The sequence below is a fragment of the Hemibagrus wyckioides genome, linkage group LG17 (genome assembly GCF_019097595.1).
Source record: "Hemibagrus wyckioides isolate EC202008001 linkage group LG17, SWU_Hwy_1.0, whole genome shotgun sequence".
NCBI lineage: Eukaryota > Metazoa > Chordata > Actinopteri > Siluriformes > Bagridae > Hemibagrus > Hemibagrus wyckioides.
The window spans coordinates 21,877,794-22,006,059 of record NC_080726.1 but is presented as its reverse complement, the minus strand read 5'-3'; the positions used below and the strand labels follow the sequence as shown (position 1 = coordinate 22,006,059).

The window sequence follows — 128,266 nt, the reverse complement described above, 5'->3', positions numbered from 1 at the left end:
GTATATTGCACATAAACATAAAGCCATTACAGGCTGCGCTTCGTATAAAGTGACCAAAGTGAACTGCAGCGTGTAGAAAATGTACCCTGTAGTGTGTGTTTCTTACAGCATGGAAAGTGTAAGGTTTGTTTACGTAATCTTTAGTCCTTAACAGATACAGAAAACGTTGAAACCTGAGGCAGCAGATTACGCTTCAGAACAGGAAACCGAGACTAGAGCAGGAACAGATTCACAGAAACTAGACAGCTGAAGATGCCTTGACTGATTTGAGTTCAGCGTGTACACACTAAAACCACCGAATTTTCACTTCAAAGTAGCTTCATTTTAGACGGAGCACGTATACAAACCGTCGCCACCTGCGAAAACACAAAGCCGTCTATGTAATCGGAATCAATTGCTTGAAATGTTGCAGTTAAACAAACCATTTTCAAGTACACTGCCGTTCTTGGTTTAAAGCTTCCCTCTTGGGCTGGCAAACTTGCCCTTGACCTCATGTGGTCACTAGCTAGTTGACCTCTGGCTCTGCAGTGATCAGAGAGGGTCAGGAAGCACTTCATGTGGCTGAGTAATGTGGGCTGACCCTGCTGTTCTGCTGTCTGATTACACAACCACACACCCATATCCATGCCACACTTTCCACAGTGCGTATGTTTGTGTGGGTGGGTGAGGATTGGCTGTGACATTGGAGCTAAATGAATGGAATGAGATTTCTCATGTGCACTCTATCATTGAGATGAGACATTCTGCCTGATGTCCTATACATGTTCGGTTCAAACAGCGTCTGCAAAGACAGACAGCTAAGTTATTTTTACCTCCAAGTGAAAACCAAGTGTAATGGTCATAAACACTGTCGCAGTAGAAAGCCGCAAAATGTGACAGAAGAACCGGCACCCTTTCTACTATATCAATACCAGGGCTGGGAAATGCTTGATGCTATAAATTAAGTATAAATTTATGCTTTACTCGAGTATTACTCAAATACATTTCCAAGAAAAAGAAAGCTCATATTTCATTCCTTCCATTTTTATTTAGATGTTACTCATTACAAATCATCAGTCTCTTCATATCACTCAGCTGGCTTCAGTTTAGCATCAAATTATTTGCATTTAGTAAAGTTAAACAATATCAAGAATCATGATGTGATCTGTGATGACCTTCTCATGCTATATAATGTAGCTACACCAATCAGTTATATAACATTCTGAGCAATGAGAGGTGAAGTGAATAACACTGTTTACCTCCTCATCATGGCACCTGTTAGTGTGTGATATATATTTGGCAGCAAGTGAACATTTTTCCTCAAAGTTGATGTGTTAGAAGCAGGAAAAATGTGCATGCGTAAGGATTTGAGCGAGTTTGTGTCTCCAAAACTGCAGCTCTTGTGGGGTGTTCCCGGTCTGCAGTGGTCAGTATCTATCAAAAGTGGTCCAAGGAAGGAACAGTGGTGAACCGGAGACAGGGTCATGGACGGCCAAGGCTCATTGATGCACGTGGGGAGCGAAGGCTGGCCCGTGTGATCCGATCCAACAGACGAGCTACTGTTGCTTAGATTGCTGAAGACGTTAATGCTGGTTCTGATAGAAAGGTGTCAGAATACACAGTGCATGACGGGTCAGGGCTGTTTTGGCGGCAAAAGGGGGACCAACACTATATTAGGCAGGTGGTCATAATGTTATGCCTGATCTGAGTATATAACTTTAGCTGTCCACGTGTGTTTGAAGATGAATAAGCTACAAGACTGCACTGTCCTAGTTTAGGATGCACAGTCCTGACCCTCACTAGCAGGCATAAACTCCATATGAGTTAAGTTTAAACAGTTTTACTAACACTGACTGGTTATTCAACTTGTAAAATTTGCCTGTTTCCTTTGCTAATGCCAAGTTAGACCAGCATCAAATAATCCAGCAGCTAGGCAGCAAGGCAACTTCTTGCTAATGGTAAATATTGGTTATTTACATGATGTTTTACCTCTGATTACTCTATTAGCAAAAGATTTAGCATTAGTCAAGTGTATGCTAAGCAAAGATTTAGAGATATTTTCAGGCAAATCATCATAGTTGCTGGAAAATCATTGAATAGATTTAGTTTTCACATGAAAATAGGACCTTGGAATTAAGGATCCGATCTAACTTTGTCTGGCAAACATTGCAAATACCTGATCTCTAAAAAAAACATCCACAATTCATAATATCTCCTAAATGAAAAATGATTTTTATGATCGTTGAATTCACCTTGCACACAGACGTGTTGCTGTAGCTAGGCTTTTACGTGAGCCAAAAACGTAGCTTTTATCTTAACAGCTCAGTAAAGGCATGCAGAGGTTTTTAGCCAGGATCTGCTTGGTTTTAAGTAAAGAGCCACAGGGCATATTAGCCTAGGTAGATTATTAACCAGATTTAGACACTGAGAACATGAGGTTGCTGATCAGACCCATAACTGTACTAATCACATGTCCAAAAACCTTTCGGAAATCTGTTCATTTGATCACACTGTGAATCTCTTAAATATAACAATAAATATAATAGGTGCATGAAATAGATAATATGTATGAATGTATGCAAATGATTTCTTTTCACTTTTTTTTTTTTCGTTATTTCACACTGTGTTTATCATGATTTATTTCTCTTTTGTGTACATTAAAAGCTCTGTGTGAAATGGGCTTAGACTTAGATCTATATCTGGGATGGTTTATGGAGAGATGCTCCCTCTACTGGTATATCTGTAACACTTACTTTAACGCTAGTGCACATTCACATGTAAGTCTAGAACTGCTCACCTGTGACAAATAGAAATAACCAGGTGCACTTTTGTATTTTTTTCTGTAGCATGCCCTTCAAGCTAAGTGAAAAAGGCTCCTGATGTGCTCCTTTAACTGCTTTCTCTCTAACTCCAGTGTCCTGTTTAAATTTCTGATATGAACAATAGGAAGTCAGAGAAAGACAGAACAGTTGCATCATTACCTCAATATAAAGTTTAAATCTTTGTCTTTGTTGGAAGCTAGGACACTTTGCGTGATTATGTATTAGCTCTAATTACAGCGTGTCCAAGTGAAGCTTTGGAGCTATAAAATCTAAATGACCTTACCTGCACTGACTGCACTGACTGTGCAGCTATTTATAACACTGGATATGTGTGATATAGTACACTACATGTTTAAAAGCCTAAACAATGACTGGTCAAATCCTTAAGGCTCAATATTTGAAAGAATTTTCAGAGGTCAAAAACTTGGGAACCATAACAGACAACCTTGTAAGAGTGTAGAATGATTGATGCTTGGTGATTGTGGCAGGGGGTTTCCTAGGAATCCAGTCAGCTGTTGGTTGTTTCTTTCGACATGTCCATTTTTTATGGATGATATCCTGATTTTAAAGTCACCAACATTTCCATTTTTTCCATTAAAACCCCCAAGGTGAATTGTGTTCCACATGTGTGCATCTACAGATTATGAAATTCCATAATAATGTAATACCCTCATGATGGTTATAATTCATTGGAGCACTGTTTCTCAGCTCAAGTTTAACATTTAAATTTTATGGGATTTAGCAGATGCACTTATCCAGAGTGACTTACAAAAGTGCTTTGAAGTCTCTGTCAAAAATACATCCTCATGCTAGTTCGCCGGGACAGGAAGTAAGAGCACCATCAGTCTAAAAAACCCTGTTGAAGAAGTTATTAAAGTATGAAAATCACAAGAGAAGGATTTTTTTTTTAAATAATAAAGTTCTAATTTAAGTACATGGTGAAAAGGTAGGTCTTTAGTCACTGTTTGAAGACAGCCAGCGATTCAGCTGTTCAAACAGCCAGGAGAGTTTTGTTCCACAGCATGGAAAGGGGATGTACATCAGTTCAGGTTTGCTGATATTAAGTTTCAGCTGATGAGATCCATGGGAAATCCGTGATGAGATATCTGTCAGACATGCTGAGATACATGCAGAAACATGAGTGTCTGAGGGAGGATGAATTGAGTGTCATCGGCATAGCAGAAGTATGAAAACCCATGCGAGGATCTGTCATTAACAAGCGATTGGATATAGACGGAGAACTGAAGAGGACCCAGAACTAAGCCTTGTGGGACACCAGTGCAGGGTCTACGCGGAGCAGATGTGGATCTCTTCCATGTCACTTGATATGACTGTACCCCCGGTTAGGAAACAAACTATTGCCATGCTGTCAGAAATTCCAAGACTCAAGGCTTCCAAGCCTGAGCAAGCTTGAACTGTTTAAGTTATAGAAACAAAAACACCACAAAGTGTAGGGGAAGTGGTAGTCCAGGATTAAGAAACACTGCATTAGAGAGTGGAACATCTGGCTATAGCTATTGTGCCCAGTGCCTGACAAAAATCCTTGTTAAAGTTCTATATCATGGAGGCTAGAATGCAAGATTCAGAGAGTATGTGGTCAGTCTTTTGTTTATAAGGTCCTCTTTGCACCACAGAGTATCCGCCTTCATGGTATTTGACCCTGGTCTATAAGAGATGGTAAAATTAATTCAAAAGAACAATGCCCACCTGCCTAGTTGTGAGTTAAGCCACTCTAATGTGCATGCAGTGGTTGTTCAGGACCACAAAAGAGCGTGCAACCAGTCAAGTTCAGTTAAGTGGTAGTGTCGCAACCAGGGCAGTCCAGGAGCTACTGATGACGGACTATTGATGACGATGAATAGGGGCTTTTTGTGATGTATGGCCCAGACCACCACATAAAGGGGATCTGTGAAGCGAGTGATGGACCCCTCTCTAATGGGTCAGCCACCTAGAGCATGAAATCAGATGGGTGAGTGTCTGCATCCATGAGAATGACTGAAAAGGATAGTGAATGATCATGAAATGGCAGTGGATTGTTATGGGTATGAGAAGTTGTTGTTTAGAAATGGAAAATAAAGGACGGCATGACACAGTCTGTTAGGCTTCCGGGACAGCAGATATCAAAGCCACTTGGATATCTGGAGATTGTTTGCTTCCTTCTCTGTTCCTCTTCCAACAATTGTTGAAGCATCACTTTGCTTGGGAAACCTCTTGAAGTCATATGAGTGAGGATGCTTTTATACACTTCTCCCCAACATATTGATCAGTTTGACAGTGGTTTTGATGAGCTCATCCTGCGAGAAGGGGTACACACTTGTACATCCTCTCAGCCCTCTCATAAAAGGGTATACAGAGCCACCTCATTCCATCAACAGAACACTGCCATGACATGCAAGCATAAGGCATAATCAGTGGCTAAATTGGTACCTTGTGTTAGGCATAGGAGTCTCTCGCTTCCCTGCTTTCTGTCTGGATGATGCTTAAGGAATAGCATTAAACAAGAAGATGAAGAAATTAATATCGGTTCTCTAAACCAAGGCATTTCAAGACAGCAATTGCCTATTCAAGGGCTCTCAGTGATGAGCAATATCACAACAGTCATTTTTGCGATGTCAGAAAGCGATTGTTTGGTGGTTGAAGTACAGAGAGCATTTTAGTAAAAATCCTTAACACTTGGGAGGATCTCTGTCGTACCTGTCGAAGAGGCAGAGGGCAGATGATGCAGATCCCATGACAGAACAGCGGTGAAACAAAACGGTGGCTGCTTCAAGGAGTTCAGATTCTTTTCTGTGTTCAGATCTGAGAAAGAATTTTTTTTTTTTTACACAATTTAAAATTTCAGACAGACAGTGATCGATAGGCAAGCAATGCCAACGAGCCAAAACAGTCGTAAACAAAGGAAGGTCAAAACCCTAGAAAAATTACAGATAACAATGCTCAGTGGGCAAAACTGGAGTGTGTTTATGAGTGGTCTGGAATATAAACACTGGAGTCCTAGTGAGTGGAAATGAGTAACAGGTGTGTGAATGAGTAAGGTAACGCTAGAGTGCTAATTGATTCTGGAGTGGCGGTGGATGGGACAAATTCCAACATCTCAATTTTTTTATTCTTAGAAAAAGAAATTTTTACTCAGTATCATAACCGAGTCAGTTCTGATTATACACTGATCAGCCATAACGGGCACAAGACCTCTGAAGGTGTGCTATGGTATCTGGCACCAAGATGTTAGCAGCAGATCCTTTAAATCATGTACATTTCACGGTGGAGTCTCCATGGATTGAACTTGTTTGTCCAGCACATCCCACCAATGCTCAATCAGATAGAAATATGGGGAACTTGAAAGCCAAATCAACACCTTGAACTTCTCCTCAAACCATTTCTAAACAACTTTTGCAGTGCCACAGGGAGCATTAGCCTGTCTCTGTCCATAGGGAATCCCACTGCAATGAAGTGGTGTACTTGGTCACAACAGTGTTTAAGTAAGTGGTACATGTCAGGACCCAAGGTTTCACAGCAGAATATTGTCCAGAGCATCACACTGCTTCCACTGGCTTGACATCCCATAGTGTATCCTGGTGCCAACTCTTTCCTAGGTAAGTGACGCACACAGACCACATGATGTACAAGAAAACATGATTCATTACACTAGGCCACCTTCTTCCGTTGCTCCAGGGTTCAGTTCTAATACTCATGTGCCCAGAGTAGGGGGTGGACAGGGGTCAGAATGGCACTCCAGTTTTGGGCTATGCAGCCCCAAACATAGCAGGCAGTAATGCACTGTGTCCTGACACCTTTCTATCATCACCAACGTTAACTTTTTCAGCAATCTATCCAACAGTAGCACTTCTGTGGGATCAGGCCAGATGGGCTGGCCTTCACTCCCCACTTACAGCACTGAGCCTTGATAGATACTAACCATTTTAGAAATGCTCTGATCCAGTCGTCTAACCATCACAATTTGGCCCTTGTCACATCAACTTGCCCACCCATGACCCTGTCACCAGTTCACCACTGTTCCTTCCTTGGACCACTTTTGATAGATATTGACCACTGCAGACCGGGAACACACCAGAAGAGCTGCAGTTTTGGAGATGCTCTGATCCAGTGGTCTAGCCATCACAATTTGGCCCTTGTCAAACTCGCTCTAATCCTTATGCTTGTCTATTTTTCCTGCTTCTAACACATCAACTTTGAGGACAAAATGTTCACCTGCTGTTTAATATATCCCACCCACTAACAGGTGCCATGATGAGATGATCATCAGTGTTATCCACTTCACCTTTCACTGCTCACAATGATATACCTGATCGGTGTGAGGCTATGAATCAGGTAGAGCTATGGCTTGGATTGACAACTCCCAGTGGTGGTAGCTCAAGTGGTTATGGCTCTGGGTTGTTGATTGGAAGATCAGGGTTCAAGCCCAATAACCACCAAGCACCACCGCCCCCCTTGCAGGAGTGCTGCATCATGGCTGACCTTGTGCTCTGACCCCAACCCTCCAAGGATGGGATATCTGAAGTAAGAATTTCACTGTGTAGTAATGTATGTGACAAATAAAGGCCACTTAACCACTTTAACAACACTAAAAGCCACGCCAACTTGAAGCTATAAGAATTTGCAGTTATGATTACAGCAAAATGTTGTTTTATATCAATTCAATTTGTGTGTACATATTTTCACACAAATGACAATTACAGAAGTGAAAGATAACTACAAATTGAATTCTAGTAAAAGCTATTCTATTCCTATGAGCAATGGGATTATCTCTTATAAAGTCCTTTCTAATGACAGTTTTTGCTGTGTGCTGCTTCTGAACTGCTTTTCCCACCTACAGCGAAGCTGCAGCCAGGAAAGGTGAAGATGTAAAGCACAGCCAGACTCATCAGAGACCTCTGCTGGTTCCTTTAGCTTTGGAGTGTTTCACCAGACGCGGCCCATTTCCATTCTGAAGGGGACATGCATAATTAGGGTTTTTGACTAAACAAACAGAACTCTCACTGTGAAAGCCTCCAGCCACAAAAAAAAGATATTTATTTGTCAACTGTTTTATGTCTCCTGTTGAAGGAAGTTGGAATGCTTGTAGAAAGGTTTATTAGATGGATGCCACAGAGGCTAGCTTTCAGCAGGGAAACAGTAGATTTTTGTACATCCCTCTTATAAAGGGTATACACAACAGAATCTACAGATCTGCTCTGTTGATTGACATGCCTCCATCAGTTCATTCATGGCCAAATGACAACCATCAAGCATCCTACTCACTACAATCTTACTAACATACTGCCACCATGTCTGGGCTGCGGGTGGGAGTGTGACATGTGAGAATAAATAAAGGCAGGCGAGTTTAAACAAACAGAGCTGGGAACAGGCTGCAGTGGAGGAGGAGACGGGCCCTCTGTAAACACGTCCGACTACAGCCCAAAAGCAGCACCACCTCATGAATAAACACAAGGAACATGAGCTGAAACAAATAACAGCTGCATTTCCCTTTTACTTATTCTTATTCTAGCGCTACTTGGAGGATATTTTTAATTCGCCAATTACCACAAACGACCCAAGACATCTTTCTCCCCCCACCTCTCAAGAGAGTCCTAAAGGGTAAAGCCTTCAGGCTATATCTCAAACCGCACACTACTGTATATAACTTAAATAATATGTCAGAATAGTACACCATTGTAAAAGTATTCTGACATGCCGCTGGGTAGAGCAGTATAAAGAGTAACGCTGAGATGAAGCAGCTGTGAATAGTTGACCGTCTGAAACATACACATAAGGTTTGAGGAAACTTGGGGGGGGGGCAAAAAAATCATTTAAAGATGAGAAGCAAAGAGGAGCCGGTTTCAACAGTTTCAACATGTTTATTTGAGCATAAGTGGTACTTAAAACACCTCTGACGGTACCTCTTAACAAGATTCATGTCCGCAAAACCCTCCACAGGCAAGCAGAATCAAATCGAAAAGGGCTGTTTCGGATGTCGTTACTCTGCATAAATTAACACATTTAAAAAAAAAAAAACCCAGTATCAACATCAGCAAATTTCTTTCACAACAGAGCCACAAAGAGTTACTGAGTGATGATGACAAAGATTTTGAGAGTTTGGGTGTTGGGAGGGCTTCAATGAAAAACACAATACAGAGAAGGTCCTGCAGTCATCTTTGTATAATCAGAGCTTTGTTTTTGATCAACTAGACATGATCACACAACTCAAATTGTTTCCAATGTGACAGTCGAAAGAAAAAAAAAAAATCTAACTAGATCATCAATTCTGCAAGTGTGTCTGTGAGGTCATGTCTACAGGCGAAAGAGGAAACAGAACCTAGTTGGGGTTAGGCGTATTGGAGGAGTCAGAACACATGGTTTAAGAGGACAAATCACAGCTGAGTTATTGTAACTACAGGAGGCAGACATGACGCGAATGGACAAAATCAGCCCACTTGAGTACCAACTGTACTGGACGCCAACGTGAAAAAGACCAAATTAAACGGGAAAAAAAAAAAAAAAAGAGGTGGGCTGTGTAATCAGTGTGATTGTTTTCCACAAAACACATAGAAACAAAAATACATTCATGAACAAGGCTTGCGAGCAGTACCCGATGAGATAAGAGTCAACGTTTCTGATTCCTCTTCTAAAGCACATCCAGGCCAACTGCAGATCCGATTCTCTCTGCTTCTACTTCTACATTTGGCACCAGATATGACGACCGAGTCTCGACTGATGTGTAAAGACAAAGCTGCTGCGCTGCATGACTGCCTCAGAGAGAGAGGAAAAAAACAAAAAACAAACACACAACCTAACCACTTACACAGGCTAATAACACTGGTACCATGCCCTAACACACACACACACACACACACACACTTCCCTGAGAACATCAAAAGACTGTTAAAATGACAGCTAATGGGAACATTCTAATAGCTTCCACAATTAATTATGAAAATTCAAAGCAAAAAAACAATACAAATAAAATAAAACAACAAAGAGAAATCAGTGCCATTCTGAAAACTAATTTCGGAAAAAACTTTCTTAGCCTTGGGGAATATTTCGGAATCCTAAACGCTCCCAATACTTTAGGAGCAACTGAAAAGACATGGTCTATTAAAATGGCTCTTTAATACCGTACAGTGATTCAGTAATTTAGCCAGAAAGGTATGGGAGGAGAGGGAAAAAAATTAAAAACAAAAAATACAAAACACAAGGCGAGTTCACATTTTCCACAAGCAGAAAAATACATCTATACAGCCTCCTCGGAAGCGATATGTAGACACGTTTAAAAAAGAGAAGCAGATCTGAACATCAAAATGTTAACTGTGGGCAAATATACACGTCTACTGACAAAGTGACACGATAAAAGAATATAGAACAATCCATTTCTGTGCAATTCACTGTCCACGTTCCACCCCCCCCCCTTTTATTTATTTTTAAATCGCCATTTATAGGTCCATTTTTTTCCCATTTGTACATTAATATGTTTTTTTTTTTTTGCGGATTTTTATCTTCTTGTGGATAGTTGATAGGTGCTTATTTAGGCTTTTTTAAGCGAATGCAACGCTCCAGTGTGTTTGTGATTCGGTGGGACTGTAGAGGGGACTGTCCATTGAGTCCAGCTGACAAACCTCTTCACAGCTTTGCTTCCGTTCCTTTTCATCCCTCCCCTCCCCACAAAGTCCATCACCCACAAACGATATATTATATATAAAAAAATAAGCTATTGCGCATCCGAAAAAAGTGCATCATAGATTTTTTCTTTCTTTTTTTTTAAAAAATATCTCTTTTGCTTTTGTTTTCTCGTTTCTTTCTTTGAATCCTGAAATCCCAGATGAAAGGGGTTGAGGTAAGGGGCAGAGGGGTGGAGTCAGCCGATTGGGGGTGGAGGTATACTGCGGGGATACGACGTGAAAAAGGAGGACGAACAGAAGACGAAGGGAGAGCGAGTCAGGCGGAAAAGGGCGTAGCGGCTCGAATAGGAGACTATGCTATCACCATGGGAACGTCGTCTGCGAAGCCGCCGATCATGGGGTCATCCTCGTCATCGTCTCCTTTTGGAGGAAGGACAAACAAGACATCAGGGATATGACAGTGTCAAAGAATGAATTTCAAAATTCTAGTGGGTCAGTGTAATGAATGAACTGAAAGCCTGTCTTGTATGAAGGAGATCGAGTGTGTGGCGCTCTTACCGAGCTCATCTCCCGATGAGAAGATGGCTGAGCCGAGGCGCGAGTTGTAGTGGCTGTTGGCGAAGGCAGTGAAGCTGTGCTGCAGGCGGCGGTGGCGCATGTACAGAGCCACGAGACCTCCACATACACACAACAGCAACACGAACAGCACTGGCACCACAACTGCTGCTGTGTCACCTGAATGGCCTGAACGAGCAGCTGAGTCACCGGGACCTGCACCACACACACACAAAACACACACACACACACACACAGCTTAACTACTTATCATTGCCTCTAAACTGTTCAATAGCGCTAGTGTCAACAGTATATGTGTACACACAGCATCCACATACACACACATTACCTTAATACTTACAAACACAGGTAAACACATGAAACAATCAGAAAACAAACAGAGAAATCTCTAAGCTAAATTTAATAAAGAGCTAACTAAATCTCACTCATTAGATCTCTCCCCGTTTCCCAGGCTGTGACACAGACGGCCCTGTCTTGAGATGATCTGTAGGAATTCTGAAAAATATTCCTCCAAGTTTAGGTTTCTAGAGGTTCTAACACGTGCTTGTGAAATCCCTAGGCTCAAATGCTACTGCCTTTACCCTCATCAAAAAAAAATCAGAAGTGTTTACAGACTGACATTAACCTTTCTATATCTAGATATACACTATATTGCCAAAAGTTTTGGGACACCCCTCCAAATCATTGAATTCAGGTGTTATTTTTCAGAGGTTGGTCTCGGCCCCTTAGGTCCAGTGAAAGGAACTCTTAATGCTTCAGCTTCATACCGAGACATTTTGGACAATTTCATGCTCTTTGTGGGAACAGTTTGGGGATGACCCCTTCCTGTTCCAACATGACTGCACACCAGTGCACAAAGCAAGGTCCATAAAGACATGGATGAATGAGTTTAGTGTGGAGGAAGTCCATGCCTTGACTTCTCATGGCTATTGAGACCACACTGGGTTCTGATGCCATTGAGAGCTATGCTGAGTCCTAACTGGCTGACTGAGGGCTGTGTTGGGTTTTGAGGGTTGTTGTGTGTTGGGTACCTGTGTTAAGAGTATAGCTGGCCTCCTTGGTCATGTTGCGGAGGAATGATATGTGTAACCCCTAACATAGCCTTTTAGTGATTTTACTGTAACAGCATTTACTTTTTGTGTCAAAAGGTTTGCTGAATTCCCAGAGCCCCCTGAAATACTATTTTATGACTTCCACATTTTGTGAGATGTTAGTGCAAACATTTAGGGGTAGCTTTCAGACCTGACATGCAATAAAACTGACAAGCGAGTAGAGTCATCTAATTACCCGAACTGGTTGCATGTTTATGCTCCACGTTATTTGTTTTTGCTCCTGTTTACAGAGCCGGGAAAAGAGATCTGAGCTGATATTTTATTCAAGCTGTCGAAATGCGAGAACATCAATCGATACATATGAAACTAACTTCACTGGTTTCATATGCATGGCACCTTTTCAAAGTAAGCTTCATCAAGCTGTTCAAACACAATATGAACAAATTTCAAACAAGAGTGAAACACCAAAATGTCGTGTCTCCTGTCTGTCTGTCTCTCATTAATCTCAAGTTCACATCACGGCACACGATAACAAACGATCAGGAGTGATGGATGCTGTGTTTGTGTGTGTGTGAGTGTGTGTGTGTACCTGCTCCGGCACCTCCCAACTCGTCGTACAGCAACACCGCCGCTTCGCCACAGAGCTGGCCGTTTACCAAGCAGCTAGCGCGCACTGAGAACGTGTAGTTGTGGCCCATCAGCAGATTATTGATCCTGAAAAAGGTCTCTGTGGTGTTGCCCAGCGATGTGGTGGAGTTACTGACACTGTCATACATGGACACCTCGTAGCCCTGTGGATCACAGACACAGAGGATATCAGAGTGTAGCAGGATTGAAGATTCTATATGGAGTTAGTGAGGAGGAATCGGTTGGGTGTGTGAGTGGTGGTGTGTGTGTTGGGTGTTCTCGTACACGACTCTCATTAAAACTCCGCTCCTTGACGGCCAAACTCTTCCAGAACAGGAACACGTGGTCTTGCTCGGTAAGGATCTTGAGAGCATCTGGTGCAGGTAGAGACACTGTAGGAGTAACAGAGAGCAGATGAAACATCAATTATAATGGTGGTTTACATCAAATGAGTTTCCAGTTGGTTCAAATGATATGAATAAGGTACCATGCATTCCGAAACACACTTTAGGGAGCTCCCTGTACATTTCCAGTAACTGGGAAATGCTTTGGTCAGAACCTCTTTAAGGTTGTTTTCTGAATGACACTGGAGCAAAGAAACAACACAGCTCACGTCATCAGCGTCTTTTTCTTACATTTGAGCTTTGCTGTAAAGACGAATCCCACCCAACAATATTGCATTTGTTTGGCTTCCCATTTTGTGCAAGTTAAATTCATTTTTTGACTTCACTGGACAGACCTAAGTGTGCAATAAAGCTGACTGAATTGTATCACTAAGGTGTGATCCATGTATAAATAGCAATAAAACTGCAAGTTAAAATATCTTGAATCTAGTCACAAACTGTGGTGCTTCCTGTGTAAACAGACCCATTTCATCTACACTAATGGTGGGTGTGAAGGTCATGGCGTGAGTGACAGCTGGTGTCGAAGTTCTAACAGGTTTTAAAACCAGTGTTGGACTGTGTTAATAATTAGACTCTACAGTACATTGGGACTGGAATGGCTTAGAGGGCTGTGTTGGGTATGTGAATCATGTTGTCCTATAATGGTTCTGCTGGGTTCTAATGTGCATTTAAGTGCCACATTGGAATATAATAGGCATTCAGAACCGTCTTGGGCTATTAAAAGGTATCCTGTGTTCTAACAGGAAGTGAAAGATGTTCTGAGGGCCACACTGGGCTCTATCAGTGACTGAGTGGTGTGTTTGGTTCTGTCTGGGAACAATTGGGTGTTCCTAGGCCTTGTATTGAGAGGCATGTTGGGCTCTAATGGGCATTAAGAGGCATTCTGGGTTTCTCTCAATACCCGTTAGAGGCCTGATGGGTTCTAATGGGTCATAAGAGGCATGTCAACCAACATTAAGAGCCACATTGGGCTCTAATGGACTCAGAGACATTTGAGTTGTAAGAGTTATCAAGAGACATGATGGGCTTGTATGGGCATTGAGAGGTATGTTCGGCTCTTAAGGGTATTGAAAGGTATGTTTAGCTCTTAAGGGCATTGAAAAGGCATACTGGAGTCTTACAGGCATTAAGTAGCATGTGGAGCCACAACAGGCACTGAGACTTCTTATGGCTATTGAGACCACACTGGGTTCTGATGCCATTGAGAGCTATGCTGAGTCCTAACTGGCTGACTGAGGGCTGTGTTGGGTTTTGAGGGCCGTTGTGTGTTGGGTACCTGTGTTAAGAGTATAGCTGGCCTCCTTGGTCATGTTGCGGAGGCGGACAGTGATGCTATAGCGACCGCCAGGCTCCAGTCCTTTAAGGTTGTACTCCACTGTGTTGTTCTGAGTGGTGACTTTATAATCGCGCTCTGTCTTCCTCACCGTGTCTCTCAAATGCACTACATACATCTGCACACAGTCACAACACACCCAGATATGATGCTACATCCTATTGACCAACAACAGTTGATTTAATTCCCGTCAGCAGACCAAAGGATAAAGGTGTATTCATTCATATACATACTAGAGGAGAGCTGGGGGAGTCATACGGTGGCTGCCATTTCAGTATGGCCTGCGTTTTATCCACTTGGACTTTATGCAGATTGCGTGGAGGAAGCCTTTCATTAGGGATCATCCTCACTACAACCGATTCTGACGGAGGGCCCAGATACGGCAAGATGGCCCGCACCTGAAAAACAAAGACAAACACTGCTCAACACCTCTGTACAACTGGCACGCAATTTCAAGCTTGTTTAAAATCCAAAATGAGGATAAGGGAACTCTCTTACAAGGAAGAGATACTGCTCATCGCTCTCCACAGTGATGGTTATGCTGGTGCTGGTGCTGTTCACACTACGAGGCCGGCGGTAAAGATCCAGGAAGGATGTGGCGTAAAACACACCATACATCTACACAAACGTATACACAATCATTACTACATATAACTGATTTGAACACAGGGAAAACCTCTCACATGATGATTTCAGTTCCTAAACTGTCATATATTTAATGTAAAGTCGAAGACTGTGTTGGACGAAACCTGACTTATCTAGACTCGTCAATTCTTGCCAGAATCTTTGGCAAATTTTCCCACACCACCACACACAGTCACATCACGCATCATTCTACAGCTCTGGGTTTTCTTTTGTTGTCGTAGTAACTAGCTCAAAATATCTTCTCAAACCAATAAAAAGCAATGGCCACAACAAAAAAAGATGTACTTGCTTTTGTAGGCGAGATCTTAAGAAAATAATCTCCCATCCTTTCAAAAGGCCAAACCTAGGGCTTGTATAGAGATATATCTTTATACATATTGTGGTGTGTATCCTAATAAACAGAGTTACAGGATAAAGAAGAAATATAAACATTTTTTTCTGGTAGATTTCTAATCCTGACTTGCTTTTACTTTATTTTTAATCAGATATACACTATATTGCCAAAAGTTTTGGGACACCCCTCCAAATCATTGAATTCAGGTGTTGTTTTTCAGGGGTTGGGCTCGGCCCCTTAGTTCCAGTGAAAGGAACTCTTAATGCTTCAGCTTCATACCAAGACATTTTGGACAATTTCATGCTCCCAACTTTGTGGGAACAGTTTGGGGATGACCCCTTCCTGTTCCACCATGACTGTATACCAGTGCACAAAGCAAGGTCCATAAAAACATGGATGAGTGAGTTTGGTGTGGAGGAACTTGACTGACCTCAACCCAATAGAACACCTTTGGTATGAATTAGAGTGGAGATTGTGAGCCATGGCTTCTCTTCCAACATCAGTGCCTGACCTCACAAATGCACTTCTAGAGGAATGGTCAAAAATGCCCATAAACCCACTCCTAAACCTTGTGGAAAGCCTTCCCAGAAGAGTTGAAGCTGTTATAGCTGCAAAGGGCGGGGCAACTCCATTACATTCATGTGCAGGTAAAAGGCAGACATCTCAGTTTTGGCCTGGCTCACAGTCTCTGCTTTAATTCATCCCAAAGGTGTTCTAAATGGTGTGCAGTCATGTTGGAACAGGAAGAGGTCATCCCCAAACTGTTCCCACAATGTTGGGAGCATGAAATTGTCCAAATTGTCTTGGTATGAAGCATTAAGAGTTCCTTTCACTGGAACTAAGGGGTCGAGCCCAACCCATGAAAAACAACACCTGAATTCAATGATTCGGAGGTGTGTCCCGAATCTTTTGGCAATATAGTGTACTTTGGACCATAATGTAACCTAAAAGAAAAGCCAAAGCCAGTGCTGGGCAGCAACTAACAACAGTCCTCAGCTATGACTACATTTAAAGAGCTTAATTTAAAAACATACAACAACCATAACATTTAAACCACTTGCCTAACATTGTGCAGGTCCCCCATGTGCCATCAAAACAATTCTGACCTGTCAAGGCATGGACTCTGACAAGACCTGCTGTGGTATCTGACAGCACATCCTTAAAGTCCAGTAAGTTCTAATGTGGGTGCTAAATGCAGTGTGTTCAGACATTTACATTTCTGCCATTTGGTAGACGCCCTTATCCAGAGCTACATACATTATGTCTCATTTTATACAATGGGCCTTGCTCAGGGGCCCAGCAGTGGCAGCTTGGTGGACCTGGGATTCGAACTCACAACCTTCTGATCAGTAATCCAACACCTTAATCACTTATCCCCAGAAAGGTGTTCTGACATCTATCATAGACAGTATCTTTTTCAGCAATTTGTGCTACAGTAGCTCTTCTGTGGGTTCGACCAAGATGAGCTAGCCTTTGCTCCCCACGTGCATCTCTAAGGCTTGGGTGCCCATGGCCCTATCACTGATTAAACAATTGGTCTTCCTTGGACAAATTTTTGATAAATACTGACCACTGCAGACCGGGAACACCCCACAAGAGCTGCAGTTTTGGAGATGCTCTGATCCAGTGGTCTAGCCATCACAATTTGGCCCTTCGTCAAACTCGCTCAAATCCTTACACTTGTCCATTTTTCCTGCTTCTAACACATGAACTGACTCTTCACTTGCTGCCTAATATATCCCACCCCTTGACGGATACCAGCGATTCTGTCAGTGGTTCTAAATGTCACGGCTGATTGGTGTACATTAAATCAGGGATATGGTGTTTCCATCTTTAAAAATATCACATGTAATGAAATGTAAAATCTACATATAAGCAAATAAAAAACCCAGTTTATTTATCTTAACCTGCCAAAATCTTTCTATAGCTTCACTGCTCTTCCTTTCTGTTTTATGAGGCATGCAGAAATCTGCCTGCCAAGATATGCTTGTAGAGAGACGAAGGAAAAGAAAAAAAAACCAAAAAAAAAAAAACCCCTGAACTCTGGACAACCCTGCAGCTTCTCGGTTTTGTGCTGCTCGCGCTGCTGAGCTTAGTGCGATGAAAAACAGCATCTCATAAAAGATAATGTTTTGAAACTGAGGATTACACGAAAGCTGCTCCATGTGAATTACCTCATACCATGGAATTTTCTTTTTGCCGATATATGGAAAGCTCAAAAACAACCTCTGTAAGCTCCATGTGACGGAGAGAATTTGTGTCGCTGATATTCTTTTTTGACATTTCTATAAAATGTCTGGCTCTAAGCAACACCAACAAGCGTGTGTGTGTGTGTGAGCATGTTTTTAGATTTTGGCCAAATGTCCCCATAAGGATCGGAATATCTGATTGTTTTGCTTAAAAGAGCCCAAGGCTGTTGGTTACTGATGTCAAGGTTAGATTTAGGTGCAGCCTAGCGTAAGAAGGTCCACACAAGAATAGTGTGTGTGTGTGTGTACCTGTGCCTGGGGTCCAGTCCAGCTACAATCCACAATGGTTTGATTTAGTGCCCGGGCTTTGAGCAGTGGTTGTGCTGGCTGTGTTCCTTTTGTCTCCAGACGTGTCAACTCGGTGGGACTGTCTCCGTCAGCGGTATGTGCCCACACTGCCACCTCATACACCGTCCCCGCTGTCAGATTAGTGGCTGTTCGACATGAAGGAACGAATTAATGCACAGTATATAGCCTACACCAAGATCAAAGTTTTAAAGAATTACTGTAAGTGCGTAATTTATTCAAAATAAAGACATGTCTTGGATATCTCTAGCTGTCTGGACTGTTTATCTCAGCGGTATACAGCATGGTGCTAATGAGTCGCATGTTCAAACCCAATGGTTAAGACTGATCAGAAGGTCAGAGGTTCAAGACCCAGCACTGCCAAGCTTAGCTCTGCTCTCTGCTCTGAGTATGCTGCATCATGGCTGACCCTGAGCTCTGACCACAATTTCCTAGCAAGCTGGACTATGTGAAGAAAAGAATGTCACTGTGCTGTAATACACATGTGACAAAGAAAATCTTCTTTAATGCAGGTTGACAAGTATTCAAGGTTGCACACCATTTTTTTTTATTTTTATTTTCTGAGGATCCTGTCCTGGAGATCTCCAGGGAATGCTAAGCATGAGGAAGGAACACATGAAGTTTTACACACACACACTCATACACTACTTCACAGCTAGGGTAGTCAAATATTTTTTAGTCCGATCAACCAACCAACCAACCAAAATGGACATAGAGACGAAAGGAGAATGTGAATCTCTTCACAGACAGTAATCCGAGCTCAGGCTAGAACCAGAGACCCTGGAGGCAGCAATGATAACCGGTGCACCAGCGTGAAATCCCTTCCGTTTCCTCCCTTTATTTCAATGTGATGCCATATATCTTGAATTGTAACACATGCAGGCTAACAAATCGGTGCTTATTTTTGTCACCTCTTAATGACTAAGACCTGATATAGACATGCTTAGTAGGTGCCTTTATGCCATGGCGGCCCCCTGCAATGCACCGTTTCTCCCACGCTAAACACACTTGAATGTGCCCATGTAAGGCTTAATTAGTTGCAGGACAGTTGAAGCGGAAGATGAGTCACTGCTCTGACAAAATATATGCAACGCATTACAGCTCTTAGAGCAATGAATTCTTATATTACTGAAGACTTACACTGATCAGGCATAACATTATGACCACCTGCCTAATATTGTGTTGGTCCCCCTTTTGCTGCCAAAACAGCCCTGACCTGTCAAGGCATGGACTCCACTAGATCCCTGAAGGTGTGATGTGGTATCTGGCACCAAGATGTTAGCAGCAGATCCTTTATGCCCTCCAAGTTGTGAGGTGGGGCCTCCATAGATCAAACGTGTTCATCCAGCACATCCCACAGACGCACAGAAGTAACATCCACATGGATGGAAGACCCAAGGTTTCAGCAGCATTAAATTCTTCAGCAATTTGAGCAACAGTAGCTCGTCTGTTGGATCGGATCACACGGTCCAGCCTTCGCTCCCCACGTGCATCAATGAGCCTTGACCGCCCATGACCCTGTCGCCAGTTCACCACTGTTCTGTCCTTGGACCACTTTTGATAGATACTGACCACTGCATACCAGGAACAACCCACAAGAGCTGCAGTTTTGGAGATGCTCTGATCCAGTGGTCTAGCCATCACAATTTGGCCCTTCGTCAAACTCACTTAAATCCTTACGCTTGCCCATTTTTCCTGCTTCTAACACATAAACTTTGCTACCAGGTGCTTATGCTGGATGAGGAAAGAAATTGGCTGAGGACACTCCAGTGGAATGCCTTTTAAATTAGCACGTGTGATTTATTTTCCAACAATTTTAAATTATACGTGTGTGCATCATTTGCCATCGACTGGGAAACGGCTTGTACTTCCAGCTAGTATGAAATGATTAGTGTTCCATTTGAGACGAAAGATGCGCAGTGTAAGTGTGTAGTAGGTCGTTAGTGATGCGGCTATTGATCGTACCTGCAAGAGTGTCTGAGACTGTGTAGTTCCTGTTCTCTTTCACATGCTTGTCAAAAACCCAAGACAGCACCACCACATAGTGTTTAACCTGCAGAACAACAGAGATGGGGGTCACAGAGGTGAAACAGGATATATATACACTGTAGGTGTGAGGAAGGCGGAAGTGTGCTTAATAACATGCTGCTCACCTTGTACTCAGAGATGATGGATAGTTTCACCGTGTCTTCCGTGATGCTGATAATTTTCGTAACCGGAGGGGCTAAAGCTAAAATGAAAAGGAACGAAAGTAGAAACTGTTCACATTCACACTACAAACAGCAGCACACATTTCAGCTAGTTTAAACGAGATGTTAACCAAATTATTATTATTATTATTATTATTATTATTTTTTAATTATTATTATTATTATTATTATTATTATTATTATTATTATTATGACAGATAACCTTTCTGAGGGATAATGGATTTGATCTCTGTCCAGTTGCCCACCCCTCTGCTGGTGACTGCAGCAACCTGAGAGAGAGAGAGAGAGAGAGAGAGAGAGAAACATTCATGCACACTGGAACTGCAGCACAGGGGACAATAACGAGTAAGGAAAGGCAACAACTGTTGATCCTGAATCAGTGATTATTATGATCAATATCACAGCTTTATCATCTCAGCACTTGCTTAAATCTATCAATTCATTTAAAAGTAGAGAAGGGTCAGTGATCTGACATCACTCCGCAAACAGGGAAGGAGTCTGTAGTTGACCAGACTACCCCGAGCTGATGGGGGTTAGTTGTTGTAGCAGTTCAAACACAGCATCATTTTTTTACCCACGAGCACCGAGTTGAGTCTCACCCTGAACCTGTAGAGAGAGCTGGGCTGCAGGCTCTTAACCTCCGTACTGGTGCTAGAACTTCTCTGGGAAAACCACTCTGAACTGCCCTTCTCACTGTACTCCACCTGGTCATCACACACACACACACACACGGCAGTTAAGAGCTTTGAGCACAAATTAGTATTCTGTTCAACTGGTTTAAAGGAGTTAAAGGTATAGTGTATTCACAAACACATTTTTGTCGAGCTCTTAAGTAAATAAATTCTTCAGAGTTTGTAAATGGAGCTCTAAAGCTGTAGAATTTTAAGAGAACAGTACAGTTGTTTTTACGATGCCCTATGGGTGATGGGGAATAACTGATATAATGAATCAGAGAGAGAGAGAGAGGAAGAGAGAGGGAGAGAGGGAGAAAGAGAGAGAGAGGGAGAGAGAGCGAGAGAGAGAGAGGAAGAGGGAGAGAGAGAAGGAGAAGGAGAGAGGCAGAGCGAGAGGGAGAGAGAGAGAGAAAGGGGGGAGAAAGGGAGAGAGAGGGAGAAAGGAGGGGAGAAAGGGAGAGAGAGGGAGGAAGAGAGAGGAAGAGCGAGAAGGAGAGAGAGAGGGAGAAAGGGGGGAGAAAGGGAGAGAGAGAGGAAGAGAAAGAGAGGAAAAGCGAGAGTGAGGGAGAGGGAGAGAGAGAAGGCGAAGGAGGGAGAGGGAGAGAGAGAAGGAGAAGGAGAGAGAGAGAGGGAGGGAGAGAGAGAAGGAGAAGGAGGGAGAGGGAGAGGGAGAGAGAGAAGGAGAAGGAGAGAGAGAGAGGGAGGGAGAGAGAGAGAGGGAGAGAGAGAGAGAGAGGGGTTCAAAACATAAAATGGGGGGGGGGGTATTTATTTACTTATAGCTCAGAGTTTATAGTTGTGTACATAAAGAGTTTAATTTCAGGAAATATTAAAATATTTGTGTTAATGTTGTACATTCTTGTAGAGACATGGCGTGAAACTGGCAAATAATGCGTGCAGTCTATCACACACTGGGAATAAAAACATTAAATATATTCAATACTTTAAATTACTGACATAATAAGGCTTGACTTATTACTTGATTTATTGCTCAAGGAGTAAAAGCAACAGTATTAAGGCTGTATTCAGGACGTGGACGAAGAAGGAAACTCACAATGTATTCTCTGATAAAGCCATGAGCATTAGCTGGAGGAGTCCAGGAGCACAGGACCGTGCCGTCTTCTGCATTATCACAGCTTAACTGCAAAGCCTGAGGAGGATCCGGCACTGAAACACACGCGCACACACACACACACACAGTCAGAAGTCATATTTTCACGAAGAAGGTGTTTGTGATGTTTAGCGAGTGTCACTCACAGCCCTCGGGTGTCCGTAGTGTGAGCACTTCGTTGGTCTTGTGCTGCTTGCTGAGGCACTGCGTCACCACTTTCACCTGGTAGGTGGTGTCCGGCCTCAGTACGCTCAGCGTATAGCTGCTCTTATTACTATGTGTCTCCATCATGGTCCACTGCTGAGTCCCTACAAACCTGGGGGCAGAAAAAATAAACAGTGAGTAAGACAGGCCTCGACAGAACAAATGATGGCCATAAAAAAACTCGAGTCAGGAAGTAAAGTATCCTGCGCATGTGTTTTAGCTGATGACTTCATCATTAGCTTCCTTATGGGATACCGAAGAGGTGGAGCCTTATACAGCGCATAATAGCACCAAAACAATATATAAGGTGAGTCAATATGGTTGTGTTCTCCATGTGATGATGATGTAAGATGAACTCAAATGCACCAGGGTTCGACAGGATCGAGGAACCAGGGAACAAACAGACAAACTGACTTGTATCAATTACGCTGTAAAATGAGGTTAAAAACAATTTTAACAAAATGGAATCTTTCACACAAATCCATGGAGTATATTATAGGTGATGAATGCATCTATTTGTCAGATGATGCATTGTAAGCACACTTCATGATGTAACGGATATACCAGGTGTGGCCAGCAGATGTCGCCAAAATCTACGTCGGTGATTAATGGGGTTTCTCTCTCAGTGTCATCCAGGAACCTAATGGTGCTCAGTCACTGGAATGTTCTGGTACAAATAGCTCTTCAGCGCTAATAATTATCCAAATGATGAGTGTACACATTTAAAGAATGACTCAATATTTGTACAGTCCAATGGGGATTCTGTGAATTGAATAAATTATTTATGAATTAAACTGAAATTCTTTCAGCAGATCCTGTTTCTCTGAAACGACTTACAAACGAGGAAACATTAATTTTAAATTGAGTGATAGAAAAGTAAGTGCAGATTTTATTTATTTATTGGAGTAGGGACAGATTTGGTAGATGATTTGGCAGATTTGGAACCATAAGGTTCTAGAAAGGGAACCTCATGCTTCAAAAAAGAGTAGCGAGGTAGGGGGATGCTATTAAATGTGTACAAATATAATCTGGATATTTATTTAAGCTTTTTATTCCTGAACGTTAGAGTGACAGAGCACATGGGGGGGGATGGAGAGAGAGAGAAAGAGAGGGAGACAAAGAGGGAGGGAGGGAGGGAGGGAGAGAGAGAGAGAGAGAGAGAGAGAGAGATGGGGGGGTGTGAGGAAGAGGGAGGGAGAGAGAGAAAGAGACAGGGGTGAGAGAGAGAGGGAAAGAGGGTGAGGGAGGGAGAGAGAGAAAGAGACAGGGGTGAGAGAGAGAGGGAAAGAGGGTGAGGGAGGGAGAGAGAGAAAGAGAGAGAGGGAGATGGTAAAAGAGGGAGAGAGAAATTTATTTGAGCTTCATATTCCTGAATGTTACAGTGACAGAGCACATTAGGTCCCTGGACTAATTGACCACTAGACTAATTCCTACGTCCTTCTTCAGGGGAAAACACGGTACACTGTAGATGATACATGTGAAGTGTGAGATGAAGGAATCATACCTGTAGTAGATAAGGAAGAAGCAGGAGGAGAGCGGCATGTTTTTAGGGCGGGACCAGGTGAGTGTGACCGTGCCAGAGAAGTCTGCGTGCCACTGCAGGTTCTGGACTTTATACACCAGCTGGTCAGCTGAAGAACAGAAACATGATATAGGATTTAAAACCATTTAAACAGTACACTGGCGTTCGATTACACCAGTGGAAGTATATTTTCAGTCAGCAGAAACAAATGAATTTTGTCTGGTCTGATATAAAATTATTGAGGACAATGCTGGCTTTCAGCATAACATTACGACCAGCTGCTTAAAATTTTGTGTTCGTCCCCCTTTTGCTTCCAATACAACCCTGACCCGTCATGGGCTAGATCCCTGAAGGTGTGCTGTGGTATTTGGCACCAAGATGTTAGCAGCAAGTCCTGTAAGTTGCAAGGTGGGGCCTCCATGGAGGACTTACAAGACTTTAAGGATACCTTTGATAGACACTGACCACTGCAGACCGGGAACACACCACAAGAGCTGCAGTTTTGGAGATGCTCTGATCCAGTGGTCTAGCCATCACAATTTGGCTCTTCATCAAAGTCTCTCAAATCCTTACGCTTGTCCATTTTTCCTGCTTCTAACACATCAACTTTGAGGACAAAATGTTGACTTGCTGCCTAATATATCCCACCCACTAACAGGTGCCATGATGAGGAGATCATCAGTCTTATTCACTTCACCTCTCAGTGGTCAGAATGTTATACCTGGTCGGTGTAAATAATGCCTAGTTGGTTATGTGAAACAGAATTACTAGAAGTAGTTCTAAAAATCCTTAAATGTCTACTTTTAAAGCAGCGTTGTTGTGATGCTGAGTGTCTCTCACCGGTGCAGTTGTCCTCGTCACTATGGTCTGAGCAGTCCAAGAAACCATCGCACCTTTCACTCTCCAGTACACATGCCTCCCGGTCAGCACACAGTGTCCCGTTCACACACACCAGAGGCTCCCGAGTGGCTACACAAAGAGCAGAGAGATCCACATAAAGGAAGAATTTATATACAGAGGAAAAGTTTTCAGGCTCGAATCTCACAGGTATCTGCGGCCAGGAGTCCAAGAAGCAAAACTGTCCAAGCTCTCAGAGAGGGAGGGAGGGGAGGGGTGTAATACTGTCCCCTGTCAATCACAGCATCTCCAGCCAATTAGGGTCATGCATGGAGAAGGGCCAAAGAGTTGTGTTACCCCACCTGTCTGGTTAAGAGGGGTCATGTGATAGGGGAGAAATGAATGATGGATGGGAATTGCCTGTGACCCCACAAAATTAAATTATATGATAAAAACATTACATTACAAAATAAACCTTGATTTCAAATATTTCAAAAAAATATTTTTTTAAGATCCAAGAGTGAGCATGAATGTGCAAATGAGTGTGTGCATGAGCATGTCGGAATGACTGCCCTGTAATGGACTGGTGAACCCATCTAGATCAGGCGTGTCCAATCTTATCCACAAAGGGCCGGTGTGTGGGTGCAGGTTTTCATTCCAGTCAAGCAGGAACCACACCAGATCTTGGCTTTCAGTAGACTCAGGTGTGGCTTCTGCTCCGTTGGAATGAAAACCTGCACCGACACCGGACCTTTATAAGATGTATAAGACTGTGTGTGTATATAAGACTGGACACTCCTGATCTAGGGTTTATTCCTGCTCCGTGCTCCCAGGAAATTAAAGCAAGCGATGATTTTTTAAAAAAATGTTGTTACAGGTGAAGCTATGTAGATATTTTAGTTTTTGGCTCTGAATCTCTGCAGCTACCGGACTTGTAAGAGTTAAAATCTTGCACACCAGGTGAAAAATTACAAAACAAACAAAAAGAAAAGAGCTTTTCCTTTTGTGGCATCTTGGCAGCAGAAGCAAAAGCTGTACACAATAATGTATTTTATGCACAGCTGGCCATCATGTCTGTCAACTCAGAGATTCAGAAAGATTTAGCAAAGCATTACAGGGATACACAACCGAATGCAGAGCAGCATGGGTGAGGAACAAAAAACCATCCATCACGGTGCTACAGTGGCTTTGGATTTCATCGTGGATTTATTGTTAATGTTACTGGAGAAAGAAATGGAGATCATTAGACACTAACAGTGGGTGTGAGAGTGTTACAGATTTGCTCAGTGGAAGGTTGACCTAGTTAACGGTTGTTTTTTCTTTCTGTCCTCCACAAGTTGACTAGAACTTCCTCCTAGAACAGTCCAGTTTTTATTTGTTGCATTGGGACTGGGTACCTGCTATTGACTTTCAGACAACTGTGTTAAGTAAAGAATAAAACATGATAGTGTGTGATTGTGTTATAGGAATATAAATAAAAACTGGGTGGTTGTGTTACCCTATGTTAGTCGTTACTATAGAAACCATAACGTGTCTGAGAAGGTGGACACTTACGACAGCCGGATTCGTCCGAGTTGTCTTGGCAGTTGGGGTGGCCATCACAGCGCTGCCACTCTGGGATGCATGTGGGCGGCTTACGACACTGGAACTGCCCTCTGGAACAATGACCAGTCGGGTCAGGGGCATGAGTGGGCACGGGCTTCTGAGTCACCGTGCTGTTGGAAGCTAACACACACACACACACATACTCTGAGTAAGACGCACATGCAGAGATGATGTGGAAGAGAGTGAGTGTGTTGTCAGGAGTGTGCAAATTTACAGCTCTACCTGTGGGGCAGCCCATTTCGTCACTGCCATCAGGACAATCAGCATAGCCATCACACACCCAGTTATTCACTATACACGCTCCAGAACCACAGTGGAAATGGTTAGGGGCGCATGTAGCAGGGCCCGGGGCAGGAGTATGGGGAGAGAGTCCATCTGGGAGCACACATTAACACACCTTACACTGTACACTGTTCAGCACTGACACAGAAACCCTAATGGCTTTAGAGTGTATGTGGTGCTACTTTAACATCATTTCTACCAAGTGCATAGATACTGAATCACTGATTAATATGGATGGGTATGTATTCCTTAAGACATGAAGATGCAAGACAGACACAGACAGACAGACACAGACAGACAGACAGAAGGCCTCTTCACATGTGAACTAGTTCCCCCTGGGTGACTGTAAAGCCCAGTTAAAGGGAATCCTGGTTTATCTTGTTTCACAGTTCACACTATTCAAACTTTACTCACGATTCATAATCTGACATGTCACACTGAATTACATACACTATACTGCCAAAAGTTTTGGGACGTCTGACTTTACATGCACATGAATGTAAAATGGAGTTGTCCCGCCCTTTGCAGCTATAACAGCTTCAACTCTTCTGGGAAGGCTTTCCACAAGGTTTAGAAGCATGTTTATGGGAATTTTTGACCATTCCTCTAGAAGTGCATTTGTGAGGTCAGGCACTGATGTTGGACAAGAAGGCCTGGCTCACAGTCTCTGCTCTAATTCATCCCAAAGGTGTTCTATCGGGTTGAGGTCAGGACTCCAGGTCAGTCAAGTTGGATGCAGCTGTTCGGCCATGAAAACCTGTTCCATGAAGCTCTCTACGCACTGTTCTTGAGCTAATCTGAAGGCCATGCAAAGTTTGGAGGTCAGTAGCTATTGACTCTGCAGAAAGTTAGTGACTTCTGTGCACTGTGCTCCTCAGCATGCGCTGACCCCACTGTGTGATTTTACGTGGTCTACCACTTCGTAGCCGAGTTGCTGTTGTTCCCAGTTTCTTCCACTTTGTTATAATACCACTAACAGTTGACCGTGGAATATTTAGCAGTGAGGAAATTTCACGAATGGACTTATTACACAGGTGGGAACCTATCACAGAACCATGCTTGAATGCACTGAGCTGCTGAGAGCAAACCCATTCTTTCACAAATGTTTGCAGAAGCAGTCTGCATGCCTAGATGCTTGATTTTATACACCTGTGGCCATAAAAATGATTGAATGCATGTTCCAAAACTTTTGGCAATATAGCGTATTTATGGGGTCAAAAACCATGCCTGGATAAATACAGAATACGGTTTAAATAATAATAGGTGCTTGTGCATCAGTATGTCTCTATAGAGACACACAGACATGATGTAATCTTTGGACTGTGTACCTGTGCATTGGGCCTCATCAGACCAGTCTCCACAGTCATTCTCACCATCGCACTTCCACCATGTGGGCACGCAGCGGCCGTTCTTACACTCGTACTGAAAATAACGCGAGCAGCCCGGCTCCTCGGTGGGAGAACCTGCTGAGGGAGATCGCAAAACTCACCTCACATACAGACACACACACGTATGAGTAGCAGTGGAGGCTAATTAACAACAAGGCACTTACCACAGTTTGCCTCATCTGAGTAGTCACCACAGTCATCCATGCCGTCACACTTCCAGTCCAGACTCACACACATGCCGTTGGAGCACTGGAAATTGTAAGCATCGCACTTCTTCTCAAATTCAGGATGCGTGGCTGGTGGAAGGACAAAGGTCTGATTAATTCTACACTGATAAGAGTGTCTTTTTCATTTGTTTAATAAATGCAGAAGATGACATGACACGAGCACGAGTGTGGACTCACAGCAGCCGGCGTACGCCGCGTCCTCGTCCGAGCCGTCGGAGCAATGTTTCGTGCCGTCACACACCAGCGACTGGAAGAGACACTGAGCTCTGTTCCTGCACACAAACTCCATGTAGCGCGTGCACAACGGATCTGCGAGAACACACACATTTGAGATTTACACCCAGTGGGACAGAGGACCCCTGCTGCTCATGCTCACACTTAAATACTCACCGCAGTGCTGCTCGTCGGCGCCCCCTGGGCACTCCTCCACGCCGTTACAGTGGGAGCTGGCAGGCAAGCATGTGCCGTTGGAACACAGGAAGCCGTTACAGCGATCTCCCTCTGGGATGTGTAAAAAAAAGAAAAAAAAAAACAGAGCTAAAACACAATGTAATTCCATGCTGACTCGATATTCATTTCCCCGCTGCTAGAGGTCAGGCGCATACTGATATCAATAGGAACTAATATACCAGCACCACTGATTGCTGCTTCTTCAGTATGCATACTGTCACACAGTGCACAAGAACAAACACACAAAAATCCTCACACACAATAGTCTGGTTAATTTATCAAATTATCTCTGATTTTCTTGATTCAGGACCTATGCGCTTTGATCACACCCTATATCTATTTCCTATTTTTTGTTTGAAATGATTTTTATTCTTGTCCCAGTGCAGATCTTTTTGTCTCCTCATTAACACTGGCCATTTGATTAACCAGCTCACTTGCTGTAAAGCCTCATTGATTAAGAGTTTAAAAATGTCTTCAATTAACCTTTTAATCAGCGCTTTTTTCAAGGCAGGGCTAAGAATATGAAGGTTTTAATCCAAAAGCCAGGAGGAAAAAAGAACAGCGTTAATCAAAGCGCTATTTTCCCGCCGGACCCGACACAGGCGTCATCGCAGCGTGTGATAATAACAAAGCAGCCGCTTTGACTGCCATCGCTGTCATTGTTCCGGGTGTGTCTAACGTTGGTGGAAAATGAATCAGAACCACAGAGTGTCCCCTTGTCTCAAAACACTAAAACAGCCTGTTTCAATATTTTGTATTATAGTGCACACTACAGAGGGAGCATTAGTTTAAACACTCAAAGGTTCACTTTCGGCAATTCCCCTGTGTTTTCGCCCGATGTGACATTCCATCAAAGTGTGCTTTATAGCACATGTGTTGTGTGTGTGTGTGTGTGTATATATCTGTGTGTTATTGACCACTGACCACAGTGACTGGGCTCCTCGTCAGAGCCATCCTGACAGTCATCATCACCATCACAAACCCAGCGCTGAGGAATGCAGTGACCCGTGTGACACTGGAAACTGCTGCTCTCGCAAGTGTGATGGCCCACTGTGTGTGAGAGAGAGAGAGACAAAGAGAGACCAGTTGTTATTAAGCAAATTATAATTTGTGTATAATGTCATCTCAATCAGCTCCCAGTTGTCTGCCCTCACCAGTGCAGTTGGCCTCATCAGACCAGTCCCGGCAGTCATTATCACCATCACAGCGCCAGACGTCACGGATACACACTCCTCTTGCGCATGTGAACTCTGCAGGTCCACACTGATGAGAGTCTAGAAACAACGCATACACACTTAAATCACACACTTGATGCAAATATGGAGCGATTAAAAAAATGGGAGTGAAGATGGACCTGAATTCAGTTTAATTCTATCTGTGTAGTACTTTTAACAATAGTCATAACAGAAAAACATACATGACTCAGGATATTCATTTTAAATTCATCTCTAAAGACCAAGCCAGAGGTGACGGCGGCAAAGAAAAAACCTTGACCTTCCTGAATTAGTACGAACCAAAGTACGGAACCACGCACACACACTCACCGCAGTGCTCCTCATCACTGTTGTCACCGCAATCATCCTCATGATCACACTTGAAAGCCAAAGGGATGCATGAGCCTGAAGCTACACAGCGGAACTGCACAGACGGATCGCATGAGGTAGTGGCTGCAGAGAGAGAGAGAGAGAGAGAGATTACAGTGAACCTCGGGTAAAAGAGTAGGAGGCAGACAGCTCTATCTGAACAGTAGGTGGGCAGAGCCAGGGCTGCTGTCACTCACGGCATTCCTGCTCATCACTCATATCTCCACAGTCGTTGTCACTGTCACACTTCCAGATGCTGCTGATGCACTTGCCGTTTGAGCAGCGGTACTGGTTCGGCAGACAAGTGTGTTCTATCAGGCAAAGACATAACAGAACATGATAAACATTATTATGTCTCACACTGGAGAGGAAGCATATTTTATGTATATGCATATGTACACCGATCAGGTATAACATTATGAGCACTGAGAGGTGAAGTGAATTAGACTGATGATCTCCTCATCATGGCTCCTGTTAGTGGGTGGGATATATTAGGCAGCAAGTCAACATTTTGTCCTCAAAGTTGATGTGTTAGAAGCAGGAAAAATGGACAAGCGTAAGGATTTGAGCGAGTTTGACAAGGGCCAAGTTGTGATGGCTAGACCACTGGATCAGAGCATCTCCAAAACTGCAGCTCTTGTGGGGTGTCCCCGGGTCTGCAGTGGTCAGTATCTATCAAAGGTGGTCCAAGGACGGAACAGTGGTGAATCCAACAGACGAGCTACTGTTGCTCAAATTGCTAAAGAGGTTAATGCTGGTTCTGATAGAAAGGTGTCAGAATACACAGTGCATGATGGGTCAGGGCTGTTTCGGCAGCAAAAGGGGGACCAACACAATGGTTAGACAGGTGGTCATAATGTTATGCCTGATCGGTGTATATAAAGAGATGGGAGTTAAACATGAGGACAAAAGAAGAACAGATTTCCAATCCTGCTCACCACCGGACACAATTCACTACCTCGGCTTTCTCACCAGAGGAGACACTACACAAGCTCTCCATCACAACTGCTCTGCAAAGCTTTTCATTTTCCACGGCTGCTGCTCTCGCATGGAGAATTTCCGTTTCCATCCGCTGCTTCAGTAACAGCCTGTACTTTAGCAGATCATTATTTTTTATAAACTGCAATGCACTGCTGCTGCTGTGAATGGAGTTCATTAATCCAGTGAGATTTTCGCTAGAACTTTCACAAAGTCTGACATTTAGTCCATCGTATAGAGCGCATTTAACATTTCTGTTCAGTGTTTCTCCATCAGATACACAACTCTTAACATGCCCAGAGTCACAGACAGGAGTCATGTTTAACTGTTGAGGTATAAGACATTCACAACTCTTCTGGCAATTAACTGAATATCAGTTACAACTCTTATAATAAAATCAGACACAAGGTACATCATTATCCTTTTGGAAAATATCATTTTGGAGTCACCTGTCTTCACACACGTGTTGTTTCGGAGCTGGTACCCGCTGGGACACTGACACTGGAGCTCTCCTGAGGGCAGCTTGGTGGTGGCAACTCCGTCTGGACACACACAGGTATGCCTGTGGCCCGGTTGGGGCAAACACAGCAGTGTACATGGCTGATCCGCACAAGCGTTATGACCTGCCAGTAAAAACACACACAAACACACACAAGATAAGAACAGATTAGAGCCCCATACCTGTGTATTTAGTAAGTACAGCTTGGACATGCAAACTGAATCGGTGCTGATCTAGTAGCTGACCTCTAGCCTTGCCCTTATAGAAGATTTTAAGGTCCATGACGCCGGTCAGCCTTCCCACGAGGAGCTCGCTATTGGGTGAGCCTGATTTAGGTGCCTTGAAGATACCCATTCTTGACCAGTCATCCCAGTAGAGATCATTCTGAAAAGGGCAAACAGCAAATTAATCCAGTACTGCTACAGGACTGAGCCGGACTGCATGTTACTGACCCATTTTCAGTTTTATCATGTATATTGTGCACAATAAACAAAATAATAGTAAAAAAAAAAAGGTATACACGGATAAATGAATTAGGATAAAAAGGACATTCAATACAAAAAGGTAGCAGGCTTTTACCTTAAATACAGCTATAGCGTAGGGATGCGGTAGCCCCTCCATTAGCACTGTGCGCTGTCCACCTGTGAAGTCAGATCTCTCGATTCGGTCTCCATACGCTTCGGTCCAATAGAGCCAGTGCTCATCAGCCGTGATGCCATTGGGCCAGCGAACACCATCTGACACGATGCGGGACACATTGGAGCCGTCCATCCAGCTGCGGTACACGCCAGCTGCTCTGTCTCCCCAGTCGGTCCAGAACATCAGGCTAACAAAACACAGCATGGTGCAGGGAGGATTAACAGACTTGTAGTCCGAAACGGAGTGCAGTTCAAAAGCAGGCAGAGGAACCAGGAACAATCACCGCAACCAACATGCCCAGTGTGAAAAACACCACCGACTACGAGGTCTTACAGGTCAATTATTAGAAAATCAGCAGGACACCTGTTAGAAAATGATTACAGGGACACTTTTTTGAGAAGAAACGTAGGAGAAGGTTCACTATGGCCTCACCACCAGGGAGCTAGATGGAAAAGATAAAAATTCCCCCCTACCTCTCTCCAGGCATAAGGGCCAGGGCTCGAGGATGCTCCAAAATGGAGGAGTTGACCAGAGTGTACCTCAGATCCCCGTCAGGGTTTGAGACCTGAGCAAGATGAAGCCATCACGTGATAAACCACTGAACTTATTGAAAATATGACGTTAAAAGAAAAATCTTCTGCTTTACCTCTATCTTCTGAGAGCCAGCATCCACCCAGTAGAGAAGTCGGCTGATGGGGTCAAAGGTCAGAGCCTCGACATTCTCCAGACCTTTCCTAACAATCACCTCCTGACCAGAACTGCCATTTAAACACAGCCTCTACAGAGACACAGAGAGATGGCGTGATCACTGGGGCTGACCACATGAATGCAAAATCATATGTCCAGGAAAATATTAATATTAACTGACCCTGAGGACAATTGTTCAGAGTACATGCCTGCTAGAAAATGTTCATACCTGTATGGTGTCGAGTGAAATGTCGGCCCAGTAGAGGCAGTTCCTCTCATAATCGAAGTCCAGAGCCACAGCCTCACGGAGTCCTGAGAGAGGCAGGGGCTGGTCAACACCAGTAGCCAGGTCATAGCGGTGGATCGAGTTCCTCACGGCATACAGGATGAATTCATTACTCTCTACAAACACGAGTGTGTTAATAAGTGATACATGAATAGATAATGAAAGATGTCTGCATTTTGTCACCCTTGTGGGTGGCCAGTGAATGTATGATTTCTTATGATGATCTTATTTCTTACTTGCAAGCCAAAAGTAAAGGTTCATAACTTGTCGCATTTCCTTAAGACAATAGGTTTGAGAGTAATTTGTAATGTTGGCAGAAGTTTGTGTTGTGATATCTGACCTCCGATAGGACATGGGAGCATCTCTCCATCCAGCCTGGCCTCGACGTCTCCACCGGTACAGCTATCACCAGGAACTTTTCTATAGCTGGACCAACAATAATCAAGACATGTTGGAATGACCAGAAAACAAAATAGCTTTGTTTATTTATTTATTTTCCCATTTCACTGCTTCAGACATATTTGAACACTAGATGGTGCAACTGCTGCTGCATGAGCTCACACTCTCATAGCAGCCTTATCTTACCCTTTGCTGCGGCGGTACGTCGTGCCCACGGGACAGGGCACAGGAGGGGCGTACAAGTTTCCCGAAAACTCCGGGTCAGGAACGCACACTTGAAGGGAGAAGTCCTCACTCAGCTTGAAGCCGTAATCACTGAGAGACAAGGAGTGAGAACATGAGCACTCTTAGAGGAGCACTCCTCACATTTATCACCAATGTTAATCATGAAGGCAATTTGGAAGAATTTATCTGGCGTACCTCAGGCGCTCCGAAACTGCACAGGCTGGAATTTAGTGACCATGTGACAGGGTGATTTAGAGAAAGAGAAATGAAGGCCAACAGGAGGTGTGTATGCCAAACCTATCAACCGAGCCAATCGCTCACTCTGGAGTGTTCAAGGTGAAAAATGACTCTCTGCATTCTGCAGTTGCACTGAAGCGTTCTGTGCGGTTTCGTTCTTACTTAAAGGAAGTCTGGATGCTTGAGCCATGTCCAAGTATTCTATTTTTGTTTATTTGTCCGACCCTAAATTCTGTATATAACACCAACCTGAGCCAGCACAAATAGATCATTTCATTTATGGGAGGCCAAAATTGATCAGCAACTGGAAAAAAAAAGTGTATGTGTGTGTGGGTGGAGGATACAGCGGCTTAATGGCTAGCATGTTTGCCAAGCACCTACAGGGTTGGGGGTTCCACACTTGCCCTGTGTGCATAGTTTATATGATCTCCCTGGGCTTCGGGGGTTTCCTCTGGGTACTCTGGTTTCCTCCCCTAGTCCAAAGACATATGTTGTGCCCTGTCATAGATGGCACCACCAAATGGATGGATGGATGGATGGATGGTTAGATGGATGTATGGTTGGATGGTTAGATGGATGGATGGTTGGATGGTTAGATAGATGGATGGATGGATGGACGGTTACACGGTTGGATGGATGGAGTTCACTTAGATTAGACACACTCAGGGTGGATAACTGCCAGCCCTCTTAAATCTAAACATCAACTGAACCTTTTCCAGCAATGTCAAGCAGGTCATCAGCACAGCAGCATACTATATCATGAATAGTATTGAATATTCTGGAATATTCCCTATTAAAGAGAAGATAGGCCTTCCTCCAAGATAGCATCAATGACTACCCGCAAGTCACAAAAGACCTTGCTCTCCTCGTATTAGAGAAGTGTTCACAATTTGACCATTAGAAAGAAACTGGACAAAAACGATCTCTTTCAAACCCCTTGATGAGTCCAAGCCTTCTAGCATAATATTGTGTTGAGTAATGAGTCAAACTGGAATATAGCATTCCATAAGGATAAGATCATCTTACCGACAGTTATACATGATAGTGGTGGTAGCATGATGGCGTGCAGATGATTTGCTGCTTCAGGGCCTGGGCTACTTGGCATAAATGACCGAAAATGACTAAAGAAGAATTTCCAGTCATCAGTTTGTGAGCTGAAGCTCAAGAGCAACTGGACTATGCATCAAGACTGCTGCAGAGGTGCAACCTCTGAATAGCTAAAATAAGAGACAAAATAAGGTTGAGATGTGTGGCAGGACCTTAAAAAGGCAGTCCACGCTCTAAAGCCTTCCATTGTGACCGAATTAAATCAATTTGGCAAAGAAGAGCGGAAGAAGACCACACAAGAAATCCTCCACAGCAATGAGAAAGTTTGTAGCTGTTGAGTTGGAACAAGTTTATGGGCAATTCATTTTGCACGCAGGTCAAATGAGTGTTGTATAAACTTTTCCCTTCAACTAATGAAATGATTACAATATTTAGTGTTTGCTTGCCGTATATTATGCTTTGGATCAGAGGACAGTTATTGTATTAAATACACATTCATGGAGGAAATCAGGAGGGTGCGAATACTTTTTCACAGCACTGTAGCACGGTTTAGAAAGAAAAATTACCATTCGTAGTCCTGGCGCGTACAGGAGCAGTTGGACAGGCTGACGGGGCGGTCAAAGTCCTCGCCGTTGAAGCAGGATGCGTGAGGCGAGCGACGCTTGAAGAGCAGCTCACGACCCAGAACGCAGCCGTTTCCTCGCTCGTCAGACGGAGACCAGGGCTTATAGTCGCCCTCAGAGCAAGGCACACCTGCATATGAAACACAAGCAATTTAGAGCTTCGATCAAAAAAATGAGCAATGAGAGTAAAATCTTGCAAAAATGATCATTGCATTTTTATTTACTTTTCCTCTCCTACGAGACAAAATCACACAATACTGGGAACGAATGTGCAATACACCAAGCTACTCTGTCATACCTACACCTCACCAAACTAGACTAAACATTAGTCATGTGACACGCCACGAACACTCTGAGGTCATGAGGACATTTTGGTTCTGAACCAAAACTAAAAAAAATAGGTCCATGGCTGATGAAACTGCTTTTCCTCCTCACCGAGCACGTCGCTGACGTTGACCTGCAGGATGAGCCAGCTGTGTGTCTGCTCAGCGTAGGAGCCAAAGATAGTAAAGATGGTGCTCTTCTCGCCCGGCTCGGTCAGCAGCTGGTACACGTACACCTCCTGCTGGGAGAACTGGAACTCGCTCCACGTCTCGCCCTCGTTGGTGCTGTACCTGCACCACAGGCAGCAAGAAACCTCAGAAAACAGGAAGATCACTTTAATCTGTGTGTGTGTGTGTGTCTTTTCCTGGCTCTAACAAGCAAATCATCTTCCGCAAGGCGTGATTGGATATTTAGCAGAGACGCGGCTCAGGAATGTCGTGCTGCGTTGTGTTTTCATCAACTATACATGCTACTTCGCTCCAAGCTTTATTTATCTCTATATAAACACACTTCATTATATTCATGCGTGTATTTATATTTCATTATATTATGCGTGTATGAAACCAGTTATACATGGGATGGGAAGTTCGGATCATTTTACTGACTCGGATCTTTGAATCTCATCCAGCAAAATGAACGGATCTTTTTCCGAGTCATTTCGTTCATTTCAGCAGAATGTTGAGAATATTTAGAATAAAACAAAATTATAAATCAACCAAGGGCAAAACCTACACTGACAGGAACAAGAACAGAACTTTATTTTTCCGAAAATGTTCATGCCATGTGCCAATTATCATAAAATTATCCATGTCTTTGGAAAATTTTATGATAATTCCTGAATATTATGCAACATTACATCAGTATTATTGACTGTATGATAGCAATCCGGGAAGTGGTCACGTGATGAACGAACGAACGACTCGGGCCCGAAGATTCGGGAGATGAACGAATCGTTTCTGTTCCCGCCACAGACCACATAGCCCAAGCCTGTACAGTATGAGGTTGTCACGTGATGAACGAACGAATTAACTAATCATGTTTCCTGTACAGAACTTATAGGATAGAAAGCAAAATTAATGAATCACTCGTTGTTCCCGAGTCATATTAAGGATTCATGTCTTGTAATGAACAAATGACTTGATGAACTAATCATGATTCCCATACAGAATCTATAGAATGTTGCATGGTCAATACAAAATGACCGAATCGCTCTCTGAGACGACTCGCTGCTCCTGATTCATATTAAGGATTCTTTCAAAAGGAACGAATCGTTCAAGAACGACATATCAGTAGTGTCTGTGTGAAATTTCTCAGATAAACTCCATTATTCTCTGACTAATGTCTCGAGGTTTTGTGATATCCGGTTTAAATATTTCTGTGTTGTCGACAGCTTGTGCTACAAAACGAGAAATATTAGAGTTTGTTTGTTTTAAAGATCGTCGTATTTATCTTCCGCTTTAACGCACTTCTTGTGTACCTCGTGGCACCAGTATTTATAATATTGCATGTTTTAGTTAATTCAAAGTATTTCCACACAAGACATTTTCAAAACACACAGCACGTGCCAGGATAACGTGCTATGGACGTGTTGGTCCCGCCCCCTTTTGATTGACAGGCCCTGATTTTAAACATCCACCTGACATCCCATAGCAGGGATAATTGCTTTAATTGACCAATACACCAGTGCATTTTTTTCTATTTTGCCTATCAAATATTCAAAAATAACTAAATGTAGGTAGGAAATAAATTTGGGAACGAGTTAACAGATAAAACATCAGGCCACCTGTGGCATAGGATCAGTCCAAGGAATCATATGAGCCAATTATTACTCTATCTATCTATACTATATTGCCAAAAGTATTTGCTCACCTGCCTTGACTCGCATATGAACTTAAGTGACATCCCATTCCTAATCCATAGGGTTCAATATGACGTCGGTCCACCCTTTGCAGCTATAACAGCTTCAACTCTTCTGGGAAGGCTGTCCACAAGGTTTAGGAGTGCGTTTATGGGAATTTTTGACCATTCTTCCAGAAGCGCATTTGTGAGGTCACACACTGATGTTGGACGAGAAGGCCTGGCTCTCAGTCTCCGCTCTAATTCATCCCAAAGGTGTTCTATCAGGTTGAGGTCAGGACTCTGTGCAGGCCAGTCAAGTTCCTCCACACCAGACTCTGTCATCCATGTCTTTATGGACCTTGCTTTGTGCACTGGTGCACAGTCATGTTGGAAGAGGAAGGGGCCAGCTCCAAACTGTTCCCACAAAGTTGGGAGTATGGAATTGTCCAAAATGTCTTGGTATGCTGAAGCATTCAGAGTTCCTTTCACTGGAACTAAGAATCCAAGCCCAGCTCCTGAAAAACAACCCCACACCATAATCCCCCCTCCACCAAACTTTACACTTGGCACAATGCAGTCAGACAAGTACCGTTCTCCTGGCAACCGCCAAACCCAGACTCGTCCATCAGATTGCCAGATGGAGAAGCGCGATTCGTCACTCCAGAGAACGCGTCTCCACTGCTCTAGAGTCCAGTGGCGGCGTGCTTTACACCACTGCATCCGATGCTTTGCATTGCACTCGGTGATGTATGGCTTGGATGCAGCTGCTCGGTCATGGAAACCCATTCCATGAAGCTCTCTGCGCACTGTTCTTGAGCTAATCTGAAGGCCACATGAAGTTTGGAGGTCTGTAGCGATTGACTCTACAGGAAGTTGGCGACCTCTTCGCACTATGCGCCTCAACATCCGCTGACCCCGCTCCGTCAGTTTACGTGGCCTACCACTTCGTGGCTGAGTTGCTGTCGTTCCCAAACACTTCCACGTTCTTATAATACAGCTGACAGTTGACTGTGGAATATTTAGGAGCGAGGAAATTTCACGACTGGATTTGTTGCACAGGTGGCATCCTATCACAGTTCCACGCTGGAATTCACTGAGCTCCTGAGAGCGACCCATTCTTTCACAAATGTTTGTAAAAACAGTCTGCATGCCTAGGTGCTTGATTTTATACACCTGTGGCCATGGAAGTGATTGGAACACCTGATTCTGATTATTTGGATGGGTGAGCGAATACTTTTGGCAATATAGTCTATCTATCTATCTATCTATCTATCTATCTATCTATCTATCTAAATCATCAATGCTTCTTCCATGCCTTATGCACACATAAGTGTATATTAGTGTGAATGCATGGACACAGGCACATAAATGTTATTAAAAAACAAAAACAATGACTCACTTAAGTGTTTCTGTGGAACCGCCCTGGGAAATAGCCATCAGGATGCCTCCATGGTCTCCCCAGGTGTAGAAGTGAGGACCAGCCAGAGCCTGAAGCGACGTTAGCGTTAGAATCAGTTAGATTTGCAATGTTAGGAAGGTATAATGAGTAAGTTAGCGTTAGAGTAATGGGATGTGCAGGAGTGTATCTGTACCTCTCTCCACCTGGCTCCGGCGCTGCTAGAGACGTACACGTTGGGTTTGTTAGCCAGGTTCTTTCCCACAGATCCTGACAGAGAGAGTAGTTTATTCATGCACGCATAGCAGTGGGGAAAAAATAAACCCTAAACCACACACTGTATTCGCACACGCATTGTATTCTACTTGATAGATTTAATAAATGAAAAACATTTTATTTTAAACTTATTGGTAGATTAAATAAATTAAATAAATTGTATTTTATTCCATTTGATAGATTTCATAAATGAAATTCATTTTATTTTATTCCTATTGAAAAAATAAAGTATAAAATTTTTTTAAAGAATTTCTTTTCTTTAGAATTACGTAGCATAGAATGCAACATAAAATTACAAAAAATATTTTATTAAACAATTTAACGTAATCTATTTAAATTTGAAAGTATAAGGAAAAATATAAATCTAGAAATATATGGCATATATAATATGTACAGAATATCACAGCAGTTTTAGTTCATTTTATATTATTTCCAAATATATGCATGATACATACAGATGTTCTACATAAAAAAAAATGGTATGGAATCATTGATATGGTGAAGCTTTCTGTATGACCATCTGCCTAGTACTGTGTTGGTCCTCCTTTTGCTGCCAAAACAGCCCTGACCCGTCATGCACTGTGTATTCTGACACCTTTCTATCAGAACCAGCATTAACTTTTTTAGCAATTTGAGCAACAGTAGCTCGTCTGTTGGATCGGATCACACGGGCCAGCCTTCACTCCCCACGTGCATCAATGTGCCTTGATCGTCCATGACCCTGTAACCAGTTCACCACTGTTCCACCACTTTTGATAGATACTGACCACTGCAGAACGGGAACACCCCACAAGAGCTGCAGTTTTGGAGATGCTCTGATCCAGTGGTCTAGCCATCACAATTTGGCCCTTCGTCAAACTCACTTAAATCCTTATACTTGTCCATTTTTCCTGCTTCTAACACATCAACTTTGAGGACAAAATGTTCACTTGCTGCCTAATATATCCCACCCACTAACAGGTGCCATGATGAGGAGATCAGTCTTATTCACTTCACCTCTCACTGCTCACAATGTTATACCTGATCGGTGTATACTACAGTATCTTAATCTAAAGAATATTCATTTATTATAATAAAATCAATGAGCTGTATGGTACGTTTTATGAAACGTACCATACAGAGAACTAACACGATGTATATGAGCAGGAGGAACAGTAATATGATCGAACGTCAACAGGAAACGCTTCATCAGATGGCATAACCTCCTGCTATTCTGTCGTATTACGACGGGAGGTAAATAAACAAATGAGATTGCATCACAGTAAAGTAGTGATGCGTGTTTTACTGGTCTGGGGTTTTTATGCGACAAATTAACCATAAACACTAACACACTTATGTGAGTACGCATCCCATAAATATGCTGGATTTTCTTTAAATCGTTTATCTCTACTGTCTCAAATGTCAATATGAGTTTGCACGAGATTACGAATAAACTTCACTTCCACTGCCACAGGCTGCAAGAGTTCAGCACACAAGCCAGCACAGGAAACAGAGACAGGAAGCAGAAAGCTCTATCAGATCCATGACATATTCGCCGTAAACACTCGATGCCTGGCTGTGATCTTCAGCCGAGAGGGTGGCTGTTGCCTACACACACATCTTAACTTCAAATGGCACAAGCGGAGCCTCGGAGGCGAAATCGATCTGACGTTTCACAGACAACACCTCCAGCGCTCGCTGACTCAGACACAAAACTGAGGTTTTACACAATATCCTGTTTACACGCTACCGGAATTTGAATTTTTTTCCCTTCCTGCAAAACACAGAGAGAGAAGCTACTTAAAAGAGAGTGGAATAAAATGCTGAGGTTTTCCGGAGGCTGGGTGATGTCAAACCCCAAATCACTGTGTGTGTGTGTGTGTGTGTTAATTAGTCTGTGGCTAAAACAGCAATAATTAGCACATCTGTGTTTGAGTGATAGCACCCGAAGTGGGCCGGCATCTTCGCAAAGCCTACTCCTTTGCTCTCTCCATGCTGCCCATTATCTAATAATCATTTAATTAAAGAGCCGGCTGCTGCTGGCGAACGCGGAGAGACAAAAAGAAGAGAGAGAAAAAAAGTGTGCGCCCTTGAGACAAGGAAAGTCGATGTCTTCCAGCAGGCGTGAACATGAGGAAGCATGCTCCAGAGCAAACCCACACTCATCCCCTATCATTACATCGTGCATGGAGTGTTTATTATAGCTTTAGTAGAAGCACATGTTTGCTTAGCAGATACACACACACACACACACACTTGGCTCAGAGTTATCAAGAAAAAGCATGCTGCAGGATGTGAGAGTGGTTGCTAGTCACGTGACCTACCTGTTGCCATAATAAGGCCAGGTGCAGACTCTTTGCTCAGAATGGGCATCCTGCGAAGCTGAATATTCAGCAGCTGACTCCAGCGCTGAGCCAAGTGCAGAGAGCAACCTTTAGAAATCTGTAGATGAGAGAACAGGAGCTAACACACAGCAACCGACTAGATCTCATTTGCTTTCCTCATGTGTGCCTTAAACGGTGACTATATCCACACCAATCAGCCATAACATTATGACCACCTGCTTGATATTCCTGCCAACCCAGCAGTGACACCACGAGATCTCTGAAGGTGTGATATCTGGTGCCAAGAACTTTCCAGCAAATCTGTTAAGTTGTGAGGTACAGTGAAACCTCCAGAGATGATAGGAATTTAATTCATAAGTTCTTAAGGTGAAAATTTGTATTGCAAAACAGATTTTCCCATAAGAAATAATGTAAATGCAGATAATCCGTTCCAGCCACTCAAATATATGACCGATACGAAGCGTATGTAAATGGCTGCTTACAAAGAACTGACCCAAGCCAAGCGTTCCATGTCAAGGCTCCTCACAGGAAGTTGTGCCACCAAGCTTGGGCTAAAAATAGAACAGACCACCCACCTGTCCACAAAAAAACGCCCGAAAAAATCACGCATATCGAAGGCAACGTTGTTATCGTGGATTCTTTCCAAACAGCTTTCACTGACTGAAAAAAATCCCTAAAATTCGTAAACTCTCTTCGGTTGGCTTTGCTCGGCTTTACGCTGACCCAAACACGTCCGAGTTCGGTTCATTCATATGCCCATAATGCTCTGATGCAAATTTCTCAAAAATTTCAATTTTTAAGGCGAAAATTCGTAAGGGAGGGCAATCGTATGCCGAGGTTTCACTGTATTAACCACTGCAGACCAGGAACACCACACAACTCTTGCAGGTTTTGGAGATGCTCTGACCAATCACAACTGCCCCTGGTCAAAATCACTCAGATCCTTACGCATCCTTGCCCATTTTTCCTGTTTCCAGCACATCCATGAAAATCATCAACGTTCTTCACGTCCCCTGTCTGTGGTTTTAATGTCATGGCTGATTAGTGTAGTTATGAAAGTTACAGACTATAATGCGTTTCCCTTTCGCATGCACCTTAACAAATAAACGTTCAAATCATAATAGGTTACATCTAAGAGTGACAAAATGGCGTAATTAACATTTAAGACACCACAACTAGCTCTACATTTAGAACCTATAATCTGTTCATAACTTCCATGTTCACGGGAAATGGTTCATGACCCGAGGGAAAAGATCAACATTTAAAGAAACAAACCTTATCGTCATCGTTTCTTCAGGAAATAATTCAGTAAAGTCTTTTTAATGGGTCATTTCTAAAACTTTGGCCTAACATGTATGCGCTCTTCTGTGTTTTGATGATGCTGAGACTTTTAGATATCTCATTACCATCTAAACTTCAAAACTAAGCTCCTTCAATATAATGTCCATCCATCCATCATCTATACCCACTTTATTCCTAATTAGGGTCATGGGGGTCTGCTGGAGCCTATCCCAGCACACATTGGGCGAAAGGCAGGGGTACACCCTGGACAGGTCACCAGTCCATCACAGGGCCACATATAGACAGACAACCACACACACTCACACTTATGGGCAATTTAGAATTACCAATCAGCCTAATGTACACGTTTTTGGACTGTGGGAGGAAACCGGAGTACCTGGTGTAAACCCCCCACCCAAGCACGGGGAGAACATGCAAACTCCACACAGAAAGGCCCCTGGCTATTTGAACCCGGGACCTTCTTGCTATGTGGCAACAGTGGCAACCACTAAGCCACTATTATATCCATTATATAAATCATTTATTGCTGTTTTTTTTTTTTCAGGTTCATAATTCAGCCACAGCGACAGGCTGATTTATTTATTTCCCCCATCTTTCACCTCTCTAAATCAGTAGAATGGATCAAACAGAACACGATTTCCTTATTTCTCTAACAAGGAAAGTCAGCCATAAAAGTTTGCTGGCTTGTTTTGTGCACCGAGAATCAGCCTATAAGCAAAACATCCTCACCACTTCCTCTAACAATCCTGACACCCATGCTCACACTAAGAAACCACTTCTCTAACACACCAGAAGCTCTAGATTCTTCTGTGGTGTTGGGGTTTGCGCAAACCTGGCAGTCGATGGAGCCCCCAAGGCTGTCGAAATTTGGCGGCTGCAGCAGCTCCCAGGTGCCGCCCTTGTCGAAGGTGATCACTGAGCGCATGTTGTCTTCGCTGAGCGAGCCATTGATAAGCGTGGCCACGAACACGCCACGCAGGCCTTCCACACGGTGCAGGTCTGCAAATGGCTCGTTGGCAAAGTACCTACACACACACACAGACACACACACACAGCTGAACAAGATGACGTTTGAAAAGGTCACCACCATGGCAGCTCATTTCCATTTACATTGTTTGGTGAAAAGGCTTTCTGCTGAATGAGGAAACAGGGAAGCGAGAAGAAGTGCTGGAGTCTGGAGGATGATGATGGTGGTGATGATGCAGGATACTTCCTTGACCTAACTCTGAGCTGCACAGTACAGCCATGCATCTGGATCCGGCTGGCAGGAGAGGACACCGAAATAACGTTCAAGGACGAAGTCCTAATACTAATTAGAGTGTCTGTTTGATAAACTGAGGGCAGAATATTTTTATTGGTTTGAAACAAACAGCAAGGCCAAAAATAATAAATAACAGAGCTGATCCAACACGGCTCATGAGAATTGATGTTTCACAACAGGAAGTCAGGAACCTGGCAAGTTCAACAGCTGGAGGGTCAGTTTACTTGGTGTCTCCTCTCTCTCTCTCTGTGTATGTCTGTCCGTCTGTCTCTCTCTCCGTGTGTGTGTGTTTGTGTGTGTCTGTCTCTCTGTCTGTCTGCCTCACTCTCTCCTCCTCTCTCTCTCTGTGTCTGTCTGTCTCTCTACCTCACTCTCTCTCTCTGTGTGTGTGTGTATGTCTCTCTCTCTTTCTCTCTCTCTCTCTGTATCAGTCTCTCTCTCTGTCTGTCTCTCTCCCTTTCTCTATCTCTCCAGCCGTCTCTTCTCTCTCTCTCTCTGTGTGAGTTTGTCTGTCTGTCTGTCTCTCTCTCTCTGTCTCTTCTCTCTCTGTCTGCCTGTCTCTTGTGCGCACACTCTCTCTCTCTGTGTTTGTCTGACTCTCTTTCTGTCTCTCTGTCTGTCTGTCTGTCTCTCTCCCTTTCTCTATCTCTCCAGCCGTCTCTCTCTCTCTCTCTCTCTCTCTCTCTCTCTGAGTCTGTCTGTCTGTCTCTCTCTCTCTCTCTCTCTGTCTGTCTGTCTCACTCTCTCTCTGTCTGCCTGTCTCTTGTGCGCACACTCTCTCTCTCTGTGTTTGTCTGACTCTCTTTCTCTCTCTCTGTCTGTCTGTCTCTCTTTCTCTCTCTCTGTCTGTCTGTCTATCTGTATCTCACACTCTCTCTTTCTCTCTCTCTCTCTCTCTCTCTCACACACACACACTTGATTAAATGTAAATTGGAGAAGTACAGAATGAGTCATCAAATTATTTGTCTACTTTCCGAGAAATGATAAACAGTAAAATTAAAATATAATTTTTGGCTCAAACATACCCACAATGCCAAGGGACACACACACACACACACACCACTAATTTCATTTAAACACATTCAGACAGAAAAAGTGTAACCTGAAAATGTGAACATTCTTAATTAGCAACATCAGCTCTGCTAGTCAACGAGCTAAATACAGCAGGGCGCTAATGTTGCCGGTCGTTAAGCTCAATGTTAATGTTCTCACTCACTTAGAAGCTAAATAATTCAGTAACTAGCAAAGATCTTTAACAAGCTACTGACTAATCTTCATTCTTTTAATTTGAAAAAAAATTTCATTCAAAGCCATGTTTTTGAAACGCAGATCCATTCTCTTTACTTCGGAGAAATTGTCTGATAAGAAAGTCAGAATTGGGGTGTGTCTCAATCGGCTCCCTAGCTCGTGTACATGATTAAGGGCACTGGTCAGGACGCTGGTGGTAAGGGTTCTGGCTAACTGATGACTCAACTTGTGGCAAAATCCAATTTCCTCATCAGTCACCAGCGCAAAAACCCAAGCGTAAAATATTACTGGTTTATATGTCATAGAAATTTGTTAGCTTTCTGTTTATCCATCTAGCCATCCATCTATCCATCCATCTGTCCATCTATCCATCCACCTATCCATCTCTCTATCTACCTCTTATTTTAATGATTTTTTTTAAACCAGAGTGTAAAGCGCCTCTACATAATTATCCTCACTTCCTCCATTTTATTTTTATTCTTCCTGAACGAAGCAGCTGTATTATAGTCTGGGTTTTCAATCTGTTCACCAATTCCCCCAGTGACCCAGATGAGCTAAAAAAAAAAAAAAAATTCCTTTGTCACCTTTACACTCATTTTTCACACAATTTATTTTTCTGCATTAAAATAACTGAAGCTGAGGCTTTGAACCAAATTGAAATGTTCTTGTTCTTCTGAAATTCTCGTTGAAGAGGAATTAGATGTCTAATTTTAGAATCTGTGTGTGTGCGCGTGTGTGTGTGTGTTTCTGATCAGTCAAATGCAATGCAGCATTACCTGATGAGGGTGTTGCTTCCTGAACCCTCAGGGCTGTAGTACAGCACATTCTCCAGAGAAAGTGAAAAGGCGAGCCCCTGCGTGTCCGAGATGTACAGGTGTGTTACGTTGTTGTTGTGATTCACGCACACAAACACCTGATCCTCCGAGGCATCGGCTATGTAATACTCCTGCAAAACACACAGAGGAAAGGTCACGTGACGACACAGGTGCATGTCTATCAGATCAAACTTCTTCTGTCTAAGCTGTTTATTCCTTATGACTGGCTTTCACAGGACCAGAGTTGCTACTTTTATGACGCGACACTCACAGTGATAGGATGGCGAGTGTTGAACTGGGCCGCTCTCATGGGCTGGCGGTTGTAGGAGACCCACAGCTGGACCGATTGTGGCTCGTGGCTCCCGAGCAGCGTCTGTATGAACAAAATCACACAATTAAACTCTGCAAACTGGCATAACGACAAGAAGAAAAATATATGGTGTAATGAACGGGATATTTTGGAAACCCCATGTTCTTTTGACACTCCACCTCCTCCATGACTAACCTGGTTACACAATGTTAAGATGAATTGTGCAATTGTTAGAGAAATAAAACCCTTTTTGTATCTCACACTGGCTCAGAGGGGTCTGTTATTCAAAATCTGAGAATAGTTAATGTTTCCAAGGTTATTATTTTCCAATAACAACAAAAAAATATTTCACAGTTCCTCTAATACTACAGCAATTTGCCAGAAATTATATTATATGTAATGTTAAACATCCACAAACAAATTCCTGTCACCACTGATCCAGGCAGTGAATCAAAGATCAGAAGGTAGAGGGTCAAGCTGCCACTGCTGGGCCCCTGAGAAAGACCCTCAACCCTTTCTGTCTCGGGGGCTCTGTATCATGGCTGACCCGGTGCTCAGAGTCCAATTTCCTAACAAGCTGGGATACGTGAAGGCTTAGAAAAAAAACGTGACAAAATAAAGGAGACTTCTCATTTATAGAAGTGAGCCGCTGAGGGTTAAGGGTCTTGCTCAGGGGCCCAGCAGTGACAGCTTGGTGTTCCTGAGAATTTGGGCAGATGCCCTTATACAGAGTGACTGAGCAGTTGAGGGATAAGGGCCATGCTCAGGGGCCCAACAGTGGCAGCCTGGTGTTCCTGAGATTTGAACTCAAAACCTTCTGATCAGTAGTCCAACACCTTAACCACTGATTCCTGAACAATGACATTGTTAGGACTGAATTGTTACTATAGAAACAGTAACCTGTGATAATCTACAGAATTAGCGTTCTGCTAATTCTGTAAACAAGCGCATTAATATAAACCTTGCCTTTGAAATACCGGAACGCTTTCGTTACGGCTTTGTATGTTTACAGATGGACGCAAACCTGAAAAATGACCAATTACCAGTGGTCATAAACTCACCATTAACGTTATCTAAGATAGTTATCTATCTAGTTAGCTGGCATAGAAAGGTTTCGAATACCGATATAATAAGTCCATCAGCTGCTAGTTGTCAAAACTACACATGGTTTACGGCATCATCCCGGATTATCAGCTGAAGCTTAAAGTCCCCACAAGATGATAGTGGAGACCCAAGCCAAACACACACACACACGCAAGCGAGAGAGAGAGAGAGACTCCAAAGTGCAGGGTATTGAGAAAGTCATGAGCCTGACAGGCTGCAAACTATCTGGCCAGCACTAATGAATTTCCCCTGATGAGGCAGAAAAGCACTTCTTGTTCTCTGGTGGAAGACAGAGCATGCAGTGTCGCAGCTCTCTCGGACCCTCTCGTCACGGCCCTAGCATCCATCGCCTTGATTTATCTGCCTGTTAATAGCCATCTCCGGGAACAGACTGCAGTGGTGTCGCAGGCAGCCAAAACACAATCTGGCTTTAGAGAGCAAGGAAGGACGGCAAAAAAGAAGGGGGGGGGCTTTGGAAAGGACCTCGGTTGCTGAGAGAGCAGGAAGAGAAAGAGCCGGCAGCGTGGTAACGACAGCTTCATCTGACAAAGAGGACAAGCTGGGTTTGAATATGCAAAGCTGACACGGCTATGAGGAGCCAAGCGACTGGTGCAAAGGAGAGACTGTGTGTTCCTCTAGCTGTCTGGTCCAGACATGGCCAAGTCCGGTCATTTCCTAACGGTGCTGTGTGTAAGCTTCCAAATACAGAACAGTCCGTGATGGACGAGTTCAAAGATCAAAGATCACTCACCTGACGCTCTTTCTTGGAGCACTTTTATTCTGCTAAACCAACTGTTTTAACTATAATACCTCTACACAAGCATTAACACACACACGGGTGTGGTCCAAGTCTGAGAATTGATCTCTTTTGCCAATGAGAATTTGCGTTTGAATTCCGACCAGTCTGCCAGCTCATGAATGGAGCTGATTCTTGCAGACTTGCTGCATATTTGGCTCCTAGAGGCACTTTTCCTTCATTGTGGGAGAGGCTTTTATGTCGGAAAACAAGAGCCTTACTGTGCTGGCAAGCTCTGCGGACCAGAGAGACCTGACTCACGGGTAGCTTGTAGATCTCTGAAGCTTGATGAGGCTGTGTGAAAGTCTAAATGTGTGTGTGGTGTGACCTGCAAGCTCAATTAGCAAGCCTGTGTCCCAATGTAGCTGCCCTGGTAACAATCGACAATAATAGCATGGTACATACAGTACATTTGGAAATGGAAGTACAAATCATTAATACATTTTTTTTTTACTCGGATTTATAAGAAGTGGGGCAATGAGAAGCAGAGAATGAGACGTTCATATTATACTCATTCTGAAGGACCATGCGAAGAATCAGGAAAAGATACATTTTTATAAGGCTTTAATTAATCTTCTTGGTGCCAAAAGGTCCTTGTGATATTCATTATAGTAATCCTATTAGGAAACACAGGACTACTCAGAAAGTGAGGCAGAGCAATATAGAAAGAGAAACACAAAAAGGACGATTCCTTGAATCCTGCTAACACACTCTGACTGGGTAGTGATTCCAGTCGTAGTTGAATAATGATGCTCCAGTCTCCGAAAGACACACAGCCAGAGCCAGTTAAAAAAAAAAAAAAAAAAGCAGCTCTGCTTGGGACATGCCAACTGGGTCACATGAGGCTAAAACCAGTCCCAAAACTTGCACAATTAACGTGAGAAGCGTTGAAGTGAGCCAGTATCTCCTTTCTGGCTGCAGGCACTGAACACAAGTTTGTCTAGACATCTGTGCAACTTCCCCATATTCTACTTTGTAAACCAATAGAAAGCTATAAAGAGTGAAAATTTATAGGCAAACGGGACGAGGCACATATCTGTCGATTCTTCCTCGTTATACAAAGATCCTTCTCCCTTCCTCCTTTGGCAGAAACTTTGAATCCCTCAATCCTACAATCAATGGCTCCAAACATAACCGTGGCTTTGAACCATTGCACAACAAGCTCTAGTAGTTATGAAACCTCACATGTGTATGTGCACACATTTCTTGGCATGAGCGCTAAGAAGCGTAGCGCTGACAACATGACCATATGGTCACGCGGGTTAGTGGAACGCTGGTAAGTGGTGCATGAGCAGTTAAAGATGCCCCGGGGAGAGCAAACCACACGTTCGTCGAAAGCCGGGAGATCTGCTACTCCGAATAAGCAACACCAGCCATCCAGTCCTTTCAGAAACACGCTATTCGTAATATCAGAGACGGCAGGCAGTAGAGATGATCTCTGACCCACCAATGCTGGATTGGGTTCGACAAACGAGCGTTCTGAGGTTTATTGAAACAGTCCAAATATTTACCGCAAGGCCGCACTTGGTTAAAAGCCAGTGTACACACACACAGGCATGAGTAACCATTAAAATTTGGGGATAAACAAACCCTCGGAGGCAGGAATCCACTGAGGGTAACAAACCATGAGTTGGTTTTAAAAGTTATAAACATAATGCGCAATTGTTTTATTCCCTAGTGCTCAGCAGCGATTTTTTGGTTTTGTTTTACAAGAGCTGTGATGTAAAAAGGCAGCCAAGAAAATGTTCAAAAAGCCTTGGATGGGTAAAGTGCTTTTTCACAGAATCTGGCCTTCTCAGAAGGAGTCTTAAACACAAAACGCTCCATTTAGTTGCACGCAGCTGCTGAATCTAGCCATAGCGTCACTGCTGAAGTGCAAAAGCTCAATGATTATGATCGCTCCTGCTGCTGGTGATGGTGGTGGTTGTTGTAGCAGTCAATGTTTTGCTCAGCTGAATACCTCTGGTCTTTAATTTTTCACTGTACAATCCACTAATTTGGGAAGTGATCAGATTTGCAGACCTCCAAAGGCATCTCCAAAAGTATTGGAACAGCAAAGCTGCTTCTTCTTCTTCCTATTCTTACTCCACTGTGAAGAAATCAATTCTTTTCTGCACATATCCCAGCGGAGGAAGTAAGGGCCAGAGCACAGGGGCATATATGATACAGCACTCCTGGGGCAGAAAGGGTTAAGAGCCTTGCTCAATTGCTCATTAGTGGGCAGCTTGGCAGTGCTGGGGCTTGAACCCCGAACCTCCAATCAACAAACCACACCTCCAAAGAGCTCTCCAAAAGTATTGGAACATCAACGCTTATTTTTATTCTTATTCATATTGTAGTGAAGATATTTCATTGTCATTTCCTGATATTTAGACATCTAGATGTCTTAAACAGTTAAGAGAATCTCACTTTTTAACTGAAAGCTGTTTCATTTCTAACTCTTTAGAGGCCAAAAATGAATTTTGTGCCAGATTTGATGGGTCCATGGTTCAGCATTGAATTTCTTTATCATGTCCCGCTCTACTGTTGTGCTTAATGACTCATATGGAAGACACTTAAATGTAAGAATTTTGACTTTTTCTTAATTATTTATGTTTTCACCTAGTCTACTATGGGGTAATATACACTATAATGGCAAAAGTTTTGGGACACCCCTCCAAATCAATGTGAATTCAGGTGTTGTTTTTCAGGGGTTGGGCTCGGCCCCTTAGTTCCAGTGAAAGGAACTCTTAATGCTTCAGCATACCAAGACATTTTGGACAATTTCATGCTCTCAACTTTGTGGGAACAGTTTGGGGATGACCCCTTCCTGTTCCAACATGACTGCACACCAGTGCACAAAGCAAGGTCCATAAAGACATGGATGAGTGAGTTTGGTGGGGAGGAACTTGACTGGCCTGCACAGAGTACTGACCTCAACCTGATAGAACACTTTTGGGATGAATTAGAGTGGAGACTGAGAGCCAGGCCTTCTCATCCAACATCAGTGCAACATCAGAACCTCACAAATGTACTTCTAGAGGAATGGTCAAAAATTCCCAAAAAACACACTCTTTAAGCTTTTGGAAAGCTGTCCCAAAACCTTTGGCAATGTAGTGTGCATTCAAAGTGAATGTTGATATCAAACCAGTCCTGACTCATTTTATATCAGACTTGCACAGATAGAAGAAATCATTTGTTTATAGTGATAGAAAACGTCCGATAAGTGGATGTCCATTCCATCAGAAGAACGGAATACTGGTTGAAACGATTAATAGTTCAGTGATTTTGCTTGTAAAGCCTGCATTTTTTGTTAAAAGGGATGACAATGCTGTCTATAGAAGAAATGCAAGCCATTTTAAGCTAGGAATAGTGAGAAAAACCATCAGAGGCACAGCCCAAGCATTAGGAATAGCTAATACAACATTTATGAAATGTCCTGAAAAATAAAGAAACCACTAGAGTACTAACAACCAGACATTGAACAGGTCAGCCAAGAAAACCAGCAGCTGCTGTTGTGAGAGCTGTGAAGAAAAAAAAAACAAAAAGATTTCATAGTACATTTTTCCTTTCACTTCCATCACCAAGCATTCAATATCAGAGGCAGCTTCTTACACTGGCAGCGTATACAGCATTTACATACATGACAATAACGCCTGTTTGAGAGTACTGAGACTGTGAACTGCATGCTATCTAACTAATCTACTCTCATTTGTACCAGAGATCATCATCATCATCATCTGCAAGTCCACAGCACAATTTAATAAGACAAGACATATGATTGTTGTTTTTGTGAGGCCTGTGATCCGTCTCTGCTGCAAATCAACCACCATGGAGACAGTCGAGATCTCCTGGCTGCTTGGTATGTACATCACGGAGGATATCGCGTAGGCCCTTAACGTCATCCTTCAGCCAAAAAACACAGGAGCGACTCCATATTCTCCCCTGAATAAATCCTCCGTTCATTCTACAGGATCGAAACGAGAACAGTGAGCAGCTGTGTGTTTCCAAAAAAAAAAAAAATCACTGGCGTCCACTCCATCACATTTCATTGAAGACACACCCCAAAACACTGCATCTGTAAAGCTTAGAGCTTTAAAAACAGATGGAGAAATACTAAACCTAGGCACCCAGGACAAACAAATGATTTTTTTTGCAAGCCTATTTGGCTACTTCACGTAAAAAAAAAGAAAAAGAAAAAAGATAAAATAAATAATAATATTTAATAAAATAATAATAAATAAAAAATAAAATAAATAAACATTTTGTAAAAAATAAAAATAAAAACAATAATATATAAGTAACAAATATAAATAAGTAAATACTACTTATAAGAATAAATCAATCAATCAATCAATCAATTAATTAATTAATATATATACACTACTCACAAAAGGTTAAGGATATTCAGCTTTCGGGTGAAATTTCAGGATGCACCTAAAATGCACTATAACCTTTACAGGTGAACTTAATTTGACCTTCTCTACACTTTTGAATGCACATGTCCAACTGTTCAGTGTTTCAGTACTTTTTGTATAACTTGCTGTTCTCTAACAAGGTGATTAACGGCAAAATTCACAGCTGGTGTTTGATCCATGAATCGACCAATACATTTTCTGGTTCAGTTAGAATTGGTATTTAAACAGTCCTCTTCATCATGCTTTTCACATTTTGACATCATGAGACCAAGACGACGCCTAACAATTGATCAACAGTACCTCACCATTGCAAGGCTTCAAACAGGATGTTCTCAGAGGGAAGTGGCCACTGATCTTAGAGTGTCACAGAGTGTCATCAGCAGGTTGTGACAGAGATACAGAGAGACTGGAAGAGTCACAGTTAGGCATAGAAGTGGACGTCCTTTGGCCACATCCCACGTTGATGACCACTTCATTGTGAACAGTGCCCTGCGGAACCGGATGATGAATGCCATTCAACTCCAGGCACATTTAAGGGAGCTGAGAGGAACTCAAGTGTCACGTCAGACCATTCAAAACCGTTTACATCAGCGTGGTCTGCATGCTAGACGACCTGCAAGGGTACCTGACCACACCACCAGGCACAGGTGTTGGGGCCTGGGAGCATTTACACTGGACAAGCGTTTTAATTTGTGTAAAAAAATAAAATAAAATAAATAACCAAACAAATAAAATCAAAATAAAGATGAGCAAAAACACATCTTCTCCCGCTAATTAAATCTGACTCTAGTGAGATTCCGCCAACTCCATGTTTCCATGCAAGGATATAACACTACAGCTCCACACACTGAGGACCTCTGAGGAACTCGTTCAATATACACTATTAAAAAGGTGCAAATAATTACTGATGCTCAAGAACAGGAGGACTGGTGTCATTATTTTGTTTAAAGAGCTTTATTTTTCTATTTTCCTTTCATAAGCTACTCAAGATGTTTACACAAATCATCACTGTTTACACCCTCCTGGCTCCGCTAGGACAAACAAGAGCCTCATGAAGAACTCTCACAAAACATAACAAACAGCTGTTGATCTTCTAGATAACAAACTAGCTTTAAGAATAAAGTGTGTGTAAACAGTTAAACTGGTTCATTTGTGTCAATTCAGTTATTATTGTGAAGTACACTACATTGTCAAAAGTTTTGGGATGCCTGCCTTTAACATGCACATGAACGTAATATGGAGTTGTCCTGCCCTTTGCAGCTATAACAGCTTCAGCTCTCCTGGGAAGACTTTCCACAAGGGTTAGGAGTGTGTTTATGGGAATTTCTGACCATTCCTCTAGAAGCACATTTGTGAGGTCAGGCACTGATGTTGGATGAGAAGGCCTGGCTCACAGTTTCCACTCTAATTCATCCCAAAGGTGTTCTATCAGGTTGAGGTCAGGACTCAGGCTGGTCAAGTTCCTTCTTTATGGACCTTGCTTTGTGCACTGGTGTGCAGTCATGTTGGAACAGGAAGGGGTCATCCCCAAACTGTTCCCACAAAGCATGAAACGGTCCAAAATGTCTTGGTATGAAGTTGAAGCATTAAGAGTTCCTTTCACTGGAACTGAGGGGCCAAGACCAACCCCTGAATTCAATGATTTGGAGGGGTGTCCCAAAACTTTTGGCAATATTGTGTAGCTTATATATAAAAAATACTATTTTTCTAATCCTCATTATTTTTAGCATTTGAAATTATGAGCAAGCTTTGTCTTGGCCTGGAATCAATTTCTAGCTAATCATTTATCCTCCCCGGGACATTTTCTCCCCCAAAAACCTCTTCAATCTGTAACTGTGATTAGTATCAGTGAGTATTATAAGTAATGCACTAACACTATTATCCTCTTGACCACACATATGCTTAAAACACTGCTACTCTGAGAGTCTACAGCAAGCTAGCATGCCGATATGAGTGCTAACTAGGCAAAAATGTTTATGTTGAGCTCATCTCTTGCACAGAATGCCACCAATGAAGCTCCTGTATAGTGTGTGTCGTGCTCACTCCAGTGAATTTAGGGTATTTTAATACACAGAACAGCATGAGCGGCCACACTTTGCTGAGCAGATCTTACCCTGGTTGTCGTAGCAAACATGTACTTGTCTCGGAGCTGAAAGCTGTCCACCCTTTCCAGAATGATGCGTCGGTTTTCTTCACTCTGGAAGAAGTCTGTGCTGCTGAGAATGCTGGAGACACCCTGGGGTTCGTGTCTCTGGACCAGCACCGTGGTCGGGCTGTCGTACGGCTCCACTCCCCTGAGAGAACACACACAGGTTTGCCAAATTACAACAGATGTTCAACGACGATCGAAAGAAGGAAACAACACGAAAATGTGCAGATTTTTCCTGCATGTCGAAGCTCCAGCTGTGAGAAACGGTTATGGGATTTTTCCGAGGATTTTTCTACTTATCTCAATTTCCGCATGAATGCCTCCTAAAAAGGTGCCTTGTTTAACAAACACGCTTAACGTCACCTTATCTTTATTGGACAAATGGAAAGAGCAATGAACGTCACAGATGGAAGAAGTATGTGAAAACCTGTAGGACAGTCTCCTCTCTACCCAGACCATTTTTTTTATTCTATTAAATGAATTCAATGTAATCGACTGGAATTTTATTTGCAGCTTTGAAAAAGTTGTTCTGCCTTTAAATTCTAAATTTAGGAGAGCAGTGATCATGCAGTCTGCCATCAAATCTGCATCAATTTCTACAGTAAAGTATTAGATCTGGTGAAGACTCAAAACAGTGGAGTGATCTGAGAGAGAGAGAGAGAGAGAGAGCGAGAGAGAGAGAGAGCGAGAGAAGGGACAGAGAGCAGGGACAGAGAAAGAGAGAGAGAGAGAGAGAGAGCGAGAGAGACAGAGCGAGAGCAGAGAGAGAGAGAGCGAGAGAGATAGAGGGCGCGAGAGATAGAGGGCGCGAGAGATAGAGGGCGCGAGAGAAGGGACAGAGAGCAGGGACAGAGCGAGAGAGAAGGGATACAGAGAGAGAGAGAGAGAGAGAGAGAGAGAGAGAGAGAGAGTGAGAGCAGTGAGAGAGAGAGAAGAGACAGAGAGCAGGGACAGAGAGAGATAGAAGGCCAGAGAGAGAAAGCAGAGAGAGAGAGAGAGAGAGAGAGAGAGAGAGAGAGAGAGAGAGAGAGAAGGGACAGAGAGAGATAGAAGGCCAGAGAGAGAAAGCAGAGAGAGAGAGAGAGAGAGAGAGAGAGAGAGAGAGAGAAGGGACAGAGAGCAGGGACACAGAGAGAGAGATATAGAGAGAGAGAGCAAGAGAGAGAGAGAGCAAGAGAGAGCAGAGAGAGAGAGCAGGGACACAGAGAGAAAGATATATAGAGAGAGAGCAAGAGAGAGAGATAGAGAAGGGACAGAGAGCAGGGACACAGAGAGAGATATAGAGAGAGAGAGCAAGAGAGAGAGATAGAGAAGGGACAGAGAGCAGGGACACAGAGAGAGAGAAGGCCACAGAGAGAGAGAGCACAGAGAGAGAGAGACTGGAACACTGCTTTCTCTTATTCTTTCTATTCTATTCTATTACATACAGGTTTACATACCCATTTTTTGAGTAATTACCTTAAACGTTGAAACATTTTTCTAAAGAAAGATAGAGAACTGGATCATTTTTGCATGCTTCTTAAAACTGAAGCTATTTCCTTGTTCTTTATTTGCTCCACATTTCTCCTCACACAGAGGCTATCTAAGGTCCAGGGAGCTGTGTGTGTATAAATGATTCAGCACAGTAGGCTTAAGATTCGAGCCGTGGCTTCAGAGACTCTGGAGCCCTGAAATTTACTCTCCGCCTCCCTCCTACTGTAAACACACCGGCTAGTTTGTTGAGACTGGATCTCGAAGCTCCTAACAGACGTATAAAATGATTCGACTGAAGGGACGATTAGACAGACTACAGCTCCACCCTTGGCCACACCCATTCCAGGATCGAGGATTAAACTCACACAAAGCTTTTTAGCGCTGTTAATGAGCCTCAAGTGGAGCTCTGGGCTACAGCAAGGCTTCTCAGGGGGATCAGGATTAAATCCAGAGAGGAGTAGAGTACAATAGTTCAGTTCAGGTATAAAACATGATGGGGCAGGTTGTATAGAAGAGAGTAAGGAGGTGGTGTGATTCAGTTACCACCCTGTCGCATGCTAAAATTCCTTCAATTTCCACCAGCTCTCACCATTACCATCAAACTGGGAGGGTGTCAACCATCCTCTTAGACATGTGAAACACTTGTGTGTGAAGCACTGCTCACTGTCTTCTTCCTTTCTCATACACCCCCTCACAAATGCCCATGACTGGCACCTGTGACTGACAGGTGAGAGAGTACACCTCCCACATAGAAAGCACAGACACTTGGGCGCGTCATCGGGATACAAAACGCTTTTCTGCTGATGTTGTGGAACTAGTTAGTCCTTGTTATCACTTACGCTAAAGCAGTTATAAACAGTTGCTCTCTCATCAGCCTTTTTTGTTAATTTCTCTCTCTTGAAGTCAAACATGTAGCTTGACCAAAAAACTGGAAATGTCTGTCATGCACGGTGTATCCTGAAACCTTTCTATCAGAGCCAGCATTAACTTCTTCAGCAATTTGAGCAACAGTAGCTCGTCTGTTGGATCGGATCACACGGGCCAGCCTTCGCTTCCCACGTGCATCAATGAGCCTTGACCGTCCATGACCCTGTCGCCGGTTCACCACTGTTCCTTCCTTGGACCACTTTTGATAGATACTGACCACTGCAGACCGGGAACGCCCATCTCCAGTTTTGGAGATGCTCTGATCCAGTGGTCTAGCCATCACAATTTGGGGCTTCATTCAAACTCGCTCAAATCCTTACACTTGTCCATTTTTCCTGCTTCTAACACATCAACTTTGAGGACAAAATATTGACTTGCTGCCTAATATATCCCACCCACTAACAGGTGCCATGATGAGGAGATCATCAGTGTTATTCACTTCACCTGCCACTGCTGAGAATATTATAGCTGATCTGTGAAGTGTGAGGAACTGAGAGTCTTTAGCAATTTATTCACTTCACCTCTTACTGCTCACAATGTTATACCTGATCCATGTATATCTACCATGTGGAGCCAGGGGGTGTAAACTTTTGAACAAGAAAGATTGGTGTAAATTGTCACTATTTTGTTTAAAGAGCTTTATTTTTCTATTTTCCCTGCAGAAGCTACTCAAGACGTTTACACCAATCACCACTGTTCAAAAGTTTACACCCCCCCGGATTCTCCGGGACAAACAAGAACTCTCACAGAAACATAAAAACAAACATCTTTATGAAACAGAATTCTGAACAGTTCTATATAAAACCTCTAGTGTGTCTTCTAAGCAAGATAGAGGCTTCATCAGTGTACAGAGAGGACACTCATTAGCCACACTCCATTTTCTTGAGGTGCCTCACTGACTGGATGCTACTCCAGAGGATGAAATGGACCGAGTTCAGCCAAGCCTGAAGGCCATTAATCAGCCATTAATCAAAGAAGCCTGCTACTAACAAACTGAGCTAGCAGCAGCTCGCCTGAAATGCAGCACATCATCAACGCCTTCCTCTCCGGCTCTTATTGCAGATTATTTTCGCTCCCTCGTGAATACGAACTGGATACTCGAGTTCATGAAACAGCGTGAGCTTCCTGATTATTTGCTGTCCTAAATATTAAATAATGTAGCTTAGTCTCTAACTCTTAATAACATGTAGAGACAAATCAAGGCAGTTAAGGTAAACGACTTTCTACGGTTTCCTGAACATTATGGCCATGATTTACTGAGGCTGTGTGTAAAACACAGATATATACATGATACACAATATACAGTATTGCAATATACAGGCTTGTGACCCAGCAAAACAATAAAAAATGCTACAAAAAAAATCAATTTTCATTATTTCTGTAATATAATCTAATTTCTATTTTTATATTATTTCTAAAATATTCTATCATTTCTATTTTCATATTATTTATATAATATAATCTAATTATAAATATAATCGTTTCTATCCCTGTTATCCCTTCTGTTATAGCAGCTAAAAACAACCTGCTCATTACTTTTGCTAGATTTGTTAAAAAACTTCTACTATAAATGATAAGGACAGTAAATTTAGTTTTTTTATTAGGTATTCTTTCGCATCTCTGATGCCACAATATCAAAGAAAGCCTTCTTCCCCTTGTATTTACCTGAACAACACACGTGCATGTGGACGCTCTGTTCCTACCTGAAATATCAGTTGTACCAGTCTCCTGACATGTCACACCACCCTTAGGCAGTCTTATACTTAGCATGCAATTATGTTTCTCTCTCTCTTTCTCTGTGTGTGTGTGTGTGTGTACACGTGTATGTGTGTGCGCGCGTGCGCGAGAGCTATATTCTACTCCTCCAGGATATCTAAACTTCTGAGATCAAACAGCATATGAAAAGTAAAACCTTATTTACATACCCGTTCTCTCACTCTACTTTGCATGTGATGTCACTCACACAGCTTTATGTAGACAGTCCCTCCAGGGTGCCACCATACTGCAGTCAAAGAAACCAACGCGAAACCTGGCAAACTCTACCATTCAGAGGAGCTTGTCAATTTTCAACAGATTTAGGTCAAGCCTCCTCAGCTAACATCAGCCCAGACCTCCTCAGCCCAGATCTCCTCAGCTAACATCGGCCCAGACCTCCTCAGCCCAGACCTCCTCAGCTAACATCGGCCCAGACCTCCTCAGCCCAGACCTCCTCAGCTAACATCAGCCCAGACCTCCTCAGCTAACATCAGCCCAGACCTCCTCAGCCCAGATCTCCTCAGCTAACATCAGCCCAGACCACCTCAGCCCAGATCTCCTCAGCTAACATCAGCCCAGACCTCCTCAGCCCACACATCCTCAGCTAACATCAACCCAGATCTCCTCACCTAACATCAGCCCAGAGCTCCTGAGCCCAGACCTCCTCAGCTAACATCCGCCCAGACCTCCTCACCTAACATCAGCCCAGAGCTCCTGAGCCCAGACCTCCTCAGCTAACATCAGCCCAGATCTCCTTACCTAACATCAGCCCATACCTCCTCAGCTAACATCAGCCCAGATCTCCTCAGCCAACATCAGCCCAGACCTCCTCAGCCCACACATCCTCAGCTAACATCAACCCAGATCTCCTCACCTAACATCAGCCCAGAGCTCCTGAGCCCAGACCTCCTCAGCTAACATCCGCCCAGACCTCCTCACCTAACATCAGCCCAGAGCTCCTGAGCCCAGACCTCCTCAGCTAACATCAGCCCAGATCTCCTTACCTAACATCAGCCCATACCTCCTAAACCCAGACCTCCTCAGCTAACATCAGCCCAGATCTCCTCAGCCCAGACCTCCTCAGCTAACATCAGCCCAGATCTCCTTAGCTAACATCAGCCCTGCTCTGGTGGCTGAATGATCACAAATACACACAGCCTCTGAAATCTGGATTGCAGTCACATATCTGGACCATCTGAATAGTCACAAGCATAAAGTTCTGCTCTCAGCTTCCCAAACCAGTGAGAATACAGCAGATGATCATTTCATTGGGCTAGACAGGCAGGATTAAAGATCATTAATATGCTAAGGCTAGATTTAGGCTAGGATTAGAGCCAGAAACCAATATTCAGAGCTACACGGTCAGTCTGTTCGCCCACAGAGCCTGATGGACAAACTCTGAGAATAATCCGTGAGTGTCTTATGGCAAACACCAGCAGTACTTAATTAGTCATTGATCTTACCAGAAGTAGGACTTGACATGTTCTTGAATCAGCACCCATGTTTCTCCAAAGTCATCAGACTTCCACAGCTTTCGAAATATAGGGAGGGAAAAAGAGAAAAGGATTTAAAAATAAAAAAATAAAAAGGTTTATGAGACTTCAAGCCCAGCTGATGACTCATTATACGGCATATTCAGACTGAAACTTTTCTCTGAAGGCTTTAATTCTGATGAATCACCACGCATATTGGACAAGTGCCACTGGCCTGAGATTTGCAATATAATGTTTTTAATGCAAAGTTATAAAAGTTTATTCCCTACTGAGTCAGAACACAAATAACCATGGTAAAAAAAAAAAAAAAAAGAGCAGTTATTCCATATTAAAATAAATAAATAAAAAAGAAATCTGGCTTTCATAGTCAGAAAAGCAAACCAAACCACAAATTTCACTCAAGCATGTCTAAATCAGTGATTTTGTTGAAGGACAAACCTGTTTATTAGGGTGGGAACCATCATAACCCAGAACCAGGTTTGGCCTCTTGCTGTGCAGGAGCAGGTCTGTGGGTTTAAAGGGCATGGAGAATCCCTGGACGCTCTTACAGAAGTCAAAGGTGTTCCAAAGATAACTGTTTTTTGTGTCTGCGAAAAGGTACTGAGGATGACAAGAGAAATAAAAAGGCAAGTTAGTGTTTTAGACAATTTAATTCATTCATTCAATCTTCTTCAGTAACTGCTTTATCAGGAGTAACATTATGACCACCTGCCTAATATTGTGTTGGTCCCCCTTTTACTGCCCTGACCCATCATGAGGAGGAAATTTTCACTTCCCCTTGCACTGCTCAGAATGTTATGGCTGATTGGTAAATAGTATACAGTAATAGAAGGGGGAAGTGTTCATAATCACACCAGACACTTGGATGACAGCGGGATTCATTTCGGGTTCGGTTCCTCTTAAGGTTTCTTCCTCATATCATCTCTGGCTTACTCATCAGGGATAAACTGATCAATAGAAAACTGATATATTTCTCTTTCATAACAATGTCCATTAATATATGAATAAATGAATTGAATCCAGGGAGTGCAGAGCAACCTGTACGTTTATATTTAAGGTGTAAAAATACCTCACTTTCCTCAACACGTACAGTACACGTGTGCACAGCTGCTACACGAGTGCCACTGCGGACATCCTCGCTCGGAGGATTAAACGTGGCGTCTGCTGAACAGCACGTGGGAGCCGAAACAATCCCTGCGCATCTGGTTTCTAAGTCGAAGTGCACTGTAATGTTTAGCGATTTCACACCCAGCAACGTTAAACAGACCCGGTGAGCTCGGTTTCTCTTTCTGCTGTTCATGTGACTGTTACAGTTGAATAAAAAACCCTACTTCTATAATAATTATGCGATTTTAGACAGGAGGACATGCTGCTTTTAATGCCTCTACTGTTTACACCAAGTACAAATCAGCCTTTATACACTCTAAGGGGCAGGTCAGTGCAGCTAATCCACCTGCTGTCATGCTTTTGAGAGGTGGGAGGAACCAGATGACCCTGAGGAAACCCTCAAAAGACAATGTTCCTGCATGAATAGAATAGAAATACATGAGATTGCTGTAAAGTTAAAGCCTCCATCAGTGAACAGAGATGATTATAAAATGAGAAAGAGCTTCCTAAACACTTTTTTCTTTTTTAACCCTCACAGTTATTGAAGAGGAATTATTTATAATCATAATAGGTTTGCTTTAAAGTCTCATATAGTCTCAGGAAGTTTTTCCTTGACACCATCACCTCCAGCTTGCTCATTTGGTCTAAATATAAAAAGTAAAATTTATGTCCTGAGTGTACGAATTTCTGTAAAGCCGTTTCATAGTTAAAAGTGTTACACGAATAAAAACTGAATTGAATTAAATCTTAATACAAGTCCATTCTCTGATACAGTTCTAGAACCGTTGGCAGCCGGAAAGCCTGCAAGTTCCATTTAAAATCCAACTATTTAAATATTATGTAAATGTGTACAATACTTGTTAAAGCCACTGAGTTTGATATTCCTGAACTTTCTAGAGAGACAGAAGACATTTTTATTAAAATTGTCCATAGGTGCATATTGACATGAAGTATGCATTGAGCAACTTGCTTTTGGAATATTACATTTTAATAAAATTTCAGCCAAAACATACTCAAATGTAATAAACAGGATTAAAAAAAACTATCATTTATATATTTATAACTTTATATATTTATTTACTTATAACTACTATTCATATCAGCCAATGTATTGTATCCATATGCTCTAAATTTCTACATGTCTATATTTATATCTTATTTTATATTACTTTTAAATTCCATTTTTAACTATTCTTTTGTTATATTACCTTGAAGTACACTATATTGCCAAAAGTTTTGCGACACGTTTTTCAATGGGTTGGGCTTGGCCCAGTTTGGGGATGGCAGTTTGAGTCCTGACCTCAACCCCATAGAACACCTTTGGGATGAATTAGAGTGGAGACTGTGAGCCAGGCCTTCTCGTCCAACATCAGTGCCCGACCTCACAAATGCACTTCCAGCGGAATGGTCAAAAAATTCCCATAAACACACTCCTAAACCTTGTGGAAAGCCTTCCCAGAAGAGTTGAAGCTGTTATAGCTGCAAAGGGCGGGACAACTCCATATTAAATTCATGTGCAAGTAATGGCAGACGTCCCAGTTTTGTCCTGGCTCGCAGTCTCCGCTCTAAATCATTCCAAAGGTGTTCTGGGGTTGAGGGCAGGACTCAGGCCAGTCAAGTTCCTCCACACCAAACTCACTCATTCATGTCTTTATGGACCTTGCTTTGTGCACTGGTGTGCAGTCATGTTGGAACAGGAAGGGATCATCCTTCATCCAAACTGTTCCCACAAAGCATAAAATTTTCCAAAATGTCTTGGTATGCAGAAGCATTAAGAATTCCTTTCACTGGAACTAAAGAGTCGAGCCAACATTCAACAATTTATCACTATATTACTCCATATTGTAGTAATATAGTGATATAATATATAGGATATAATATATAGTGGTAATATAGTGTGGCTCTAATTAACTTGAATAGGAATAAATAAAGCAAAACATCAAAAGCTCAGACTGCAAAAAAGACGTCCTGAACACGTATAAAAGAGATCTTGGTTGTTCAGGCTGTAATTCTCCCTCTGGTTGATTCTCTATGGTAGCTATGACCCTCCATCCTGTTAGCAGCAGAACAACTTCCACTTCAGTACAAGGGTTTTGTGGATGAACCCGAACCAGAGAAAGAAAGAACGAGATCCAGGAAGACAAAAGGCATAAAACACATTACTCACTGATGACCATGTGTGTTTTAAAACACACTCTTCTACAGGGAGGCGAAACCATTGAGACCGAGCTGCTATAAAAAGATGCGTCCATGAACAGTCATGCCTTTGTCTTTAGGGAATATTTATTTAATCTTAGATTTGCATGAGCCGCCCTGTGAGGTTATTTATTTAAAAACAAAAACTGCAGGCTTGCTCAGGTTGTTCATTTGGTCTTATGATTATCTAAGGAAAATCGTCTTTTAAAGTATAAGACTAGACAGCTGTCCTAATGGTCTAGCTCTAACACTATACGCTATCGTTAGTTATCCTTCTGCCTAGACTTAAAGCTCTGGTTCGGGTCTCTGTGGCCCGTGAAGCCGCACTGCAGAAACACTGAGCAGAGCAGCACTTCAATTCCCAGGTGTCTTTGCAACAGTCAACTCCTCCCTCAAGCAGGCAATTATGTTTGGTGCCAAGGGCGACGGCTATGGGCAAGGCCGGGCCTATCAGTCACGCTGTCGCACCGAGTCCCATGAGAACTTCTCTCACACCCAAAGCTTCTCGCCTCACAGATAAGCCGCAGCAGCACATCCACTCATCAAAACAGCTTCAACTGACTGCCCTCTTTACTGCTTTAAGGCCCATGCACAAGATTTGAGGGATCTGAGAAGATACTCACACGTCTGTTATCAGCAGGACTGTGGTAGAACTGCGAGATCACCTGCTTGCTGCTCTCCTTCCCTTTAAGCAGGACAAACTTATCAGATATATGGATGAAGGTGGTTCCGTAGTCATACGACACGTAAACCTGTGGAAAAGCAGCAATAACATAACATGAAATATCAGGTGTCTAGGTGTTGTGTCTACAATCTAACAATCCTCATTTATCATGACTATTGATAGGTTACAAACTTTAAAACAACAACTGTGCAAAAGTCTATACCTTTCTGTAATAATATTGAATTCACAGCACATTCAAATTTGTCACATCATACACAGTTCGAGAAAACTAGAATACACAATATAAAATAAGTAATAATTTAAATAAAAATGTAAAACTAGATTATAAAAATATTAGAAATAATAGAAATAATTAGAACATAAAAAACTAGAACATAAAAATATAAGAAATAGTTCAAATAAAACTGTAAAACCAGAATATAAGATATAAGAAATAATTAAAATAAAACGCAAAACTAGAATTGTGATATTTTTTACGTAAAATGTCTGCATAGCATTTGTGGAAAGAGTCTCCAGTGTCAGAATCAAAGTTTTCCACCATCTTCAGGACAGACAGTTAGCCGAGTAAGAAATAAACAAAATAAGAGGGATAGAGCTGATTATTTTTCTATAACAGCACATCCCAATAAGTTGTACTTCTCTTGTAAACTTTCTTGTAACAAGTAATACTAGCTTATTGAGAGCTTAAAAAAAAAAAAAAAAAAAGCACATTTCTTCCTGTACAGAATAATGATTATTTTATTGTACAGCAATACGCGATGCAGGATTTCTAATATCATGGAAACTAAACACAAGGAATCCTCCTCTCTCATTCCTACAGCAAGCTCTATATTCACTTCGTTCCCATTTGCCGGTTCCTGCTTTTGTGTGAAAACAATTACAAAGTCAAGCTGCACTTCTCAAATTTCCCTTCCTGCCTCAGCATTAGTTTTAAAGACTATTCAAAGAATATCTCATTCTGCTAATACAAATACTAACGTTACACAATAACTCGAAAGAAACTGGAAACTTCCTCCCACTTTCCAAAACCCTTGTTTGTTCCTTGTTGCGTCTGAACGCTCCAGCTTACAAACAAATCCTGGTCACTCTTTTAAACTCCAGGCTTTTATATGTGTGCCATCGGATTCTTTCTGAAAAGCGATGATACTCAAATGACACCAACACCGTACCGGGAATCAGACATAAAAACCTCACCTCAGCCTCGAGGCTTTGATTCAACACCAATTCACGCTAACCGTAAACACTGGAACTTGGGTTGGTACAGGGTTACGGTTTCACGTTTTACTAGGGCAGTAACCTCACCATGGATTTGTTCTCTTTCATGTGATAAATCCTGGGAATTTACCCAAGGTCTATTTTCAGAAGTGCTATTGAAACTGGAATGGTTTTAGTAATTTAATTATGTAATTACAGTCAATAATTTAATAAAATTATAATTAAATTAACTGGTGCAGCATCAGAGAGTTGTGTCCCAATCGGTCATGTCTGAAAGTTTTACAAAGAAGAAATAATACACTGTTATAAAATAACCAGATGACCAGTCGGGTAGAAATACACTATGTTGTTTTTGTGTTGTGTTGTTTTTTCAGGGGTTGGGCTCAGCCCCTTAGTTTCAATGAAAGGAACTCCTGGAACTCCATGCTCCCAACATTGTGGGAACAGTTTGGGGATGACCCCTTCTTGTTCCATCATGACTGCACACCAGTGCACAAAGCAAGGTCCATAAAGACATGGATGAGCGAGTTTGGTGTGGAGGAACTTGACTGGCCTGCACAGAGTCCTGACCTCAACCCGATAGAACACCTTTTGGATGAATTAGAGCAAAGACTGTGAGCCAGACGTTCTCATCCAACATCAATGCCTGACCTCACAAATGCGCTTCTAGAGGAATGGTCAAAAATTCCCATAAACACACTCCTAAACCTTGTGGAAAGCCTTCCTAGAAGAGTTGAAGCTGTTATAGCTATAAAGGGCGGGACAACTCCATATTACATTCATGTGCATGTAAAGGCAGACGTCCCAAAACTTTTGGCAATATAGTGTATCTCCAGGTACCAGTACATGTTGAATAAGATATCTTGCTCTTTTTTCTTCAGTATAAAGATAAGCCAGTTCTTCTCCAAAAGCAAATTTAAACAAATTATTATTTGCAATAATAAATATATCGATGATATTTAAAAGGACTTTCCAGCACATGTATCATCTACTCTATAGATGTGTTATGGTCATGTGACCTACTAATGATTCATCCACCCAGCCAATCATCTTCTGTACCATTTATCTTACAGAGGGTCAAGAGGAACCTTGAGTGCATTCCAGTGGACTCAAGGCACAAAAGTGGTGCCAACCCATCACAGGGCTCAATCTCACACACCCACACTATGGACAATTTAGAGATGCTAATCAGCCTGCAACTCATTTCAACTCATTCTTCTCTGTGGGAGGAAACTAAACACTTTAGTTAAACTTTATTAAAACTTAACAGGAAATATGAACTTCACACACACACAGAGCAGAGACAGGAATCGAACCCCCACCCCGGAGGTGCAAAGCAAAGGTGCTAACCACTAAGTTACTGTGTCTCCACTTGCACAACCTCAAGTCCTAAAACAATAAGTTATTAGGTCAGCAATACAGCATTTGATGTTTATAGCATATGCATGGAGTTTTTAACATGACAATCATGCATACATGCTGGTTTACAAGACCCTTCTATTTCCATCATATACAGAGATCATTTATCCACTCTGAACTGATCATTCTCTCCAGAAGGTAAGGTTAATTTACTACACAAAAAAGAACATATTTCTTTGTTTCTTGTATTGCCAAATGTTATGGGACATCTGCCTTTACATGCACATGAATGTAATACAGAGTTCTCCTGCCCTTTATAGCTATAACAGCTTCAACTCTTCTGGGAAGGCTTTCCATAAGGTTTAGGAGTGTATTTATGGGAATTTTTGACCATTCCTCTAGAAGCGCATTTGTGAGGTCAGGCACTGATGTTGGACTAAGAAGGCTTGGCTCGCAGTCTCCGCTCTAATTCATCCCAAAGGTGTTCTATCAGGTTGAGGTCAGGCCAGTCAAGTTCCTCCACACCAAACTCTCTCATCCATGTCTTTATGGACCTTGCTTTGTGCACTGGTGCACAGTCATGTTTGAACAGGAAGGGGTCATCCCCAAACTGTTCCCACAAAGTTGGGAGCATGAAATTGTCCAAAATGTCTTGGTATGCTGAAACATTAAGAGTTCCTTTCACCGGGGCAACACCTGAATTCAATGATTTGGAGGGGTGTCCCAAAATCGTTGGCAATATAGTGCATTTACAATGCTCTACACAAAGTGATAGAAAGATTTCAGAATAAATACCTCTGTTCATTTTCATCACCAGCTTAATGGTCGATGGCCACCATGGTGATATGAAACCGTGATAATATATAAACTGTGACCATGTAAACCTCTAAACAGAACATAACACTTTCATGTGGTCAGGATGGAAAACAGATCAAGTGGTTAAGGCTCTGGGTTGTTGATCGGGGTTCAAGCCCCAGCACCTGTATTATGGCTAACCCTGTGCTCTGACCACAACCCTCCATAGATGGGAGAGATGGGATATGTGAAAAAAGAATTTCACTGTGCAGCAATATGTGACAAAATAAAGGCTACTTAAATTCATTTTTTCCCCTCTAGTAAAGAGACAAATAGCCCTAGTCATTTATAAATAGAAATGAAAAATCAACAACATAAATGGCGGTGCAGTGGCTCTATTGGTGAATTTATCACACACAGCGCTCAGACACTCGCTTACCGTTTATGTGTCATTTTGATGCCGTCAGCTCTCTGTGAGCATTACCTTTTAAGGAGCATTGTGTGCGTCACCCAAAGTAAATCCACTTTACGTGTTATTTGTATTTATCAATTCCCATATACACCGATCAGATCATAACATTCTGACCACTGAGAGGTGAAGTGAATAAGACTGATTATCTCATCATGGCACCTGTTAGTGGGTGGGATATATTAGGCAGCAAGTCAACATTTCAGCTTCAAAGTTCATGTGTTAGAAGCAGGAAAAATGGACAAGCATATCAAAAGTGGTCCAAGGAAGGAACAGTGGTGAACCGGAGACAGGGTCATGGGCGATCGAGGCTCATTGATGCACGTGTGGGAGAGAAGGCTGGCCCGTGTGATCCAATCCAACAGATGAGCTACTGTTGCTCAAATTGCTGAAGACGTTAATGCTGGTTCTGATAGAAAGGTGTCAGAATACACAGTGCATGACGGGTCAGGGCTGTTTTGGCAGCAGAAAGGGGGACCAACACTATATTAGGCAGGTGGTCATAATGTTATGCCTGATCGGTGTATGATTATAAAGACATCAGTTTTACCACAATTTCTTTCTGGAATTTTTAATTTGTTAGGAAAAACATTTCCACATAATATTACTTAAAAAAAAATCATTAATGAGGTCCAATGTTCAACATCCTATAGGCGTTCATGGCAGTGAGCAAATTCTGTGCGCCTTCTCCCTTAAAACTGTAAATAACTGGCAACGTAACATTTTTAAGTAATGAATAAACTGTTAAACAGCAGCATCTGTCCACAATGTCTCCTGCTGGTTCTCAGCCGTGCCAGACAACCTGGCCTTTTGTCAACTTCATGGAAAAAGATGCCAAGCAGTGCAGACAAAGTGTGGCTTCTACAGGACAGGGACTGACCTGAGAGACCTCTACAATCTAAGATGTATAAGCGAAGTCCCAGTTCTCTCACCGCTCCACTGTCATGCCATTACTGACTTGAATAAGTCATAACCTGAGTAGTAGTAGGGCTACAGGACTGAGGGTTTCACTCCACTGAAGAGTGCTCACAGGAAATGTCAAGACACTTAGCCACAGAGAGAGAGTGGCGACATGTCAGCTTTGAACACATTCCCACACTCACCGAGCTGCTCTTGGGGTCGGTGGCTCCGACGCTGTCTCTTGCCAAAGCTACGATGACGTTACTCTTCTCTCCGGCCCAGTGCACAACCATCTGGTTATGAGAGTCATTCAGGTTGGCCTGTAAATAGACAAAAACAACATCTATCATCACACAAGGCTAAATGAAGTCGAACGCTTCAGACAAATAAAACTGAGTATATAGAAAACATTTCATAAGCTATTACTATTTACTTAAATCAGCTGTGGCCAGAAACAGATCTGTGGCCATTTAATATACGCTATATTGCTAAAGGATTTGAGTATTCTGCTTTTACATGCACATGAATGCAAAATGGAGTTGGCCCACCCTTTGCAGTTATAACAGCTTCAACTCCTCTGGGAAGGCTTTCCACAAGGTTTAGGAAAGTGTTTATGGGAATTTTTGAACATTCCTCTAGAAGCGCATTTGTGAGGTCAGTCACTGTTGTTGGACGAGAAGGCCTGGCTCACAGTCTCCGCTCTAATTCATCACAAAGGTGTTCTATCAGGTTGAGGTCAGGAATCTATGTAGGCCAGCCAAGTTCCTCCACACCAAACTCACTCATCCATGTCTATGGCGCATTAAGAGTTAAGGGGCCAAGCCTAACCCCCGAATTCAATGATTTAGAGGGGTGTCCCAAAACTTTTGGCTACATAGTGTACGTCTAATGGTCCCTTGCGTTGATTTACCTCAAGTTACGACCTCGAGCCCAACATGACACAGCTACAAGCTAATAAAACTGCACAGGATTTGATTTATTCGGTGCAGCATGTAAATGTTTTTCTAGCTAGCTGATAAATTAGCAAAGTGATGGATGGTGTTTCTCACAATTGTACCCAGGGGCCCAAAATCTGGTTCTAGGCCCCTGATAAAGCATAATGGATCCAGAAATAATAAAATGAAAGAAAAAAAAAAAAATTATGTTTTTTTTCCAAGAAAATTGCTGACCGTGAAGACGACGATGAAGCTTCACAGCAAATGAGCTACGTTTCTCCTTAAGATATTACAATCATTCACAAATGATTGTTTAGGCTAAGAGGCTAGCCAGACTAATCAAGTCTCCTTTAAGTTGTAAAAATCATCTAACTGATCAATGATAGCTCAACAAATCATAATGTACAAACGTACACCTACATTTCTCCTTAAGATATTACAATCATCTCGGATGAAGGTAATGATAATGTAAAGATTCTGTAGTTATTATCAGCTTCGCCCTGGAGTTTGATATCTTTTGGAGGCTTTTTCTGGCCATTAGCTTCAGAACCTTGAAGGCTACAATCTAATTGGCTCTCAGCAATTCGGTCTGCACTGATCAGTTCTCTCAGGAGGCTAACCAGGCTAATCAACTCTCCTTTAAGCTGTAAAAATCATCTAACTGATCAATGATAGCTCAATAAATCATAATGGTGTCAACATTTCAAGTGTTTGTAGGCATTTCTGTTCAAACTAGCGAACTGTGCAAGGTAGTCAGCCAGATTTGCTAGTTAAGTACAAACTGTTGGCATGAAATAAGCTATAACGCTCCTAACTACTCTTGTATCGACCAATCATAAGCAAGATATTTGTGTCTGTAGTATTTGTTTTGTCAGAATAATTGAAATGATAACAGCTAGCTAATATATGAACTAGCCAGGAGACAGGTAAACAAATCATTCCAGTGGTTTTGGGGGTTTTTCTTTTTAACAACAAAACTTAAAATCTACCTAAAAGTCTCTTTTTCATCTGGTCCTTGTCCGTTCGGTGTAAGTAAACATAACCTAAGCGCACCATTATAAATGCTAAACGGGAAAAATTGCCTTTCCCAGCTGTTCTCCCCAACACCTGCTGTGGCTGCTCCTGTTGCTGCAATGCAGGTGTGTATTTGATATATTACACCCAATTCCATCCTCTCAGCCACCTGACTTTACGCATGAAGATTTCACCCAGCACAAACAAGCCTCTGCCTAGACAAAATAGACACTAGCAGGCACAACAAAACCCGAGTGACAGAGAGAGAGAAAGAGAAAGAGAAAGAGAGAGAGAAAGAGAAAGAGAGAGAAAGAGAGAGAGAGAGAGAGAGAGAGAGAGAGAGAGAGAGAGAGAAAGAAAGAAAATGTGTCAGCATTTCAATTTTGAATTCTGAGCTGCGAAGCCTCTCATCTTTAATTCAGGACCCTGACGGGGTGTGGGCTTTTCAGATGATAGCTCTTCTGATGCTCCATTAAAGTGAAATATTACAAATCAGCAGCATTTCCCTTTGTGGTGCACTAGCTTATTTCTGTAGATTCTATTTCAAATGCAAATTATTCAAATAATAGACTGGGTTTTAATCGCAAAGCAAAAGATTCTGTCATTATAACAGTTTTAAAACACATCAAGGTAGCAAATATTGTATATAAACTGAAGGTTTAATTGAAAGTCCAAATTTTCATGACCCCATAACACATCCCCATGTCTAAACCAAAACTGTGGATCTGATCAGCTTAATATTCAGAAAAATTAATAACTCACTGAGATGGAACGGACGTGTACAGAAAACTGAAATTTTATTCATGAATTCCTGATCCTTCACATCTACCACACATCTACCACGACATGCATCTATACGGCCTTAGCGCCTCCAGCACAGCTCGACTTGACTCACCATCCATCAAGATACAAGGAAACCATGCATCGAGACGTTTCTCTGAACTGGCGCTCAGATTTTCCTGTCTGTATGAACAGCTCCATCACTGGCTGTCTGCAGAATAAAAACAAACACCTCTTTTCCTTCTTACCTTCCAGCACCTTCACCTCTTAACCGTTTTCACAAGTTTAAATCAAAAGGAAATAAAGTTTACACTTATGGACTGTTTGCTACTGATTTGTTATCTCAGTGAACAAAATGCAGCAAAAACATTTATAAAACTGGGCAGAAATATCATGCTGGGGGAAAAAAAGTAAACAAACCTTTGCCTTAAATGTTACTGGGTTTTAACGAGTCACTTTGGTCACGATTCGATTCGCAATAGAGGCTTCATGATTTGATTCAATTTGATTCACAATAGAAGCTTCATGATTTGATTCAATTAGATTCACAAGTGAGGCTTCATGATTTGATTCGATTCAACTCTCAATAGAAGCTTCATGATTTGATTCAATTCGATTCACAAGTGAGGCTTCATGATTTGATTCAATTCGATTCACAAGTGAGGCTTCATGATTTGATTCAATTCAATTCACAATTGAGGCTTCGTGATTTGATTCAATTAGATTCACAATAGAGGCTTCATGATTTGATTCGATTCGATTTACAGTAGAGGCTTCATGATTTGATTTGATTTGATTCGACTCACAATTCAATTTACGAATCAATTATCTCCTCATCATGGCACCTGTTAGTGGGTGGGATATATTAGGCAACAAGTAAACATTTTGTCCTGAAAGTTGATGTGTTAGAAGCAGGAAAAATTGGCAAGGGTAAGGATTTGAGCGAGTTTGACAAGGGCCAAATTGTGATTGTGAGTCCTGCTTTTATTTATCGCACAAGATGATACACCGATCAGGCATAACATTATGACCACTGACAGGTGAAGTGAATAACACTAATGATCTCCTCATGGCACCTGTTAGTGGGTGGGATATATTAGGCAGCAAGTGAACATTTTGTCCTCAAAGTTGATGTGTTAGAAGCAGGAAAAATGGACAAGCGTAAGGATTTGGGAGAGTTTGATGAAGGGCCAAATTGTGATGGCTAGACCACTGGATCAGAGCATCTCCAAAACTGCAGCTCTTGTGGGGTGTTCCCGGTCTGCAGTGGTCAGTATCTATCAAAAGTATCCCTTAAGTCCTGCAAGTTGTGAGGTGGTACCCATGGAGTCCCCTTAAAGGATCTGCTGCTAACATCTTGGTGCCAGATACCACAGCACACCTTCAGGGATCTATTGGAGTCCATGTCTCGATGGGTCAGGGCTGTTTTGGCAACAAAAGGGGGACTAACATAATATTAGACAGGTGGTCATAATGTTATGGCTGATCGATGTATACGGTAGGTATATCCTTATAACGCTGTCGCTTCAACCGGTTCCATCAGTTTACCTCAGCAGATGATTTCAGGTAACGGGGCACAAAAGAATGCAATCATATGACCAGTACATGCTCTCTACATATTTAAACTCTATAGCATGCACAGATTGAGAGAAGTGATGTATACTTAACAAAACGATTTCCAAAGTCACATTTTTGTACTGCAATGTATCTATACACCCCTATATAATCGTTATATAGTCAAACTGATAAAATTCTGCATCCTGTACATGAACGCAAGCTTACAGGAGCACTAAAAATATTTTCGCTGCTGTACCAACCAGCTTCTTGTAAGCTCCTCCAAAAAGTGCTTTATCTTTAGATAGCAATTCTTAAACACTGAACTATTTTTTTTTTTTTTTGTACTGGTGTGAGGATATTTTTTTCTTTTTCGGATGGAGACGCTGTGGATACGGCCGTTTGCCAAATTGTAAATGCATCCATGTAAACTCTACATTTACAGCAAGAGAGAAATAAAACAAACCTCCATTATCGCTTCATCAAATACTTTAATAATTAATTAGGAACTCCCTCTCCTCTTTGAGCAAATGCAAAGCTTTTCAAGCCTCACCACTACTCAGCTATTCACACCATTCATACCAGGGCTTTAATTACCATAATTGAACACCAGTTGGCTTTCACTACCGCCTTGTCCCGCCATCTAGAAGCTGGAACATTCTTGCTGCTGAATAAGGGTACTTGTGCTCCAAGATGCGTAAATCACTGCTTTCTTCTTTCGCCATGGCCCACTGACATTCAGGGGGTAAAAAGCTGCTTGTTGGCTTTAGCCGATGTGCTCTCTCTGGGTCGACGTTACAGCGCACAAGACAAATATTGTAAAAGTTTGCAACGTTGCAATCATCACCGCATGACGATATAATCCTGGGATATGACCGAAAGGGGCTATTATTCTTCTGGACAGTCTGCTGAGGTCCTTTTATTTTTTTACGCAAATATAGTACTATGCAAGTAGTAAAAAAAAAAAAAAAAAAGAAAAAAAAAAGACGTGTGTGACCTTTGCAACATCTGATTATGGTTGCAGAAAGAAAACAGGGAAATGTATGCGGATGTTTACAATCTTTCAAGCTGTAATATATTACGAACAGAATGTGTGCGTGTGTGTGTGTGTGTGTCAGGGGGACAGAATGAGTGCTGCTACAGCCACTGCTGCAAGCATTAAGCCGATGGAGATGACATCATCTCTGCAGCACTGATACCGTGGCCAGCAGTTCGATTTGCATGCAATCAACCAAGCACAAAGCCGAAGAAAAAAAAGCCTTTACTTAATAATAAATAAATAAATAAATGGGAAATGCCGATTTAATAGGTTTTACCAGTAGCACTGGTCAAGTTTCAACTGCTGAGACGTTTTATTACATCACACAGCGTCTCTTTTATCCCCCTCTCAGTGTTCTCACAGCCAGGTTGGAATGTCCTGCTCTTCAGACTCATGAGACTGGAGGTGATTTTGCTGGAGTGGTGACTCACAGCTTTTTTCCTTCTCCATGTGACACGCTTGAAGGGAAAGCCGGTAGGTCTGATGTAAAGCCAGCGTTATTGTTCAGACCGGTTTCTCTCTCACGCGCATCGAGTTCGCAGTAGCAATTCAATAAAGTCTCTTCACCTCACGCCCACTTTAGATTATCATGCTTTCATCATGGGCTTTCATCCACATGCGCTCATCCTTCCAGGCAAAAACATTAAGGTAAGCACAAAACCGTAAATGCGTCTCGAGTTCCTGTCTAGATCGTATATAAAGAGGCGAACACAGCTCCTATTTGCGGCTGAAGATCCTTATCTGGTCCTGTATGGCTCTAGCATACAAACGGCATTAATGGGAAAGTCGTTAGAATGATAAAACACGTTTCCGGAAAACACAACCGGTCCTTATTCTTCATCGTCGGCTGGTTCGCGTCCCAAACCGCTCATTTCGGTGCTTTAAAAAAAATTGTCATATTACTATTCATGACACTTGCTGTGAATCTATCCCTCAGCCAAAATCAATACCAAATCTAAGAGGAGGTGCATGGAAAATTATGAGCCAGGCTTTTTTCTTTCTTTCTAGAGGAATCTGGAATCTTCATATACTTGAAGGACTTCCAGGGCTCAATGGTAGCAAATGAGAAAAACTTAGACATGCAATTACAAAATGGGATTCAATTTCATTGTATTGGGAGATTTATAAAATAGGTCTAGCATAAGTGAATTAAAAAAGGTTTCCTTTTTTCTTATTTAGCTCTCAAGAATGTTTTTTAATAAAGCAGGTGAATCAGCAGAAATTCATGATCACGGTTCTGTTCAGAAAACACTCAAATGAAACACAAAGGGATGTGAATCCGCGCACTTCCTGCTGGCCTTTATGTTTAGAAACGTGTCAAAGCAATCATCAGCAAGGAGCTTCTGGGAACAGATTCTTCACAAAACCTAAAAGCGGTGAAGAAATGAAACCACAAGATGAAGCAGAACGTTACTCGTACCGAGTAGCACAGAGGTCATGGAAAGGTTGAACACAAATTTGTTTGTTAAATCAGATTGTTATCACGTCTGCCTGAGTAAATTGTGTTAGTTTGACTTAAAATAGCTGCGTCTGTGTTCTGTATATTTGTGGGAAGACAGTGACAACATTGTCACACTGACACACTGTCTTGCCAAAAGTTTTGGGACGTCTGCCTTTACATGCACATGAATGTAATATGGAGTTGTCCCACTTTTTTGCAGCTGTAACAGCTTCAGCTCTTCTGGCAAGGCTTTCCACATAGATTAGGAGTGTGTTTATGGGAATTTTTCACCATTCCTCTAGAAGCGCATTTGTGAGGTCAGACACGGACGTTGGACGAGAAGGCCTGGCTCACAGTCTCCTCTCTAATTCATCCCGAAGGTGTTCTATGGGGTTGAGGTCAGGACTGTCAAGTTCATCCATGTTTTTATGGAACTTGCTTTGTGTACAGGTCAGGAGTCATGTTGGAACAGGAAGGGGTCATCCCCAAATTGTTCCCACAGAGCATGAAATAGTCCAAAATGTCTTGGTATGTTGAAGCACTAAGAGTTCCTTTCACTGGAACTAAGGGGCCGAGCCCAACCCCTGAATTCAATGATTTTAAAGGGGTGTCCCGAAACTTTTAGTGTACTTCAGATCAAATAAATCAATAAATTAGAAATAGAAATAAAAACATCCTGAAGATCTTTAATAACGACAGCTAATATGAGCGCCACACAGACCTCTGAGGGCACATTTCCTGTACAAGTCAGTGAGAGTCTGTCAGCTGTTTTGTGTATTTGTTTGCTGAAGCTGCTCTTCCTGTTTTACTTAATACTAGAGGAAGGTTTGACTTGCTTGCTGGTGAACTCAGTCCTTCTCCCTCCCTCCCTCCCTCCCTCTCTCTCTCAATACATTTTACTACGCCAATCATTTGTCCAATTAGCAAACAAACACACAGATATAGCATACAGAGTACTCTTCCACCATCCCCCACACATTGACCACACACATCTCTCCCACATTGCTTGTTCAAGTTTTAAAAAATGTACCTCCTCCAGTCAGTCAGGCGCTTGTTAAAGAAAAAGAAATCCAGCCTGAAACACATTAAATATGTTTACATTGAAATACTTGCGATGTCTAGCTATGTTTTCTGTGGTAATCTGTTGGCTGGTGCTGTATTTTTACTCTTCCCGAGAGAAGTTAGCAGCTGTGTTTTGCACTGACTAGCACAGGAAACATTTTGAACATTGTTTTGCTGTTATGGCTCAGAAAGTCAATAGTGCAACTTCTTCTTCTCTTTCTTTCTCTTTCTCTAGCGCAATTCAGTGCCCTATTTATAAGAACTCAAACACAGAAGTAGTTGACGCACTCAAAGCTCCAGAACGCAATGCTAAGCTAAGAGTTATGATTCACAGAGACCCGGCTCAGCTAGTTAGTGACCGATGAGATGATGAAAGCTACTTAAGTATTAAAACTGATAGAGCAGAGTTTACATATCAGAAGGTGTGAAAGGACTAATAGACTGACCAGCACTGCTATATTGCTGTATTTTCCCCTCATTAGCATCACTACCTCATATTATTTGGAAATTGTGAATGATTACTTCATCAAATAATAAATTCATAACTTAAATCTGCACAGAGGGAGGTACGAGGTCATTCAGAGTGGATTTTAAATGTATATCCGCTAAAATGGTCCTATTGCAGACAGTCCACTATTTTGGGAGTCTTTCAACCCACCACATCCTATTTATTCCTTTTTTAAGAGTGGACATTTTTATGAGATATACAGCCAGGGTCTCATCATCTTCCAATCAGGCAATACTGAAAGATTTCTAAGAGCCAGAACTATGATCAGTGTTACGGGTTTGACCAGTTGTTCATTCATTCAAGTCTTTATCAAGTTAAATATTTTAAGAGGTACATCATCCATCTCAGCTGACCTAGATTCACTACAGCCGTTCTGTATGCTACGGTCAGTTGTGCTGGAAGTTGCCAGCATGTTCGGTAAACAGAGATAAGCTTTGTGTTATATATACGCTCGCTGAGCACTTTATTAAGAACATCCATTAAATTATTTAACCAGCCAATCATGTGACAGCAGCATGAGGTATACGGTGACGATCATGTTCACATGACACATCAGAATGGAGAAAAAAATGTAAGCTATGTGACTTCAACCGTGGCATGGAAGCTGGTGCCAGATTGGCTGGTTTTATGTCCTAGTGTTTGCTCAAAGTGGTGCAAAAAAACAAAAAACATCACGAGTGACAGTGAGAAAAGCTTGTTGATAGATGCCAGAGGAAAATGGTCAAACTGGTTCACACCAACAGGACGAATAGAGTTGCTCATATCATCACTCTTTACAACTGTAGTGAGCAGAAAAGCATCTCAAAACATCAATCCTTGAAGTGGATGAGTGACATCAGCAGAAGACCACATGAAGTTCCACTCCGGTCAGCCAAGAACAAGAATCTGACGCTGCACTGGGGAGAAAAAACCAAACCACACTGAACAGCTGAGGACTGAAGACCAGGGATTGTCCCGTTTTAATGATTCTGTGCAAAAGACTCAGATTCATGTTCTCAGCTGATAAGAGTGAAACTTGACAATACAGTTCTGCTGTTGAAGCTCAATGGTTTGATGTTTTGTGTCTTCTGAGATGCTTTTCTGCTCAACACATTTGTAAAGAGTGATTATATGAATTACTAAATCCTTGAGCTGTTTTCCTCTAATCTCTCTTATCAACATGTCACTCACTTCATGCTTTATTTTCTGTTTTACACACCATTCCATGGAATTTTGTGTTACAGCATGATGACACCAGTCTGTCTGGCATGAACAACCATGCCACAGCCTGAAATCACAGATCATAATTTCTCCTTAATCCTGATACTTGGTGTGAATATGAACCGCTGCTGGCATACATCTGCATGATTTTCTGCACTGATTAGCTGATTAAATGAGTAGGTGTTCCTAATAAAGTGCTAGTTACGTTTTTGTTGGGTTTGTTTTTTTTTTTGATATGTGAATTTATGACGTTTTTCTTAAGCTTTGTAAGGCCACATCGTACCATAGATCTGTTTCCTATGATCACCAATCCCAATTACTGTGTAATGTCTGTAAGCGTATTTAATGGCTGCTTGGTTGTGACTTGTGGGCTGCGGGAGCTTTTATGGTCAATCATGCGGCATGCGAGGTGTAAAACGCTGGGAGCCTCTTCGCTGGAACGGTATTCGTCTTGCAATTTAGTCTGACTTTTCCTATATGGCTTGGGAGATGTGTTCTAAAAGCAAATGACCGTGCTTTCTCAGCCAAACCAATCTTCTTGCATTAACCCCTCCAACTCCTTACACGGTGATATGTCCAGACTTCCTCAGTGTTACACTCCATACAATTCAATACAATCAGATTCACTACAGCTACTGAATTAGTTACTGGAGATTTTATTTTTTAAATAATAATAACAACAAATCATACTAATAAGAGTCTTAAAGCGAGGCTCCTCTAATACGGCCAAATTACAGTACCTTCCATAAGTATTGACACCCTTGAATACTTGTCCAATGACGGCACTTTCTTTTCTTTTGTCATACCTTGACTTCAGTGCCTTTTTGCACACGTTCATGAGCAGAATCTATTTAATTCTATTTAAATCGATTTCAATTCCAGGTTCTAACACTACTAACCTTTCAACAAGGGTGAAATGACAGGAACAGCTACGCCTTGAACCTGAATGCTCACCTCTCCAAAACTTAAAAACTCCTCTGATCAGCTCACCTCATTTATACCGTATAATAATTTCTTCACTTCACGCTCAATATCGACGTGTTTAAATCCACACAGGTGAACAATTAAGACAGGAAAAAAACCCTAAGGCTCATTTTCTTCCATAGAACAGCAACAGGTTAATAATAAAGCATGAGAGATCAGCCCTTTAATGAATCACACTAATAGCTTGAGGTACTGGAACACCACTGGGTGCAAAACAACTCCTCCTGGTGCAATAGCTCTGTCTGACCTTAAAATCCTTAAACTATGTGTGGCCGGTTCATAATACTTAGAAAAATAAATGGATTTTTATTATTGGGATTTGATTATTCTGATTTACTAGGTGCATGTAATTGATTTTTGTATTTATTTATTTTTACTCTGATCTAACAATACAGGTGAGAGGTGTTTGTTTTCTACCCTAATTAATCAGCATTGGATTAGATAAATCTGATACTGAATAAATGATTACATCTGACATATTATAAGTCCATGAAGCCACACACACAGGTCCCAGTAGACGGCTGGAGAAAGGTGAACTCTGGAATACTGGACCTGGGTAGAGATTTCAGAATCAGGAGCACAGACTGATGATCTGTGATGGAGGACGTTTAAATGTTTCGTTCTTCCCCTCGATCGTGCACGGCGATTAAAAGGCAAACTCAGAAGTCTTACCCGTCCGTAAACCTTTGGCACGGCTGTATCGGTGCTACTCCTCCGAGCGCGGTGTCGATGCTGGCTCGCGCTGTGCTGCTCCGCGCCTCTGTCCGGGAGCTGATCAAATGCACTGACCAGAGAAAAGCCTCTGTCCTGCGGCAGCATGAACGTGTGATCCCGGTGAAGCCGGAGTGTGGAGCAAAGCGAGCTGGGAACGAGCCATAACAGCACATACACCACGCAACGACCCACAGCGAGCATCTTACCCGTCTGCCTGGACGCCATGTTTGTTTGTGTGTGCGCTCGAGCGACTGTGTGTGTGTGTGCGCGCGCGCGTGTGTGTGTATGTGGTTTCGGGGTTGTGTGTGTGTGTGTAAGAGCGCCTCGAGCGGCAGGACCGCACTGATAACACCTTTGTGTTGTGAATTTTGTCTACACAATACAAACCGACAGATTATAGGAGAATGTACCCGGAGGGCAGGGCATGCTTGATATGTAGAAACACATACACACACACACACACACACACACTCCTTGTGAGAACCGTTCACGGACATCATTGAATAAATTTAGCCAATTAATTTACCCCTTATGTTACACAGGGAACCTGGAGAGAACCCCTGAGATTTGGGGCACAGAAACACCAAGACACGGACCATGTACCAACCCATCGCAAGGCACAATCACACACACACACACACTACAGAAATCTAGAGATGCCAATCAGCCTATAATACATGTCTTCAGAGAAAACCAGAGTACCCTGAGGAAGAATATGCAAACTCTGCACACACACGCGCACACACACGCACACACAACCCCGAAACCACATACACACGCGCGCACACACACATGCAAAAAGCTAAGTCACAGTGTCCCCTAGATATTCAATGTTCTCCTGAACATAAACCCCCTGAAAATGCTTTTTTTGTTGTTGTTTGTTTACAATAAGTGGACCCCACCTCCACAGACACACACACCTAAATGAACACTTATGCTCCCATCACCTTCATACATCAGGGTTTCGGTTTTCATTTCAATCCAAGCAGAATCCACAGCCAAATCTACTGAATTCAACTGATTACACAGGTGGAATCAGGTGTGCTGCACCCACTGGCCCTTTAATTCATCCCAAAGGTGTTTTATCAGGTTGAGGTTAGAACTCTGTGCAGGCCAGTCAAGGTCCTCCACACCAAACTCGCTCATCCATGTCTTTATGGACCTTGCTTGCTGAATCATGGAGGGATCATCCCCAAACTGTTCCCACAACGTTGGGAGCATGAAATTGTCCAAAATGTCTTGGTATGCTGAAGCATTAAGAGTTCCTTTCACTGGAACTAAGGAACCGAGCCCAACCCCTGAAAGACAACATCTGAATTCAATGATTTGGAGGGGTGTCCCAAAACTTTTGGCAATATAGCGTACATAATAAGTTTGAACCTTTCGGCTAATTAAAATATGCTCGATTTAAGAAGAACACTTATACACCAATCCACCATAACATTCAAAATGTATGCCTAATATTATGTAGGTCCTCATTGTGCCACCAAAACAGCTCTGATCCATTTATTCATGGACTCCACAAGGCTTTTGGAGGTGTGCTGTGGTATCTGGCACCAAGATGTTAGCAGCAGATTATTTATATCCTATAAGTTGTGAGGTAGGGCCTCAGTGGATCAGACTTGTTTATCCAGCACATCCCACAGATGCTCAATCTGGAGGGCAAGTAAACACCTTGAAGTCTTTGTCATGTCCCTCAAGCCATTTTTGCAGTGCATTATCCTACTGAAAGAGGCCACAGCTATTAGGGAATAGCACTGCAATGAAGGAGTGCACATGGTCTGCGGCAAAGCTTAGATAGTTGGTAGGCGTTAAAATAGCATTCACATGAATGAGAAGACGCAAGGTTTCCCAGCAAAACATTGCCCAGAACATCACACTGCCTCTGCCATCTTCCCATAGTGCATCCTGGTGCCATCTCTTTCACCAGATGTGATGTTAAAGAAAATGTGATTCATCAGACCAGGCCATCTCTACGGTCCATGTACCTGTTGCAGGAGCTTTTGATGGAGGTGGATCATATCCACCTATCCACCTACTGGCATGTTTTTGGGAAGAAACCAGAGAACCCTGAGGAAACCCTTACAGAGAAACTTACACACAGGCTGTAACCCAAACTCAGGATTGAACCTCCAATGATTTCCTAAATCAAATTTTGTTTTCAAATGATCCAATTCATTTGTCTGATATTTCACAATGGATTTATTCAATGACCTTCCGTAACTGAGCTGGATTTTTTGTTGTACTGTCTTTAGTTTCAATCTGCTTCTGTCAACATTTCTGAACTCCTAAACACTGCAAAGGTTCAGTTCCACCCCCTACTGAGGTGACCAATGAGGAAAGGTCATTAGCATAGAAAATTACCTCCCATACTAAAGCTTAATTAAGGGTGAATTTTATTGCCCTCTTCACAGATGTCTTTTAAAGGGCACAGGGAACTGTGTTAAATTATGCAAGATAATGTCTCCTTTGAAAACCATTTCAGCAAAGCAGGAGCAGACTCACTACTCATTTTTATGCTGTTTTTATTAACACACCACGCTCGAACAGAAAGCAAATCATACAGGAGCAATCCACTGTATGATGCAAACAACTGTTGCAGTAAGGAAATTGAAATGAAATTTCTAATTGCAGTACACAAGCCAAGACATACAAACTGGTGAGAAATTCAAGGGAAAAAACTGGTGGCTAGGTTATCCTGTGTGTGGCGTTTCATTGCTATGGTTTGCGACCATTCCATTCCCATCAGGATAGAAATATTTCACGTCGTAGGATAAAGGTTAAAGCGAAATTAAATTAGAGTAACTTTTTATTGATTTGCAGTGAGCCTTTTCCTCTAAGGGGACAAGTGGACACAAATCATGCACAACAAAATGTCTCCAACAGCATAAAAGAGCTACGTTAGATATAATGCTATAAAACAGCAGATCTGAATTAGTTTAGATTTTTAGTAAAATCCTTGGAATTCCGATCCTGCCACCTGGCTCTCTGTCTCCCAAGCAACAGCTTATAGCAAGAAACTGCCATGCTGCGGTCACAAATTATATTTGTACATGCATGTAGGCTCCATCCAGGTGGCAGGATGACATTTAAATTTACATTTCTGGCATTTGGTAGACGCCCTTATCCAGAGCGACTTACAATTTATTTCATTTTTTTATACATGATATTACCAAAAGTTTTGGGACACCCCTCCAAATCATTGAATTAAGGGGTTGGGCTCCACCCCTTAGTTGCATTGAAAGGAACTCTTAATGCTTCAGCATACCAAGACATTTTGGACAATTTCAGGCTCCCAACTTTGTTGGGGATGACCCCTTCCAGTTCCAACATGACTGCGCACCAGTGCAGAGCAGAGACTGCGAACCAGACCTTCTCGTCCAACATCAGTACCTCAAGTGATTAAGGCTCTGGGTCGTTGACCAGAAGATCAGGGTTCAAGCCCCAACACCACCAACCTTTAGTGTTCCCAGGGTCAGTTATAGATCCAATAACACCATCACCAGGATCAAAAAGTGGAATGACTAGGATGTAACATAATAAATAGTTTATAGATATTAATGTCAATATGTGTGAGCGCTATATATTAACAAGTAATAAAAACTCATTCTTTTAGTGGTGCATCAATACAACACTCATAGAGCTGAAACTCTATAGTATAAAACAGATTGAGTGGTAAAATATTGACAGGCATAAAGAGGAAAAAAGAGCATTTTGGTAATGAACTCCAGAAACACGAGTACTTTAGTATTAGTCCTTAGTACTGCCAAATAACTTTTGGACTATGAACGCTTGGACATTTTATATACTGTGTATGTGAAATGGCCATGAAGCTCTTCGGGTGTAAACTGAACTCTTTGCTAATATTTGGACAAACTTTATTGTGTTAAAGTGTTCCTGCTACTGAGGTACACGCTACTGTGTTATACACATTTCTTTGCTTTCCCTTCACGGCGTCCAATTTGTAATTATTGAATAAAAATGCAAATATATGAGTCATGAAGAAACCCCAAAGGCTAACAGCGATCCAGGCCGCATTGCATGACGGTAAATGTTAGCATTATGCTGCAAACTATGACATGATCAACTACTACTATTACTATCATAAACTGTTTATACAGGGATAGGATGAAATATGATGGAATATGAAAAAGAGATTATGTGGACTACTTTAAAATGATCTGAAGAGTCGTTCATTAAATTCGAATGTAATAAACAGACAGTCTTAACAGTCGCGTGGTAAACAGCGCCCCCGCGCGGCCGTTTGCATTACAGCAATGTGGGGAACGACTAACAACTAACTAAATCAAACACGTGTTAGATTCATTTCTGTTTATTCTGTTCTTGTCCACATTTACCTGCAGTAAATAAGTCAATGATCATTAGTTTTCATTGTTAAATTAAACCCTAAGAGAAACAGGTTATTGATAAATCCGTAGCGCGTGCATTCATTCATTCATTCATTCATTCATTCATTCATTCATTCATTTATTTATTTATTTATTTGCGCAGAGATTAGCTACTAAAACAGACATGTTTGAGTAACGAACAGATGTCGATAATGTTGATTATATTATTAACATCATGAGATTGTAAATAAAGCAGCTTTGTGTGCGTTAAACTCGGATTTAATGTGGGATGTTCGAGAACGATTCGGCTCTTTGTGTCGATTCATTTATTTGAGCATTAAGAACCGAATCTTATGCACGAGTCTGTTTTGTAGGTGCATGCCTTGTACAGTATTTAAAATTTCGGTCTCATTTAATTACTTTTCAGCATTCGGGCTGTGCAGACCCTTACTGATTGAATGATTATTGAATTACAGATTTATAAAAATGCAGTGCAAAGTTAAAGTGTTATATAGAATATTGAAAAACGGGGTTTTCAGGTTATGATTAAATGGAAATGATTCGTATGGGAGCCGTAAGAGTCGGTTCTTTTCGATCAGTTGAGTCAAATGATCAGACTCACTGAAAAAGAGCAGTAGTTCACTAGTAGCGAAGCATTTAGAGATAAATAGTATATTCTGTCAGAGTTTCTCTGGTTTTGCGTTGAATATTTACATTCTGAGGTAATTTCCATGTTTCTGAGGAATTCTGAGGAAAAATGACCTCAACGAAACACTAGCGTTAGCCGGATAGGTAGCATGAAATGTAGTCTATTAGCAAAGTAGCTAGCTCGAATAAAGTTCATTATTTGTGTCGGTATTTAATTGTTCGGAAAACATGAGGCATTCTTTCAATGAAAGACCTATTAAGTTCAAAAACAGTGCAATATTTTCCCATATCTAAAATGATATTTATATAATTATATAGGAAATTATATTTCCTGTATATAAAACATCATAATGGTTATTAAAGAAAGCTGAATTTGTACTTCTACATATTTTGTACTTATCTGACAAAATATCTACCAAAGTCTATAGTATAAAAAAGGACCAGAAGAAATAAGAGATCTTGATTTGAAGGGAAAAAAACAGTATATCAGTGTCCAATATAGAGTTAGTCTGTTTATTCTGATAAATGTCTTTGATTGTTTATTTCCCCTAAACAGGACAATGGCTAGTAAAGAATTAGCGATGATGCTCAGAGGGACAGACGTTAAAGGATTGAGGCTGAATGAGGTAAATCATATAATCCGATTAGACATCAGGAGTCAGACAGCACACGCAAACCATTTCTACATTTTTCTACAAATCTGAACTGAATTCTCAGTCATTTTTTGGCTGGGATGGGAAAGGTTTGATTCCCATCTTCTTTCTGTTTGCATTTTCTCCCTGCACTTCCATCAGGTGAAGCGGTTTCCTCCCACAGCCCAAAGACATGCCTTGTGTGTAGGCCAGGAGTGTCCAGTCTCATCCACAATCGTCCGGTGTGGGTGCAGGTTTTCATTCCAACAGAGCAGAAGCCACACCTGAGTCTACTGAAAGCTGAGATCAGTTGATTAGACAGGTGGAATCAGGTGTGGCTCCGACTTGATTGGAATGAAAACCTGCACCCACACACCAGCCCTTTGTGGATGAGATTGGACTCCCCTGGTGTAGGCTGATTAGCGTCTCTAAATTGTCAGTAATGTGAGTGTGTGTAGGATTTTGCCCTGTGATCGGTCAGCACCCTGTCCAGTTGCCTCGTTCCCTTAGTCTCCGGGGATGGACTCCAGCCTGTCTGTGAAATTGTGCATTAGAATTGATTTCATATCAAGATAAAACAAATGTTTTTGGCTTTTTTTTCCCACTTAAAGAACTACAGCGAGAGCCACAAATAATTAAAGTTGTTTTCTAATTGCTACACAAATAAATGCTTCGGGTGCTCACTTAGCATCCAGCTATACAGGCTGAAATGATACTTCAATTAAAATAAATGATCTTTTTGTCATTCCATCATTCCTTGTGCATCACCAAATGAGGTTTTTGTAGCTCCTGCAAGAGACTTAATGATGCCTGACCAGTACATACATATGTGGATCTTCCTTAAACTGTGGCCACAAAGCTAAAAGCACTCAGTCATACAGGATGTCCATGTTTGCTGTAGCATTACAGTTTATCTTCACTGGAACTAAAAAGGCTCAGGCATGTTCCTGCATGACAGTGCTCCCTGTGTACAAAATGGTTTGTCAAGTGTCCCGAATCCTGACCTCAACCCCACTGAACTCCTTTGGGATGAGCTGATATCAGTGCCTGATTGAATATGCACAAATCCCTTTAGCCACATTCAAATCTATCGGAAAGCCTTCCCAGAAGAGTGGCCTAAATATGGAATTGTATGTTCAACAAACAAATATACACAGATCAGGCATAACATTATGAGCACCTGCCTAATATTGTGTTGGTTCCCCTTTTGCTGCCAAAACAGCCCTGACCCGTCAGGGTCATTTGGATTTTTTCCCACCTGAAAAAATCCCCATATCTATAGGTGTGCAGAATTGGGAATCTGGGAATGTGTGTGTGTGCATGGTCCCCTGAGATTATACAGACTAATGTACTGCATCACAGTTTGTTGTGTATGGGGCTGCATAGCCGCAGACCGGTCAGGGTGCCCATGCTGACCCCTGTGCACTGCTGAAAGTACCAACAATGGGCATGTGAGCATCAGAACTGTACCACGGAGCAATGGAAGAAGGTGGCCTGGTCTGATGAATCACATTTTCTTTTACATCACGTGGATGGCCGGGTGTGTGTGTGCCGCTTACCTGGGGAACACATGGCACCAGGATGCACTATGGGAAGAAGGCGAGCCGGCGGAGGCAGTGTCATGCTTTGGGCAATGTTCTGCTGGGAAAGCTTGGCTCCTGCCGTCCATGTGGATGTTACTTTGACACGTACTACCCTTTCATAGAAACTATATTCCCTGATGGCTGTGGTCTCTTTCAGCAGGATAATGCACCGTGCCACAAAGCAGAAATGGTTCAGGAATGGTTTGATGACCACAACAACCAGTTTGATGTGTTGAGTTCCTCCAAAATCCCCAGATCTCAATCCAAGCCAGCATATGTGGGATGTGCTGAACAAACAAGTCCGATCCATGGAGGCCACATCTCGCAAATTTACAGGACTTAAAGGATCTGCTGCTAATATCTTGGTGCCAGATCCCACAGCACACCTTATTAAATTAAAAAAATATAATAAAACGTGGTTAAAAAAAACAGATCAGTCTCAGTTTCATAATGGCACTAAAGTAGATAATAAATATGGATTTTGGAGCTGAAAGTGATGTTTTCTTCTAGGCTGAAGATGCAGGTGGGTTTGGTGATGATTCTCCATCAAAGAAGATGAAGGTGTCTTGTACTCAACCATCCCCTGTGGATGGGACCGATGGGTTTAAAACAGCATGGTCAGGTACTGCCTTCCTGTTTTATATTTAATGAGAGACATTTGGCTGATCTTATATATTGAGAGATGAGTAGATTCCTGAACACTAGCTTGAATAATTAACACAATGACCAATGAGATACTCAGTCTTTTAAAATGGCTGTTTATTCACATGTAGACGCTGTCAGCGAAATCAGTCTCCTGTTCTCAAAATACTCAGAGGTGCTGGGGTAAGTGCACAGACATGATCAGATACTTAGTGAATGGTTCTCTTTATTAATACATATTTTAATAGTTTATTTATTAGATTTTATTTTTGGAACATCCAAGAGACCAGATCCTGTTCTCACTACATTAGGTTTACATCATTCTACACCAGCCTCTCTCTCCATCCCACATATACACAAATTAGTAAGGATTTGAGCGAGTTTTATGAAGGGCCAAATTGTGATGGCTAGACCACTGGATCAGAGCATTTCCAAAACTGCAGCTCTTGTGGGGTGTTCCCGGTCTGCAGTGGTCAGTATCTATCAAAAGTGGTCCAAGAAAGGAACAGTGGTGAACCGGTGACAGGGTCATGGGCGGCCAAGGCTCACTGATGCACGTGGGGAGCGAAGGCTGGCCCGTGTGATCCGATCCAACAGATGAGATATTGTTGCTCAAATTGCTGAAGAAGTTGATAGAAAGGTGTCACAGTGCATGATGGGCCAGGGCTGTTTTTGCAGCAAAAGTCAGACCAAGACGATATTAGGCAGGTGGTCATAATGTTATGCCTGATCAGTGTATGTATATGTGTATAAAATCAAGCTCCTATGCATGCAGACAGCTTCTACAAACATTTGTGAAAGAATAGGTCACTCTCAGGAGCTTGGTTCAAGCATGGTACCGTGATAGGTTGCCTCTTGTGCAATAAGTCCATTTGTGAATTTCCTCACTACTAAATATTCCAACTGTTAGTGGTATTATAATAATAAGTTATATTATAATATAACTATGTAAAGCACACCGCCACTGGCCTCTAGGGCAGTGGAGATGTGTTCTCTGGAGTGACCAATCACACTTCCCTGTCTGGCAATCCAATGGACGAGTCTGGGTTTGGTGGATGCCAGGAGAACGGTACTTGCCTGACTGCATTATGCCAAGTGTAAAGTTTGGTGAAGGGGAGGTTGGGCTTGCCTTCTTAGTTCCAGTGAAAGGGACTCAGCATACCAAGACATTTATTTAATAATATCTTTGGATTTTTTAATCAACACTTTTGCACCTGAAAACAAATTACATCATACACAGAATCTACTTGACTCATGTTGCTGAGACTAAATAATTACAGTATGATCAACGTACACTATATTGCCAAATGTTTTGGGATACCCCTCCAAATCAGGCTTGACCGCTAAGGCTTGACCCCTTAGTTCCAGTGAAAGGAACTCTTAATGCTTCAGCATACCAAGACATTTTGGATAAATTCATGCTCCCAACTTTGTGGGAACAGTTTGGGGATGACCCCTTCCTGTTCCAACATGACTGCACACCAGTGCACAAAGCAAGGTCCATAAAGACATGGATGTGGAGGAACTTAACTGGTCCTGACCTCAACCCCATAGAACACCTTTGGGATGAATTAGAGCGGAGACTGTGAGCCAGGCCTTCTCATCCAACATCAGTGCCTGACCTCACAAATGCGCTTCTAGAGGAATGGTCAAAAATTCCCATAAACACACTCCTAAACCTTGTGGAAAGCCTTCCCAGAAGAGTTGAAGCTGTTATAGCTGTAAAGGGCGGGCCGACTCCATATTACATTCATGTGCATGTAAAGGCAGACGTCCCAAAACTCTTGTATATAGTGTGTTTATACAACACATTTTCAAATCTGCTTATAGTTAGATTATTTGGATAATACTGTTACTATATAAACAATAATGTACTAGATTAATATTAACCCATCGTTCACCTGTGATATCTGTTATACAGAAATAATGCACACTTTCTGACAAAACACATTTGAGTGTTTAATCGAACTGTGAAATAAATATGAGTAAACCTGTAATTCCCTGTTAAAGCCAGTTGAGACATTCCTGCATAATTTCTTCAATTTCTATAATTTATGTGGAAAACAAGGTCACTATGGTGCATTTCTGTCACCGCATTATGATGGGGGTCATCATTCCCACTCTTCCTCTGCCTGTCTTTGCAATATGTCAGACAATAGAAATGATTCAGTACATGATGATTGACACAATAATCTTTAGTATCGTCATTACTTTATAGCAACGACTTTCTACACTCGCTCGTTTTGCTCCTCACTGACCTGATGCTTCTGCCTGTATTTGAACGTGTCTGCAGAGAGAGAACTGCCGTGGACGCTTCACAGATTCAGCAACTGACGGATATTCTGAATGAGGCCGTGAGCTTGGAATCACAGCTTAAGGAAAAGAAGGAACACCTGAGACGGGCTTTGGCTATTATTTCAGAGAAACTACAGGGATAGTCATCTGACAGATATGTTTAGTTAGCCTTGTTTGATTTCAGGTTTGATCTGTGAACATTGTGGAAGTTCATTTGTTATTAACGGTAGGTTTTTATGTAATTCTTCCGTAATATTTGCATTATGTTCAGGGTAAAAGGATGACTTTATTGAGTGGGTTGTAATAGCAGAACTTTGAGTGACATGTTATTTGATTGTTATAACGTATTTGTAGAATACTTGATGCAAGTCCTATGTCTTTACTCATCACTTTCTAGCCATGGAGTAAAGCTCTCTGGACGTAATGTACATTTCTGATTTATGAGCCCCCTTTTTCTCAGCTTTTGACAAACTAAGCCCTTGTGGTTGAAGGAACTTGGCTTCCACTTTGTGACTGCTGACAGAACATCACGGTCATCACATCATCTTCGTCCACATTTCGAATGAAACTGACCAGAAATGCACAAAACCACCAGTTTAATTTCATTCTCAACAAACGGCTCACTGCATATTATTGTATTATTCTAGGTGATTGATTTTATACAGGGATGGTTTTGTCATGAAGGCCTACTGTATCTATAAATTATCTAAAGTGTATAGTAGCACAGAAGAACTGCACTCTATCCGAGTTCCTCATTATTGCCTGACATTATCATCACACCTTATAGGTACGTTATGTATAATAAGACTTATATCCTGCTCCAAACTTTCCATTTATAAGAAAATATAATGAGAAAACATGTCCTGGATGATTATAAGGTAGAAAATTCACACTCAGTAGTGATCTCCAGTAAAGGCTTTGCTCAAGTTTGTTTATTCAGGAATTTAAGATTATGTCCACTTTATTTCAGCAAGGCCAAAGACGCTAGAGCTAACTTGCACGAATAGGACAGAGCTCATTAATAACACTTAGTGACAGACTGGTACCATTCGTGTTCATGTCTTAGCTTGTACACACGCACACAGACACGTACACACAAGCAGATGGCTCCGGTGTGTTACAGTATTCCGTCCACATTTGCAGATAAATGCCAAGATACCAAAAAATAATAATAATAAATCGTCTGAAACAGAATTAAGGCCGTGTACAATTTATACATGAGAAGCTGGATTTAAACAGAATTAAGGCTATGATAAAATACTGACAGATTTTATAGTAGAAGTCAGTAAATTAAATAGCCATGGCTGTCTCTGACTGACCGATAGATCTCCAAACAAAAAAACAAGCTGACATGGGAATTACTTGTAATGTTCTTGTTGTATACAGACAATCAGCAGTCAGAAAGGATTCCTTCAAGACAACAAGAAGTGAAGCAGAACTAGGACAGGTTCTCATGTGAGTGTTATTTCGATATATATAAAAATAATTCAGTAATGAAAAGCCAACTTTATACGTGTCCTGACCACAGAACAGATGGTTAGGATGACTAACACCAACAAACAGATGCTGATTTCACCCCCCCCTTGGTATCCATATGACGGTGTGGATATGAGCTCAAACACTCTCCACTCACAAAAACCCCCCTCACTTACATGCGGTCATAATTTAGGCAGATTCAATTTAGTCGACAGTGATTAAAAAAACTCATGATTCAAAATTATATATTTATAGAATTTACATTTAATCCCACAAACGTATACAATCAACTGGGACATCAACTGGGGGGGGGGAGAAAAAAAAAACTCCTTCAGAACCCGAACCACTTTCACAAACCCTGTGTGACAGTCCAGCTATTTACTCCAGAGGAGAGCCACAGCTTTACAAATCCCTACGTCGTGGTAATTGAAGTAGCATAGACCTGCAAAGGTAACGGTGGACAGGATAAACAGGCCTGCTCTGGCCAGCTTGACTTTTGACTCTCCGTGAACGTAGTCAGTCACAACCTGGCCCAATCCCCTGAAAGAGAAATTCCAGAGTTCAGATTGATGACCAAACATATTCTGTATAATCTGAATTGTACAATTTGAACCTTATACCCCACAAAGTTGTACCGGATGTCTTTGCACTGTGTATCATTACAGTTTCCCTCAATGTCAGGATCAGGTCTACAATTCAAATTAGTGACTGAAAATTTACATTATATTGCCAAAGGTTTTGGGACACCCCTCCAAATCATTGAATTCAGGTGTTGTTTTTCAAGGTTTGTGCTCGGCCCCTTAGTTCCAGTGAAAGGAACTCTTAATGCTTCAGCTTCATACCAAGACATTTTGGACAATTTCATGCTCCCAACTTTGTGGGAACAGTTTGGGGATGACCCCTTCCTGTTCCACCATGACTGCACACCAGTGCACAAAGCAAGGTCCATAAAGACATGGATGAGAGAGTTTGGTGTGGAGGAACTTGACTGGCCTGCAGTCTGAGTCTTGTCATCCCCACACTGTTCCCACAAAGTCGAGAGCATGAAATTGTCCAAAATGTCTTGGTATGCTGAAGCATTAAGAGTTCCCTCCACTGGAACTAAGGGGCCGAGCCAACCCATGAATTCAATGACTTGGAGGGGTGTCCCAATACTTTTGGCAATATAAGTGTACAATTGAAAACAAGTATACCACTGCGTACGTTAATATTTAGTATAGCATAATGATAACTGTATAAAAGTTCTTATTATAGAACATCATGCTCCAGTAATTAGAAATGATCTTTTCTGTGAAGGACTACTGGAAATGAGTTTTCCCTGATGGTGAAGAACTTCTTACATCCCCAAAATTGTCCTTGTAGACCAAGCAACAATTACTGCTTCATTATAGCCTGTTTGTTAACCACATCAACTACTCAGAAATGACCAAAGGAGACCAAATTTTTTCAAATTTCAAAGGAGATTTCTTTACCAGTGGCCATGTAGCGTGAGCGCTGCAGCCAGAGAGTAGTCCATGACAGCACCAGGGTAGAAATATGCGACGGGATACATGCTCAGGAGAATTACACTCAGGACACGCTCTCCTGTCCAGTGCAGCGAGGCGGATTTAGTCCCAGAGCCAGCTGTGAGGAAAATCAGAGACAGTTTAATGACAATATATTAAATTAAACAACAACTAAAACGGTGCTTCCTTCCTAATGGAAAGCACTGAAAATGACATTAACTATTAATACAGGAGCTGATTGTCATTTTAGCGCCATCTAGTGCCTGTAAGGCAACCTGCACTTTCACTAGGAATGCCTTCCCCTCAGGCGCCTAGTTTTATGGAAACTAGTCTCGAGTTGTCGCTTGAGTTCTGCAGCTGAAAGCTAGTTTCAGGTCAGATAAATGTACACAAAAAAACTAAGGCACAAAAACTCTGCATGATAACAGGATTTTAAAGGCAATTAGAAGTACATAACCTCTGATACTCTAATATTATTGTTTACTCTCTATAAGTGGAAATTTAACAAATCCCATGTGTCAGTCTGGTCATGTCTGTGAAATTACTGATTAAGACTTTACCTACAGAAACACAGCCGTCTCTTTCAGGAGATGAAAGTGTTACAGAAACCATCTGTATGGAGTTACACTTCTCTCAGACTGACTGTCTCTGAGCCCGTATTCTCTTCAACCATCTGGGTGAAGGGGAATTCGGTAAAAAAAAAAATGTCTGAAGCAGATGTGTGCACTGCAATCAACATGATACAATGCTAATTGCTAAATAAGGATCCAGGGGGAAAAAAGCTTGAGCAAGAACTGACCAGGAAGCAGTCCATAAGGTAGACTTCTGGCCAAATTCCTTTACATCTGTACAAATCTCCTGTTACAGTCTAATCATGCATTTTGCTTACCATAATAAGACGGCGTGGAGTGTATTTTGGCTGTGAGCAAATAGGAGTGATCCCGGTCCTTTTTATGTGCTGCCAAAGTTCTGATCAGAGAAGCATTACGGAATAACAGAGCTGGAGGAAAACAGCACAGGAGACAGGAGTGTTAAAGAACTAAACAAGCTATAGTGCATACAGAGCATTACACCGATCAGGCATAACATTACTGTGTTGGTGCTGCCCAAACAGCCTTGACCCGTCCTGCACTGTGTATTCTAACCCCTTTCTATCAGAACCAGCTTTAACTTCTTCAGCAGTGTGAGCAACAGTAGCTCTTCTGTTGGATCGGACCACACAGGCTGGCCTTCTGTTCATTCCAGACGTACATCAATGAGCCTCGGCCGCCCATGGCCCTGTCTCTGGTTCACCACTGTTCCACCACTGTTCCTTCCTTGGACCACTTTTGATAGATACTGACCACTGCAGACCGGGAACACCGCACAAGAGCTGCAGTTTTGGAGATGTTCTGATCCAGTGGTCTAGCCATCACAAACTCGCTCAAATCCTTATGCTTGTCCTGCTTCTAACACATCAACTTTAAGGACAAAATGTTCACTTGCTACCTAATATATCCCACCCACTAACAGGTGCCATGATGAGGAGATCATCAGTGTTATTCACCTCACCTGTCAGTGCTCATAATGTTATGCCGGATCGGTGTATCATCATCTTGTACGATAAATAACAGCAGGACTCACAATCAATTAGCAATTAATTAATAATAATAAGACACATATCTGATCAAATAATTAGCTCTACATTTAATATTAATCTGATACACTGTTTTATAAAATTTAATTAATTAAATAAATAAATAAATCACTGCGTGTTACACCAAAACATAGTAGCCTAAAGGTTTTAAACCAAACCTTTAAAGCTTTATTAGACAAGCTGACTTGTCTAACACATGACTGTGTTTGACATTTGCTCGCTCTCTCTCTCTCTCTCTCTCTCACACACACACACACTGCAGGCTCTGGGCCAACTGATATCCGAGCTCACTCTGCGATTCAGAGGAAAAACACCTTTTATTAAAATCGCTTCCTTTAGAGAAAAATCACCACAAACCGCTGTACAGGACAATACTTACGGCTAACGCCCCTGTGACAAACCGAGCTGATCCTCACCAGCGCCGCCATAACGATCGCTAGCAGCCAAGGTCACTGTGTTTCACCCGGAAGTAGTTCCTGTTACCGGAGGACTCGCATCGTAAAATGAAAGGCCACGCCACACAATTATACTGCGCGAGTCCACTCGGTATTAGAGTAGGCGCGGTGTTTAATACAGCAGCATGGCGTTTACATTACTACAATATAAATGATGTCCTAATTTTTACCGGAGTTCAGACATTATTCTAGAAGAAAAAGAAAACACGACATCGGCAGCGCCATATTGGATAGGTCAACCGTCAGCGCGCAAGAGCTTAAGAGTGCCATTTTGGATAGGTCAACCTTCAGCCTGCAATAGATTCAGATCGCCATATTGGATAGGTCAACTTTCAGAGCGCAGTAGATTTTATATCAGTTTTTTAAAGCTAATTTACGCCCGGAAGTAAAGAAGGGAAAAACGCAAGATATTTTTCTTTTACATTTTTTGGCAATAGTTATAATTAATTAATTTCTGAGTTTTCAAAAGTTCTGCATAGCTCAGATAAAAAAATGTTTTATTTGTTTGTTTATTATTATTATTATTATTATTATTATTATTATTATTTATTTTATTATTATTTTTTTTAATGTTAACTTATTATAGCTAAACAGTTTAAGCAAGTATTTAAGCAAGAGAAATACTTTCTTGTTCATGGAACCAGAATGAGCATCAAAACTCTAAAAATAATTTTGAAAAATTTTGGAAAAATGTGGCACCATCTCGCAATGTTAACCGCAAGAAAATAATTCAAACTATTAAGACAAAAAATAATAATCAGATTCATCATTTTAAGAAAAACAGTTAAAATCTTCAGATAAGTTCAGGATGTTAAACTAATAAGTCAGTATTTTAGAGAAACAATTTATTCAGCCTAAATTAAAAATAAGATGAGATTCCAAGATAATTATTAAATAAATCAGCTTTTTTAAAAACTTCACGGTGGTTGTATTTGTTGGTGCACTGTGACACTGAGAACTGAATAAACTCACAGTTTGTACTGTTGCATGACTATAAAGTTTATTTACATGATAACAGTGAGAACAGTCATTGAGGTAGATACACCATATTGGCAAGAGTTTTGGAACGTCTGCCTGCGTTTACATGCACATGAATGTAATATGGAGTTGCCCCGCCCTTTGCAGCTATAACAGCTTCAACTCTTCTGGGAAGGCTTTCCACAAGGTTTAGGAGTGTGTTTATGGGAATTTTTGACCATTCCTCTAGAAGCACATTTGTGAGGTCCGGCACTGATGTTGGACGAGAAGGTCTGGCTCACAGTCTCCTCTCTAATTCATCCCAAAGGTGTTCTATCAGGTTGAGGTGAGGACTCTGTGCAGGCCAGTCAAGTTCCTCCACACGAAACTCACTCATCCATGTCTTTATGGACCTTGCTTTGTGCACTGGTGTGCAGTCATGTTGGAACAGGAAGGGGTCATCCCCAAACTGTTCCCACAAAGCATGAAATTGTCCGAAATGTCTTGGTATGATGAAGCATTAAGAGTTCCACTTGCTAGAACTAAGGGGCCGAGCCCAACCCCTGAAACACCTGAATTCAATGAATTGGAGGGGTGTCCCAAAACTTTTGGCAATATAGTGTATGTTGATCACACTGTCATTCAAAGTAGTTTATTAGTATAAAAAATATTATAATGAAGTTTCAGTGTATGATGTCATTTGGTTTCAGGTACAAAAGTGTGAGTAAAAATGCCAAAGATATTATTAATGCATATAATAAAGTGAAAAAAACTGCATAATATATTTTCCTTCTCACATATAATGCTAACCCTAATCCTAACCCCAATTTTAATTTAAAAAAAATGAGCATAAATTCATGTTATTTAGCTGAGTTTATGGTCTTAGCTGCTCTGAGGGCAGTTTTCATAGCAGTCTCAATCCAGCCATGAGGCATGTCGACATGTTCTCCAGCAAAATAAATCCGACTCACATTCCTAGCCAGATTTTCGCCGTAGTAGGTTTTCTGGTAAGGAGTGAAGATAGCAAAAGCTCCAAGGCTGTAAGGATCCAACCCCCACTTCTTCACAATGCCTCCAGTATACAGATCCTGGATGTACACTCCGTGGATCTTCATCAAGTCATTCAGCACCACTTGTTTAAGCTCGTCGTCGGACATTCCCTGGAAGAGCGCCGCTTCGTCCGAGACGGTGTAGGAGGCCAGGAGAGCTCCTCCTTTCGCAGTGAAGCTATGGCTGGGGTAGTAGATGAAGCGTGAGGGCAAATCCGTAATGCTCCTACCCCCAAAAATGCTTTCGTCCTCCCAAAACCTCCGACTAAAGCTCAGGACGACCTTGGTGGAGCTAGCGTAGTGGACCGAGCGCAGAGCCTCCAACTTCCAGTGTGGGAGAGGAGGCTGGTAGTCGATAAAGAGGGTGGCTTTGGCCGTAGCCGTCACCAAGACGTAGTCGAATGTCTTCTGGGTCAAAAGTGAGCTATGCTTTTCATTATAAAACACGGTCACGTTACTATCTGTATAACTGATGCCTCGGACTTTGGAGTTGAGGAGGATTGTGGAGTTGAGGATTTTATAAAACTTGAAGGGTAATTCATCAAAGCCTCCTGAGATCTCCCAATATCTGGAAAAAAAACATAATATGAAGAAGTACTTAGAATCAAGTTCAGTTCTCAAATCTGATTGGTCAAAAAGTGTTCAAATTGGTTATCATTTCTATAGCAACAGCTCATTCAGAGGAACCTCTGCATACATTCAGTACACAATTTAATCCTGATAATAAGTTTTTACTTATGAGTAAGTTTTGGGACATCTGCCTTTACATGTGCATGAATGTAATATGGAGTTGTCCTGCCCTTTGCAGCTATAACAGCTTCAACTCTTCTGGGAAGGCTTTCCACAAGGTTTAGGAGTGTGTTTATGGGAATTTTTGACATTACAATATCAACAATCACACATCTTTGTGTGTCCAACATGACTGTGCACCAGTGCACAAAGCAAGGTCCATAAAGACATGGATGAGTGAGTTTAGTGTGGAGGAACTCGACTGGCCTGCACAGACTCCTGACCTCAACCTGATAGAACACCTTTGGGATGAATTAGAGTGGAGACTGTGATCCAGGCCTTCTCGTCCAACATCAGTACCTGACCTCACAAATGTGCTTCTAGAGGAATGGTCAAAAATTCCCATAAACACACTCCTAAACCTTGTGGAAAGCCTTCCCAGAAGAGTTGAAGCTGTTATAGCTGTAAAGGGCGGGACAACTCCATATTACATTCATGTGCATGTAAAGGCAGACGTCCCAAAACTTTTGGCAATATAGTGTACCTTTGAGAGACTTCAAATTCTTAAAGCACTGAGTGTCTGCTTTCATATAAGCCATTAAACACCACAGTGGAGTGCGACATGTCGAAGGAATTCAGTGCTGAACAATTAATTTTTCTGACCTCTGGTAAAAAGTATTAAACAAATTTATCAGTCTAAAAGTATTCAACAAGTCTACTTTTGCGAAATAACCGACTGAACCTGTTTGTCCATTTTAATAAAACAACTGATAAGTTGAAAGTAATCGCCGATTAATCACTGCATTAAAGATTCATCCACATGCACATTTCCTTTAAATCTACTTACGTTGTTTCATCATTAATATCAGCCTGCAGGTAGAGACTCTCCAGGAGAGAGATGTAGTAGAAGCTGCTCTCGTTAAGGATGTCTCCGATCATGCACAAGGCTCCTTTACTCATGTTAACCTCGTTCACCAAATAATCCTGTCCAATTAAACACACGGTTGATTATGACCAAACGAAGTCGATTTAACTCGCAGTAGAATAAGTTTACCTTCTAGATTCGTTACCATAAGGGAGTAGGCGTCAGAGTATTTTAACATAGTTTCACAGTCATGTGACTTCAGATACTCTCTTATCTAGAAAACAACAGAAATGGTTTTGAATCAGGATAACAGAAGATGTACAAATAAATGAATAAGTAATTAAATATCTGCTCTCTTACTGACCTTCCACAACGATTGGCTGAAAAGTTCACTGGCTGATTTTCCTTTCTCCTGATCGCTTAAGGAGTAGTTTAGCACATCAGGATTCTCCTTCACTTTGTAGGTTTTGTGACGGAGGCTGTTGATGTAATAATAAGTGTTGATGTCTTCTTCAATGAATCTGTTCAGTGGCAGACCGAGCTTTGCTGTGAAATTCCTGAGAATCCTGAATAAACAAACAAACAAATAAATAAGAAATACACCGATCAGGCGTAACATTATGACCACCTGCCTAATACACCTGAAATACACCGATCAGGCGTAACATTATGACCACCTGCCGAATATTATGTTGGCCCCCCTTTTGCTGCCAAAACAGCCCTGACCCGTCATGCACATATTCTGACCCCTTTCTAGCAGAACCAGCATTAACTTCTTCAGCAATTTGAGCAACAGTAGCTCGTCTGTTGGATCGGATCACACGGGCCAGCCTTCTCTCCCCACGTGCATCAATGAGCCTTGGTTCCTTTTTAATCAGTCTGATTTACTCTGTAAGATCTGTATGAATCGAATGGGTTTAATTCAAACCTAATTTGAATAAAGATGTTTTGTGAGTGAAACTTCATAAATTAAAATGCTTTTTTCTAACATTTAAAAGGGTCCCTAGCTGCCAAATGTTAACGTTTATTGCTGTAAGCTATAGCTGTGTTTTCATGTACTTCAAAGTTGAAATTTGTAAATTCTAAGGAAAATCGATGCACCGATAGCATCGAGACATGGACTCCACAAGACCTCTGAAAGTATACTGTGGTAGTAAGACCTTAGCCGCAGATCCCTTAAGTCGTGAGGTGGAGCCTACAAGGATTGAACAAATGATTGATCAGATTGAGATCCAGGGAATTTGAAGGCCAAGTCAACACTTGTTCCTCAAATCATTCCTGAAGTCTTTTTACAGTGTGACAGGCAGCATTATCCTGCTGAAAGAGGCCACTACCTCTATTCTTCCATTGCTATATGGTAGTGATGGTCATTTTCTTACTGTAGGCTCTTTGCTTGATGGACAGCATAGTTTGACCAGTTTGCAGCTACACAACCGTTATACACAGCAAGCTGCAATATACGGTGTGTTCTGACAGCTTTCTATCATAGCCAGCCAGTAGTTTGTACTACAGTAGCTCTTCTGTGGGATCAGACCAGATGGGCTAGCCTTCACTCTCCACATGCATCACTGAGGCTTGGGGACCCTTGACCCAACGGTTGTCCTTCCTTGGACCACTTTTCGTAAGTACTGACCACCACATACCAGGATCACCCCACAATTCCTGCAGTTTTAAAGCTGCTCTGACCCTCTGTCGTCTAGCCATCACAATCTGTCCATTGTTAAAGTCTCTCAGTTCCTCATGCTTCACAGATCAGCCATAACATTATGACCACTGAGAGGTGACGTGAATAAGACTGATGATCTCATCATGGCACCTGTTAGTGGGTGGGATATATTAGGCTGCAAGTGAACATTTTGTCCTCAAAGTTGATGTATTAGAAGCGGGAAAAATGGACAAGCGTAAGGATTTGAGTGAGTTTGACGAAGGGCCAAATTGTGATGGCTAGACCACTGGATCAGAGCATCTCCAAAACTGCAGCTCTTGTGGTGTGTTCCCAGTCTGCAGTGGTCAGTATCTATCAAAAGTGGTCCAAGTAAGGAACAGTGGTGAACAGGCGACAGGTTCATGGGCGGTCAAGGCTCAGTGATGCCCGTGGGGAGTGAAGGCTGGCCCGTGTGATCCGATCCAATAGACGAGCTACTGTTGCTCAAACTGCTGAAGAAGTTAATGCTGGTTCTGATAGAAAGGTGTCAGAATACACAGTGCATGACGGGTCAGGGCAGCGACCAACTCAATATTAGGCAGGTGGTCATAATGTTATGGCTGATCGGTGTATTTTTCCTGCTTTCAACTGACTGCCTAATAAGTCCCTCCCTTGAGACATTCCACTGTAATGTGATAATCAGGGTTTTTCACTTCACCTGTCAGTGTTATGTTATGGCTGTATAAGGTTGAGTTTTTTTTTAACTTTCCGGCACATTCCGTGTATATGTATAAAAATGTTCAATATATATATATATATATATATATAGATGATTTGATATGCTGAATACTTTATCCTGGTGAAAAAGAGAGAGCCCAACAAAAAGGCTTGTCATATAGAAGATCAACTCACCAGTGGAAGCTTGGGATCCTCATGGCACCGAATTCTGCATACCAGCCCTCTTTACTCCTGTACGTTTTAATTCTTCCACCTATTTCGCCACTTGCTTCTATGATTGTAACCTAATGAAGGGTTTAATCATTATTCAGTGAACATTCATGTGTGAACACTGACAGTTTAAGATCCAAACACTAATTCAGATGAATGCGTCTTTGTAAGGGCTAGTCCCAGTTGATTCAAGAGCTCGTCTTGTGTTTAAAATTAACATCAGTATGTAGCATGAAAATAGAGATCCGGGAGAAAAAAAGACTAAAATGTTCATTCCGAAAGCACCTTCACAATAACACTCGGACACGAGAATCATGTTTAATTCATTATATTGTGCTATTCCATAACCTCTCGTCTCTTTTAGAGAACAAAGTGTCGGCTTTGTTTTTTTGACGTCTGGCATTGCGACGTGTGCTTTTCCATAGAACAGATATGAGCGTGTCATTGGGTCACTACTGGCTGATGATGGGAAGAGGAATTACAGAGAACAAGGAGGAGTGAGTGTTCGTAATCCATACAAACATTAGTCTGAATTTGGATTATGGACTAAGGTCCATACTTTTACCTTATGCCCAGCATCCTCTAGGTACTTAGCAGCAGTAAGTCCAGCAATGCCCCCACCAATGATGGCCACATGGTGAGGGGTCTTTGTCGGTGGAAGGCCTTCGTTGATTATGTCAAGAAGTTCATCATAGTCGTTGTCCTTTAGACATTCTACAATAGGATCTTTTTTGGATCCGCTGACACGCAAGACGATGAACAGTAGAATCCCAACAGATACTGAAAAAAAAAGGGAAGTGAGTTTATTTGTGTAGGGAGTTTACATTGCATAGCTACTCTGAATTGATTATAAACTATGGTTCAGTGGTCAGTATCTATCAAAAGTATCCTTCCAGTTCTGTAAGTCCTCAGTGGAGGCCCCACCTTGCAACTTAGAGGACTTAAAGGATCTGCTGCTAAAATCTTGGTGCCAGATACCACAGCACACCTTCAGGGATCTAGTGGAGTCCATGCCTCGATGGGACAGGGCTGATTTGACAACAAAAGGGGGACCAACACAATATTAGGCAGGTGGTCATAATGTTATGCCTGATCACTGTATGTAATTACCTTCTAGAACTGTTGTACTCATGTTTGTAGCGGACTTTGGCTGAATGAGTGTTCTGGCGACATCACACTACGTGTCTGCAGAAAATCTGCAGCAATTCTGGAGACACATCCTAAATATTGTGGCGTTTACTTGTAAAATTTTCTTCATTACCGTGATGGCTGCATACTAATTCGCCAAATCGTGGAATCTTTTATACCCTTTTTCTTTCCCTAGAGCTAGATAAGCGAATGGATAAAACAAACCTAAACAACTATAAATCCTGCGAATCTCCTTGTGGAAATATTGATATAACTTTTGGACTTTAGTCTTTGTCTTAAGTCATCAAAGCTAAATATAGACCCATGTGACTCATGATACTGTCTACTTTGTCAACAACAACATGACTATGTGTCATTGTCAACTCTGTATCTTCACTTACAGTTCAGTCTCCCACTGAAATCTTTTAAACTTTGCACTATATTAATTCTGATGTCATCATGGTGCACACTGGTGCTCTATTTGTCCAGCAGGAATAATCTGAAAGACATCCCACATGGCACGAAGACCATTTTCCAGTGGCTCAGTAGAACCTGCATTCCTTGACTATGGTACCTCAGTCTCTCAGACTACCCTTGATCGTATCTGATCCTTTTCCAGCATGCCCAAGCCTGTTCTCTGACATTTACTGTAGGTTTTTTGCTTGTAAACAGTTTAAATCAGTAAGTTATTAAGTGTGAAGAATTTGAGCTAAGCGAAACCTGACTCCAGAACCTTTTTTTATTTAGCTACTTGATAGAATTGAAAGCACCCTGGGTTTTTTTGTTTCAGTATGTTCTCTAACAAACACTGGATATATTGAGATCAGGTGACACATTAACGGTGAATTCCGAGGCATGGATTGAGGGTTTTCACTTCAATACATTTCTGGCATTTAGCAGATACACTATATTGCCAAAAGTATTCACTCACCTGCCTTGACTCGCATATGAACTTAAGTGACATCCCATTCCTAATCCATAGGGTTCAATATGACGTCGGTCCACCCTTTGCAGCTATAACAGCTTCAACTCTTCTGGGAAGGCTGTCCACAAGGTTTAGGAGTGTGTTTATGGGAATTTTTGACCATTCTTCCAGAAGCGCATTTGTGAGGTCACACACTGATGTTGGACGAGAAGGCCTGGCTCTCAGTCTCCGCTCTAATTCATCCCAAAGGTGTTCTATCAGGTTGAGGTCAGGACTCTGTGCAGGCCAGTCAAGTTCCTCCACACCAGACTCTGTCATTCATGTCTTTATGGACCTTGCTTTGTGCACTGGTGCACAGTCATGTTGGAAGAGGAAGGGGCCAGCTACAAACTGTTCCCACAAAGTTGGGAGCATGGAATTGTCCAAAATGTCTTGGTATGCTGAAGCATTCAGAGTTCCTTTCACTGGAACTAAGGGGCCAAGCCCAGCTCCTGAAAAACAACCCCACACCATAATCCCCCCTCCACCAAACTTTACACTTGGCACAATGCAGTCAGACAAGTACCGTTCTCCTGGCAACCGCCAAACCCAGACTCGTCCATCAGATTGCCAGATGGAGAAGCGCGATTCGTCACTCCAGAGAACGCGTCTCCACTGCTCTAGAGTCCAGTGGCGGCGTGTTTTACACCACTGCATCCGACGCTTTGCATTGCACTTGGTGATGTATGGCTTGGATGCAGCTGCTCGGCCATGGAAACCCATTCCATGAAGCTCTCTGCGCACTGTTCTTGAGCTAATCTGAAGGCCACATGAAGTTTGGAGGTCTGTAGCGATGGACTCTGCAGAAAGTTGGCGACCTCTTCGCACTATGCGCCTCAACATCCGCTGACCCCGCTCCGTCAGTTTACGTGGCCTACCACTTCGTGGCTGAGTTGCTGTCGTTCCCAAACACTTCCACGTTCTTATAATACAGCTGACAGTTGACTGTGGAATATTTAGGAGCGAGGAAATTTCACGACTGGATTTGTTGCACAGGTGGCATCCTATCACAGTTCCACGCTGGAATTCACTGAGCTCCTGAGAGCGACCCATTCTTTCACAAATGTTTGTAAAAACAGTCTGCATGCCTAGGTGCTTGATTTTATACACCTGTGGCCATGGAAGTGATTGGAACACCTGATTCAAGCCCCAGCAACACCAAACTCCACTGTTGGGCAATATACACCGATCAGGCATAACATTATGACCACCTGCCTAATATTGCATCGGTCCCCCTTTTGCTGCCAAAACAGCCCTGACCCGTCATGCACTGTGTATTCTGACACCTTTCTATCAGAACCAGCATTAACTTCTTCAGCAATTTGAGCAACAGTAGCTCGTCTGTTGGATCAGATCACACGGGCCAGCCTTCGCTCTCCACGTGTATCAATGAGCCTTTGCCGCCCATGACCCTGTCGCCGGTTCACCACTGTTCCTTCCTTTGACTGCTTTTGATAGATACTGACCACTGCAGACGGGGAACACCCCACAAGAGCTGCAGTTTTGGAGATGCTCTGATTTGGCCCTTCGTCAAACTCACTCAAATCCTTATGCTTGTCCATTTTTCCTGCTTCTAACACATCAAATTTGAGGACAAAATGTTCACTTACTGCCTAATATATCCCACCCACTAACAGGTGCCATGATGAGGAGATAATCAGTCTTATTCACTTCACCTGTTGGTGGTCATAATGTTATGGCTGATTGGTGTATTCATCTTCTTGTGCGATAAATAAAAGCAGGACTCACAATCAATTAGCGATTAAATAATAATAATAATAATAATAATAATAATAATTATTATTATTATTATTATTATTATTATTATTATTATTATTATTATTAGACAAATATCTGATCACATAATTAGCTCTACATTTAATATTAATCTGATACACTGTTTCATTTAATAAAATGAATAAATAAATAAATCACTGCGTGTTACTAGAGTCATTAATAATCACCAGAACAGAACAGCCTAAAGGTATTTAAATCAGACCTCTAAAGCTCTCACTGCTCACAATGTTATGAACTGATTCGGTGTATACAGTAAGTGATTATAAACACGACATTAGAATTAAAATAAAAAAAGAAAAAAGAAAAATTTGAGACTTTAATTTGAGACTCCTACTGTAAAGCACACTATGTAACATCCAATAACAAGAAACTTTTTCCAATAAAATATGAATAGAGTTTCAGTACGATTCTAAAAATCGAATACAGAAGGACAAACCGGAATTCTGTTAGAATTTTCTGACCAGGGCTGATTATAACACTACGAATGTGGAAAAGTTAGTGAGATGAAGTAAAATATTAGATTTTAAATAAGCTGCAGTTACAAATAAATAAATAAATAAATAATAATAATAATAATAAATACATAGATAGATAGATAGATAGATAGATAGATAGATAGATAGATAGATAGATAGATAGATAGATAGATAGATAGATAGATAGATAGATAGATAGATAGACAGAGAGAGAGGGGGGGGTTAATTATTGAAATAGTCTCTAATGAATCTTTAAAACTAATGAATACTATAAAAATAATAATCTTTGGAATGGCCTTGATGCCTGATGACGCCTGAGATAGGCACAGGCTCCCCATGACCTGAGGATAGATCAGATAAGCGGTACAGACAAGGAAATGAAATGAAATCTTTGGAATGGTGCCAATGGCATTGTAACTCATGATGTTTTTCATACAGTGAGCCTTTCCTCCAGATCAAATTACAGTCAGTACAGTACTCTCTTCCACAATATCAACCGTACATTATTTATATTTAGTCACTGAATGTGGCAGTATAATTTCCTGTGTTTCACAACATGATATGAACATGATATGATAGATTGCTAGATAATATTAAGTAAATAAATAAATAAATAAATAAATAAATAAATAAATAAATACTATACTTACAGAAGCAACAGATGAAGTGGTCAGGAGACATGGTGCTCTCCCTGACTCGTCAGAACTCAGTAAACAGAAACCTAGTGAGACGGGAAATAAAACTCCTCCTCACTGAGAGAAACAGAAAACTGAAACTTAAAGTGTAAAGCTGACATGTTCAGACTGATCTTTTCGTATTCTTTTCTTTCACATACATTAAACATTTTCATTAAAGGATGAACAGAATGGGAAAAGTCAAAGAATGTGTCCATTAAATAAACATTAAAAAAATAAAAAAAATAAATCTATAACTATAAATTTAACTCTCCATTTATCCCAGAGTTATGAGAGAAAAAGAAATATCAGAGTTTTCATCTAAACTGCTCTGATAAATCAGTGCACCATCATGATCAGGGGGTTTAAGTATAAACCTGGATACATAAGAACACTCTCCTCTAAAAGTCGTGAAGATTTTGTAAAGCTGTTATTAAGGCTGATCTATCACATGCAGAATAAATATGAATAAGTTGATTTAGAGTGAAAGATGATGATGATGATGATGATGATGGTTGTTCACCCAACAAAATGAATATCAAAGATATGGAAACTCTGTAAGGAATATTTTCTCACACAGATTCTTAAGTTCAGCCATACAGAAACAAATCAGATTAGTGACTTCTCCTGTTCGTTGCTCTGGCTTCATCACTGGAAAGGATTCATTATGACTTTATCCTTATGGATCATGGTTTTACATTAAAGTCGGCGCATTTGTTGTGAAGCTTAATTTCATTCCATAATGGTTTTTTTTTTTTTATTCCTGTAAGCTTTTCTGTAGAATAATATAACATGGTTTTCCTTTTCGGGAAGGAAATGCAGAATCCAAAACAAACTATCCCGAGTATTAAACGTAATATTATTATTAAGCAAAATTAACATGAAATGAATGAATGAAATCTAGTTTTATATGTCGGGAAAATATTTTTTGTTTACTCTATTAAATGCCTAATTATGAGTTCGTCCTCATCCTCTTGGCACTAAATAATGTATTTCTAGTTAAACACACAATGCGCTGGTGAAAGGATCATCAGTTTCACTTACCGGCCGAGTTGCTGGACACAGGAGCAGTGAATGAATAGAGTCTTCCAGCTCAGCTTTTATTCTCGACTCAAACCGAAAGCATGGTTCGATGCCGTGCGGTTTTTATAGCTCACCTCTCCAAAGTGTTACAGGAATTAAGAGGAGGTTTTTGGCACAGGGGTTTTCGGTGTGAGAAAAAAAAAAAAAAGCAAAAAACCTCAGTACCCTTGAGAAATTGTCACTCCTGGTATTCGTCAAAAAGGGGGAGATTATAGTACTTAGTATTCCAGTAGACTTAAGAGTATTTTTGTTTAATTATAAAAAGTATAAAAATAATAAAGTTAGAGTATTTCATTTTGTCATTGAATTGATCCAGTAAAACTTTTTCATCTGTATTGGTCATTAATGCGTATTAATAATTCATAGAATCAAATAGAAGTGACCGGTCAATAGGGGGCGCTGTGGCGCCGCGCCCTTAAAGTTAGCCAGAGAGAATGCTACTTATATTATATTTTAATAACGAAATAAATTGATTTAGTCGTACAGGTCCACTGTTGGTTATATTATCATTTATTTAAAAAAATAATAAATACAAAATAAATAAATAAAACTGCATTTTGTTCATACGTATGTGTGTGGGCGGGGACAAGCGAGTGTGTCTATGTAGGTCCGTAAACTTTTGAAAAGCGTGCGACTTGAGGCTGAGCTCTGATTGGCTTGTTTCAAACTGTCCCGCCCACTTTTGTTGTTAGCGAGCGAATCAATATTGCGTTTATATTAATTGGCCTCATGTGATTGGACCCTTCTCAATGACTCTCGTTACCGCTCAGAAGATGGTCAGTTAACTCTTTAATGTGGAAGCAAGCCAGATATCTCGAGATAATAGAAAATTACAAAAAGTACCCTTTCACAAGGTGTTCTTATGAAGAAAAGAAAATAATCAAGGAGCTTGGAGCAAATTCAGCAGCAGTGGAGCTTCCACTCGGTGCTTTTCCGGCACTTCTTAGTGAATGCATTGGTCATGCTGTCAATGGAAAATAGACTGGTCAAATAGTGCCACTGGCCTGTGATTAGGCAGCTTTCCAGTGTTTTGTGTGTGTGTGCGTGCGTTTTTAATGATAACCTTCATTACTGATCATAAACCCACATTGAACTCAAATTCACTGATTCATAGTACATTCATTGCATGCTTTAACAGTTGACTTTAACAGTACCATTTTCAATATTTTATCTTAGCATGATACATTATCACCTGATAAATGGCTATTTACGGTCCTGCATTACCCCCCCAAGCAGCACACCTTCAGGGATCTAGTGGAGTCCAGGCCTCGATGGGTCAGGGGGACCAACACAATATTAGGCAGGTGGTCATAATGTTATCCCTGATGGGTGTATGCTATATTTTTCTATATTTTGTCTATTTATTTTTCCTTGTACAGCTATTTACATTTTATTTTAATTTACTTTTAAATTAACTGTTTTTTTTTATCTCTTTGCTCTTGCTTTTAAGTATAATTGCACTTATATTTCAGAAAATACATTGTCAGATAATATGATTTACTTATTGCTGTCTATGTAATGGTGATGCTCTTACACTATATTGCCAAAAGTTTTGGGACGTCTGCCATTACATGCACATGAATGTAATATGGAGTTGGCCCGCCCTTTGCAGCTATAACAGCTTCAACTCTTCTGGAAAGGCTTTCTTCAAGGTTTAGGAGTGTGTTTATGGGAATTTTTGACCATTCCTCTAGAAGCACATTTGTGACGTCAGGCACTGATGTTGGATGAGAAGGCCTGGATCACAGTCTCCACTCTAATTCATCCCAAAGGTGTTCTATCAGGTTGAGGTCAGGACTCTGTCCAGGCCAGTCAAGTTCCTCCACACCAAACTCACTCATCCATGTCCTGTGTGTGTTTAGGCATGTGGTTTACAGGGTCATGGATGTGGTATCTTAGTGGTTAAGGTGTTGGATTACTGCTCAAAAGGTTGTGAGTTTGAATCCCAGGTCCACCAATCTGCAACTGCTGGGCCCCTGAGCAAGGCCCTTAACACTCACTTGTATAAAATGAGACAAATTGTAAGTCACTCTGGATAAGGATGTCTGCCGTAAATGTAGTCATTATTCATTATATGTAACATATAGTCAGGATAAACGAAAGGTGATTTCTGATGTTCTTAAAGCAGCACGAGAAATAAAATGGATCACTAAATATAACAGTATTGTTAACAATAGAAATGTAATATCTGGTTTTCAGGTTAGGATGACTGACACAAAGTTACATGATGGTTATGAGACTGGGAAGTCATTCTGGTGTCCTGGTGCTTCTTCTGCCTTCACAGGATCAATTGCGACCCTGACCAGGCCGAAAATTAGTGAGTGAGATTAGATCTTTAAAGCATAGGTGAACTTTTCAAAGAGATGTATTTGCAGGATGGACAGCATCAGAAATATCTCCACAGCTAAAAGAGCTGGATTTCATGATCTAAACATCATCTCCATTGTTGTAAATGTTAATGACAGCTCTTTGGAATTAACCCTTGAGTACAAAATCCTCCCTAAGTGTTTTTATGCTTACTCTTATCTTTATTGTTGCATGACATGGTGTTAGAATGTCCAGTAGAGGAAGTGTTTAACATAACCATTGGGGACTTTCTGCACTTTCCAAATTAAAGTATAATAACTATTGAGGGTTCTTCAGTTGTAGTGAAACCTTTAAAGCTTCTTTCTTCAACTCTACAATAAATGCTGAGTTTGTCAGAAAAGCTTTCAAAGCCCAAGAACTTCATTAAAGAAGAGTTCTCTTTCTTTAACAGTGAAACAAAGAGCGTTAGACCAAGTGAACTTCCCAGTCCTGTTGCGTTCCTGAAACAGACATGCTAAATTATACTCCAGAATTATTCTGTCTTGGTTGAGTTGAAACAAGAAGAAGTACATTTAATTACATTTGACGCAATTTCATTTGTATAGCGCTGTTAACAATGCACATTGTCTCAAAGGAGCTTTAGAGAACATAAGAAAAATAATACAAAAAGTTTAAGACTAAAGAATATACACCGATCAGCCATAACATTATGAGCAGTGAGAGGTGAAGTGAATAAGACTGATGATCTCCTCATCATGGCCCCTGTTAGTGGGTGGGATATATTAGGCAGCAAGTGAACATTTTGTCCTCAAAGTTGATGTGTTAGAAGCAGGAAAAATGGACAAGTGTAAGGATTTGAGCGAGTTTGACCAAAAGGGCCAAATTGTGATGGCTAGACCACTGGATCAGAGCATCTCCAAAACTGCAGCTCTTGTGGGGTGTTCCCGGTCTGCAGTGGTCAGTATCTATCAAAAGTATCCATTAAGTCCTGTAAGTTGCGAGGACTTAAAGGATCTGCTGCTAACATCTTGGACATGCCTCGACGGGTCAGGGCTGGTTTGGCAGCAAAAGGGGGACCGACACAATATTAGGAAGGTGGTCATAATGTTATGGCTGATCGGTGTATATTTACATGAATCTGTATTACTCCTTAAGTACATATGTACATATTTCAGGAAGTGAAAATATAGTATTATTATTTTAAGTATTAAAAATGTTTCTGGTGTGAATATATAATTTAAAACCTGAACAATAAATAAATAGTGAAAGTTTATGGAACTCGAAAACGAAAACATTTATTAAACAGTTACAGAGCGTCACTGCTCCTTCAGTCATAAAGTTCAATTCCTAGCAGAAACCATGGACTACAAAAATGGGCATCATTGACTAAACTTCCCGCAACATCAAACACACACACACACACTATTCCGAGTTATTCCCAGGGGCCTCACACTCACTTTCACTGTTTACAAGGATTCTCATTCATTTTTCCAGACTGTGAAGTGTACTCTTGTATCTGTTACTAAGCCTTTTGTTTATCGTGCTGGTTGCTTCGCAGTTTTGACATTTCTTCCTGTTTCTGGTTTGCCTGCCTTTTCCCCATAGCTTATGACCGTGTTGGTTGATATCCTGACCTCTGCCTGATTTTGAATTAAATGTTGCTCAATAAATGTTTTGGCCGGATTTTCATTAAAAACTGTTCGCTGTATTTGCAGCCATCTCATGATACAGAGCCAAAGCAAACATTATACATTCCTGTTAGAACTTGATTTATAATATGCAAGTTCGCAGAACCACGGCATGATGCCACTCACTTAAACATGACTTTACTGCTCTTGTAAAGAAAAGCAGTAGTTTGGTAACACACCCATTTTTTTTCCCATGTGGTTTGAACAATGTTCTGCTGGGAAACCTTGGGTCCTGCCATCCATGTGGATGTTACTTTGACACGTACCACCTACCTAAGCATTGTTGCAGACCATGTACACCCTTTCATAGAAACGGTATTCCCTGATGGCTGTGGCCTCTTTCAGCAGGGTAATGCACCGTGACACAAAGCAGAAATGCTTCAGGAATGGTTTGATGACCACAACAACCAGTTTGATGTGTTGACTTGGCCTCCAAATTCCCCAGATCTCAATCCAATCAAGAATCTGTGGGATGTGCCGGACAAACAAGTCCCATCCATGGAGGCCCCACCTCGCAATTTACAGGAGTTAAAGGATCTGCTGCTAACATCTTGGTGCCAGACCCCACAGCACACCTTCAGGGATCTAGTGGAGTCCATACCTTAAGGGCTTAATGTTATGACTGATCGGTGTATGTAGTGGTATAAGTGGAAATTCAGTTCATAATGTAATGTAAATTTGAACATTGGAATCAGAAGTAAAATAATACAATATTAAGTGTATCATAGGTATCAGGGAGTTCAAGAGCGTCTAGTTCCTTTCACTTTACCTTCTGGCATCAATTGTTAAAGCACCTTTTTTTTTTAAACCTGTTTAAGTGAGTGGCAATGTAGATCATATTGCAGCAAGTTAAGAAGTCCTCACAGGACCGGTCCTTAACTGTGATGGTGTTGTAATAAGCACATGAAAAGCCACTAGACACAAATGATGTATTATGGTTGCTGAGTAGCAAGATAGAATGGGAACCAAACTCAGCGACCAAACAGCAGAGTGTGTGACATTACGTCAGCATCAGAGGAAGCCGCAAGTTTCCACAACTGGTCACAAGGGAATGTGTTTTCCAGTTCTCAAATGGTTTTGGAATAAACGAAAGAAGAATGTTTTAGCTCTTCTTTAGCAAACTCCCAGATCAGCTGATTCAACCATGGTTTCAGTTTTTGAATCCGTTTTGGAAAACCCTGAGAGGTTTGGATTAGGTCATGCTGTGACAGATAAATGTCAAATAGTCTCAGAAGTCAAGGAAAAAATGGGTGTGTTACCAAACTACTGCTTTTCTTTACAAGAGCAGTGTTTAAGTTTCCTGGAGACTGCAAATATCCAAAAATAAAAGAAAACTGTTAAACCGGTCCTGTATGCATCACTGGATTTCATTGAAAGGATTTAATACATATTGTTTTCCTCCTGCTTATGTGTGAGAGATGTTTTATTAGATAAGACTCGAATGTACAGCAGAGCTCTATTATATATTCACGGACATCTTGATACCCTCATGCAGGTAAAACAAGATGGGGAAAACAGATTTGCTTAAAGAACAACCCCACATGGCAAGAACTTAGCCTGGAGCAAGGAAGTGAAAGTAAAAAAGAAGTCATTTGTTCTGACTCATGTGTAAAGAACATAATTATAGTTATACAAAGCCTTCAGGAAATTTTAGACCACTTCGTTTTTTTCCATGTGGTTTGGTACATTTATTTATATCTGCAGTTATATTTACAGTCTTACTTTACTTTAAAATGGATTTTTCCATTTTTCAGTTTTAAGATAAGATAAAATAAGATAGGATAGAACTTTATTAATCATGAAATCAGATTGCATGAAATCTTGTAATCAGATTACAAGAAAAATAAATATAAATGAAAAATAATTGAAATAATCTATACACTACATTGCCAAACGTTTTGGGACACCCCTCCAAATCATTGAATTCAGGTGTTGTTTTTCAGGGGTTGGGCTCAGCCACTTAGTTTCAGTGAAAGTAACTCTTAATGCTTCAGCCTCATACCAAGACATTTTGGACAATTTCATGCTTTGTGGGAACAGTTTGACGTGACTGCACACCAGTGCACAAATCAAGGTCCATAAAGACATGGATGAGTGAGTTTGGTGTGGAGGAACTTGACCGGCCTGCACAGAGTCCTGACCTCAACGTGATAGAATATGTTTGGGATGAATTAGAGCGGAGACTGCGAGACAGACCTTTTCGTCCAACATCAGTGCCTGACCTCACAAATGTGCTTCTAGAGGAATGGTCAAAAATTCCCATAAACACGTAAACACCTAAACCTTGTGGAAAGCCTTCCCAGAAGATTTGAAGCTGTTATAGCTGCAAAGGGCAGGACAACTCTGTATTACATTTATGTGCATGTAAAGGCAGATGTTCCAAAACATTTGGCAATATAGTCTAGAATTTTATGAATCACAAAGGAAAATGCTTTTGCCAGAGCCTGCTTTAGATAACAAGAAAAAAAGACTCTTTCTAATCTTTAAGGAGAGATGGAAGACAGGGTTTTTACAATAGACTGGTCCGTTCCATGAGGCATGGTCATTATCATAGCAAACTTTGCCATTCTTGGTTGAAGCCCTGTGAGCTTTTGACTTGCTGTTGTCCACCTCCTGGAATTGCACCTTCACCTCCAGCCATTCCATGAATGTTGGAATGGGAATCTGTTTGACAGATTCATGCAACATGAGACCCAATCTCAAGCCTGTAGGGCCCAGCTGCTCCATTATACCCACAAGTGACTGGACCTCCAGTACAAAGGGATGAAACGTCACCTGGTTTGATGTTGTGGCCACCATCAGATTAAACATTATAGATTTTACATTTGTTTATTGAGCACAAAATATCCAACATTAAACATCTTTGCCGGCAATCTAACAAGACCTCCCAAGAACATGAAGTCTGGTCTTCAGTGCACAAGTTTATGGAAGTGTGCCATGCCTCCGTTAAAGGAGATTCCCAAGGAAGCCACTAATCTCCAAAATGAACACTGCTGCCCATCTGAATTTTGCTCAAGCCCACATGGATAAGCCAGAAGCTTATTAGAAGAATGTTTTGTGGACAGATGAATCCAAAATAGATTTTTTTGGCAACTAAATCTAAAGTCAAACATTGCATTCCAACATAAAAAACCTCATCCCAAGTAAAGCAGGTTTGGGGCTGGTTTATTGCCTTGGGTCCAGGATGGCTTGTCATTATTACAAAATCACACAAGGGAATGTGTCCATGATCTGAACCTTAATCATATGTGGGTCATAAAGCAAAGCAACAGAGAAATGGTAAAAACTGGATAAATATAATATTTTGAAATGGCCAAGCCAAAGTCCGGACCTTGACAGAGTGTATGATATGCTATATTGCCAAAAGTTTTGGGACACCCCTCCAAATCATTGAATTCAGGTGTTGTTTATCAGGGGTTGGACTTAGTTCCAGTGAAAGGAACTCTTAATACTTCAGCATACCATTTTGAGCAATTTCATGCTTTGTAGGAACAGTTTGTGGATGACCCCTTCCTGTTCCAACATGACTGCACACCAGTGCATAAAGCAAGGTCCATAAAGACATGGATGAGTGAGTTTGGTGTGGAGGAACTTGACTGTCCTGAGTCCTGACCTCAACCTGATAGAACACCTTTGGGATGAATTAGAGCGGAGACTGTGAGCCAGGTCTTCTTGTCCAACATCAGTGCCTGACCTCACAAATGTGCTTCTAGAGGAATGGTCAAAAATTCCCATAAACACACTCCTAAACCTTGTGGAAAGCCTTCCCAGAAGAGTTGAAGCTGTTATAGTGTATTTAACGCCTTTAACACAAATGGAGGAAGCATCAAGGTTTGGGGCTGCTTTGCTGCATCTGGACCTGTAGAGTTTGCAATAACAAATGTAAAGTTTAATTAAAAATTGTATGAAACAAATACAGACAAATCAGGTTAACAGCTTGTTTTTTAAGAATGTTAGAAAAGTTCACAGGGCATCTGGTGCACATTAGAACTGAAATCCATCATCACACAACCACACACACACACACACACACAAAATGTTGCTCACCCAGGAAGCTACTTTATCGCGAGCTTCACTGGAAGTTAAAATAAAAGCCTAAAACAAAAACATATACATTCTTTAATGTTCCTGAATGTGCAGTGGTCATTGTAAACTGCTTGGCCTTTGTATTCATATTTTGGGAAATAGAACCAAGAATATTTGTTAGAACGTATTATAATTAAAGCATGAACAATCAAACCAAAAAACCATGGCCAATTCAGAAACTAGAAACCGCTCTACTCTTGTTTATACAACCAGAGAGCAGATCTGAGGGAGGAAACACCTTGTAGATGCACCTTGTATACCTTGTAACTTAACTACTCTTTACAGCTGTGGTGAGCAGAAAAGCATCTCAGCATACTGAATCATGAGGAGGATCTGCTACAAGAGAACATCCATCCATCCATCCATCCATCCATTGTCTATACCCGCTTATTCCTAATTAGGATCACAGGGGTCTGCTGGAGCCTATCCCAGCGCACATAGGGCAAAAGGCAGGGGTACACCCTGGACTACAAGAGAACAATTATGCTCCAATCCTGAAAGCCAAGGACTCTAAAGCCACAGTGAACACAGATAAAATTGGAGAAAAAAAAACCAAAACATCTGTTTCCTTATGAATTGCATACTGTTCTATCAAGTGACAGATTCTGATGAAGACCAGCCAGAACAATCGCATATCACCATTGTGAATCACAGATCTTCATCTTTAGCGTAGATATCTTAAAGATTATATGTTATATACCTAGTGTGGAATGTTCTTCCTCGATCTTTTAAAACAAATAAACTTGTTATAACCTGCCTCTTAGAACATATTTGCGTAGGTATGTGTGGGTTTTCTTTAAGCTGCTTCACCTGTGTTGAGATGTCCTCTCACGTTCTTGTCTGAGTTTCTTCTGGCTTGCATCTGGTATTAGCTGGATAAAGTTGACCAGAAAGATGAGCTACTGTTGGTCAAATTGCTGCAGAAGTTAATGCTGGTTCTGATAGAAAGGTGTCAGAATACACAGTGCAGGATGGGGTCAGGGCTGTTTTGGCAGCAAAAGGAGGACCAACACTATATTAGGCAGGTGGTCATAATGTTATGCCTGATTGGTGTACAAAGGCATGTCAGGACTTTGTGAATGAAAATGAATAGTGGACGAAAACCAAGACTTAGTTATAGGAACCGTCAAACACTTTATTGAAAGAATGTACAAAAGAGTAATGGTGTAAAACCTGGACAGCTGAAGACTGAATGAGTGATGAATCTTCATGTACATTATTCTGAACAGGAGGTTGAGTTTATGTATGGAGAACCCACAAGGAAGCGTACTAGTAACTTGGACTGTCTGGTTCCATAAAAAAATGTACTGTACAGTGGCACTCGATGAACTGGTTTGAGTGTTTCAGAAACGGCTGATCTCCTGGAATTTACACACACCAGTGTCTCTTGAGCTTAGACAAAGTGGTGCAGAAACATCCTGTGTGACAGCTGACAGGAAGTCTACGGTAACTCAAATGGCATGCTTTACAGCGGTGGTGAACAGTGAGGAAGAAGAACACCCGAAGAACATCTGTTCCCTCTGCGTTTTTTGTTTTTCATACCATTTTGCCACTGTTGTGTTTGAAAATCTCAGATCAGCCGTTTCTGAAAACACGAGGAGAATTCCGAAATCTAACTTGATTTCTTGTACATGTGTGAAGTTCTGACTTTACTTTAAATCATATTTTTTTCAGTAGAGCAACTTTAAATCTTTTAAAGAAAATTACAAACATATATATTTATATTTATAAGAAAATGGAATTCATTCTGCTCTACTGTGAGGAAGGACGTCCATATGGCGTGATTTTGGATATACTGATAGCGTATCATGGAGTAAAGATTAGTTTGTGATCTCTAAAAACACACCAGGTATGTATGGAAGACCAAACTGTTCCAGATTAAAGGATGTAAGGAGCGCTATAAGAGCAGAGCTGTGTTCATACACACACCAATCCACTTTCTACTGCTGCAGATACTGCTGGACCTCTATATCCTGAGTGACAGATGTCTCGTCCAATCAGAGGGAAGAATTTTGTTCGCAAACTATACCTACCTTTTCCAATTGTTCTTGTGTTTTGGGATTTGTTATTTTGTTTTGTACTTCTCTGCCACCTTAATAATGCAATCAATATAATTCTAGTTTTTGCACATTACCTTATTATCTCTTATACCTTTAAATTTCTAGTATTTAGTATTTTTTGTTAGATTTTATTTTATTATATTTTATTTGTTATATTTTGTACCCTTAAATTCTGGTATTTAGTATTTTTATTTATTTATTTATTTATTTATTTATTTTTATTTATTACCTTATTACCTATGCTTGTGGATATTGCTGGAAGTTGTAAATTTTCCATTGATGAATAAAGTATCTATCTATCTATCTATCTATCTATCTATCTATCTATCTATCTATCTATCTATCTATCTATCTATCTATCTATCTATCTATCTATCTATCTATCTATCTATCTGTCTGTCTGTCTGTCTGTCTGTCTATTTCAGTTCTTTCATCCCAAAGGTGTTCTATGGGGTTGAGGTCAGGACTCTGTGCAGGCCACTCACTGTGAACTGGTGTACAGTCATGTTGGAACAGGAAGGGGTCATCCCCAAACTGTCCCCACAAAGTTGGGAGCATGAAATTGTCCAAAATGTCTTGGTATGAAGCTGAAGCATTAAGAGTTCCTTTCACTGGAACTAAGGGGCCGAGCCCAACCCCTGAAAAACAACACCTGAATTCAATGATTTGGAGGGGTGCCTTAAAACTTTTGTCTATCTATCTATCTATCTATCTATCTATCTATCTATCTATCTATCTATCTATCTATCTATCTATCTATCTATCTATCTGTCTATCTATCTATCTATCTATCTATCTATCTATCTATCTATCTATCTATCTATCTATCTATCAGGTGTTTCTATGCTTCTATTAAAGTGGACGGTGAGTGTGAAGTGGACGGTGAGCGCTTCTTCCTCCAGCTCAGCAGATGGCGCTATTTTACCACAAACTTCGTGCCTCACAGCCGCCAGTAAAGCAGAAAAGAAGAGGCAATAGACGAAGTTTGTATTGAACCGTGAAGCTTCGGTGGTATGTTTTAACTTGTCTCAGGTAAACACGAGGACGTTTACACATTTCTCTCTGCTTTAATAAATCACGTGTCATATATTATATGTGTGTGTAACGTAATGGTGTGGAGTTTATCCAAACAAATTAGTCAAAAGAGCTTGTGAGCTGTTAGCCACTGAGAAGCTAGCAGCAGTCCTGAATAGACTACATGAGATTGGAATAAAGGCTCGTGCACCCTATGTAGTGTGCGTCCGGCATTTAGGATGTAGCCTAACCTGTGTGGTCAGATATCTCTATTCAGTTAAAACTAGCCTTCTAGCTCATTCTCTCTTTCTTTGATCATCTTTTTGAACCCAATAGTAAGACAGAATGAAGGTAAAAAAGAAAGAAAACAGTGTTGTGTAAATGTCTGTGTTCTTGTGTCTCACACTAAACCCTAAACCCCTAATAAAGTGTCCTGTTGTCCATCCCCCCCCCAGAACCGAATCATGAACTTGTGGTTCTTTGTTCTCGAATTGCAGGTGACCATGGCGAAGGTTCCTGTGGGTAAAGTGCTGCTTCGCAATGTCATCAGGCACACAGACGCACACAACAAGGCCGGTCATCAAGTCCAGACTTTTATATTTTTATTTGATTTGATTGTTCTTCTTGTCTTTGTAATTTTGGTCTCGGATAATGCTGTAATAGATAAGGGAAAAACGACCGAAACAGGACCTCCTACATCATAGACAGATCATTTCATGGAATTTTTACTTCCTTTTTAATTCAGCTCTCTTCGTCTGCCTCAATCCGGTCACTTTCTATGTATGTGTTGTTGATCTTTCGGCCGCTCCCTACGTGTGTGAGGGGTCGCCACAGTGGACCAAGTGGTCCACGCAACAACTTAGCGCAGGTTTTACACCGGATGCCTTTCCTGACGCAACCTTCCCATTTTTATCCGGGCTTTGGAACCGGCACTGGCTGGGAATCAAACCCACATGAGCCACCAGCGCCCTCACTTTCTATGTATATGAACTCATATTTGGGCCACAGCTCAATTAAATTCTTGATTCCGTTTGGTCTGAAAGCTTTGATTCATTTTCTATAACAGCAGCTTTGACAGTAGTGCTGTCTATAACTCAAACCACATTTATTATTTTATTGTAGAAAAGACATTATTATTATTATTATTATTATTATTATTATTTTTCATTTACATTATTGACTGTCCAGTGTCATCCAAATGAGGATGACGTTCCCTTCTGAGCCTGGTTTCTCTCAAGGTTTCTTCCTCATATCATCTCAGGGAGTTTTTCCTCATCCATCACCTCAGGCTGTTCATTAGGGATAAAACAGTAAACTTTATCATTTTTTCAGATGAAAAGGTTTTATTTTGAGCATTAAAATGAGGCATTGTGGAGGAACAGCAGTTTATATCTGCTGTAACAGGAAATTCTTTCTTTTAATGATGTTCCACAAGCCCATGACCCTGTCGCCCGTTCTCCACTGTTCCTTCCTTGGGCCACTTTTGATAGACACTGACCACTGCAGACCAGGAACACCCCACAAGAGCTGCAGTTTTGGAGATGCTCTGATCCAGTGGTCTAGCCATCACAATCTGGCCCTTGTCAAACTCTCTCAAATCCTTACACTTGTCCATTTTTCCTGCTTCTAACACATCAACTTTGAGGACAAAATGTTCACTTGCTGCCTAATATATCCCACCCACTAACAGGTGCCATGATGAGGAGATCATCAGTCTTATTCACGGCACCTGTCAGTGGTCATAATGTTATGGCTGGTTGGTGTAAACCTTTAATCAAGTCTTCTTTTGATTCACATCGGTACAGATGTTTAACCCTCTGTCCTGTGTTGTATGACTGCAGATACAGGAGGAGTCAGAGATGTGGAAGCTGAGGGACATGGAGCTCCAGACTCGTGAATCAAAGCAGAGCTGGAACACAAGGTTCGTGTCTACTTTGTTTCTCACTGCACTTTAAGCAGATTGTGATTGTCACCTGATTGCTTTTTTTGTTTGTTTGTCTGTTTAAAGAAGCAGCATGCACTGTGACCGGCACCTAAAAGAGTCAGAAGGATCCGCACGCGGCCGGCTTGGTGAAAGGGCGTGTCTCTCTGAGAGAGACGAGCGAGAGGCACGTTACTGGACACGAAAACTCTATGAATTTGAGGCCAGTGATCCAGACCGGTCAGTTGCCATGCCTGGTTATTCATCACAAATTATTCGCATGATATGAATCCTGTAATTATTATATCAGTTACTTATTTCATTCACTTTATCAGATGGGGTCATAGCGGGTTTAAGGAGCTTTATCCAGAGGAGTTTCAACAATCAGATCGGTAAGAGCCATTTTTAATAAATAAATAGATAAATACATCTGTTAATAATAAGAAGAAGAAGAAAAAGAAGAATCTAAAAAAATCCCACTGGATTAATTACGCTGAGTTTATTCCTAGATGTTGATTTGGTTCTTGAGCCGTGATCATTTATTTTGTACTTGCATTAAAATATTTAAATGTGATTAAATTAAATAAAGCCTTAAATATATTCCAGTAAATTAAAAGCTTACTTTTAATTTAAAATAACAATAATTTTCAAATCAATATAATAATTTCATATCTGAGTCAATAAAATTCTAATGTTTTATTTTAATAATAAATAGTACCAATTTTGGCCCAATTCTTTTCTCACAATTACACCGATCAGGCAAACATCCTGAGCAGTGAGAGGTGAAGTGAATAAACAGTGTATCAGATTAATATTAAAAGTAGAGCTAATTATTTGATCAGATATTTGTCTAATTATTATTATTATTATTTAATCGCTAATTGTATCCTGCTTTTATTTATGACCCAAGAAGATGGATACACTGATCAGTTATATCATTCTGAGCAGTGAGAGGTGAAGTGAATAAGACTGATGATCTCCTCATCATGGCACCTGTTAGTGGGTGGGATATATTAGACAGCAGGTGAACATTTTGTCCTCAAAGTTGATGTGTTAGAAGCAGGAAAAATGGACAAGCGTAAGGATTTGAGCGAGTTTGACGAAGGACCAAATTGTGATGGCTAGACCACTGGATCAGAGCATCTCCAAAACTTGTGGGGTGTTCCTGGGCTGCAGTGGTCAGTGTCTATCAAAAGTGGTCCAAGGAAGGAACAGTGGTGAACCGGCGACAGGGTCATGGGTGGTCAAGATTCATTGCACGTGGGGAGTGAAGGCTGACCCGTGTGATCCGATCCAACAGACGAGCTACTGTTGCCCAACTGCTGAAGAAGTTAATGCTGGTTCTGATGGAAAGGTGTCAGAATACACAGTGCATGATGGGTCAGGGCTGTTTTGACAGCAAAGGGGGGACCAACACAATATTAGGCAGGTGGTCATAATGTTATGCCTATATGCTTTTATAACATTTCTTAAACTTTTCCTTAATCCAGAGAGACAGACGCAAAACATAGAAGAAACGGCAAGGACAAACTGTCTACCGAGAAACAGAAGAAGACCAAGAAATCCTCTAAGAGAAAGAAAAAGAAAAAGAAAAAGAAGCAGAGGACCGAAGGGTCAGACTCGGAGTCAGACAGCAGTGCGACAGACGGCGCCAAAAGGAAGCCGAAGAGGAAAAGCGGGAAAAGCAAACACCGCAGGAAAAAGGCTCACAAACACAAAACGACAGAGCAGGACAGCAGCACTGTCGACAGCGAATCGGACAGAGGGCGAGAAAGGACACACGGGAAAAGGCGCCAGACTGTAACGGACACACAAACAGAGCCTGAGAGGAAAAAAAGGAAGAACTGGAAAGCAGCAAATGAAGAGAAATCAGAGGACAGCTCTGACGAATAATGCACCATCATCATCATCCTCATCCCCGCTGTTTATTCAGTCTGTAAAACAAAAGCAGAAGTTTCTTTATGCATCATTCACACAGATAAGTAGTGTGGTGTCAGAGCTTCATACCTCACCAACTGGATACTTGATGGAACTTTTTTTAAATGATGTAATACACGTGATTTTATATCATTTTAATAATTTTTTGACATGTGCTTGTGGATGCTTTCTAGGTTTTGTATACTATATATTTTTTTTAAAACCAAAACTCAGGTAAAAACAGGTATTTTACTCCCAAATGGATGATAAAAGAAATGCCCAAGAGCTTTGGGGTCGCAATAAATCAATCTGTTGTGTTCTTTTATTGTGTCGTTTTAGCCGAGGGTGATGGCAGTGACGCAGAGTGCTGAATCACAGCTCCAAAATCCCGCTGTTTGACCCTGAGCTTGGCTTCCTGTCTTTTATAGCTTCTTGAAATCGTGTGTGTGTGTGTGTATGCTTGGTGGGTTGGCATCCAATTAAAAGTAGTTATACAGGACTGTATTGGAGCTGAAAGCATCCAGAAGGTGGCGCTGTTGCACCACTCTTTTCTTTTTAAATATTAATAATAATATGTTTACGTTCCACTGATTAATTCGTTGTTTATCTGGCTTGAGTTTAAACTTACTTTATGTTTTGGCAAGATACACAATATTGCCAAAAGTTTTGGGACATCCCTCCACCAAATTCAGGGGTTGGCCTCCTCCCCTTAGTTCCTTAATGCTTCAGCATACCAAGACATTTTGGACAATTTCATGCTTTGTGGGAACAGTTCCATAAAGAAGGAACTTGACCGGCCTGAGTCCTGACCTCAACCTGATAGAACACCTTTGGGATGAATTGATCCAGGCCTTCTCGTCCAACATCGGTGCCTGACCTCACAAATGTACTTCTAGAGGAATGGTCAAAAATTCCCTTAAACACACTCCTAAACCTTGTGGAAAGCCTTCCCAAAAAGAGTTGAAGCTGTTATAGCTGTAAAGGGCGGGACAACTCCATATTACATTCATGTGCATGTAAAGGTAGACGTCCCAAAACTTTTGGCAATATAGTGTACTAGTTCTGCACTTCCAGTGCTGCAAAGCTACCTGTTAGACTCTTTACTGGTTGAACTGGGGTGCATATTCAGACATCTGATAGCATCAGATGTGATATATCTGGATAAAAGTCTATGTCCCTGTCTGTAGGTTTGGCTTTGAACAGAAATGACCAGTAGAGCAGTTGTTTTTGTTTTTGGGCTCTCACGTCAAGCGTGTAAAGAGTGTTGTGCTGTACCTGCTGTGGCCCAATGTGGTGACGGTTCGTTATCCGGATCACTGGCTGACGCTCTCACGTGTAAACAGTGTGTCCAGGGTAGAGAACATTGTGTCACTGGGACGGAACACTGGCCATTTCTAAAGAGCCTGGCACACAAACACAAAACATCAGATCATCACATGATCCCAAGATGGATGCAAAGCAAATGAAACACAGGGAGCTTTAATTAAGTGTCATCATTTTTAAACTTTTCATCCTCCTTCCATCTCCCAACACTAGTAGCACTACTGAAGGTGTAAATAAACTGTAACGTGACACGGAGCTCACAGAGCGCCTTTTGTTTAAACTATTTGGTCTCATAAATTCCATTTCCAGGAATCAGATTCCGGTGAGTTAGTGTAGGACTTTCATTCATTTTTAAAGCAAAGATGCTCGATGTGAATGAATATAAGTTAAAAGAATAGAGCCATGTTTCCTTTCCACACAGTATGATACAGTATGTGTTATATATTAAACATATCCTGGATTCTCCTGATCAGGGCCGTCATGGATCCAGAACAGTAACAGTGGGGATGAGATGGGAACACAGACTGGATAGGATGCAGCTCCAAGAAATTGTGATATTATTCATTAATATTTGATGGGTCATATGATGAGAGTAAACAACTCTTTCTCTCTCTCTCTCTCTGTCATTCACTCTGTCTCTCTAGTCCCTCACACACACTCTCTCTCTCTCTCTCTCTCTCTCTCTGTTTCTCTGTCTCTCTCACTCACTCTTTGTCTCTTTTTCTCTCTCTGTGTCTCACTCATTCACTCTCTCTCTCCCTCTCACTCCCTCAATCTCTCTTTCACCCCCCACTCACTCTCTCTCTCCCTCCCTCTGTCTCTCTCTCTCAGACATCCGTGGCTGAGTAATGATGGTGATGATAACCATAGGAAGTGTGACACACAATAACAGCCGGTTTAAAATGTGTGCCACTTCCACTGAAAGTCTGAATCGGACTGAATCATCCTTAATTCTTACTTCACTCTGGTTACATGAGTACTATGTTCAGTAATGAAGCTCCTTGATATAGCATACTCTTTGTGAATGATGTGTCCTATTTAATCAACGAGTCTTGTGGATGGTCCTACAGGGATGCAGCGAGGAGAAAGGATAACAGAAATCATTGCTAAAAGTACAGAAAAAATGAGTCCGAATCTCCTTCTTGCTTCAGTGTATAATGCTGTAGATTACTTCTGTGATCATAACAAATCCAGGACTCACACTAGACATCCTTTCAACACACAGTAATGTTTGACTTTACAGTATACAGTCATTTATAATCCCACTGCCATGATCTAGATTTCTGCTAAGCTCCTTTCTGAACAATTCCTATTGTTCAAACCATTATCTAAATACTATGGAATTTAATTGAATTGATTCCAGGCCATTACACATCAGAGCCAGTGGCCCAAGGTTCAACAATTCTTTTGCGCTTTCTTTTTTGTTTTTCATTTTTGGTTTGAAAGTTCTCCAAGCTCTGCGTTATTACGGCTCTGTTTGTGGATATTTGGCAGCCAGAGACGGATGATATCATCGGCATCATTCCATAGAGTTATGTGTGCCAGATGAAGCAGTAAGTATTAACCAGCAGTGGATCATGTGCTATAAGGCATGTAAAGGGAATTCAGTTATACTGGGAATGTTTTCCGTTTTGTTTTGTTTTCCCTAATACAGAGAACATTTCTGAACTGTGTGGATTATTTGCGTAAATGATAAGGAAAATGAATCATATTCTAAAGAAGCATAGCTTTGATCAAAAGTGAATGAAATGACATTTTTGGTCATTTTTGGACACGTTCGAGCCATATTCGTCTTCGTTAGTAAACAGTATGGGCTGCATAGTTTAACTCGACTGAATTGTCTTGCAAATGTTTGACCTTATTGTGCAGCTAGAGAAGGATTTAGATGAGGATGAGCTCCCTTTTGAGTCTGGTTCCTCCTAAGGTTTATACCTAATTCTGTTTCAGTGACTCTCACCTCTGCCCTGCTCGTAAGGGATAAACTGATGAATTTTGTACATATACAGTATCTCACAAAAGTGAGTACAACTTTACATTTTTGTAAATATTTTATTATATCTTTTCATGTGACAACACTGAAGAAATGACACTCTGCTACAATGTAAAGTAGTGAGTGTACAACAAAAGTGGCAACAAAAGTGAATACACCCCTAAGTGGAAATGTCCAAATTGGGCCCAAAGTGTCAATATTTTGTGTGGCCACCATTATTTTGCAGCACTGCCTTAACCCTCTTGGGCATGGAGTTCACCAGAGCTTCACAGGTTGCCACTGGAGTCCTCTTCCACTCCTCCATGATGACATCACAGAGCTGGTGGATGTTAGAGACCTTGCGCTCCTCCACCTTCCGTTTGAGGATGTCCCACAGATCTTCAATAGGGTCTGGAGACATGCTTGGCCAGTCCATCACCTTTACCCTCAGCTTCTTTAGCAAGGCATTGGTCGTCTTGGAGGTGTGTTTGGGGTCATTATCATGTTGGAATACTGCCCTACGGCCCAGTCTCAGAAGGGAGGGGATGATGCTCTGCTTCAGTACATGTTGGCATTCATGGTTCCCTCAATGAACTGTAGCTCCCCAGCACCGGCAGCACTCATGCAGGCCCAGACCATGACACTCCCACCACCATGCTTGACTGTAGGCAAGACACACTTGTCTTTGTACTCCTCACCTGGTAGCCGCCACACACGCTTGACACCATCTGAACCAAATAAGTTTATCTTGGTGTCATCGGACCACAGGACATGGTTCCAGTAATATCCTTAGTCTGCTTGTCTTCAGCAAACTGTATGCGGGCTTTCTTGTGCATCATCTTTAGTAGAGGCTTCCTTCTGGGATGACAGCCATGCAGACCAATTTGATGCAGTGTGCGGCGTATGGTCTGAGCACTGACAGGCTGACCCCCCACCCCTTCAACCTCTGCAGCAATGCTGGCAGCACCCATACGTCTATTTCCCAAAGACATCCTCCGGATATGACGCTGAGCACGTGCACTCAACTTCTTTGGGCGACCATGGCGAGGCCTGTTCTGAGTGGAACCTGTCCTGTAAAACTGCTGTATGGTCTTGCCCACCGTGCTGCAGCTCAGTTTCAGGGTCTTGGCAATCTTCTTATAGCCTAGGCCATCTTTATGTAGAGCAACAATTCTTTTTAGGTCCCTGTAGGTGTGCTGTGGTATCTGGCACCAAGATATTAGCAGCAGATCCTTTAGGTCCTGTAAGTTGCGAGGTGGGGCCTCCATGGATGGGACTTGTTTGTCCAGATGCTGGATTGAATTGAGATCTGGGGAACTTGGAAGCCAAGTCAACACCTCAAACTCATTGCTGTGCTCATCAAACCATTCCTGAATCATTTTTGCTTTGTGGCACGGTGCATTGTCCTGCTAGAAGATTCCACAGCCATCAGGGAATACCGTTACCATGAAAGGGTGTACATGGTCTGCAACAATGCTTAGGTAGGTGGTACAAGTCAAAGTAACATCCACATGGATGGCAGAACCCAAGGTTTCCCAGCAGAACATTGCTCAAAGCATGACACTGCCTCCGCCGGCTCGCCTTCTTCCCATAGTGCATCCTGGTGCCATGTGTTCTCCAGGTAAGAGACGCACACGCACCCGGCC

The 128,266-nt window shown here is 41.6% G+C and overlaps 4 protein-coding genes across 5 annotated transcripts; 1 reads left to right on the top strand and 3 right to left on the bottom strand.

Moving 5' to 3' along the window:
* Positions 1-8,642: 8,642 nt before the first annotated feature.
* Positions 8,643-81,059, bottom strand: sorl1 (sortilin-related receptor, L(DLR class) A repeats containing). 2 transcript variants are annotated; one of them, XM_058414627.1, is made up of 48 exons: positions 80,758-81,059; positions 69,772-69,888; positions 64,769-64,897; positions 61,281-61,442; positions 60,813-60,880; positions 55,159-55,339; positions 46,710-46,811; positions 46,400-46,569; positions 43,947-44,139; positions 41,792-41,909; positions 39,409-39,482; positions 39,216-39,304; positions 36,089-36,267; positions 35,597-35,783; positions 33,708-33,836; positions 33,463-33,548; positions 33,066-33,238; positions 32,796-32,927; positions 32,623-32,714; positions 32,090-32,336; positions 31,756-31,894; positions 31,461-31,634; positions 30,231-30,344; positions 29,995-30,117; positions 29,605-29,724; positions 29,375-29,500; positions 28,391-28,501; positions 28,178-28,309; positions 27,938-28,069; positions 27,714-27,851; positions 26,326-26,478; positions 26,053-26,223; positions 24,502-24,630; positions 23,644-23,770; positions 22,082-22,251; positions 21,879-21,991; positions 20,750-20,854; positions 20,353-20,419; positions 20,094-20,170; positions 19,906-19,993; positions 17,884-18,068; positions 14,905-15,024; positions 14,640-14,804; positions 14,350-14,524; positions 12,955-13,061; positions 12,632-12,833; positions 10,973-11,185; positions 8,643-10,834 (listed from the first exon to the last, which is right to left on the bottom strand). In XM_058414627.1, the coding sequence occupies exons 1-48, from the start codon at positions 81,022-81,024 to the stop codon at positions 10,767-10,769; spliced, it is 6,639 nt and encodes a 2,212-aa protein (XP_058270610.1). In that variant the 5' UTR covers positions 81,025-81,059; the 3' UTR covers positions 8,643-10,766. The 2 variants fall into 2 exon arrangements, with proteins under 2 accessions (XP_058270610.1, XP_058270611.1); XM_058414628.1 differs by having other exon boundaries at positions 27,714-27,848.
* A 10,806-nt stretch (positions 81,060-91,865) lies between these two features.
* sdhdb (succinate dehydrogenase complex, subunit D, integral membrane protein b) lies at positions 91,866-96,099 on the bottom strand. Its single transcript, XM_058414630.1, has 4 exons — positions 95,945-96,099; positions 94,819-94,929; positions 93,897-94,047; positions 91,866-92,964 (listed from the first exon to the last, which is right to left on the bottom strand). The coding sequence occupies exons 1-4, from the start codon at positions 95,991-95,993 to the stop codon at positions 92,799-92,801; spliced, it is 477 nt and encodes a 158-aa protein (XP_058270613.1). The 5' UTR covers positions 95,994-96,099; the 3' UTR covers positions 91,866-92,798.
* Positions 96,100-97,046: 947 nt separating this feature from the next.
* il4i1 (interleukin 4 induced 1) lies at positions 97,047-108,353 on the bottom strand. The gene is made up of 8 exons (XM_058414629.1): positions 108,297-108,353; positions 107,229-107,299; positions 102,779-102,993; positions 102,178-102,287; positions 99,985-100,186; positions 99,826-99,894; positions 99,603-99,739; positions 97,047-98,594 (listed from the first exon to the last, which is right to left on the bottom strand). The coding sequence occupies exons 2-8, from the start codon at positions 107,257-107,259 to the stop codon at positions 97,838-97,840; spliced, it is 1,521 nt and encodes a 506-aa protein (XP_058270612.1). The 5' UTR covers positions 107,260-107,299; positions 108,297-108,353; the 3' UTR covers positions 97,047-97,837.
* Positions 108,354-118,940: 10,587 nt separating this feature from the next.
* Positions 118,941-123,648, top strand: nkapd1 (NKAP domain containing 1). The gene is made up of 6 exons (XM_058412884.1): positions 118,941-119,508; positions 119,988-120,062; positions 121,332-121,411; positions 121,499-121,651; positions 121,747-121,803; positions 122,902-123,648. The coding sequence occupies exons 2-6, from the start codon at positions 119,994-119,996 to the stop codon at positions 123,302-123,304; spliced, it is 762 nt and encodes a 253-aa protein (XP_058268867.1). The 5' UTR covers positions 118,941-119,508; positions 119,988-119,993; the 3' UTR covers positions 123,305-123,648.
* Positions 123,649-128,266: the final 4,618 nt, after the last annotated feature.

Excerpts from the sequence above, each read along its gene's own strand:
- sorl1 (XM_058414627.1), bottom strand. The coding sequence starts at position 81,024 with ATGGCGTCCAGGCAGACGGGTAAGATGCTCGCTGTGGGTCGTTGCGTG. Across the intron at positions 64,898-69,771 it reads CCGACCCCAAGAGCAGCTCG|GTTTACGTGTCGTATGACTA; the intron begins GTGAGTGTGGGA and ends GCTTTTCCACAG. Across the intron at positions 22,252-23,643 it reads TTCTTCCTTATCTACTACAG|GTTTGTAGGGACTCAGCAGT; the intron begins GTATGATTCCTT and ends TTCTGCCCCCAG.
- sdhdb (XM_058414630.1), bottom strand. The coding sequence starts at position 95,993 with ATGGCGGCGCTGGTGAGGATCAGCTCGGTTTGTCACAGGGGCGTTAGC. Across the intron at positions 94,930-95,944 it reads TTGTCACAGGGGCGTTAGCC|CTCTGTTATTCCGTAATGCT; the intron begins GTAAGTATTGTC and ends GTTTTCCTCCAG. Across the intron at positions 92,965-93,896 it reads CTCACGCTACATGGCCACTG|GGGATTGGGCCAGGTTGTGA; the intron begins GTAAAGAAATCT and ends TTTCTCTTTCAG.
- il4i1 (XM_058414629.1), bottom strand. The coding sequence starts at position 107,259 with ATGTCTCCTGACCACTTCATCTGTTGCTTCT. Across the intron at positions 102,994-107,228 it reads CCACTTCATCTGTTGCTTCT|TATCTGTTGGGATTCTACTG; the intron begins GTAAGTATAGTA and ends TTTTTTTTTCAG. Across the intron at positions 102,288-102,778 it reads TAGAGGATGCTGGGCATAAG|GTTACAATCATAGAAGCAAG; the intron begins GTAAAAGTATGG and ends ACCCTTCATTAG.
- nkapd1 (XM_058412884.1), top strand. The coding sequence starts at position 119,994 with ATGGCGAAGGTTCCTGTGGGTAAAGTGCTGCTTCGCAATGTCATCAGG. Across the intron at positions 120,063-121,331 it reads ACACAGACGCACACAACAAG|ATACAGGAGGAGTCAGAGAT; the intron begins GCCGGTCATCAA and ends GTATGACTGCAG. Across the intron at positions 121,804-122,901 it reads GAGTTTCAACAATCAGATCG|AGAGACAGACGCAAAACATA; the intron begins GTAAGAGCCATT and ends TCCTTAATCCAG.